This window comes from Mustela lutreola, chromosome 10, assembly GCF_030435805.1.
Source record: "Mustela lutreola isolate mMusLut2 chromosome 10, mMusLut2.pri, whole genome shotgun sequence".
NCBI lineage: Eukaryota > Metazoa > Chordata > Mammalia > Carnivora > Mustelidae > Mustela > Mustela lutreola.
In genome coordinates, this window is record NC_081299.1 from 19,153,333 (window position 1) to 19,289,953 (window position 136,621).

At 49.6% G+C, this 136,621-nt stretch overlaps 5 protein-coding genes across 30 annotated transcripts; 2 read left to right on the forward strand and 3 right to left on the reverse strand.

Annotated features, from left to right (window-relative positions):
* The first annotated feature begins 5,050 nt into the window (after positions 1-5,050).
* On the forward strand, positions 5,051-39,635 carry CEP85 (centrosomal protein 85). 5 transcript variants are annotated; one of them, XM_059135500.1, is made up of 16 exons: positions 5,051-5,185; positions 9,645-9,720; positions 13,013-13,165; positions 20,919-21,235; positions 21,491-21,613; positions 22,431-22,564; positions 22,995-23,112; positions 24,082-24,267; positions 27,848-28,000; positions 28,231-28,382; positions 29,480-29,594; positions 30,467-30,517; positions 33,210-33,317; positions 34,468-34,693; positions 35,200-38,308; positions 39,212-39,635. In XM_059135500.1, exons 2-15 carry the CDS (start codon positions 9,666-9,668, stop codon positions 35,358-35,360), a joined length of 2,052 nt encoding a protein of 683 aa, XP_058991483.1. In that variant the 5' UTR covers positions 5,051-5,185; positions 9,645-9,665; the 3' UTR covers positions 35,361-38,308; positions 39,212-39,635. The 5 variants fall into 5 exon arrangements, with proteins under 5 accessions (XP_058991483.1, XP_058991485.1, XP_058991481.1 ...); XM_059135502.1 differs by having other exon boundaries at positions 21,506-21,613; XM_059135498.1 differs by having other exon boundaries at positions 20,919-21,613.
* On the forward strand, positions 38,170-39,635 carry SH3BGRL3 (SH3 domain binding glutamate rich protein like 3). Its single transcript, XM_059135515.1, has 3 exons — positions 38,170-38,308; positions 38,923-39,090; positions 39,212-39,635. The coding sequence occupies exons 1-3, from the start codon at positions 38,261-38,263 to the stop codon at positions 39,275-39,277; spliced, it is 282 nt and encodes a 93-aa protein (XP_058991498.1). The 5' UTR covers positions 38,170-38,260; the 3' UTR covers positions 39,278-39,635.
* UBXN11 (UBX domain protein 11) lies at positions 39,306-61,574 on the reverse strand. Of its 12 annotated transcripts, none has more exons than XM_059135505.1 (15): positions 61,497-61,574; positions 57,708-57,813; positions 56,858-56,883; positions 56,132-56,230; positions 53,609-53,709; positions 53,064-53,160; positions 52,531-52,607; positions 50,185-50,311; positions 43,707-43,921; positions 43,335-43,412; positions 42,274-42,391; positions 42,040-42,182; positions 40,809-40,882; positions 40,620-40,734; positions 39,306-40,514 (listed from the first exon to the last, which is right to left on the reverse strand). In XM_059135505.1, the coding sequence occupies exons 2-15, from the start codon at positions 57,776-57,778 to the stop codon at positions 40,101-40,103; spliced, it is 1,755 nt and encodes a 584-aa protein (XP_058991488.1). In that variant the 5' UTR covers positions 57,779-57,813; positions 61,497-61,574; the 3' UTR covers positions 39,306-40,100. The 12 variants fall into 12 exon arrangements, 11 of the variants coding, with proteins under 11 accessions (XP_058991488.1, XP_058991491.1, XP_058991489.1 ...); XM_059135508.1 differs by having other exon boundaries at positions 53,064-53,118; positions 56,858-56,886; XM_059135506.1 differs by having other exon boundaries at positions 53,064-53,151; positions 56,858-56,886.
* A 15,015-nt stretch (positions 61,575-76,589) lies between these two features.
* Positions 76,590-103,425, reverse strand: CRYBG2 (crystallin beta-gamma domain containing 2). The gene is made up of 22 exons (XM_059137078.1): positions 103,194-103,425; positions 101,084-101,153; positions 98,861-99,552; positions 91,851-94,485; positions 91,355-91,402; positions 91,134-91,246; positions 90,841-90,970; positions 88,820-88,959; positions 87,904-88,030; positions 87,626-87,661; positions 87,165-87,301; positions 86,879-87,005; positions 86,447-86,586; positions 86,223-86,349; positions 85,973-86,005; positions 85,766-85,878; positions 81,506-81,635; positions 79,877-80,016; positions 79,393-79,516; positions 78,228-78,386; positions 76,887-77,046; positions 76,590-76,791 (listed from the first exon to the last, which is right to left on the reverse strand). The coding sequence occupies exons 1-22, from the start codon at positions 103,307-103,309 to the stop codon at positions 76,703-76,705; spliced, it is 5,586 nt and encodes a 1,861-aa protein (XP_058993061.1). The 5' UTR covers positions 103,310-103,425; the 3' UTR covers positions 76,590-76,702.
* A 1,106-nt stretch (positions 103,426-104,531) lies between these two features.
* Positions 104,532-114,319, reverse strand: ZNF683 (zinc finger protein 683). Of its 11 annotated transcripts, none has more exons than XM_059137090.1 (7): positions 114,271-114,319; positions 114,072-114,137; positions 111,101-111,221; positions 110,270-110,618; positions 107,956-108,635; positions 105,970-106,098; positions 104,532-104,925 (listed from the first exon to the last, which is right to left on the reverse strand). In XM_059137090.1, the coding sequence occupies exons 2-7, from the start codon at positions 114,095-114,097 to the stop codon at positions 104,710-104,712; spliced, it is 1,521 nt and encodes a 506-aa protein (XP_058993073.1). In that variant the 5' UTR covers positions 114,098-114,137; positions 114,271-114,319; the 3' UTR covers positions 104,532-104,709. The 11 variants fall into 11 exon arrangements, with proteins under 11 accessions (XP_058993073.1, XP_058993074.1, XP_058993078.1 ...); XM_059137091.1 differs by having other exon boundaries at positions 111,101-111,225; XM_059137095.1 differs by having other exon boundaries at positions 111,101-111,359; positions 113,979-114,137; positions 114,271-114,289.
* Positions 114,320-136,621: the final 22,302 nt, after the last annotated feature.

Below are 136,621 nucleotides of genomic sequence, written 5' to 3' on the forward strand. Positions count from 1 at the left end.
CAGCAGATGGTGCTTAGCAGGTTGGTGCATAGGGACTGGTGTGAAATTCTAGTAGGTGCACCAGGCCTTGGGGGTGCACACTGGGTTCTGGATGGTGCTGGTCTTGGATCCTGTCTCTGCTCAACTCTATGTGACTTGGGAGAAGTCAGTTACCCTCTCCAATTCTCAGCTTACTCAGCAGAATATGGCAGAGTTGTCATTGTGGGGTTGTTGGTGGTCACAGAGCTTTACACCTCATCAGAACCTAAGACTATCCAGAAATGACTTAGAGTAGGGGGTTAGGGCCAGGCAGGTAATAAGTGAGGGAGGCTGAGTGGGGTCCCCATTGAACTAGAGAGTGCATTTCATCCCTATACTCCATCTGCCTCACCCCCATTTTAAGGGAGGGACTGTCAGACAGTTGGGACAGTGGGACCCAGGAAAGCTTTGTTGAAAGAATGCTTGACTGGATGGCTAAATAATCCCCCAAAGTGGAATATTTAAGCCTAAAAAGTTTCCCAGGCTCCCAAAGCCACTGAACCCTATTTGTAATCATTTCTTTCTTTCCTGCAGGAGCCTAGATGACTGTCTTTCTTCTGCTAGGCTTGCTGCTGGAATAAAATCCTGTCCAGATATTTCCCCCAACTCTAGCGTTTGTCTTGTAGTTTCATTGTCTGAGCTAAGGGTGGGGTGGAGGAAGACTTAGGGAGAGGGAAGTAGTCTGTCCTTTTTTTAGGGAGTAGAGATGGAACCCCTGTGTTTCCCAACTACTGTCTGGTACTTCTACTATCTTGAGCTGAGCCTTGAGCAGTGCTTCCTCATCCCACCATCCCTTGCCAGCTCTGGAATTCTTCCAAAGGCAGGGCTGGGCTGCTCAATGTGGTAGAGGGCTAGGCAAAGAGAATGGCCAATAAACAGCAAGGAATTCTACTTTGACCTCCCTTTCTGTGTAATCTGACTATAGATCTTGTATATATGTGAAAAGTCACTTTCTTCTCTATGGCTTCTGGTTCCTCTATATGTGAAAGACTTTGACCAGATCATCTCTGTCTCAACGCAGGGACTGAATGACTGGTTCCAGGGAAGGTGTCTGGGCATTGGCCAATTGGTCCTGTCTCCTCTCTTCTGCAGAATGGGTGGAATGGACACTCAATTTCAGCATTAGGATTAAATGATTCCATATGATATATTATCGTGCATATTAATTACTTCCGACCTCATAATCCCCCTCTCCTTACGAGTAGAGGGGGATATAGGGAGCAGTGTTTGTGCTACTATCATTTATCCATTCAAAAATGGGCTGGAATCTACTATGTACCAGTTCCTGTGTTAAGCCCTGGGGATTAAACAGTACATAAGACATGCTCTTTGGACCTTACAGAAAGGACAGGTGAGTCCAGGAAGTAGGTGATATGGACCAGGAAATAGGATAGGCTTTGTAAGCTGTCAGAGGTGGATCTTTCACAAAATCACAAGAAGGCCTCTTTTTTGTTGTTTTGTTTTTGAAATACTACTTTTGATTGATATCTGTGATCATTTTGGAAATTAATTTCTTGGGAAAATATTTTGGTACAAACAATAAAAGCTAAACTTAACAGTCCTGATGTTTCATTTGCAAGAACCTTTCTTGTCATTTAATGCTTTCATAGCTCCTGAAAATAATTAAGTTGGATGATCAATACATTTTGTATTTTTAGGTACACCAAAATCACACATTCATTAAGTCAGCACGCAAGTAACTACATTTCATTGGGAATTCACATTCACTTTATGGGTCTGGAGTAGTTTATTTATTTATGAGTAGACTATTTAAATAGACCTGTTGGTGAGGGCATTAACCCATGCTCTTATTTAAAATATACCCTGGGGGCACCTGGGTGGCTCAGCTGGCTAAATGTCTGCTTTGGTTAAGCATCTGCCTTCAGCTCAGGTCATGATCTCAGGGTCCTGGGATCTGAGCCTTCTGTCAGGCTCCCTGCTCAGTGGGGAATCTGCTTCTGCCTCTGCCCCTCCAGCCCCCACCCCCGTACTCTCCCACTCTCTCAATTAAATAAACAAATCTTTAAAAATAAAAAATTAGGGCACCCAGGTGGCTCAGTGGGTTAAAGCCTCTGCCTTTGGCTCAGGTCATGATCCCAGGGTCCTGGGATGGAGTCCCGCATCGGGCTCTCTGTTCAGCAGGGAGCCTGCTTCTCCATCTCTCTCTGCCTGCCTCTCTGCCAACTTGTGATCTCTGGCTGTCAAATAAATAAAATCTTTAAAATATAAAAATTAAAATTAAAAATTAAATAAAATATATCCTGGAGGATAAAGGCAAAAAGATTATGACTATACTATACTAAATATCTCCAAAAGAAAATAGAATGAAACAAAATTAAGTAAACAAGGAAGCTATTGAACTTGAACTATACTTGGTTGAGCGCATGAAAGAAACCTCTGGGCTGTGTAACAATAGATGCTTATAAATTAAGCCACTGGACAACACTAATGCATGTGAAAAGTGGTAGCTCTAATGATATGATTATAACTAAAATGCAGTTGGTTTTCTCATGTTCTTTAATTAAGCTGAGGTGGCACATATCTGGCTAACCTTTTTCAGTCATGTCAGGTGATAGTTCCATTGACATCTTATTTTTTATTTTTTTCCATTGACATTTAAATTCTCAGCAAGTCTTTTTTTTTTAAGATTTATTTATTTTGGAGAGAGAGAGCATGCACGTGCGTGTGTGTGTGTGTGTGTATGTGCAAGCAAGCATGGAGGGGAGAAAAAGGGAGGATGTGAGAATCTCAAGCCCACTCCCTGCTGAGCTGTGGAGAGCAGTTTGGGGCTCAAGCCCACAGCCCTGAGGTCATGACCTGAGCTGAAATCAAGAGCCAGTCACTTAACTGACTGAGCCATGCAGGGACCCCTTTCAGCAAGTCTTTTTTTTTTTTTTTTTTTTTTTTTAAAGATTTTTTATTTATCAGAGAGAGAGAGGGAGAGAGAGTGAGCACAGGCAGACAGAATGGCAGGCAGAGGCAGAGGGAGAAGCAGGCTCCCTGCTGAGCAAGGAGGCCGATGTGGGACTCGATCCCAGGACGCTGGGATCATGACCTGAGCAGAAGGCAGCTGCTTAACCAACTGAGCCACCCAGGCGTCCCTCAGCAAGTCTTTTTAAAATAATAGAGTAACTGAAGATTTAAGACTACCTCTTATCTAAAAATTGATTGTGAATATTCTCTGAAATTAACACCAAATCGTGGTAAAAATATGAAGACTCAATCCCATTTGAAAATTAGTAGTATGATAATGGAGTTACTTTTAAAATACAGATATCTGGTTCAGTCTGTTGGGCATCTGCCTTTGGCTCAGGTCATGATCCCAGGGTCCTGGGATCCAGTTCTAAGTTGGGCTCCCTGCTCGATGGGGAGCCTGCTTCTCCTTCTGCCTGCTGCTCCCTCTGCTTGTGCGTGCTCACACACTCTCTATCAAATAAGTAAAATCTTTTTAAAGATTTAAAGATTTATTAAAAATAAATAAAAAGAAAAAGAAATAAAATACAGAGATCTGTATTTTTAATAAAAAGAAATAAAATACAGAGATCTGGGGCACCTGGTTGGTTCAGTTGGACCATGCAACTCTTGATCATGTTGTGAGTTCTTGGGTGTAGAGATTACTTAAAGATAAAATCTTTAAAAAAAATCCACTGGAGGGGCACCTGGGTGGCTCAGTGGGTTAAAGCCTCTGCTTTTGGCTCAGGTCATGATGATCCCAGATCAAACCTCTGCTCAGCAGGGAGCCTGCTTCTCTTTCGCTCTCTCTCTCTCTGTCTGCCTCTCTGCCTACTTGTGATCTCTGTCAAATAAAAAATAAATAAAATCTTTTTAAAAATCCATTGGAGTAAATTGTACAAATGCAGTATTTGCCATTTGTAAATTTAAATATTAGCACTACCACTATGTTTCCAATTAGGTTTGTCTTCCCTTCTCTGCATCAGCTCTTCAAATCCTACCCGTTCTTCTCAGACCTCTACAGGTCCCTGTTCCCTCCCTCGTCACAGATGTTTCTCACAAAAGAAACAGAAGCAATCAAGTAGATGTTTCCACCACCCATCAGTCTACTTCCTACCCACTAGTCCATAAATTTATTCATTTAGATACATATCCTTACCATTTATGTTTTTTAAAAAGCGTTTGGTCCTAATTTCAGAGAATACCCCCTAAATGCATCTATCACATCACACCCTGATTCATTACCCATTAAGCCTATTTTATGCCTTCTATATGCTTACCTTAAAATGTTATATGAAGCTGGGGGCGTGGTGGGGGAACGGAGCAGAATTTTGGAGCACATCCCCAGAGTCCTAATTCTGAAGTGAATTTCATCCGGTAATTAACTCTCTTTAAGTCTGGTTCTTCAAAGTTAAGAAATCACACAAGTTTTCCATGCCTCTTCCTCCCAAGTCAGGTTTCCAGAAGCCTGGAATTTATCACTATCCTTTGGCTGATGGCTTTATTCCTCTTTTTAACAATTCCCCAGTGTGCTTCTTAAGAATATATTAATGCAAATGAACTTAGTTCTTTTCCTGGGGGCCGAGGTTGGGTAGGGAGGCAAGATCGATCTGTTAGTTATCCTTCAACCTGAGTTCTGGTCACAGTCTGACCACTGACCACAGCCAAAGACAGTACTAACCCTGACAGGGCAGCGACTCGGCCACACACTAACTCGGGACCACTACCTGACTGACCCCCTGGTTCATTTCAGATGGGAGTACTGACAGGCCCTGGGGAATGGGAGAAGGGTGGGGCAGGTGTTTGGGGATGGGGCTCCCAAATGATTTTCCCTGGCCTCCAGCTCCTCCAACCGCCCAAGCCCAGCAAGCCACTCCAGACCCGAGAGACGAGGACTCTGCCCACAGGCGAGACCTGGCGAGAGGCTGAAGAAGAGGTTCGGAGGAGCGGAGGGGTCATGCGCAGAGAGATCCGGCCGCTCCTGGCGCGGAGCGCAGCGTGCGGGGGCGGGACACCGGCGCGGCCAGACTCCTGATTGGCCACAGGCGGGCAGAAAGGGGCGGGGTGGGGCGATGCGCGCTCTGAGGCGCGCGGCCTGGTGGGTGTGTAACGGCCGTTAGGCGAGCTGAGGAAGTGAACCGTCGCCCGCGGCCGACGTGGTGGCCGCATTCGGCGTCCCTGGGTAAGGGATTTCGCCGCCCGCTTTCGGCCCTATGTAAGTCCTGCTCCCCTCGGGAGCCCTTCTCGGGCTAGGACACCCCGCTCCACCTTGGGGAGCCCGGGAGGAGCCTCAGAGGAGCCCCAGACACTCATGACCTACCTTCGGGGGCCGTGGGAGAGCGAAGCGCATGCGCAGAGCTATTAAGTCGTCGCCTCTGGGTTTTTCACCCGCTGGGCTTCCTAAAATAATGCCCCGCACACGCCCCCTCGCGACTCGCTTGCCTCCCTGCCCTCTTCATGTGGCTTTCTCCAACGTTCACTCCCTAGCTGTTGCTTTACCTTTGTAAAGGGTAGGCCCTGTGCCAGTCGCCGGGGGAGGGGACGGCGGGTAGCGCGTTGCTTGCCTTTGCGGAGCGGACGGTCCCAGAGAAGAGTAGACGTGAAGCGGGTGACGACTTGGTTAGCGCTGCATGGTGTGGGCTGGAGAAGTACACAGCACTAGGCAGAAGGCGCCGGTGTAGTCCGAGAGGGCGGGGAGCCCTTCCTGAGGAAGGGAAGTTGGGGCTGGGGGTTACAGGATGAATGGGGACAGCTCTCGTGAAGGCGTTAGGCTGGAGTTTCCCAGCCCGCACTAGTAGTTGACAGTGTCAGGAGACATTTTCATTTGCATCAACTCAGGGATTGCTCCTGGTACTAGTGGATAGAAAGGGCTGCTGCGAAACATCCGACTTTGTGCAGCACAGCCCCCCCCCATCCCCCCCCCCCGGCCTCCAAGCAAAGATTTATCTGACCTAAAATGTCAAGAGCATCCAGATTGTCTAGACCACCCTGCTCTAGATGAGGCAAGGAGGAGCTGGTGCTTTGGACGGACCACAAGTTTAGTGGGTTACAGCGAATTTGTTCAATGAAGGGTATTCAGCACTCCCATCGCGCTAAAACAGGAAAATCAGAACCCCGTTTGCCTTTTACATCAGGGTATTTCCACCACATGGCACAGAGCCAGGCGAATAGTAGGCCCTCAGTAAATTTTGTTTGATGAATCGAATACTGTGTGCTAGGTACGGAAGGGTGGTGATACCAGGATGATTAAGATAACCGTGCCTCATTATTTGCCCCTAGGCCTTGTAGGTTTTATAATGGTCTGGTGGTGGTGTAGGTCTCAAGACTTTGTAAAGGCAACTTCTTGGGAAGAATTTGGCTTCTCTTTCTTTTGGTCTGGTTTAATGAATGATCAAGGTCATGAAAATACTGCCAGGGTGTGAGATTCCTTTTTTAAATTATTATTAAAGATTTTACTTATTTATTAGAGATCACAAGTAGGCAGAGAGGCAGTCAGAGAGAGAGGAGGAAGCAGGCTCCCCACTGAGCAGAGAGCCCAATGTAGGGCTCGATCCCAGGACCCTGAAACCATGACTTGAGCGGAAAGCAGAGGCTTTAACCCGCTGAGCCACCCAGGCACCCCAGTGGTGTGAGATTCTTAATGTGCTTTTGTCAGCTGCGTATCCCTTCATATCCTCTCCTGTCTTGATGTGGATTCTCAACAGCTGCACAAAGTGTGACATTCCACACTAACATAATTCTTCAAGGGGAGAAATACTTATAACAATCAAAACCTAATTCTTGGTAGGCAACTTGGGAAATAGAGCCGGGGTGATGACCAAGAGCAACATGAAGAAATTGTATTGTATGAGCTGTCCCTGCTTCTAACTACTTTGGGGCTTTCAGCTCTGGCTGTGTCTGAAGCAGAAACTCCCAACTTATGGTGCCTTCATAACTACCTTTATTTCTTTTTGTCACACAGAGAAAGAATGCAGACTAGAATCTCTATAGCATTAGAACACAGTCCTGGCTTTGAAGCCTCTTCCTAGCTATATGACCTTCCCCTCTCTCAACCTTCATTTTTTTTCATCCATAAAATAAGGGTAATAATAACTGCCTCATAGATTTGATGTGAGCATTAAGTATAAGACATTATACCTGTAATAGAGTGTTTAGCACAGTGCTTTGTAGGTAGTAAATATTCAGTACTTGTTAAATTTGTTGAATGAATACTTCAATAGTTTAAAGGGCTTTGAAGATAGAAACCATCAATGTGGGTGTTTTTTCTGTCTGCTTCATTCACTCCTACCTTTCTTGGCTGTGTAATCGGTTATTTTTGTTACTTCTTGTACATTCATTTCTCTCACTTTTATCTCAGGAAATCTTTATGTCCTTCAGGTGGTCCTAGTAACCATCAGTAGCTCATCTACTTCTGAACTTAGTAGGAAAAACTCAAGAATTACCTCTTCCAGGGGCACCTAGGTGGCTCAGTCGGTTAAGCATCCAACTCTTGGTCTTGGCTCAGGTCTTGATCTCAGGGTTGTGGGTTTGAACCCTATATTGGGCCCCATTCTGGGCTTGGAGTTCTACTTAAGAAAAAAGAGAATTATCTTTTCCATACAGTTTTACTCCTTGTGGGAGTCTTTTTTTCTTTTTTTTTTAAATTGAGGTAAAATTCATGTATAATAAAATTCAGTTTTATGTGCTGGGAGTCTTTTTTTCTTTCTTTTTTTTTTTTTAAAGATTTTATTTATTTATTTGACAGAGCGAGATCACAAGTAGGCAGAGAGGCAGACAGAGAGAGAGGAAGGGAAGCAGGCTCCCTGCTGAGCAGAGAGCCCGATGCAGGACTCAATCCCAGGACCCTGAGATAATTCATGTATAATAAAATTCAGTTTTATGTGCGTACAATTCAGTGGTTTTAGTACATTCACAAGGTTTTGCAGCCACCACCACTATCTAATCTCAGGAGATTTTGATCACCCTGGAAAGAAACACCATGTCCATTAGTAGTTGTTACCCATTCCCTGACCTCCCACCTCTTAGTACTTGGTAACCATTAATCTGCTGTGTATATGGATTTTCTAGTTCTGGACACTTCATATAAATGGAATTTACCTGTTTATCAGTTGATGCACATTTGAGTTTTTTCTGCTTCTTAGCTATTATAAGTAATGCTGCTGTGAATATTCATGTACAAAATTTTGTGTGAACATGTTTTTATTTATCTTGAACATATACTTAGGAATGGAATTTCTGAGTTACAGAGTAACTCTTTTTTTTTTTAAGATTTTATTTATTTATTTGACAGACGGAGATCACAAGTAGGCATAGAGGCAGGAAGGGAAGCAGGCTCCCCGCTGAGCAGAGACCCGGACACGGGGCTCAATCCCAGGACCCCAGGACCATGACCTGAGCTGAAGGCAGAGGCTTTAACCCACTGAGCCATCCACTTTCTTCATAAGTGAAGAAAAGGATTTTGATATTGACCATTTGATACCACTGCTAGGTAGATAATCTAATCCTTCTGTGTCACCATTAACATACTAAATGATAATAGCCATAAATTGAAACTTTTACTGAAGAGTCATTTCTTACCCACTATGTGAAGAACTGGGATGTCAGGGGATGGTACCATTTCTGTTTATAGATGCCTTGAATTAGTAAGGGTTTGTGTTGTTGTTACTAAGAGAAAACTATAGAGGTCAGTAAAGCACATTAGAGAAATAGTACCCATATAGCCTTTGTTTTCTCACCAAAGTTGAATTTCACTTCTAAGAATTGTGATCTACCAATTGAGTTTGTCCCAGACTCTTTAGGGACTCTTATAAGTTTCTAAATTCTTATCAGTTTTCAAATTTAAACTGTATCTTCCTAGGATGATCATATCTCACTTTTTTATTGATATAAACTGCCAAGTAATAATAATGAAAACATAATTAATCACTTACATGTGTCAGGCACTGTTGTGAGTTAATTTTAAATGAATTGGCATGAATTAGGTCCTGTCTTTATTCTAATTTTTATTTATTTTTATTGTTACTATTTTAAGTAGGCTCCACCCCGAGTATGGAGCCCAACTCAGGGCTTGAACTCACAGCCCTGACATCAAGACCTGAGCTGAGATTAAGAGTTGGACGTTTAGGGGCACCTGGGTGGCTCAGAGGGTTACGCCTTTGCCTTCAGCTCAGGTCATGGTCCCAGGGTCCTGGGATCAAGTCCCATATTGAATTGAGCCCCGTGTTGGGCTCCCTGCTCAGCAGGGAAGTCTGCTTCTCCTTCTTCCTCCATCCCTCCCCCGGCTCATGCTCTCTCTCTCCTCTCTCACATAAATAAATAAAATATTTTTTAAAAATATATATTTAGGGTGCGCCTGGGTGGCTCAGTGGGTTAAAGCCTCTGCCTTTGGCTCAGGTCATGGTCTCAGGGTCCTGGGATCGAGCCCCACGTGGGGCTCTTTCCTCGGCAGGGAGCCTGCTTCCTCCTTCTCTCTCTGCCTGCCTCTCTGCCTACTTGTGATCTCGGTCTGTCAAATAAATAAATAAAATCTTTAGAAAAAATATATGTATCTTTAGGAGTAAAATATGTGGAAGACGAATCCTGTGTGGGTTTGACAGTTTCAGTTGAATGGGAGCGAGTTACAAGGAGTTAAAAGATAATGGAGAGCTCTGAATGGTTATTCCTTCATTTTACAGTTGGCTCAAATAACGGTGTTGATGGCCATGCAGGAGAAATACCCAAGTGAGAGGATTTCTCATGCCACTTCACCAGGTGAGTAAGCAGAGTTTTCTGACTTTTGCTGTGTTTTTTCATAACAGAAATATCCTTTAAAGGAAATACATAGCAAACAAACATTCACTAAAATGCTGGTACTTGAAGAACAAAAATAATATGAGGCTATATTGAATAGAAAAACAGGCCTCTCCAAAAGAACAACTATTTATCTCTGGTCCTTCATGGCTTCCAAGAAGACCACATGATTGATGGGGAGGGGAGGACACATTAAGGAACAGAATGACTTTGGAACATAGTTCCATTTGAAATCAGAAAAACACAGCATAAATTACTGTGTTCTATGTTGTCTTTGTAGTCCTGTGGGTGGGTCAGTCATCTGCTAGCCCACAAAGATTGGAATTCTTCTTGGATGCCAACAGTCTCAGTTATGTTGTCACTAGAGACTCAGGAATTTATCTTTAGAATGGATTGACAAGATTTTGAAAGCTCAGTAGATATATTAAGTGGATATATTAAATATATATGTTAAATATACATAAATATGTAAATAAACACAGATGTGGTATATTTAAATAGAAAGTAGGATAGAAAAATAGCTTTTGGAATTCTGAGTTGTTTATGAAGAGAGGAGTACCTTTTTTCAACTAAGGATATATTTTATTTAACTTTAAAATCCTACAGTGCCTTACAGCATGTATTAGATGTTTGTTGTATTCTCCTGGGAGTGCTGCTTTCATAGATTAAGCATTTTGAAAAACATTTGTTGAATCAGTTCAAGATACCTTCAGCAAATATTTATTGAACGTCTGCTACATGCCATTCACTGTTTTAGGGCTGGATTGTATAATTTATAATGACAATTATGTTATAACACACAAATTTGGGGGATGTAGCAATTTCTAACAAAACTCACTGCTTTTCCGATGACTTTGTCTTTAGTAGTCTTTCATTTGATTAATAATAGTCTTAATATTTTGATTAAAAAGATGTTAGTGATAGGACATATGACATAACAAAAAAATTTCAGCTTTCAAACTTGAATTTTGAAATAAGCATAAGCCTCTGTACCTATACCAAAATACATTTTAAAAAGTTTTATTCATTTACGTGATCTCTAGGGCACCTGGGTGGCTCAGTCCGTTAAGCATCTGCCTTTGGCTTGAGTGGTGATCCTGGAGTTCTGGGATCAAGTCCTGCATTGGGCTCCTTGCTCAGCAGGGAGTCTGCTTCTTCCTCTACCCCTACCCCATGCTTATGATCTTTCTCTCAAATAAATAAATAAAATCTTTAAAAAAAAAAAAAAGTGATCTCTACACCCAGCATAGGGCTTGAACTCACAATCCCAAGATAAAGAGTTGGATGTTCTACCAACTTAGCCAGTCAGTTTACATTTACAAAAATGTAAAATAAATTTTTATTTTAGCAAATATCTCTTCAGAATTGATGTATGGAGTGAGCAAATAGAAAAGTGGTACTGGTAAAGAATGGAAGGTTAGTAGTGGTAACAAGAAGTAAGAGGCCAGAAAGATGGTAATAGAGGCCCTCAATCGATTTTCAGTATTTTAGAAGGCCTGGAAATTTGTCTACTACCTAGAAGTCAAATTTCTTTCCTTCTAGCTAGAATTATGCTTATATGTACAGATAGTAACACCAGCTAATGTTAGCTAATCAAATGCTCTGATCATTGGGTATGTCTTATGAAAGATTATTATAGATTACTGCATGAATATAGATTCTTTCACATCAGGCAGTCCACTGTGACCCCAAGAATAAGTCCTTGGGGAAAGTTAGAGTGCCTTCAGTAGAAGGCAGAGGGTAGCAAAAGTAGAAGAAAGTGAGTTAAAAAGATGGGAGAAGCACTATAATTGGAAGAAGAGAATAAGGTGATTTGTGTTCAAATATCATTTGCTTCCCCTAAATCAAAGAGTCTGTAGAACCTTGTTTTCTGATTTCAGCTAAAACTCTGATATTTTAAATGGATAAGTAGCCATCATTACGTTTTTGTCCATTTGTTTACATGGATCATCAGATACAGTTTAGAAAAATTATAGTTTTTTTTAAACAATAAATACTAGTAAATCAAGTGTTTATTGAATGTTTGCTACCTGTGGCCTTCAAGTAGCAACCTAATAAAGTTCAGTAAATCTCCTCAGTCTTGGGGCACCTGGGTGGCTCAGTTGGTTAAAGGATTACCTTCGGCTCAGGTCATGATCCCTGGGTCCTGGGATTGAGCTCCCTTGTGGGGAGCCTGCTTCTCCCTCCCATCTGCCTGCCACTCTGCCTACTTGTTCTCTCTCTCTGTCTCTCTGTTGAATAAATAAATAAAAGTCTTATTTTTTTTTAATAAATAAAAATCTTAAAAAAAAATGTCCTCAATCTAGTTTTGTCTTACCCACTTAGAAATTTTAGTGGTTTATTTGCATTGCACTCAAAATAGTGTTAAACTCTTCAGATTGACTTTTAAGGCTTAACCTTGATCTGGATTCACCCTGCTCACTAGGTATCCCAGTTTAGTCAAGCAGCGGTTTTCTTCTTTTTTCTTTCTCTCCTTCCTTCCTCTCTCTCTCTCTCTTCAATTTATTTATTTGAGAGAGAGCCCACATGTACACGAGTGGGGTAAAGGGCAGAGGGAGAGAAGCAAACTCCTTGCTGAACACAAAGTTCAGCATAGGGCTTGATCCCAGTACCCCTAGATCATGAATTGACTTAAAGTCAGACACTTAATCAGTTGAACCACCTTGGCACCCCCAAGCAATGGTTTTCAACAGAGACTGGACTGCCTGTTACCCTAAGGAGCATTTGGAAACATATGGTATATTTTCATGTTTCATAGTGATGGTAGAATAGGTTTAGGGCTGCTACTGGCATTTAATAGGGACCAAGGATGCTAAACCATCCTGACATGTATAGACTACACATTGAGGAATTGTCATGCCCAGTATGCCAGAAGCACCTACTGAGAAATCCTTTAATAGGAAAGAATGTGGATATTGTAATCAAAACAGCCTGGGTTCAAATCTTAGCTCTGTCTAAGATTTGGGGTGATGATTCTGTTCAGTAAGTAAGTAGATGAGATCATGTTGGTAAAGTGTTAGGACTTCTAGATTTCAAAAAATGGTAGCTACTGATAGATTCCTAGGTTCTTGATAAGTCTTTTTTCTGTCTGTGAACATTCTCACATCTCATGCTATTTCCATTCAAAATTAACTAATTTTGAGAAGCTGAAAAAGGCACAGGAGAGAGAATGATGCTGTTTTTTCATAGGTTTAAGTGCTTTATTTAAACAGTCTTGGTTCACACTAAAGATGGGAAATGCCGCTTGTTTCAGGTTCCGGTGTAATTCAAAAGGGTAGTTCCCTGGGAACTGAATGGCAGACCCCAGTTATCTCAGAGGCTTTTCGGAGTCGCTTCAGCCGCTGCTCAAGTGTAGCTGACAGTGGAGACACAGCCATTGGCACATCATGCTCAGACATTGCAGAGGGTAAGTTTGGATTACTGTTTTGATTACTAGTATGTGTTGTCCTTTTCAGATTGTGTTCCATGTATACTGTCAATTCCAGAATATTCATGACTTGGGCCCTTCAGCCAAGGAGTTTGCTTGATTTTTTTACTCTGTGTTTCTTACATTTGGCCCCTTTCTTTCAGTTTTTACTGTTTGTCCTGTTTTAATAACTTTTCATAGGTTTCTTGTCCTCAAGTCTTTTTCCCTCTACTGCCAGGTTAATCTTTCTAAAAGCCTGGTTTTATGGTTTCCCTTTCCTGTAAATCCTCGACTGCTTATGTTACTTGGAGGATAAAGTTCAGAGGCCTTAATTTTGTGATCTGGCTTTCCCACCCAATCAGACATATTTCTTACTGTTACAGAGTGTGGTGTTTTACTATGCAATGAAAACTTTTTTTGTTGTTTTTGTTTTGGATATCTGAGCTCTTTTCTTCTTTAATCCAGGCCCATTTTTGTTGTTTCCACCTCTTCTTGCTCTTCCCAGCTGTGCTGATCTTATTTTTCAAAATCTAGTGAAGTGTCTGACTAGACTTTTCCCATCCCTTCCACCCATTACATCTCCCTCTCTGCAATCTTTTTATTTTTATTTTTAATGTTTTAAAGATTTTATTTATTTATTTGAGAGAGAGAAAGAAAGAGAGCACGAGAGGGGGGTAGGTCAGAGGAAGAAGCAGACTCCCTGTGGAGCAGGGAGCCCTATGTGGGACTCAGTCCTGGGACTCCAGGATCAAGACCTGAGCCAAAGGCAGTTGCTTAACTAAGTGAGCCACCCAGGTGCCCTGCAATCTTTTTAAAAAAAATAAGATTTCATTTATTTTGAGAGGGAGGGTGGAGAGAGAGAGAGAACAAAGCACGGGGAGGGAGAAACAGACTCCCTGCTGAGCAGGAAGCCCTATGTGATGCCTGGGATCATGACCTGAGCTAAAGGCAGACAGACCCTCATTCCACTGAGCCACCCAGGCACCCCTCCCTCTCTGCCATCTTGTAATCTTCATTGTGTCTGTCATTTGAGGGGCACTTAAATTAAGTAATAACTGTCAGACAGTGTTTTACAAGAGTATTTCTTTTTTAAAAGATTTTATTTATTTAAGTAATCTCTATACCCAATATGGCTTTGAACTCACAAGCCAAGATGAAGAGCCCCATGCTGTACTGACTGAGCCAGCCAAGCATCACAAGTGTATTTTATTTTTTCATTTAGATAGTGAGTTCCTAGAGGGCAGAGGAACTGATGGTAATAATAACTATTTATTAAATACTTTTTGATGGATACTATACTAAATTTTTTCTACATTTTTTTCATTAACATCTTTGAGAATGCTATGAAATATTATTTCCATTTTACAGCTGAGAAACCTGAATTGCCTTTTTTTTTTCCTTTTTTTTAAGATTTTATTTATTTATTTATTTATTTGTCAGAGCGAGAGAGAAAGCACAAGCAGGCAGAGCGTCAGGCAGAGGCAGAGAGAGAGGCAGGCTCCCCACTGAGCAAGAAGGCTGATGCTGGACTCGATCCTAAGACCCCAGAACCACGACCCAAGCTGAAGGCAGTGGCCCAGCCAACTGAGCCACCGAGGCATCCCTGAATTTCTTTTTTTTTTTTTTCAAAGAGATATTTATTTGGGAGAGAAAGAAAAAGATCATAAGTGGGAGGAGGGGCTGAGGAAGAGAATCTTCAAGCAGACTCCCTGCTGAGTGCAGAGCCCTACACAGGGCTAGATCCCACAACCCTTGAGATCATGACCTGAGCCAAAACCAAGAGTTGGACGCTCAACCAACTGAGCCACCCAGGCACCTGGAGAAAGCTGAATTTCAAAGTGATTAGATTACTTGATTAAAGTTACAAAACTAGTCACTTTAGTACTTTATCAGATGTCACACCCACTATGATAGCTATAATCAAAAAGATAATAACAAGTTTTGGTGAGAATGTCAAGGAATTGGAACCTCTATACATTATTGGTGGGAGTGTAAAATGTTGAAGCTGCTTTGGAAAGCATTTTGGCAGATCTTCAAAAGGGTAAAACATGGAGTTACCCTATGACTCAACAGTTCTACTCCTACCTATATACCCAAGAGAAATGAAAGCATATATCCACACATAAACTTGTTACAGGAATATTCATAGCAGCATTATTCATAGTAGCCAAAAAATGGAAACAACCCAGATGTTTATCAGCTAGTGAATGGATGAGTCAGATGTAGTATATCCATATAATAGAATATTATTCCACAGTAAGAAATGAAGTACTAATACCTGTTACAAAATAGTTGAACTTTTAAAACATTTATGCCAAGTAAAGCCAGACACAAAAGGCCACATACTGTATGATTCCATTTATATGAAATGTCTAAAATAGGCAGGTCCAGAGAGACAGAAAATGAGTGGTTGTTCAAGGCTAGGGAAGTTAGGATAAATGGAATGTGACTGCTAAAGAGTAAGAGGTTTCTTTTTGTGATAATAAAATATTCTATAATTAATTATAGTGATGGTTACACAACAATGAATAATAAAAACCATTGACTTGTACACTTCAAGTGGGTGAATTGAATGTTATGTGAATTATATTTCAGTAAAGCTGTTTTTTAAAGAAAAGGATAAGGGCGCCTGGGTGGCTCAGTGGGTTAAAGCCTCTGCCTTCAGCTCAGGTCATGATCCCAGGGTCCTGGGATCAAGCCTTGCGTCGGGCTCTCTGCTCAGCGGGGAGCCTGCTCCCTCCTCTCTCTCTGCCTATTTGTGACCTCTGTCTGTCAAATAAATTAAAAAAAAAAAAGAAAAGGATAGAAATGTTTGAAAATAGAAATGGGTAAAAAAAAACAAACCAGTTATCTACTGTATTGACCCTTAGACACCTGGCATTTAATAGTTTGATAGCTGTGTGTATATGGCGTGGTGCTCATAAATGTTGAGTAGAACTGAATCATAGATGTTGTTGTAGACGGACTTTGAAAGTCATTTAATCCAGTTCCTTTTTGCTGGTGAGTAACAAAAATTCTCCAAGGGGTTAAGTAATTTGCCTAATGTCACACAACTAGTCAGATTCAGGTCTCCCAGCTGTAGTATTTTTTCTGTCACTTCTGTAATCAAGTGTTATTCTCAGTTTAGTTATTTGTTAAGGTTTTGTCTACATTGCAGTCATGGGACCTTTTTCATTTTGACTAAATAGTTCTTTTAAAAATCAAACAATGGTCTAGATTTCCCCCTATTGAATTTAGTGACTGTATTTAATTCAGTCACGTTGTTACACAGATTCTGTGCTTTTTATTCCTTTGAGGGGGGAAATATATTTCCTGTATAGTGTATTCTTTTTAAATTGTAGAACCCTTATGACTGGTATAAAATATAGTTCATTGTTGTATCTTCTTTTTTTCATCTTTAAAGTGAACAGGTTTGCTTTTGATTCTACCCTTCATTAAAATGTTTTACCTTGAGGGGCATCTGGGTGGCTCAGTTGTTAAGCGTCTGCCCTCAACTCAGGTCATGATCCCAGGGTACTTGGATCGAGCCCCGCATTGGGCTCCGGGCTCGGCAGGAAGCCTGCTTCTTCCTCTCCCACTCCCCCTGATTGTGTTCCCTCTCTGTGTTTTTCTCTCTCTCTCTGTCAAATAATAAATAAAATCTTTTTAAAAAAAAGTTTTACCTTGAAGAATTGTAAGGGATGGGGTAGGGGTGGATACTGACGACGTCAGAAGACTTTCAGCTTTTTGCTAAAGACTGCAGTAATTGGGCGCCTGGGTGGCTCAGTGGGTTAAGCCACTGCCTTCGGCTCAGGTCATGATCTCGGGGTCCTGAGATCGAGTCCCGCATCAGGCTCTCTGCTCAGCAGGGAGCCTGCCTCTCTCTCTCTCTCTCTCTCTCTCTGCCTGCCTCTCTGTCTACTTGTGATCTCTCTGTCAAATAAATAAATAAATAAATCTTAAAAAAAAAAAAAAAAAAAAGACTGCAGTAGTTAACTGGCTTAGTTCAGACTCCCTTACTTCATAAACCAGTAAGGGATATCGACAGAAGTGATCAAGATTTAGTAATAGCTAAATCTACCCCTCACTAAGAAAGCGTGGTTTTTAGAAAGAATTAGGGAGTGGGGCAGAAGGTATGGTTGAAGAGAGTAGAGATTTAGAAATATGAATATCCTTAAAGTGGCAAAACCCCAATATTCTGATAACTGTAGATTTCTTTAAAAATCACATATCCCATACACTAAATTTTGAGTCTTTGAAAGTTGTAGAAGGTAAGTGGCCCTTTTGAAAATGAGTTTTGTGGGACACCTGGGTGGCTCAGTCGGTTAAGCATCTGCCTTCAGCTTAGGTGATGATTCAGGGGTCCTGGGATTGAGTACCACATCAGGCTCCCTGCTCAGCTTCTTCTCTCTCTCCGTCTCTCCCCCTGCTTGGGCTTATTCTCTCCCTCTCTCTCAAATAAATAAATCTTTAAAGAAAAATGAGTTTTGCTGTTTTGCTTCAAAATGTTTCAAAATACAAACCAGACTTAAGGTGTAACTTGACATTTTATAGCAGTTTGTCAGAATTGCCAGTTTTCTGGGTCCCTGGGTGACTCATTCAGTTAAGTGGCTACCTTCAGCTCAGGTAATGATCCCAGAATCCTGGGGTCCCTGCTCAGCAGAGAGCCTGTTTCTCCCTCTCCCTCTGCCTGCTGCTCTGCTTACTTGTGCTCTCTCTCTGTCAAATAAATAAATAAATTCTTTAAAAAAAAAAAAAAGAATGCCAGTTTTCTTACTATAAATAAGCTTAATAGATAAGTGACATGCTGAAAAAGATTTTTTTTTTTTATCAGTGGATCAACCACACTTCTAGAAAGTTAGAAGTCCTGGGTCATTTGATACCTTTCCAGGCTTTGGTTTTGGCATTACTACTTTGGGGGTTATGGGCTCAAAACTGAATTTGGTGAGTCTTGAGAGTAGGTGGTGCTGTAGATGGAGAATGGAAGGAGGGGTTACAAAGTTCAGCACAATAGCAGTCCTTCATATGCTACAACTTCATGATCTTCTGTTCCATAATTATACTTTGAGAGCAGAGACCCTTGGTGAGAGTGAATATTATGGTGCCGTTACAGAGGGTTTCAAGTAGAGAGCTTGCTATTCTTGGAAGTTTTCATCACCACAGTCTACTTTAGCCTGTTGCCTATTCCTGTGTATAAGTTATGGGACATCAAAAACTGTGTCCTTAGCCTCTGAAATGTTCTTGGTCCTTAGAAGCAGACACATTTATCAGAAATTACTGTTGTTTTGTTTTAGTATGGCCTTTTATATATATCCCCAAGATCATCTAAGTATAGGAAATTAGATACTTTGCCTTATCCCATACATTATAAGGGATAATTTGGCATGTCCAAGGTTTTTGGTTTTTTGGGGGGTGATTGTTTCTGTGTTTGTTTGTTTGGTTTTTTTGTTTGTTTGTTTTTTAAATTTTTTATTTTTTATAAACATATATTTTTATCCCCAGGGGTACAGGTCTGTGAATTGCCAGGTCCACACACCCCACAGTACTCACCAAAGCACACCCCCCCAGTTTGTTTGTTTTTTAAAAGATTTTTTATTAGAGCATGTACATGGAAGGAAAAGGGAGAGAGAATCTGAAACAGACTCTGTGCTGAGCACAGAGCCTGTTGCAGGGTTTGATCCCTCAGCCATGAGATCATGACCTGAGCCAAAACCAAGAATTGGACACTTAACCAACTGAACCATCCAGGTGCTGCCTTTTTTTTGGTTGTTGTTAAGATTATATTTATTCACTTATTTTAGAGCGGCGGGGTCAGGGCGGGGGTGCGGGGCACTGAGGGAGAAGGAGAGATCTCAAGCAGATTCTGCTCTGAGTGTGGAGTTTGATGTGGGGCTCAGACCCTCAATCCTGACATCATGACCTCAGCCAAAATCAAGAGTTGACACTCAACCAGCTGAGCCAACCAGGTGTCCATGGTTTTAAAGAGCTACTTACAAACCCATATGAGAAGATGGTAGCTGATGGTAGTAATTCTGGAAAAGATTATAGTATCTGTCCTCATTAGCTGAGTGTGTTCTGTGTTGGTTGATGGAAAGAAAAAAAATGAATTAAATTGGTTGGCCACTCTTCATGGTAGATGTGCTTGGTTTGGAAAGAGTATTGGACATATTTGAAAAAGGAAGACAGGTGCCTGGGTGGCTCAGTCAGTTAAGCAGCTGCCTTCAGCTCAGGTCATGATCCCAGAGTCCTGGGATTGAGTCCCACACTGGGCTCCTTGATCAGCAGGGAGCCTGCTTCTCCCTCTCCCTCTGCCTGCCACTGTGCCTACTTGTGCTCACTCTCCCTGTCAAATAAATTAAAAGGAAAAAAGAAAAAGGAAGACATTTATATTCCTTGGCCCCTTACTCAGTTTACTCCCTGCTAAAGGTAATAGGTAGGGGTGCCTGGGTGGCTCAGTGGGTTAAGCCTCTGCATTTGGCTCAGGTCATGATCTCGGGGTCCTGGGATTGAGCCCTACATCGGGCTCTCTGCTCAGTGGGGAGCCTGCTTCCCACTCTCTCTCTCTACCTGCCTCTCTGCCTACTTATGATCTCTGTCAAATAAATAAATAAAATCTTTTAAAAAAAAAAAAAGGTAACAGGTATGTTTCCTGACATTACTGTCTTGTTTGTTTGCAGCCCACTGCCTTGACGCATTAATTCCGTGACCCTATAGTCTTTTTCAGAGTAGCACTTGAAAGTTGGAAATAATGTAGAAATGTGTACCTTTTGTAGCAGGTCTAATGAGAGAGTTGTCCTCCAAAACCAGGCAAGAGCTAAAGGAAGCAGAAATTGAGTATGAACGAAAAGTGAAAAGCCACAGTTGGATATAAACAAGGGGGAAGTGAAAGGCAAAATATAAAATAGAGGATTTCAGTGTGTACCCACTTGAGAGTGCTCCCTGTGCTAGAGTGAAACCTGAGAGTTACTAAGAATAACTTCACATATCCAGGCAGTCAGGTCTGGGGTGTGGGGGAGAGAATAGAATCCTGATTCAGATGCTGTACTCCCTGTCCTGGATACAGAGCAGCACTATCTATCCACTTTGCCTATTCTTCGGATAGATTCATTGCTTACCTTCACTGGGAAGCTTTTGGAGGCCACAGAGAATTCTGGCAGCCCTTGGAAAGAATATTTTTATTGGATTGGATTGTAGCTTGAGAGTTGCCCAGTTCCCAGAAGAATAGGACCTAATCCATTCCCGTTAAGTAAGTGGTTTTTTGGTTTTAAATTTGTTTCTCAGCTTTGTTTGTTGACTGGCAAGATTTTCTTCAAATAAAAAGGACAGTGTAAGTTAAAAATAAAGCTATTGTTGCCTTTTGTTGATTTACCTTGTGAATGACATTTGAGATCCTAGAATACATGTTAACTTCTCAGTTAGGCTGCCTTTCTGCCTGATACTTACGATGATCGTTATCTATTCTGCTTGGTCTCAGTCAGGAGAGAACATCTGGCATAGCAGCCAAACTCAAAAAATCCTGCTGCTGGGGTGCCTGGGTGGCTCAGTCGCTAAGCGGCTGCCTTCAGCTCAGGTCATGATCCCAGGGTCCTGGGATGAAGCCCCACGTCAGGCTCCCTGCTCAGCAGAGAGCCTTTTTCCTCTCCCTGTGCCTACCGCTCTGCCTACTTGTGCTCTCTGTCTCTCTGTCAAATAAGTAAGATCTTTTAAAAAGAGAGGGAGAGAAAGAAATCCTCCTGCTTCAGTTCTGACTTACAGAAGATTATTCTCTTTGCAGATTTTTGTAGCTCAAGTAGCAGCCCTTCTTTCCAGCCCATCAAAAGCCACATAACCATTCCAACAGCCCATGTGATACCTTCCACTTTGGGGACCTCTCCTGTCAAGCCAAATTCTATACCTGCTGGACTCTCTTCCTCCAAACTCCCTTTGTCAGGGCTGGCTGAAAGTGTGGGGATGACAAGAAATGGAGACCTTGGTGCAATGAAACGTTCTCCTGGCCTGTCTAGAGATTTCACTTATCTTTGTGGTGCTACTGCAGAAAATGGAATTGAGCAGTCCTGGTTTCCAACAGTGGGCCATGAAAGAGAAGAAGAGGTGAGGAAGTTTGATATTCCCAATATGGAGTCTACCCTAAATCAGTCAGCAATGATGGAGACACTTTATTCTGATCCCCACTACCAAGTCCACTTTCACAACCCAAGAGCTGACACGAACAAGGAGTTATACAAAGTGTTGCCTGAGACCAAGAAGGCACCGGGCAGTGGGGTGGTATGTGAGCGGAATGGACCTCACCCTAATAGCAGTGGAGTGCTCCCTTTGGGACTCCAACCTGCTCCTGGCTTCTCCAAGCCTCTACCCTCTCAGGTATGGCAGCCGAACCCTGACCCTTGGCACCCACGTGAGCGATCTTGTGAGCTCAGCACCTGTCGGCAGCAGCTGGAGATGATCCGTTTACAGATGGAACAAATGCAGGTAGAGACCCTTCTTTCGTTGGGTTTTGTGGGTTCTTTGCAGATCTTAGAACTATATAGGTTTAGTCCCATAAGTTTTGACTCTAAAGAAAACATTTGTAAGACAGACGGAAGATGTTTATAGATGGGAAATGAAGGCTTGTGAATGCCATTGAATATGTTGGTCATCTAATTAAACACCAGATGGGTCCTCCAGAGTAGAGAGTTACAACAAGACCCCAAAAGGTATGACATTAACCCTGACTGTGTACTTATGTATCAATAGGCTAGCTACTTTCACATATGGAATCTTAATTTAATCCTTGTAGCACTTTGATGAGGTAAATGTAGAAATTTACCAGGTTCTTAGAAAAAGTAATCTCTCCAGGGTCACAAAGCTGGTAAGTAGCAGAGCTAGGATTTAAAAACCATCTCTGAACCCGTGTTTCTTCCATTATACTAATTTTGTGTTAAAAAAAAAAAAAAAAAAGTGTTGTGCTGCTTAAGAGTGGGAAGGAAAAAGGCAAGACTTATTCTCCTTTCCTGGTTGGTGAGGACATCTTAGCTCCTACTTTGCCTCTCTTGCCAGATAATGAAAGATAAGTGACCTTTTCTTAGAAACTAGAGCCTTCGTGAGCAGGGAGTGTCCAATTGGCAGAAGTCTCCCTGGCAGGTTCTTTCCAGTCATGCATCAGAGCTAAAATTATTTCATGAACACTGGGCCACCTCAACTGAGCCAAAAGTGAGCCTTGACTAGAGACCCAGCTGGTTACTGCTCAGGTGCTTTCCAGGTGTCTGTGGGTCAAGATCAAGCCCCTCTGGGCCTCCTTGTCTTCCAGCTTCAGAATGGAGCCATCTGCCACCATCCTGCTGCTTTTGCTCCATCATTGCCCACATTAGAACCAGCGCAGTGGATCAGCATCTTAAACAGTAATGAACACCTTCTGAAAGAAAAGGAGCTCCTCATTGACAAGTAAGAGGTCAAGGGGTGCCCTAGTACCAGGCTCTGCTCTCCCAGCCCACACTGAGGGCACCTAATGAGGTCTCTCCAAGGGTAGCACATCCCTCTCTGTTTGGGTCTGTGCCTTCCTTCATGGTCAGGCTAGGTTGACAAGCAACCTAGTTCTGTATTTGAGTAATGGGATAGGCCAATTGTGTATGCTCTGGAGGGACTCTGGGAGTGCCCAAAGCAGGCAGCCAGTCCTTTGTAGCTGATCTTTCCTCATTTCCCCCAAGTCAGCTTTCTTATTTGCTCTTCCTCCTTCAGCAAGATAGTACTGTCCAGATGCAAGGCCTTTTTTGGTTTACATAGTATGAATTGTATCCCCTTAAGGAAAGTGGGGGCTCATGTTGCCAGTGGGTTAATGTCAGTACCCTGGACCTCATTCTACTGGCTTTTGTAGGCAGAGGAAACATATCTCTCAGCTGGAGCAGAAAGTACGAGAAAGTGAACTGCAAGTCCACAGTGCCCTTTTGGGCCGCCCTGCCCCCTTTGGGGATGTCTGCTTGCTGAGGCTGCAGGTAAGCATTGGCAGCCAGAATGGCATTCTGGTTGTCATAACTCAGTGTCTTCCCTTTGCTTGGTACTACTAGGTATCCAGGAGATAGAAAAGGGATCAAGTGATATAAGGTGCCCTTGCCCTTAAAAGGGTAGGCATCCTAATTATAAAACATCCCTCATTCTGCCTTTGTGGAGACAGAAAAGGCTCGAGGGTAGAATCAGGTATGCCTTGGTGTCAGGACATACTTGGGAAAAAAACGAAGGCAGAGCAAGGTACATAGTAAGCTTCTTGAACTGGGTGATGTTCTGATAAGTCTTAATCTACTAGCTGTAGCCAAATGGAGGGAGAGGCAGAGGTAATGGGATTTAGAGCCATTCTCATTTTTAATTTTTCCATGTCTAGGAGCAAGTAAAGGTAGCCATATTTTCATTGAGGGCAGTGGCTCCTAGAAAAGCTTGCTTTGCTTACTTCTTCTGCAATATGGGCTTTTGAGTGATGAGTATTAAACAGATTATAGTAGTGTCTTTGCCACGTAGTGGGCCTGTCAAGACAGTGTTCTATCTTATAGAATCAGAATGTTAGAGTGAGAAAGACCCTTATATAAAATCTGGCGCAGTCCTCTAATTTACTGGTGAAAAAATTGAGGCCCAAAAGTGAGAAAGAACTTTTTCCCAAGATCATATAGAGAATGAGTAGAGGAGAAAATGTGAGTGTGCTTCAGAATCACCTGGAGGGCCTGTTGAAACACAGATTGTTGAGCCCCATCCCCAGAGTTTCTGAGTCAGTGGGCTGGGAGTTGGGCTCTGGATTCTGACAAATCCCCAGGTGTTGTTGAAGATGTTAGTCCTAGGACTACACTGTGAGAAGCACTGCTTGAGGAAATTCTTAGAGAAAGATGATATTTGACCACAAAATAGATCGAGGATAAGTAAAGTACATGGGACTGTAAGGGTGAAGGAACTATTATGTATTGAGAATCTTTATGCAGGAATTGCAGCGAGAGAACACTTTCTTACGTGCACAATTTGCACAGAAGACAGAAGCCCTGAACAAAGAAAAGATCGAGCTTGAAAAGAAACTCTCTGCTTCAGAAGTTGAAATTCAGCTCATCAGAGAATCACTCAAAGTGGCGTTGCAGAAGCACTCAGAGGAAGGGAAGAAACAGGAAGAAAGGGTGAGCTAAGGAGTTGGTAGCTTTCTAATTCACAAAGGAGTTGGCAGTCAGCCTTCTCTTGCCAAATCCTAAGCTGTTTCTGGCCCCCCTCCTTGGAACTAGGAGGAACCAGTTGGGTGAGATCCTACATTAACTTTTCGTGCAGGACTGGTCTGTTAGAAATTGCACTCCTCCTTTTTGCTTTATCTCCACAAAACTGCCACAAAGTCCCTCACTGCCCCGGGTTGTGATGGGCCTCCAACTGACCTGGATAGAAAACCAGCCTGGGCAGTCATACCAGATGGTACTATTGTAAGATGTTTAAACATCTGTGGTAAATTTACATCATCCAGCCTGGTTTTCCCTTATTCTACCTAAAAAGTAGAAAAGAATTCCGTGTGTGCAGCCACTTTGGGAATTTTTAACATTTTTCCAAGGCTCTTAGAATCGCCTTAGGGTAAGATTGGTCATAAAAGGAGCTGATTTGCTTCTGTTTCATAGCTTGCTGTAATGCAGATGTCTTGGAGGGCCAGTTTGGTAATGTTTAGCTCTGGACCACGTGCATGAAAATCAACAGCAGTGCTGCTTAAACTCTAATGTGCTGAAGAATCACTGGGTTATCTTGTTTAAAATGCAGATCCAGAGGCACCTGGCTGCTCAGTTGGTGGAGCGTATGACTCTTGATCTCAGGGTTGTGAATTTGAGCCCCACATTGGGTGTAAAGATTGCTTTAAAATAACATCTTTTTTTCTTTTTTTCTTTTTTTTTTTTTTTTTAAGATTTTATTTATTTATTTATTTGAGAGGCAGAGATCACAAGTAAGTGGAGAGGCAGGCAGAGAGAGAGGAGGAAGCAGGCTCCCTGCTGAGCAGAGGGCCTGATGCGGGGGCTTGATCCCAGGACCCTGGGATCATGACCTGAGCCGAAGGCAGAGGCTTTAACCCACTGAGCCACCCAGGCACCCCTAACATCTTTTTTTCTTAAATAAAATAAAACACAGATCCACACTTAGTACTTCTAAGGTGGGGTGTGCCTGAGGTCCTGCATTTTTATCAAGCTCCCAGGTGTTGTTGGTGTCACTAGTATATCAAGGATTTAGAGGCTTGTTAAAAAAGAAACTTTTAGTCAAAATACATGTATCTAAGTTAAATAATCTAATACCAATATAATAAAACTTAGCTCTGTACCCAACCCCACTCCACAAAGATTTCCATCCTTAACTCTTTTTCTCCTGTCATAAACCTCTGTATTTCTGAGTATTATTCTTGAGGTTTTTGCTATTTTTGTTTCATGGGTGTAGTATCTTCTCTCTCTGATGACATTGATTATATCTTTTGGGATGTCTGCCTCTGCTTATAGTGTTGTTTCTTGTTTTTTTATTTTGTTTTGTTTTTAGAACGTGCTCTTTTGTTTTAGTATCTTTTGTATTAGAGGCTTGGTGATCCTTAAATGAATGGGCACTCATGTTTAAGAATGAAATATTTGAAAGCTGGATAGGAGCTCTGGGTTCATGGTAATTTCCTCCTGGACTGCATTGTAGGATAATCACATTTAGACTGCCTTCTCACTTGGGAACCAACAAATAATAGTATCTGAATGTCTTAAACAACTCTGTCCAGAAAAAAATAAATGTTCAGCCTCTTGCCTAGTTGGGAGGCCAAGGACAAGAATGCTTTTGGCCTTTAGGATCTCAATACTGAGAAGGAGATTAGGCTTAGAGTACCCCAGTTCTGTACATAGATTTTTACTTACACTTTAAACCCAGTGCTGCACTTTCTCTACTGTGACTGATATCCCTGTGTTTGGAATCTCCCTCATCTGATTTCTCCAGAGAATAAATCTCCACCAGTCTCCTTTTGGGAAAATCTATGGTAAAAATGGTATCCAGCTAAACTGTATGTAGATTTCCAGTGAGTGCCCTGTTTTCAGATCTATGGCTGATACCTGCCACAGACGTACCTGGTACTTCAAATACAGAGGTACTTGTGGGGTTTGAAGGGCACATTGTTTACCAAGTTGACTGTAACTCCCACTGCAGGTTATAACCCTTCTCTTAAGTAATTTATCTGCTGTCTTTGATTTTCTATAAACACATTGAAATCTCTCATACACTTGTGTCTCCTATTAACTTTTTAAAATTAGTATTTTATTTCCTTTTTAGAGATGTAAATCCATCCAGTGGGAGTAATCCACCACTTTTTTTAAAGATTTATTTGAACGACAGAGATCACAAGTAGGCCGAGAGGCAAGCAGAGAGCGGAGAGGGAAGCAGGCTCCCCGCCAAGCAGAGAGCCCAATGTGGGGCTTGATCCCAGGACCCTGAGATCATGACCCGAGCTGAAGGCAGAGGCTTAACCCACCAAGCCACCCAGGTGCCCAGTCCACCATTTTTTTTAATTTAACGATTTCCCCAACAGGAAACTGGATATTTATTCTCTGGAGAAATCAGAAGAGGGAGATTTCTCAAGGATATCAGCATTTTCAATAAGCTTCCCAGTTGAGTCTGAAGCATATTAAAATGTGGGAATCACTGGTTTAGAGCTCGAAAGGGTACAGGTTATACCTGGAGTAAAGCCTTTGGCTGATTTTCAGGTATCTACTCTTAGTACTTTCTTATCTTTGGATTAAATCAGGTCTTTGATTTCTTTTGATATCAGGAGATCTGCATTTTCTCTGCTTTCTCTTGCTTCCTTCAGCATCCTTTTTTCATAACCCAAAATAAAAAACATAATGCTGAAGAAAAATCTCCATTCAGCAAATCTGGAGACTTGTGCCCACTCTGTGCCAAGCATCGTGCTTGGCACATCATATTGGGGCTATGATAATGAGCAAAATAGACACAGTTCCTTCTTCTAGAAGTTTAGAGTCTCATTAACCCTTCCAGATGATTGCTTAATTTTTATATCGTGTGGTGTTTGGGGACACCAGGACAGACCAGACCACTATAAATAACAAAGACATTCCTGTTATTTGGGAAATTCTAAGAGTTTAGAAGTGTGGGCTGGAGAAGTACACAGCACTAGGCAGAAGACAACCGTGTAGTCCGAGAGGCAGGGAACCCTCCCTGAGGAAGGGAAGATCATAACCTGAGCTGAAACCAAGAGTTGGATGGTTAACCAGCTGTGCCACCCAGGCATCCCAGCAATTAAATATTTTTAAAGACATGTACATTGTTGTTTTAGATATAATGCTACCGCACACTTCATAGACTAGAGAATAGTGTAAACATAACTTTTACATGAACTGGGAAGCCAAAAAATTCATTTGACCTGCTTTATCGTGATGTTCACTTTGTCACAGTGGTCTGGAACCACACCTGCAGTGTCACCCAGGTATGCCTGTATATAGAAGTGCAACCAGTTTTTAAAAACTGCCCAAAGATCCCTCCTTTTCTGCCCTTGATTGGAAAGTTCAGGTGTGTTAACTCTGCAGTTAACTCTGCCCCAATCTTAAATGGTAAAATTTGATCACCTCCCTGCCTTCATTGTAGTAGAACATTTACAGTCCTAAGGGCAGAGACAGTGGTCACTTCAGAAAAAATGTGATGTTCAGAGTCCTAGAGGAGTCAGTAAAGACAGATTCTTGACACTTCTTTCCCTAGGTAAAGGGTCGTGATAAACATATCAATAATTTGAAAAAGAAATGTCAGAAGGAATCAGAACAGAACCGGGAGAAGCAGCAGCGTATTGAGACCTTGGAACGCTACCTGGCTGACCTGCCCACCCTGGAAGACCATCGGAAGCAGAGCCAGCAGGTAGCAGCAATATCTGGGCATATCTGGGGCAAGCAGGGAGTAGCCAAGCCGGGGCACGGTCTCAGCTTCTCCAGTACACAGTTAACACTGTGGTTTCCTGAAAGGAAAAACCCAAAGGAGTCATGTCCAGACTCACATGTGTCAAGTTAGCAACTCAACTGCAAAGTTTTTGGGATACCCAGACAGTCTTCCTTGGCTTGTTGATCTAAGCATGGAATCTTTTCTCTCAGCTTAAGGATTCTGAGTTGAAGAGTACAGAGCTGCAGGAGAGAGTGACCGAGCTGGAGAGTTTGCTGGAGGAGACCCAGGCAGCCTGCAGAGAGAAGGAGGTTCAACTGGAAAGCCTAAGACAGAAAGGAGCAGAATTCTCCACTAGACATAGGTAAATATGCCAGTGTGGCTGAGGAAAGGAGCAGAGCTAAGTTTATCCCACTCACTACCTGTGTGACTTTGGGCAAATCGCTTTACTTTTCTTTGGAATGTGAGTAATAGGAAAGCTGCTTATGGGTAAGGAATAGGTCTTTGGGATGGAGAGGGGAGGATGTAATGGTACAGTGGGGGCTTGTTACTATATCCTTTGGAAGGTCCAACCTAGTGCTCCGGCATAATACTGGGTAATAAGTTCTGAGTATGTATGTGTTGAATGAGGGGAACCACTTTATAAACTGGGAAATAAGCTATCCGTATATTTGCAAAGCAGATCCTGGTGTTAAGAACTGGGAAAGGAGGGGGTTATCTACATTTTGAAGGTTATAAGATAAAGGCTACCAGGAACATCTGTTTCTCTTCAGCCCTAGGGATTGTTCTTGATGGTCACAACAGGTTCTAAGAACAAAACAAGATGCCATAATGTACTCTCTCAGGGTGTCTTGAGAGCTTCTTACATATTGGTTGCCATTTCTGTAAATGTGATGGCTGTGTTTCAATAGCCTCTTGAACCAAATCCATTTTCTAATGGGGTGGATTGGATTTCTCATCCCATACTCTATCACAGTGGCCCTGTTTATCTCAGCAGATGAACCATGATGAAAGTGATTGTGGGGATCTGTTGGAGGAGACCATTGGTTGGAGTCAAAAGAGAGGTTGGGGTTAAAGTCGACTCTGCCCTAGACTTTGTGTGCCAAGAAAAAAGGTTATTTTTGGATTTTCCAAAATTTCTGCAGTATACATGTATGACTTTTATAATCTAAATACATGTGATGAATGTTTATTTTTAAATATCAAAACAAATATAAAAGAGCTTTGGGCACATAGAGAATTGGTAGCACATTAGATAGATGCTGGCCTCTAGGGAAGGGAACTAACGCATTAGGCAGCTTGTGTGTGACACACCCTATGTTATAACAGACCTAACATTATGCCCAGCTATAAGTTGGAAGCACCTAAGTGTCTTGCCCAAAATATACAGTAAATAATGGAATCCGGAGTCAAAACCACATCCGTCCAACTAAAATTCTTAAAGAGGTCACTGTTTTTCAGCCTGCAAGATAAGCAGAGTGTGGAGGAGGCCAGTGGAGAAGGTCCAGCCCAACAGGGAGAAGGTCCAAAGGTGGAAATGGAGTCCTGGCAGAAAGAATGTGATTCCCTTCGAAAGGTGATCGAGCATGTCCTGGGAGCAATAGAGGGCAGGCTGAGAGGAAAGAAAAGATTGTGTCCTGGGAAGGAACCATGAATTTCTGGCCCTGGGCCAGAGCTTTCCTCCCTTTTCTGAGAAGTCACCCCTGCATAATCTTTCATTTAGGGATTTATCCTTATAACAGAGTTAGGGGAGGATATGCTTCTGAACATCCAAACCAGATGCTCCAAAATGGTGCATTGAAGCTTGGTGCATTTCATTCATGTTTAGGCCCCATACAGACCTGTTTCATTGGGCAGAGTTCTAACCAGTGAGGTGGCCCTAATTCAGCAGAGAAGAAAGTCTCCAAACCTGTTGATGAGACTGATGTCAGGTTAGCAAAAAATAAGATCCAGAAATTGTTCAGAGAATACCTGAGGTCTCAGAGGACAGGAAACTGGGCCTGTTTAGGTTCTCTCCTTAGTCATTGTGACCAAAGCTATAAATAATAGCATCCATCACAGCCCTGGATAGGATAGATTTCATTAAACTGAATTTTTAGTCATGTCCTTTACTGAAGAACCAGAATATTCTCTGGTTATATATGGAATTCATTCCACTCATCAGGGTGGGATCCCCCTCCCCCGCAGTAGTGGTTATAGGTCCACACTACATTCCTGTTTAAAACTCTTTGTGAGTAGAACACAGAAATGTGAAGCTAGTTAGCTAGGACAGGGAGTCTGGATTATACTTCTGTAAGTAGAACTAAATTGTCTTCACCCTGGTTTCACTGTTGATTGCCTATAGCCAGTGGGCTACTAGCCAGACTACAGATCCTTGTGTAGCTTCTTGCAGTCCGACCTCACCATCAGCCCGTGCTTATAGCCTTCCTTGATAACTTTGCCTTTCAGATTGTGGAGAAGCAACAGCAGAAAATGGATCAGCTGCGTTTACAAGTACAGGTGAGCTGGTGTCCTTGTGATGTGGTACACAGGACTCTAGAATTTAGCCAACTCTTTATTCTGTGTCATACAATTTGCTCAGTGTTGGGAGTATAGCAAAAATGAGACCCGATCAATGCTTTTCACCTACAGTCATTGTTGGGAAGGGGTTTTAGCACAGTCTTGTGAGCTCAGTGTCATGTTACTTTGGGGGAACATGGAAGAGTCCATCAGAGCAGGGGAGGTTAAAGAAGGATTTCTGGAAATGACGAGCCTGGAAGGAGGAGGAAGAGTTAGCCAGGCAAAGAAGAAGAGCTGGATAGGTTGGTTTTGGAATTCCAGATAGAAGGAATAGTACTGATGGGAACATGGAGGCATGAAACAGAGTTTGCACACAGAGCGGCAAGCAGTTTGATATTGTCGAAGTAAGGTGGTATGAATAGCAACTGGGCTATGGGAGGGCTTCATTTTCCAACTAAGTTTGCTTTTATTCTTTTGATAGGTGATGGGAATCTACTATAAAGATGTATTTATTTATTTCAGAGATTTATTTACTTATTTATTTCATAAGCAAGAGGAGGGGCAAAGGGAGAGAGGGGGAGAGAATCTCAAGGAGACTTCCCACTAAATGTGGAGCCTGATGCAGGTCTCAGTCCCAGGATTCTGAGATCATGACTTAAGCTGAAATCAAGAGCCAGATGCTTAACTGACTGAGGCCACCCAGGCGCCCCATGGGAATCTAGTATAGAATTTAATTTGGATGTGATGTAATTAGGTTTGCAACTCAGGCTTGAGTGTGGAAAGAAGAGTGGCATTTGGAGAGGGACAGGGCTGGAAGCTGGAGGAATATTGCAAATCCTGGTGAGAGATGAAGGAACCTGGCACAAGGCAGCATAACGAGGAGATGCGAGGGAACAGATTTAAGTGAATTTTAGAAGGTAAAATTGAGAGGAATCAGTGATTGACAAGATATAGGGAGTTAAAGAATAAGGAAAAATTAAAGATGACTCTTGGTTTCTATTCTTGACCAGAGTATGTGTGTGTTGGGTAGGGGGGTGTTCTTAATTGGATTCTCTCAAGAAATCCTAGGTAAGTATAAATTAAAAAAATCTTAAAACAAAACAAAACAAAAACAAAAAAAAAGCAAGCAAAATATCCTAGGTAAAGCAGGTTCACTCAGTTTGTCTTTGGATTCCAAAAAAGGTTTTCACATCAAAACAACTGAAATACACTCACTCTGAGAACAGCTCAAAGCTGCAATTCTGCCTTTGCCATCATGTGGGTCAGGCTGTGTCTGTCTAGTTCCCCTATTTCAAGTCCTGTAAGGATAGTCAAGCCTAGTGAGTGTTTATACCCATATAAAATCCCAGATTCTTGGTAGAGTTTCTAATGGATCTCAGATACATTTCCTGGAACCCACAGGTTCCACAAAGGTTGAAAAAGCCCAACACTTAAGTGGTACATTTACCCATGGTGAAATTCCTCAGGCAAATTAGGGTTTATCAGGTGAATTTGCTGGAATTGGATAGATTCAAAATGGCTGCCTAGGGTATTTCATGGCGATGAGATGTTCTTTGGCAGTTACATTTTTTTATTAATACAAAATTGAAAATTCAGAAAACTTTTAAATACTTGATTCAAATAAGTTTCAAAATTGGGGGAGGGGATTGGAATGAATAGAATGAAAGGCAAAAAAATAGCAAACATAAATACCTCCCTCTCCCTGACCCTGAACATCCCTACACAAACACACTCTCTTCCTCCCTCCCTCCCTCCCAACTAGATTAGGTGCCTGTGGGAGCGCTCTCCTTCCCTTTATCTCTGTCAGAAGCATGTAGTATACAGTATTCTCAAGGGCTTTGGCTATGAGCTCCTCAAAGACAGGTATTGTTTGTATCCTCAGTGAGTGTCACAATAACTGCTCAGTAAATACTGAGCTGAACTGAATGGATATTTCCTGCCCTCAAGAAAGTTATGGGGACAGGGCGCCTGGGTGGCTCAGTAGGTTAAAGCCTCTGCCTTCTGCTCAGGTCATGATCCCAGGGTGCTGGGATCAAGCCCCGCATCGGGCTCTCTGCTCAGCGGGGAGCCTGCTTCCCTCCTCTCTCTCTCTGCCTACCTCTCTGCCTACTTGTGATCTCTCTGTCCAATAAATAAATAAAATCTTAAAAAAAAAAAAAGAAAGAAAGTTATGGGGGTGGGTTGGAATCACATGCACAGCCAGCGAATGTACAAAAGAACCATGACAGAGGTATGAGTAGCAGGGAGGAGGATCTGATTTGCAGATCTGGGCCTTGAAGATTTCCTGGGTGACAGGCAGGGAAGAGTAGCCTGCGCAAAGGGGAAGGAGAGTACACAACAGCATTGGAACTGGAGCCTTTGGGAATGAAGGCTTCCAGTCATTTGATGTGACTGGAGTGGAGGCTGTGGGGAAGGTAGAAAGAGATACGGCTAAAAAAGAAGGTTAAGGGCCAAACTGGCCTGGAATGCCTTGCTGAGAAGCAGGCCTCTAGTGAGTTCATGGTCAGCGACTACAGGAGGGTTTCAAAGGGAAGTAGCAAATCAGGGCCATTCTAAGGTCGTCTCCCAGCAGTGTGTGTGTGTGTATGTGTGTGTGTTTATGGTGGGGTGGGGCTTTACTGTGTAGTCCAGGCCAGAGGTGATACCGTCTGAACCAGATTTGCTGCTACTCCTGTGTAATCCTACCATTCAGACCCTAGAGCAAGAAGTGGCTCAGGAAGAAGGAACAAGCCAGGCCCTGAAAGAGGAGGCCCAGCGGAGGGAGACAGCTCTGCAGCAGCTACGCACAGCGGTGAAGGAGGTGAGCGGCATCAGCTTCGCTGCTGGGTACTGCCTCCACGATCCTGATTGCTCTGTGAACCAGCCCCCCATCCCTACTTTCACAAGAGCCCTCATGTCTGACAGTCCCTCCTGAGGTTTTTGGCAGAAGAATGGGAAGGGACATTGCACTATCCTTTATATTAAGGGAATATTAATAATAATATTAATATTAATCTCATCTTAGAATGGCCATAATTACCCAGGAATGCTTTTTGGATGTGAGAAGTCTGTCTCTCTCCCTTTGTCTTTCTGTAGCCCCAGGTTTGTGGGGTTGGCGGGGAAGGGTTCAAGAAGACTGAGAGCTTGGTGTCCTCATGGAATAAACAGAGCTGTCAGCAAGGGGTGACCAAGTTCACTGACCTACAAAGGAATCTCCCAGCTGGGATTGTCACATGGCCCAGTGAGGGTGAAGGGCTGGGACTGGAGAAGGAATTGTATTCAGTGTCTTTAAATCAGAATAGAGGTAGGGAGGGGAGAATGGCTCAAGGTGTTAAGGGAGAGGGAGGGAAGGAGACCTGGACATACATGAGTAGCTGGTCTTTATAGAGAAGCCTGACTCTACTGAGGTGAAGGTGTGAAAAGGCAGGCAGGACACTTCTAGCACTGTGTTCTCCAGCTTTCTGGTTTCTCCAACCCCCACCCAGTGGCTGGCTGCTAGCTGTATTGTTGTCTTTCTTGCCCCCTTTATTCCTCTCACACACTCTGATCAGGCTGGCCGGTGGCCACTTTTGTCAGGGTGGCAGGGAGAGATTGAAACCAGTGTCTCCTCAGATTTCACAGTTCACGTTAAGCCTTCTCTAATAGCCTGGTTAACAGAGTTGGCTGAGGGACTGGCTTCAGATAGAGTTCCGAGGGGCGGGAGTATCTTCTCTGGTTCCTGAACAGAAACCTGGAGGCTGGTGACTCAGAGTCTGCTGAGGAGTGGTTTCCTCTCCAGTGCTGGAACCCTACAGGCCCGACCTACCTGCGGGAGAATTTAGGCCCAATTTTGGGATTGGGGGAGTGCTAAGCCTGTTGGTAGGGGTTTAGGAGGGGGTATCACCTGTGACTCATACATAGCCACACACAGGTACAGATATTCTGCCCTGCCCTGGGCGTGGTTTAACATGTTTGCCCATCTATCTGCTCAGCTTTCAGTGCAGAACCAGGACCTGATTGAGAAGAATCTGACACTCCAGGAACACCTGCGCCAGGCCCAACCAGGGTCCCCGTCTTCACCAGACACAGCCCAGCTGGCATTTGAGCTGCACCACGAGTTGGCCAGTTGCCTTCAAGATCTGCAGGCTGTCTGTAGCATTGTGACCCAGAGGGCCCAGGGCCATGACCCCAATCTCTCCCTGCTCCTGGGCATTCACTGTGAGTCTTCAAGCTGGTCTGGGACGCAGGGAAGAGTGGCTTTCATTCTCTTGTCACCCCCCACCCAACTTTCCCATCAGTTATGGTAATGTGTGAACTAGGCTTTGTAGGCCTGGTCACTGCCCGCTGGGAGTTAACTAACGTGTTTAGCAGAATAGACAGTAAATGTTTTGGAAACAGATTGGATACCTGAATGCAGAACAAACAAAAAATGGCCCTGAGGCAGCAAGTTTTTAGCCCACTATTCCATTTGCTTTTGTAAAAGCATGCTGTGTCCTGGGATACCTGGGTAGCTCAGTGGATTAAGCATCCGACTCTTGATTTTGACTCAGGTCTTGATCTCATTCAGGGTCATGAGTTCAAGTCCAGCATGGAGCCTGCTTGAAACAATGTGCCATGTTCCCAGATCATGGGCCTCAGAGAACTACTTATCCTTACTGTCCCCTTCCATGAAAGCACCTCCTAACTGACTCACTAACATTCTCTTGAAATGCTCTCCTACTCAGCTGCACATCACCCGGGGACTCAGCTGGATTTGCAGAAGCCGGATGTGATCAAGAAGAAACTAGAAGAGGTTCAACAGCTGCGCCGTGATATCGAGGACTTAAGGACCACCATGTCAGACAGATATGCCCAGGATATGGGAGAAAACTGTGTTACACAGTGAAGAATGCTGGGGGTGGCACACGCTCTGTTCCCCCAGGGAAGATCTGGTCTGTTGAGCACCAGTCTGCCAGGTTCTGCCCTGACAATCTCTTGCCTCCTGTCTGCTGCTATTCCCAGAGAGAAGGGGTGGAGGGGGTTAAGAACCTGCGTCTGGGGCGGTGGGCTTATTAAGGAACGGTGTGAACGGTGCCTACCCTGCCCCACACTGGCTTTGCATTGTTGGATTGCATTTGTCCTGTCATTGGATTTACCCTTTGAGGGTGAGTTACTAATTAACTGCAGGTTACCTGATAAGTCCTCACAGACTGTTCCAGCCCCTGGCTGATGTCAAAGTTAAACAGGCTGCTCAATTCCCTTTTCCATCCTCTGGGATGGATCCGTATTCATTCCCACTCCATACCTTGGTCCCGCTGATGGCAGAGTTCAGTAAAAGGGCCTGGAAAGTCTAAGTACCAGTCATGATGGCCATGTGAGAATTCTCAGGCCAGTAGGCCAGCCTGCCTGGGATCTGAGCTGGCTTTCTTGGGTGTTCTTAGGCATGGTCCCACTGCTGCTTCCTCAGGGCTCTTGTTCTCACAGACACCTCAGGGTGATCTGTTTATTAGCAAAGTACCCACTAGAATTGGCCTAAGGATTCTATCCAGGTCTCCTCCATCTGTGCTGTCATGCCATTTTGTAGGATGCGCCACTCTCCAGCTGCCCTGTCCTTTGGGGGCCTGGCCATGTGGTTAGCATAGCTCCCTTCTCTTTTGTTCTCAGGCCAGTCAGGTAGCCCCCTTGCAAACTCTTCTTTATGGTTCTAGATTTGAGCAGGATTTTCCCCTAGAATACCACGGGGCAACTGTCAAAAGCTGCTTGCCTCCTCCTCCTCCTGGTGTCTAAGGGCTGGCGCCCAGCCCTGACTTGTGCCTCTCTTTTGTTTGTGGGCAGGGTCCTTTCCTTTTCTTGCTCTGCGGCTTCTTGAGAGTTCAGAGTACCCAGTATAGTTTGGCTCTAAGGTATAGCTTATTTGCTGGGTTTTGTTTGGGGCCTTTGGACCCTCTGCTTTCCGGTTTCTCTTGCCTCCTCATTTAGGGGGCATCTCTCAACACAATTGTTCATATCTGGTTGTTGGGCTGGCCCCAGACCTGCGCTAGATCTGGAGCCAGGCCAGCCAGGGCCTTGGAAGGGTGTGCAGGAGCAGAGCAATCCCAGAGCCAGCCACCAGGAGTTTGTTGGTAAGCCTTGAGCAGTTAGAGAAGCATCCTGAACCTCACTCTTGGGTCTGAATGAGACTCCTTAAGTGTTTTTACAGATCTGTGTCTTATTTATGGAGTGATGTATCCCTTCCATTCAGAACAGCCCCACCCAGCCGTCCTCCTCAGCCTCTGGGCTCCTTCCTGCCTCCTAAAAGCAGAGCTGCCTGGTTGGTCTCCACCCTGTTTTGGGAGCCCAGCCACCATGCTCACGGGTATTTTTCCTCAAAGTTTATAAGCAGTTATTTATATGAATCCTTGTTATGTCAACTCGTTTGTATTGCCTATTTTGATTACAAAATAAAATATTTAACAAACTCTTCAGTTTTCCATCACCATCACCACCATCCCTTACTCCACCCTTCATTTTGGCTTGTTGGGGCCAAGGGCTGGGTGTTCAGCCAAGTTCCCCAGATGGCAGCAAGGAGGAACCTTTGGCAGGTCTAGTCTCACGGCTGTTTCTACCACTTCCGCTCCTCTGTTCTCTGTGGGGACAAATAAGAGCTCTTCCCACACGACTTTCTATTGGGTGAAGTTGCCCGAGTCATTGAGCAAGTCTGTCATTGGAAAGAGTTTCCGTAATCATCTGAGAGGAAGTCAGCTGCCTCTAGGTTGCTGTGAGGTGGCGGCTTCTCTGGAGCCAGGCAGGGCACTGTTTGCTTTAGGGCGCTGGGGTTATCTTCCTGGGCTGCCATTCAAGCCCTGGACCTGGGGAGGACTTGTGAGGGGAATCCTGTCCCACCCCAGCCAGCCAGCCAAGCCTCCAGATTTGGACTGGTTGCTAGAGTCTGCTCTGTCTGAACCCCTTCCCATTTTTTCTGGGAGCAGGAGCAGCTTTAGAATGCCATCTGGAGTTGAGGTTGAGCTAGGGCCACCCTAAGATCATCTGTGGGTATTTCACGAGGGTGGGCCAGGCTCTCAGGAGTGCTGGCCAGCCTCTGCCTCCACCCTTTCTAGAGCTAGCAGCCTCTTACCTTGGCCTCCATCTGGTGCCTTGAGGGTGTGGCCCTGTCTCTGGCCACCACCCTTCCTTGTCTAAACCTGCCTGAGTAGAGAGGAACTTTGGGGGAAATTTCCTGGGGGGGAGGGGAGGTGCTGTCCCTGTTTTGGTGTGCCACGGGGTTACCCAGGTGTGAGTGTCACCCTGGGGACTGTGGGAGGGGGTTCCTTAGAGTGAGGTCCCCTAGCCAAGGCACTGTACGTTCCAAAACGGCCCAAGCCTTCAAAACTCTGAGCTGGGCTGCGCTACCGTGGCACCAAGGGGTGGATGGCTGGGTGCAGCTAGCTCGGGGGAGGCTGAGGAGGCGCCTTTGCACACCCTCACCCTCCCCTCCCTGGCCTTTCCGGCCACCCGGGCTACTCCCCAGCCTCACACTGAGCCCCAGATCTGGGGAAAGCCGTAGGGGGGGCCTCGCTGAGCCCTGGGGTCCTTGGCAAGCCCGGCCACTGAAGGGGGAGGGGAGGGGGACAGCGGCGCGCAGGGCGGGGTCGCGCAGGCTCCGCCCCGGCCGCACGCCTACCCGTGCCGCCCATTGGTCCCGAGAGCGGTGACTCGCGGGCTGAGCAGGAAGGAAACCGCTCCCGAGCGCCGCGGCGTCGTCTTTAGGCCGTGCAGCTCCCGCTACAGCCGTCCGTCCGCCTGTCGGCTTGCCCGTCCACCCGCAGCATGAGCGGCCTTCGCGTCTACAGCACGTCGGTCACCGGCTCCCGCGAAGTGAGTGCACGCCTGGGCCGCGCTGGCGGCCGGCGCAGTCTGGGCGCTACGGCCCGGCTCCCGAGACCCACCCCCAGGGCGGGGGCAGGACGGGGGTGGGGGGGTGACGAGGTGCGGGGCTCGGCCTCTGGGGTCCGGTCCCGAGGTGGGCTCCAGACTCGAACCCCTCTTTTGGGCATCCTGGAGCCTTAGCAGCCCCAGCGCGAGCTGCCCACGCCCATCCCGTTGCTCCCACACGCACTCCCTGCAACCCCACTACCACCCCATCACGTCCTGATGGTGCCCTTCGTCTCCTCCAATTTGTGCGTACCTGGGTGGGGGTGGCCCCTTACCAGCCTCCACCCAAGCGTGCCTTGCCTTCCCCTCGCTGAGCTCCTCTCCCCCCCCCCCCCCGAACTTTATCCCACTTTCCTTCTTCGGCTGACTCTCTTCCGCATGGTGGTCCCTCTTCTCCTGCACCACCGCAAGCCTGACTCATCGTCCTAACTCCCTAGTGGCCAGAACTCTGTGGAGGGGGACAAAAACTACTGGCCACAGCCGCTTTCTTTCTGCCCGGGGTTCCCTCGTCAGCCCTCCAGTCTGCTCACTAACCCCTGCCCGCCCTCTACCCCCAGATCAAGTCCCAGCAGAGCGAGGTGACCCGCATCCTGGATGGGAAGCGCATCCAGTACCAGCTAGTGGACATCTCCCAGGACAACGCCCTGCGGGATGAGATGCGAGCCCTGGCAGGCAACCCCAAGGCCACCCCACCCCAGATTGTCAACGGGGACCAGTACTGTGGGGTATGGGCCCTGGGGGCTGGGAGTGGGGAAGTGTAGGAGGACTTCTGAGTCAGAAGTCAGAGTCAGACCTGAGACAAAATGCCAGCACTCAGGTGACCGCCTCTCCCCTCCCCTCCCCTAGGACTATGAGCTCTTCGTGGAGGCTGTGGAACAAAACACACTGCAGGAGTTCCTGAAGCTGGCCTGAGCCCGCTGGACTCCCGTCACCACATGCCCCCCAGCCACCGCCCGGCCATGAAGGACCTTATGACCAACTCCCTGTTATCCTAAAACCTTCTGACCTTGGAATCTTTCCCCCCAACCCAAGCCCCTTCTCCTCCCCTCCCTGTTCAAAGGCAACATTCCTTACCCACTAGTTTCAGAAATTGTCTTAAGCAACAGCCCAAGTGCTGGCTGTCCTCAGCCAGGCCCTGAGGCTGCCACCCTGCCTGGCCCTAGCTGATGGGTGCCTTTGCTGGTTCCATTAGCCAGGGCTCTGCCAAAGGCCCCGCATTCCCTGTCCTGGGAGCACCCTAGAGACAATTAAATGTCCCATTCCACTGACAGCATGTCTGTTTGATATGACCTGGGCTCTTGCTCTGAACGAGGCTGGTAAACGGGACGGTGCTGAGCTCCTGAGGGCAGCTCACCTGAGTGGTCTCCCGTGTGGCACCCGTGTGTGTGATTGTGCATGTCTGTGGGTGTATGTCTGGCACATGCATACCCATGCAGACCTGTGTTTCTGGAACCAGTGTGGGTGGGTCACCTCCTGATTCACACGCAAGGGATGGTGTCCTGACACACCTGGCTTGGTGAGTGTGGCACATCTGTGTGCCAGCTGGTAATATGGCTGTGTCATGTGGCCGCTGACCAGGGCTCCAACAAACTGGCCCTGAGTGCATGTCTCATGGAAGTGGGTTCACCCAGTTTGGGGACAGTGCAGAGTGCAGAGGCTTTGTGCAGAGTGTTGAGGAAGTGTCCCCATCTGCGCACAGGGATCCGCCGCTGGCACACTTGCACAGGAGATTCTTCTAGCCTGCCGAGGCTGAGCTGGAGCCCGCCTTCCCTCCACTGGATCTGCTTAGCCCTTCTGGGAAGAAAGAGGAACCTAGAGGACAAAGACCCAGCAGCCAGGCCTGCCAGCTGGGGCTCATGTTACAGAGGGGGCGGGTCGGTACCGCCCCCCGCCCCAGCCTAGCTGGGCCCCCGGCCTTCCCTGGCGCCCAGCGGGTCTGCCTGGCCAAGAGAGCCTCATGGAGCAGCCTGTGTGGGAGCGGGCTCTTTATTTGGAGCTGGGGCCTGGAGCCGGCGGCGGGGCCCGGCTTGTGCGAAGCAGCAGTGCTGCGTTGGGCACCAGGCCCGCGGCCTGCAGTGTGACTGTGTTGTCGCTGTAGACCGTGGGTGGGAAGGTACTGATGATCTCGAAGCTGGTGGTGTCCACGGCCCTGGGGACAGGGCAGAATGGATCAGACTGAGTCCTGGGCTCAGAGACCCCTGTAGCTGCCAGCCCTGCCCCATACCCACCTGGCCTTTGCAAGCAGGGTGCGCACATCACCAACAGTGTCCTCGGGCCGCATCATCAGCAGGAAGGCCTTCTCACCGTTCTCAGACTTGATGCGCAGCATGGAGAGCAGAGGCGCTGGTGACTGGGGTGACTCCTGGTTCCTGTGGGCCTAAAGGCCATCAGTGCCCCCTGGTGGCCCAACCCCAAGTTCCTCACCTCCTCACTCTGCCCTCACCTCTCACGCTCAGCAGCCAAGGCTGGTGTCTCCACCACGATCTCCTGGACCTGGGCCGGCCATGGGCAGCAGTTCTGGAAGGCATCGATGAAAGGAGACAGAGTCCTGGGTCCTGCCAGAGACCGCTTTCCCCCCAACCCTTAGAGGGGACTTCTCCCTGGACAAGGGTAGATGAGACCAGTGAGCTAAAGGGGGAGGAAATGGAAGGAAAGCTTTGGGACGCAGCCCCATCATTCCCCTAAGAAGCCTTAAGGTCCCTCAGGCTAGTGGGGGAGACAGAACCCCACACGATGACTGGGCTGGAGGCCTAACCCAGCGTGGGTCAGGGAAGGCCTTCCCTTCACCCTAAGCCATGACTAAGGATGAGGAGGCCGCAGAAATGGAATGCAGGGAAAGAAGCCCTGGTCAGAGAAGCCTTCTCTGGGAGATGATATGTTTGAGAAAGTGTTAGCCGTTCACGTGGCTGAAGCTGAGAATCAGGTTGAGCTGGAAGAAAGAAAAGGTTAGACAGGGCAAGGGATGGTGGGCCTTGAGTGCCAGGATGAGAGCTTGGCCTTATCCAAGAACCACTGGAGGGTTTCAACAGGGAAAGCCCAGATCCAATTTATGTTCTCACACACACACAGACTGCTGGGGGAGGGCAGCAGGCAAGGCAGGAGTGGGGGTGACAGGTCAGCGAGAAGCTACCACAGGTGTCTGAGACAGCCATTCGGGGGCTAAGGCTAGGAAGGTGGGCAGAGGGAAAGGAGAGAAGAGATGGATTTGGGAGGTGTGCTAGAGACGGACAGATCAAACAGGACTTGGAGGAGGTAGAGTGGTAGGAAACTGAGGTTTGGTACCTTTCACAGGTGGAGATGCGGGAGGAGCAGCAGGACGGGGAGGGAGGAGGGAGGATGATGTATTCTAAGGACCGGGAAGGGGAATCCAGGACTGATTTGGATATTCCGGACTGGACGTCGAGGAGGTGGCCTAGTCCTTGGGCTCATGGCTGGCCTCGACTTTGGCTTTCTGCCTCATAGCCACAAGGCTGCCAGTCCAGCCCCTCTCTGGGTGCCAGCCCAGAGCCCTCCCCAGACTGTTTTCAGGAGACAGTGAAACTGCCCTGAGAGCCTCATCTCTCCGTCCAGGCCCTCCTCAGCAGCCCGTGAGCCCGAATCTCCAGACAAGCCTCTTCTCGGGCAGGTTGGTCCAGGGAGCCTAAGAAGGCTGGGGGAGCTAGGGCTGGCCTCACCTGCAGGGTGTCTCGGATGGGTCCCCGGATGTCAACCACTTCGCCTTGCCGGATCACAAACTTGGGGAGCCTGTTCAGAAACTTCTCAGGAGTCATCTTGGAGCCTGCAGGGAGTGCATTGGGAGCCTTGGCCTGGGGAGGGGCTGTGAGGAATGGATGATGGTGGAGGAGGCTACCCGGAGATCATCCCACACCGTGTCCCACCACCAGGCTCAGCCTCAAGTCCAAGCTAACCTGGGTGCTCCATCCTGTCCGGCAGCTTGTGAATCCTCTGACGGCCCACCACGCGGCCCTCACCTGGGAATGGGTCCAGCCCATTCTCTGGGTAGACCTGATTGCGCAGATCACTCACCTGGCAAGAAGGGTGGGCAGCGGTGGGCCTAGACCTTCAGCCCTGGGCTCCACCCTACTCTTGCCCAAACAGAGGCCTCCCCACACCAGCCCCCGCCACACCCTCCCCCCCAGGAATAGGCTCAAGGGACAGTCTGAAGCAATCCCCATTTTACAGATAAACTGGGGTCCCCAAGAGAGCAGAGAGCTGTAGTTCATGCTACTGTCCCCAACCTGGGCCCAGCTTCTGCAAGCACGCTAGCTCGAGCTGCATCCTCCCAGAGAGCCCCTCTTGGGAGCCAGCCAGGAAACAAGGCACCACAGTGTTAGGAGAGGGCAAAGCCCCGTCTTGGCATGGACTGCCTCAAACACCCCTGGTCATGACTCACGGTTTTCCAAGCCCAGGTGGTGGTGGCGCACACGCCCTCGCGTACCCTCACTGTGCAGTGACACACCACACCTCCCCTCCCCATGCTCCCACCACCACACCGCTTGGCTCACCCCCACCCACCCCTGCCAGCAGGGGGCTGGCACATGCCCTGTCCTTTAGTGCCAACGTTTGTCCCCCATAGCACTGCCTTCCACAACCAACAGATGGCTTCGGGAGCCTCCAGGGCGAGCCAGGCCACTTTTGCATAGAACCTCGGGAACCCAGGGCCGTCAAGGTATCTTGGATGCTGAGGAGGGGCAGTGGCCCTGCAAGGCTGAAGGCTGTGCCTCCAGGGTGCCAGCAGGGGGCACTGCCTGCTGCTTAGCCTCCAGCCTGCGCCCTCGCTGAGGGAGCAACTGAGACCCCTGCAGGCTCCCTACTCCCATCTCCGCCAGGCTGAGGCTCACCCTTCTCCCAGAGGTCATCAGACTAGGGCTCCCTGCGGGGAGGAGAGTGGCTTTCCACCTCAGACTAGGGGACGCCCCCACCCCCTCCAAACTCCTCACACAGGGTGGTGTGAGGAGCAGCCCATCACCTTAAAGGGAACCCCATTGGGGTACAGCCGCTGGAGCTCTGAAGGGAAGAAGCCATCCAGCAGGTCTCTGAGGCAGCGCTGCGGCAGGGATTGAAAGAGTGAGGCCCAGCTGGACCAGTGCTGTGCCCCCTGCTCTGCTTCCCCTCTGGACAGCCAGCCCTGGGCCCTGGATTTACCCAGTGGATCACACTCTAGATGTTCTCAGGGCTCCAGGACTTGGTGGGGGGGGGGGGGGCACAGTCTGCAAGTTGCACGTGGACTTGGGTACCTATGGAGGGTAGGTTGAGCTGCCCCCCCCATCTCCAGCTAATGGTCAGGGAAGGCAGGGCAAGGCCACCAGAGCGGCCTGTCTCCCCTCCCCACAACTCCTACCTGTGTGGAGGGGTCACGGAAGGGCCGGAAGGGCCCATCGAACATCATGAGGCCATTCCGATAGAGCTTCAGTGGGATGGGCTCAAGGACATGGAGCCGTGCTCCACCAGGCATTGGTGTCACCTGGGTGTCACCGTCTACCACCAGCTCACTGAGATCCTTCAGGCTGGCCAGCAGCCTGTCAAAGTCCACCTCGGGGGGCGCCAGTGAGTCCCCTGGCAAAGAGGATAAACAGTCATGAGCCCCTCTTTGGGCAGCTGCACGCTCCAGCAGCCCTGACTTCCATGGCCCCGGCTGGCTGAGCGGTGGCCTTGGCATCTCCGTCAGTGGCCATCTCGCCCGGGGGGAAGAGGGAGAGGAACAACTGCCCTGCAGAACAGCCATCTTTTGTTGATTCCTCACTTGTGCTAGGGGCTCCAGACCTCTCGTGCCCCTCTTGTCCTACAACCCCTATGCTGTAGGGGCTGTGATCGCCCCCATTCTTCACATGAGGAAACCACAGGTTAGAGAAGGCTAACAGCTGCTCTTAATGGAGCAGGGGTGGGATCTGATCCAGCTCCACACCTGTGTCAGCTCTGGGGATCCTCTGGGTTCAAATCCCAGCTCTTCAGCTTCTACCTATGTGACCTTGGTCAAGACATGAAAAGCTGTGCACCACAGCCTCCCCTCCTACGTGGATCCGGGAAGGTGACCGTGAGAGGGCCCGCTCAGAGCAGGCCCTCTGCCGTGGGGGTTATTGTTACCAATTCTTGCCTTGCGCCAACAGGCCTCAGGCCAACCTAGAGGCTATGACGCAAGAGTCATTTATCTCCATTTGACACATGAGGAAACAGGTCCACAGAGATGAAAAATGACTTGCCCCAGGTCACTTGGCAAATTAGAGGAGGGGCTGACTTTTCCCACCCATCCGCACCATCAGGAAGCGGGGGTTGGGGTAGGACGCATGGCTGTTGGGGGGTAGGGAGGCATGTTGGGACAACTGCTGGACAGAACACATATGTGGCAGACCTTGGCCTGTGCCACTATTTGTGGGCCACACACCCCTCTGAGAAGCTGACATTTGGGCCCCCTCTTCTGAAAAATGTGTTGCACACACAGGTGTGCCTAAGCTTCAGGGGGCAGTGGGGACAGCCACAACAGACACCAGAACAGAAAGGCTGGAGGGCAGGTGGGATGCTGGAAGGGGCCAGGCCGGGGCCTGTTGTGGGTCTTTGAAGGGATCTAGCTCCCAAGTCCGTCATCCCCTGGAGCGTAGCCCTACAAAATCTCCTGTTTTCACCAGGACAGCAAGGCCCCAATCCCTTTCCTCACAGCAACTGACAGGGGGGTCTGGAGCTATGGGGCGGGGCGAGGAAACATCAATGTGGGTGGCTTTGTTTCCTGTTGCCTTTGTGGCTGCTCAAAGCCCCAGCGGGACTCCGCCCTCCCCTACATCTGCCAGGTGGTACGGGCTGCACCTGCCTCCCACCTCATTCCAGGGTCCCCTGGACTTCCCGAGACGCCCAAGAAAAACTCAGAGAACACCCTGGGCATCCCCGGCATGAGTCAGAACAATAGCAAGGCACTTTTCTCTTTAACAACGAACTACATTCGGAACACACTGGTAAACCTAAAAATGGCATCAGAAAAGCTCATCTCCTTGAACCCTGCCTCTACCCCTATGTTCTTACAGACGGGAAAAGTGAAGCCTAGAAAGGTCAGAGGACTGGGCCCATGCAAACCACACCACGCTGACCAAGGACCACTCAGATACGCTGCCTCAGATCCACTCAGATCCAGCTGCATCCGGGAGCCAAGGCTTTTCCAGGGAGCTGAAGGACACAGGGTGATGGACAGGGAGGGGCCAGGTGGAGGCCCAGGGGAGGATGCCAAGAAGCAACTGGAGGGAAAAGTTTGCTCAGAAAGTCAGCCCTGGAGGCTCTCAGCCAGTGGGGCTAAGGCGTGGGGAAGTCACCGTGCGGTGGGCCGGGCGGGCGCCCGCGGCGGCAGCAGCCTGCAGGGAGTCCAGGGGCCTGGGATACAACTGCAGCTCCAGGCAAAACAGGCCTGAGAACAAGGCAGCAAGCCTGGCATTGGCACCAAAGAGCAGGGAGTGTGCCACAGAAGCCTGGCCCATTGCCAGGTCACATGGGGTAAGGCAGGTCAGAGGTCTGCTGAGGCATTTCCTCTCAGAGCTGCAGCTCTCCCGTCCATGGAATGGGAGAGAATAGGAACTTTTGTCCCATCCAGCAAGATCCAGCTGCGGGGGACTGACTGTAAGGATGACTCAGTGAGGGTTACTTCGTGCCGAGCACCTAGAGGCAGGTATTACCGCTCCTGTTTTAGAAATGAGGGGACAGGGCCTTGTAAGGTGACATGCTCCTGCTCAGGCAGCTTTCAGGGCCCAGGTGACCCTATGCCTCTATTCTCAGTGACCATGCAGGCTGCCTCTGGGACACTGCTCCCTGGGCTCCCTTTCTAAGGAGGGGTGTGGTGCAGGGAGAGATCATCTCTGAGCCTTCATCCAACTTTGAGCACCCGTAAGTTTATTAAACAGGGGAGTAGGAGGGGCGCCTGGATGGCTCAGTGGGTTAAAGCCTCTGCCTTCGGCTCAGGTCATGATCCCAGAGTCCTGGGATAGAGCCCCGCATCGGGCTCTCTGCTCGATGGGGAGCCTGCTTCCTCCCCTCTCTCTGCCTGCCTCTCTGCCTACTTGTGATCTCTCTCTGTCAAATAAATAAAATCTTTTTTTAAAAAAGTGGAGAGTTGGGGAGGCATGGAGATCAAGACCAAGTTCCTTGGCCTAAAGCCTGAGACCCCTGGGACCCAGGTTCCCCATCCTCCCCTCGGCCTGCTCCTCCATCACTCTCTGGAGCCGTCCTCCCAGGGCTACTGCTTCCAAGCTGTGTGATCCTAGACAAGTGGGTTGACCTCTCTGGGCCTGGGCCCCCTCTTCTTTGAAATGAAGACAGTTACAGTCTCTACTTCACAGGTGGCTGTGAGGCTCAGAGGAGGTGCCTGGCAGAAGGTGGCCTTTGTTGTCACTGACACCCTACCCTCTTGCTCCCCACCGGCTCAGGGAACCACCTCCTCTGAGAGGCTTTGTCAGGAGCCCCCGCCTCAGAGACTCAGCCTCCTGAGTTCCTGGAGCCCTCAGGCCCACTGGGGAGCACGACACGTATCCCAGGCCGTTGTCCTTTCCTGGTTGGTTGTCTTTCCAACCACAGCGGGCACTCCCTGAACACAGGCTACAGGATCGAGACCTGGGCCTGGCCCAGAGTGGGAGTTCAAGAAGCACATACTGGATCCATTCCTTCCTCCCTCGGTCCCGCCAATATGTCCAGACTGCCCAAGCCCTGCTGGGCCCTGAGAATCATGGCTGTGCCCACACCCACAGTCCTGCCCTCCTCACGCTCATACTTGAGTGAAGGAGACAGGGTGACCGCAATGACCATGCACGTGGTTAGTACCGCTGCAGAGGCCACGGAGCCCAGAGGAGGGCCAGCCCCGGCCGCACTCAGCAGGGGAGTGGTGGGGCTGCTCTGGGCTGGCTCCTCACACATCAGGCAGGGCCACCTGCTGCTGCAATACCACCACGGTGCCCTGGGGCCCTGGCATGCCTGTCCCCACCGCTTCACGCAAAGGCCGGGCAGGAACCAGACTGCTGTCTCCAGACCTCCGCAAGCCTGGCCCTGCTTGGGGGAGCTACATTCGCTCTGCTCTCAGCGGGGCTGGGGGAAAGAAATCAGGCCCTGAGAGTGTGGTCCCTGCCGGCTCACAGCCAATCCTCTGGCCTCCGCAGCTGAGCACCGTGCACCCCGTTCCCACTGTTCCCACTTTGCCCTGTGCAGCAGGTCGTGTGCCGGACCATGCAGGCCTGGGCACACAGGCCCAATGCCCTGGCCCCTGGGCCAGGCTCCATGCTGGGTTTTCTGCAGCCTGGCAGGGGCTAAGTAACCATGGCTCGGTCATTGTTCATCCACCATCAGTGGCCTGCAAGAACCACCACGTGCACAATGGCATTCAGTGCTCTCAGCGGCCCGGGCATTAACACACCCATCTCCTCATTTGAGCTCGGAGGGGGCAGGGATGAGGGGGAGGAGGAGCTTAGAGGGAACAAGGATGAGGGGGAGGAGCTTAAGGAACAGGAAAGGGGGAGCAAGGAGCTCAGAGGGGACAGGGATGGGGAAGGAGGAGCTCAGAGAGGACGGAGCTGAGTGAGAGTGAGGAGCTCTGAGGCGATGACAAGGGAAAGCAAGGAGCTCTCAGCCCTGAGGCTCAACACCTGGCAACGGGTTGCACCAGAGCAGGACCATCCCTTTCAAGTCCCCGCACACCCTGGAGGGCCTGGCATCCTAGTTAATGCTCAGTTCACGGGTAGAGAGGGCAGGGAGGGGTGAATGATCCAGCCAGAGGCCACATCCTTGCAAGGCTTCCCCTGGGCCGGGTCCCCTTTGTGGGACAGAGAACCCTTCTCCCCAGGGCAAGAGTCCTGGTTCTGGACCAGTTACCCCATCCAGATGCCCAGCCCACCTCCACGGACGCCTGGGGCCTACAGGGAGTGGTGGCCAACAGAAGGAGAGCCAGAGCAACGAGCCAGGGCATCAGGGCCACAGCAAGAGGCTGGCTTCATGCCCCTGAGGGCCCTTGGGGCAGCAGCAGCCTGGCACCTGGGGACAAAGCTGGGAGGGTGGGGGAGAAGCCAAGGAGGCGGGGGCGGGGGGTGCGGCACCAGGAGGAAAAGCTGCTGGAAATGAAGAGTGTTCATTTCATTCCAGAAGAGTGTTCATTGTTCAGCTGGCAGCAAAGCTAAGCTGAGGCCCCTCCATGCTGAAGAAGCAGAAAGCAAAGAGGAGGAGGGCACACAGTGGTTTTCACAAGTTGCTCTAGCTTTGAAGCACTGGGCGTAAACATACAACACAGCTTATTCTGGGCGTAAACATACAACACAGCAGAGCGGGGGCTGCCCTGTTCTAGGAGTCCACAGAGCCAGGTCCGGAAGCCAGCTATCTGGGCTGACCCCCAAAGGAGCCAGGAGGTCCCCCCCTGACCAGGAGGAAGGCTGCCCTCCAGCCGGCAGGGGCATGCGTGGGGTCCAGGGTGCCATGGTAGGTGATCCCTAGCGCTAGACCCCATGAATGTTCTTAGAGCATCTGGCAGTCGCCTTTCAGGACTTCCCTGCTTACCCGGGAAGGGGTGTCCCAGGGCCATCCCTGATTCTTTCTGTCCACTCCCTGATGCACAGTCTCCAAGACCATGGATTCCACTTCCTAAATCTGCCCTGCTCCTCATCACGGTGCCCGCCAGGATCACCCTGCCTCTGGACGGCCTCTCATCTCCTGCCTAGATGACTGGGACCACCTCCTAAACGGGCTCCGAGCCTTAAGTCTTGCTCTCTTGGCTCAACAGTCTCCAGACTTCTTAAGTGATTCCCGTCTATAAAATGGAACAACCCGTGGCTTGTGTCAAGGCTGTTGATGAAAATGCTTTGAAAGCTACAAATATTGTACAAGTGGGAAGTGATGTTTTTAGAAGAAGCAGTGGGGGAGTTGTGCCCTGAGATTTAGGGGGATCTGGCCAAAGCTCAGGCCTGAATGGGAGGCAGCACTCTCAGGTTTTGAAAGTTATGAAATCAAGATGGTGTTGTCACTTTCCAAACACTCCCCTCGGGAGCCATGCTCACCCACGCTCCCGGGAGGCTGCCACTGGCATGTCACCGTGGAAAACAAGCAAAGCCCCCCCTGTGGGGCTGATGACATGCAAGGTGAGTGCCAGATGCTCGGCATCGACCCCGTTGATCCTTTCAACTCCGCAGGGAAGAGCACACCCCCACTTACTGAGGGGGACCTGGAGGCTCAGAGAGCAGAAGTCACCCGCCCAAGTCCCACGTGGAGTGAGCAGTAGAATGGAGACGAGCACCCAGTTCTGACCAGCTCCAGAGCCTGGAGAAGTACCTCAGGGCAATCACCTCCATTCTTTGAAGAGAATGGACTTTCAGAAATGGCCAGATCTACAGCTCCACATTTGTGGAGTTCATTCCTCTAGATCAGGAATGGTCAAGTTTAGAAAAAAGAATGGAGGAGTCCCAGAGAAATAGGGCGAGTTCAATGGCTTGGCTACAGCGAGGCTGAAAAGGGAACGCAAAGAGGGGGTCAAGCCTGGCTCTGAGGGCAGCTTCCAAAGGAGAGGACTCGTTTTTTTAAAACTTTGGGATGGAAGAGATTTTGTAAACTATGGAGCCCAACACAAGTGAGGTTGTCTTATGTCTCGTATCTCTTGGGTCTCTCAGGCCTTTGAAAGATGAGCAAGCAGGGGGTCTGAGGCAAGACCAGAGGAAGAACATGGTGGCAGGTCTGGTGCTCAGTGATGGAGGCAGAGCCTGTCCTCCCTGCTCCTGGGTCAGTGTGCGAATGAGACTGCCTCTGGACAGCTGCTGGCCCAGAGTAGTGTTGGAGAACTCCTTTTGTAGGAGGGACTGGGGGCAGACCCCCTACTCTACCTGGTTTCCAGAACTTCTTGGCTGTCATCCAGTCCCTCTTGCCATCCTCTGAGTCTGCCTGGTTGTCTGAGCCCTCCTGGTCCGCAGACTCACCCACCCACTTCAGCCCGTAGTCACCGAGGAACCGCTGTATGGAGAGAAGGAACAGATTGGGGGGGGGGGGGGCGTGGTCAGCTCAACCCCCCAGGGAGCAGCCAGCAGCAGTCTGGTCCCCAGCCTCAGGCCTCAGCAACCAGCGCCCACTGGGCAGAAGGGATGGGCCCCTGGGGTCTTGGCTACTTCCTGGCTGGAACCTTGGGAAGCCATTTCACCTTCTAGAGCTGTAGGCTTCTCCCTCCCCTAGAAGCATGCGAGGAGGACTCAGTTAAGATCACTCACATAGAGTGCTTAAAGCACAGTGTCTGGTGCCAGGAACACCTCACTGAAGGTGGCCCCAATGGCAGTGGGGCACCCGGTGCATCTGGCCTGAGTGGAGGAAGGGCAGGGACATGGGCTTGTGCAGGACCCAGAGGACTTTGTGAGCCACATGCAGCTTCTCTAGGGCTAGGCCTCCCATCCCCCCAGCCACAGGAAAACTTCTGTCTTGTCTACACTTCCTGTCGTTGCTTCTTCGACTCCCTCTCTCTCCTGACCCCATTCTAGCCCCGTCTCACTACTGACTGGAACTGCTCAGGTGCAACCACCAACGGCCCAGCCCGCCCAGTGCCAAACCCAGCGGGTTTCTGTCGTCAGCCCCCCAACACGTCTCGTTCCTTCTCACTTGTGCCCAGCCCGCCGGCCACACTTCAGAGGTCTCACAGGCATTTCAATATGAACTCGTCCCCAACAGCCTTAACTCCGTTGTCCCCATCTCCTAAACCTCTGCCCCTCCAGATCTCCAGTCTCAGTCAATGGCACCCCTCCACCTGGGCCTCGGCCACGACCCGCAAGGCCTCTGAGCGCCACCAGTGACGCAGACTCGGATCCCTCCACTCTGCCCCAGCACCTCGCTCAAGCCCCGGCCATTCCCCACCCCGCACCCCCCGACGACTCCAACTGCTCTTCCACAGGCCTCCCCGTCCATGCCTCCGAAACCTTCCCGTGGCCTCCCATCCTGGAGGACAGAATCCAGCCCCGCATGACGGGTGGACAGGCTCCCCCGACGGTCCTTGCCGTCTCTCCTTCTCCCTCTTGCTCTCCACGGCCACAGGAGTCTGTGTGGCATCTCTTCGGCCTTGATCCTCATTCCCCGATCACCTCTTTATTCTCCAGATCTGCCTGATGCCACCCCGCAGAGCGGCCCAAACTCCAGCTCGCCCCTATCCTGTCACCCAGCTAAGTACAGAAATATTTGTGTACCCACGTCCTTGTTTATGTCTCTGTCCCCTGCCAGCCCCAGGGACAGGGACCACGTTTACATCCCGGCCCCTGGCCGGCTGCCTGGCACCCAGAGATGCTTTGTTTGAGTTAAATGAAGGAGGAGTCAATGTGTGAAGGCCACCAACGTGGGAGCCGCCAAGATACCTTCTGCCCTGAAGCTGTGGGCGTGGCCCTCACCCCCTGTGGCAGCAGCTCAGAGAAGCCCCCCCAGGCCCCCCAACCAGCACTCTCAGCAGAGAGTTCAGGCAGCCCCAGGGTATGGAATAGGCCCCGGGAGCCAAGGGCCCTCCCGCAGCTGTGGCCTGGTCGCTGATTCTGTGGTCTCAGTTAGGATGGGGCTTTGGAAGCCAGCTCTGTGAGAGGGAGAGATTTTGGGGGTGGGGGAGCGCCAGTCATCAGGGGCAGGGGGCACTGAGGAGGCATGTGTACCTAGTACCCTCCTTTGGGCCTATGGTCCCTACAGCTCAAGTCTGGCTTGTGAATAGATAAGTCAGTAGGGGCAACAGGTGGCAACAAAGGCAAGTGATGGCCATGACCCACCAGTAACCACACATGACCTGGCTGTGTAGCAGCGACCAGGAAGAAAACAGTCCTTGCCTTGGTGGGAGCTCACTGTCCCACAGGGGAGACTGAGGCCCCCTGGGAAGGGCCCCCACCCCTGATGTGAAACTGACGATGACTAACAAGACCCACCAGGGGAAGGTGGAAAAACACTCCTCAAGGAGAGGAAACAGCATGGACCAAGGTCCTGTGGTGGGAAGAGCTCAAGGTGTCCAGGGAACCAGAGGCAGGCCCGTGGCTGGAGCCGAGAGAGGCTCCCAGCGAGAACGAGGAGGTCAGGGGGCCCAGCGGGGTCAGGGCGCTAGATCCTCCCCGGCTCTTCAGACTCTGGGTTAGTCCTGAGGAGGGAACCATGGGGCGTGCAGGGGCTGGAGGACCCAGAGCCAGGTCCTGAGGGCCAGATAGCTCTGCCACTGCCTCTCTCACCTCCATCTCCTCAACCTGGCGCTGGAGCCGCAGGCATGTGGTCTCCAGGTCCTGCTGCTGCTGCGTCCTGACCTGGCCTGCAGGGAAAGATCAGCAGCAGGGAGGCTGCCGGACCACCTCTGGCCTTGCCTGTCGTTCTGCCCTCACTGTCCTTTGGAGTAGCTGCCCCTTGAGAACTCAAGGGGTCCCCTGAAAACTGCCTCTGGGCCTCTCCTCCGATCTTGAGAGGGGAGGCCCGGACTGACTCTCAGGAGACCCCCCACCCAACCTCAGCTCCCTGAGGCTCCCGAGGGGGCTGTGTTCCTCCACACTTTCGATGGCGTGCCCAGTGCTCGGGGCTGGGCTACAGCTGCACTCTGGGGACTCAGTCCCACAGAGGACATCATTGTCCTGGTGTATCATAACCACTGTCTGGGCTCAGCTGTCCAGGACCCATGAGGGCTTGATGCTCATGGAGCCCTGCTGCCCAGCAGCCACCAGCCCAGGGGAGGTGTCCCGGGAGGGCTGAGCAGCCGACCAAGAGAGCCTCTTACCCTGGTGCTCCTGGAGGTTCTGCACCATTTCCTCCAGGGCTCGTATCTTCCGATCCTGCAGCAGCAAGACAAGGAGGGACAGGCAGACCTGGGGGTTCTCAGAGCGCAAGGGAGCCCCTTCTAGATGGGAAGACCCAGACTTCTTGCCTCTGTAGAACACTGGGGAGTTTAAAGACCCTGTCCCTGCCCCCCTTTGGCACAGCCACTGCTCCTACCCCTCAGATACCCTTGTGGTTCCACTGTGGTGAGGAGAGGCAGGGAGCACCTCCAAGTGCCCCACAGCCAGCAGCCACTGCTACCACCTTGTCCAAGGCTACCGGCCTCACTCAGCTGTAGAGAAGACCCTTAGCCTCTCTGCTCAAGTCACAGGGACCCAGATCAGCCCCAGGCCATACCTGGGGCTTGAACTGGGAGGTTCATTGGGAGAGACGGTTCTAGAACCCATCCGCCCTGGCCTACTATGGTAGTAAACTCACTGACCTCCCCAGCCTGGGCCCTTCTACCGTTCAGACCAGACCCTGGCCCTGTCCCTACTGGGGTCCCACCTTGGACAGCAGCTCATCAGTCTGAGACCTCACTTGCCGCTCCAGATCCCGCATCTTCTTGGTCAAGGTGGCCACCAGCTCCGAGTCACGGAACACGGGGACTGCCAAACAGACAAAGTCCTGGAGCCCAGGCCTAGAGAGGAGGCTGAAGTATGGGGGTCCAGTGGAGGGCGATAGGAATTCCCAGAAGCAGAAAGAACAGTAGTAATAGAAGCTGTCACTTAGATATTAGAGATTGTCCAAAATACTTTGCCTGTATCAGCTCATGCTGTCCCCACAGTGTGCCTCAGTTTATAGGAACGCAGCAGATAGGGGAACGAGTCAGCACAGAGGACAAGCAAGCACCAAGATCTGTGTGTGAGCTCTTCGAGGGACATATGGCCCGGACTTCTCAGAGTCAGTTTCATTTTAATCTTAAAAAGGCAAGGACAAGGAAGGGTGCATGGGTGGCTCGGTTGTTAAGCGTCTGCCTTCGGCTCAGGTCATGGTCCCAGCATCCTGGGATCAAGCCCCATATCGGACTTCCTGCTCAGCAGGGAGCCTGCTTCTCCCTCTCTGGCTCCCCCATGGTTGTATTCCCTCTTTCACTGTGTCTCTCTGTCATAAATAAATAAAATCTTAAAAAAAAATAAAAATAAAAAGGCAAGGACACTGTTCTACAGAGGTATAACAATCAAACGCAATGCCCGACCCAGATTAGAACCTAGCTCAGGAAAAACAATAGCCAGGAGCTAATTTTGGAATATAGGAAATCTGAGTGCAGAAGAGGGGCTGGAGGGCGTCTCCGAGTCATCCACATTCTCGGGGGCTGTCCCTGTCCTGTGGGCATGGGTTCCCTTATTCGGAAGAGATACTCACTGAAGCATTTAGAGGTGAAATGTCATGATATCTGAAATTGACTTCTAAATGGTTCATCAAAAAAATACATTTACATTCATACATATGTGTATATGGACAGAGAAAAAGCAAATTAGTGGCAAGATGTCACTCACTATTGCATCTAGCTGGCAGACATACAGGTGTTCACTATACTATTATTTTAATTTCTGTATAGGCTAGACATTCTCCAAAATAAAGTCTAGGAAAAGAAACTAAGGAAGACCCAGAGGGGAGGAATGGGCCCTCTCCTTCCCTGGCCCGCTGCCCTATGCGTGAACCAGGAACTGCTTGTGTCGCCACACAGCCATGTGGGCAGACAGGCCAAAGATGGCTCAGTGGAAAGACAGAGAAACCTGAACTTCTTTTTCAGATTTTATTTATTTATTTGAGAGAGTGAGAGAGAGAGAGTGAGCACGAGCCAGGGGAAAGGGTAGTGGGAGAGGGACAAGCAGACTCCCCACTGAGCCCGACTCAGGGCTCCATCCCAGGACCCTGAGATCATGACCTGAACTGAAAACACACGTTTAACCAACGGAGCCCCCCAGGCACCCCAAAACTTGGCCTTTCAATGATGTCTTTGAGGGGATGGATTAACAACCCTGGAGTTGCCTCCTGGATGTCGTGCTACTCGGGACAGTAAGTCCTCCTCAATGTCCGTGCTAGCTGAGTAAGGGATTTCTCTGCCTTGCAGTCAAAGCCCTATAACGGCTCTACGGACCTCCGAACCCCATCCATGCCTACAGCGCGGATGAGCTCACTGAGGCAGCAGGGGGAGAGAGAGAGAGAGATGGAGAGAACCCAGGGGAGAAGCATCCCCACTGAAAAGCTAGGAGGAAAAGAAAAAGCTAGCAAAGAGAGGGAAGAGCCTGGGAGGCAGGAAGAAACCCGATTGAGTGGCGTCATGGTGGCGAAGAGCCCAGAGCGATGTGAGAAGGAGGGAACGGTGACCCTTGTGGAATGCTGCTGTGCAGAGAAGTGAGACAGGGCAGGCGAGTCCTTGTTTGTGACCTCGGTGGGGACAGACACTGGCTGAGAGTAGGGTGAGGAGCAGATGCCAGGGGGAGAGGCAAAGAGCACATGGAACAGCTCCTTAAGGGGAGGAGCTGGGTACTGGGGTTGCTAACAAGTGTGTCCCCAGCCGGGCTGCAGGAGAGCCAGACTTTGTGCCTGTATGGTTGTGGGGCCAGGCTCTTCTGGCTTCCTTTTACAGCCTCAATTCCCTGTTCTATCCCATGGCGGGGTTCAGAGGAGGAGTGTCTCCCCACTCATAGACAAGGAAATGGGAGGCACAGAGATAGAACATTGCTTACCCAAGGTGTTACAGCTGGTGGAAACTTCTAGTCTTGTCCCCACTTCCTCTGGGCTTGCAGCCGACTCTGATGACTCTGCCCAGGTTTCCCCTGTGCCCGGGCCCATTCCACCCTCCACCGGGAAGCTGCCCAGTGGGCCCCTCTGGGCACCTCTGAGATTGGTGTCACCATGGTCCTTTGGGGACAGCGCAGGCCAGGTGAGGAGCGCTGTCTGCGGACCAGGGGCTCACCCACAGCAGGCAAGAGTAGGTCCATGCCTCTCTGGGCCTCACCCCCTCCCTGAGACCCTCTCCTGCTGCTGGGGACCAGACCCGTTGTAGGCCTCTGTTCTTACCTTGTCTGCTCACAGGCGCACCAATGCCGCCATAGCAGGAAGGGACAGCGATCTTTTCTTCTGGGCCAAGTCCATTATTCAGCACGTCTGCCTCGTCTTCTGCAGACAGGCATGCCCAGGTCACTGCTCTGGGGCTGAGGCCCAGAGAACACTGGGGCCCCGGGCTCTGGCCCAGATGAAGCAGCCTGTACTCTGTACCCCCAAGTATACACGAATAGAACACGTGGGATGTCAGGGAGTAAGGATCCAATCAGAGCAGACTTTCTTGCAATTCTCCCAGCCTGGCTCCCAGGAGGACCTGAGTAGCCGATGCCAGCCAGGGGTGGCAGCAAGAATGGGCTTGGGATGCAAAGGTCTGAGCCTGCGGTTGGCGGGGCAGCCAAGGGAGGATGGGGCTTCTGCAGGGGAAAGGCAGGATGGGCTGGAGGAGGCTGTCAGGGGAAGGACTGCTGGGGTCTGACCCCCATGGCTTCTTGGCACCCACTGGCCAACCCCACAGTGAGTGGAGGGCTTCCCATGTTAGCAGTGACATCTCTGCTAAGGGTGTGGGGCCTCTGAATCAGAGAGCTGCTGTGGGTCCTGTCCTCAGGAGGGCGTGAGGGCCCTGTGGGTGGGCCAGCTGTTCTGACAGTGGCCGCCATCTTGCCCCTTCTCTCCATCTACACGACCCCAGGGACACCCAAGAGGTGTGAGGAGAGGGGACATGAGGGCAGAGCCCACACTTACCATCTCCATAGATTTTTATCCCTCGCCTGCTGGAAACCCGGGCAGGAAAGAGAAGGAAGACAGACAAGTTAGGACCCTCTGGAATGTCATCAGGGGAGCGGCTCCAGCCCTAGGGGCCCAGCCAAGCCTAAACGAGATGGAGGCTGGGACTCTGCCTCCCGAGGCAATCTCCTCCCCAGATCCCATCCTTGACCCTGGGGCAAACCAAGGGACAGGCTTCGAGGTGTCCCCTTGTCCCAGTGGGGAAGGGCAGGGAAGGGCTGAACGGGGCGGTGGGGGGGGGGGGGGGGCAGGGGGTTTGGATGGAAGACACAAGCACTCCCAAGCCCAACAGCCCAGCCCCAGCTCTGCAGTGAAATGGCTGTGGGACCCCAGGCCTGTCGCTCAGCTTCCCTAGATCTCCCTGGCCTTCAAATGACTCAAAGTGGTGTTCAGAAGAGCAAGGAGAGGGGTATAAAATGCTTCAAAAGGATAAAAGCGGGAGGCAGATGTAAAGGATTCCCCTTACCAAGGGCTCAGCACAGGGCCGGGCCAGAGAAGCTGCCCATCGGTTTTGATAAACCGACCCCAGAACTCTGTGTACCTGGGGGCCACGCCGCTCCCCCCCAGCCCACACCCTGGCAGAGGGCCCAGGCAGCGTCTGCTCCGACGAGCTATGGAGCCTCTCTGAGGAAGTGGTACAAAGAAAGATCCAGTGGTCAGGGAAGGTTATGTAACTCCTGGTTTTTGCCCTAAGACACTAGGAGCCATCCTCCTAGTCCACAGGGGCCAAAAGGCAGAGACACCAACACAAAGATCCCCCCACCGCACCCCCCAACCCCCTCCCCCTCGCCCCAGGCAGGTTCCTTACGCTGGATTCACAGGCTCTGACTGCAGGGGCACTCTTCGGGTCTTGCCAAGGGAGGCCAAAGGTGAGCCCATAGTTCTACTTCGAGACGCTAGCTGTCAGGAACTCCCTGAAAAGAAAGAAGAAAGTCAGTCCTTGGGGAATGAGGGGGCCCAGGGCTTCGGGACCAGGGAAACTTCCTCTTCCATGGTTTCTTTTCCCAGGAAGAAGCACTGTCCAGGGAGCAGCGCCCCTCACTTCTTCCCACCACCCCTGCAGAGGTTTCTGGAAGCAGCTTGGTCTCAGGATCCTTGTGCTTGATCTTGGCCTGAGCCTCTGGATATCCTGTTCTCTGTTCTGACCCTGGAGGCCCCTGGCCTGGTTGGGAAAGGGTGATGGGAGTTGGGGGGTCCAGGTCCAGAGATGGGCCAGGAGCCTGGGATTTTCCCCCACTTGTGTCCTGGCTCCATCCTTCAAGGACCTGGTTGACACAAAGCTCAAGTCCTAGGATCATGCACTGCATTTGATAGAGAATTAAATAAATAAATAAATAATAAAATAAAAAAATAAAAATATTTAAAATTAAAAATAAATAAATAAAATCTTAAAAAAATTTTTAATGTGGCTGTTGTGGCTTTTGTTACTATACACTGAGGACACTTACACATGTCTGTCCCCCTCCTTCTCTCTTCTTCTGTTAAGATGAATGCACGTCAGGGATGGAATTAAAGGCCACTACTCTATTCAGTGAATTGAATATATTATGTGGCTAATATTTAGAAATCCTAGAACCAAAGGGGCCCATCAGGGCCTGAATCAAGTCTTTTTAGGACAAATCCAAGACAGCTGCCCTTTGAAAATGTGTGGCATGGCCTCCCCCCTGCCCCGAAGCTGCCCAGCAAAGGGAGCTGTGCCACTGGGAGGCAGCTACTCTGTCTTCACTGGAGTTTGGGACTCCTGCCCCAGACCTGGCCTTTCCTCACTCCCACCATCGGCCTTCCCAGTCTGTTCCTGGCCTGCCCCAGTCCCTGCCTTCTTGTCCAGGCATCCTTTTGTTTTGTGTGGCCAAGTGTGACAGCCCTTCCTGGTTCCCTGCACAGGTTTCCAGCTAGAGGGATCTTCAGAAACATAAAACTAATACGTCACCTCCTTTTTTTTTTTTTTTTCAATATGTCACCGCCTTGCTGAAAGCTCCCAGTGGCTCCTTCTTGCCCAGAGAAAAGAAATTCAAAAGAAGAAATTCAAAATTAACAGAGATGATCTGGTCCCTGCCTGCATCTCCTGACCTCACTCCCCCTCACTCCTACACTTGAACCTGCCCGACCTCAAATGCTCCCCTGGCCCAGAACTCCTTCCTAGAATGGAGTCCCCACTCCGACCTGCCCCCTTCCTTCGGTTGAGCTAACTCCTCTTTTTTTTCTTTGTTTTTGTCTGTCCTTTAGTCATATGTTAAGTTTTTACTTTTAAATTACTATAGATTCACAGGAAATTAGGAAAATAGTATGGAGGGGATCTGTGTGCCCTTCACCCAGATAGTCCCAACAGTTACACTACATGTCTGTATCCTTTTATGGACATTCCAGGTAACCGCCACTATAGTCAAGATAAAGAACTACTCCATCGGGGCGCCTGGGTGGCTCAGTGGGTTAAAGCCTTTGCCTTCGGCTCAGGTCATGATCCCAGGGTCCTGGGATCGAGCCCCACATTGGGCTCTCTGCTCAGCACGGAGTTTGTTCCCCTGGCTCTCTCTCTGCCTACTTGTGATCTCTGTCTGTCAAATAAATAAATAAAATCTTAAATAAATAAATAAATAATTTAAGAAAAGAACTACTTCATCACCACAGAGATTCCCTCACCCCAAGGATCTCCCTCATACCAGCCCCTTCCGGTCACACCCATACCATCTTCAAACCTGGCAACCACTACTGTTTTCTTACTTCAGGAATGTTACATTAATGGAAACATACGGTATTTACCTTTAAATAAAAAACAGCTTTATTGAGATCTAATTCACATACTTAACCCTTTTAAAAGAGTACAGTTCAGTGGTTTTTGGTATATTCACAGAGTTGTGAAACAATCACCACAGTCAATCTTTAGAACATTCCATCATGCTAACAGGTGATGTTCCTCTCCCAGGTAGCACTGTTCTACATGAGTTTCCTCTGGCCCCAATTACCCCTCCCTTCTCCAAATTCTTATCACCATAACAGCCCCTCAAAAGAAACTAGTTAAAAAAAAGACAGAAGTGAACAAGTGTTGGTGAGGAGATGGGGAGATTGGAATCTTAGCTGGAGCAGAAAATGGCGTGGCAGCTGTGGAAAACCGTCTGGCGATTCCTCAGAAGGTTACTTTATGGCTCAGCAGTTCTGCTCCTGGGGATCTACACAGGATGAAAACTTATATCCACACAAAAACTCACCTACATGTTCACGGCAGCATTATTCATAATGTGCAAAAATGGAAACAACTCTAATGTCCACCAGCCAAGGGACACATAACTCTGGTATGTTCTTACAATGGAGTATTAGAAAGCAATAAAAAGAAATGGAAGCCAGGTCACCACGTGAATGGACCCTGAAAACATTATGCTAAGGGAAAGTCACAAAACACCACATATTGTTATGAACCCATTGATATAAAATGTCCAGAATAGACAAATCTAGAGACATAAAATAGATTGGTAATTGCCTAGGGCTGGAGGCCATTCGAGGGTATATGGTGTAGTTGATAAAGGGTATAGAATTTCTTGTTAGACAGATGAAAATATCTAAATTGATTGTGGTGGTGGTTGCCCAAGTCTCATGAATATCCGAAAAACGGTTGAAGTTTATATTTCAAAGGGTGAAGTATATATTATGGGAATTATTATCTCAACAAAGCTCAGAAAAAAAGGGACCCAGTCCCCAAACCAAACTCAACATCTTCCTTCAAAATAAGCTCCTCCCACTTCCCCCTTCTTAATGCGACCCCATCATCCAAGCACAAAGTTGTCCTCTCTTTCCTCTTCTCTTAATCCCATCCATCGCCAGACTTTGCAGGTTAAACTCTGCAACGTCTCTCACACAGCTCCTTCTTTCCATGCCCACTTTGGTCATCCTCGTGGGGCTCTCAGGGACCTTCCTTGGGGCTGTCACGATAGCCGGCAAGTGACTTCATGCTTCCTGTCTCGCTTCAGACCAGCACACTGTCTCCAGATTAATTTTCCCATGGATTATAAGACACCCCTGACTTCTGGGGCTGGGTCTCCTCCTTCCTGAGACCCGGGGCAGAGGTGGGCCTGAGGATAGAGCCACGTCTACTCCCCTCACATGGGGGCTTCCAGGGACTGACTGTTGACTTCCCCCTCAAGCTGGAGACGCCTACAGGTTGGACTGTGTCCCCTTCAGGCTGGGGCTTTGAGAGGAAAGCTGTGTCTCATGCCCCTACATCTTTAAGACCCAAGTCAGGGCGGTGCTTGACTGATTATATCCTCCAGCAGACCTATGCGGTCTATTTGCACAGTTCACCCCAGGCCCAGTGCTTTCTCGCGCGGACAAGGCCTGGCAGGCTGCACGCCTTCAAGCCCTCCATCTCCAGCTGGAAGCGCTCACGACGCGACTTCAGTCACGACCTAACCCCTCCCCGGGAGCTGCGTCGCCTCCTCCCGCCTCCTCCGGTAGCCACGTAGGCGGGGACCTGAAGCCGCTCTCATGACGCGGAAGCCTGCTGGGCCACCCAACCGCTGGACTCGCGGGTCCTCGGGCTCTCGGGGCGAGGGCCCCAGCCTGCGTAGGGGACTCCGGGGCCGCAAAACTTTGAACCGGGACTCACCGCGTAGTGCCACGGAGCCGTCCCACGGCGCCGCCATCTTGTTGTCACGCGGTTTCCCAGGCGACCAGAACCCGTGCGCTTCTCATTGGCTAATTCGGCGGATGGGGGCGTGCCACCTCCTGTGCTCGAATTCTATTGGCCCACGAGTCTAAACTCTTCGCGGGATACCTCAAATCCCAGAATCCACCACCGTGTACGCCCTCGGTGTCTGGAGAAGTGGAGGGTTCAATTATACCTCCCACTCCCCAACCTCGAAAAAGGAGAGAAGCTGGGGTTAGATTCCCGAAGCCTCTGAATCCTGAATGGGTAATCCGACAGAGCAGCCGTCTTTGCTAAATTTATTTGGGGGAAGATTAGCCCTCTGAGTCTCTTGTTTCTGCATCCGATCAGTGCAGTACATCGCGGGGCTTTTTTGAACATGAATTGAAATTATGCCAAGTACTTAATAAATGTTTCCTAAATCCGAATTTCTCTGCTCACTTCGTGACCAGGGATGCTCAAATCCTAGTTCCTTCGTGTTTAAGTTCAGGTGAGACTCCCTTTGCCTTTGGATAAGACATTGACTTTGGGTGAGATATTTACCCTCCCCAGCCTCATCTAAAAAAGTAAAATGTTAGAAGAACTAGAGGCAGTTTAATTAAGAGCATGGACTTTGGCCTCAGGAATCCTGGCGCCTGACTTGTGTGTCCTTGAGCAAGTTTTTCGTTTCTTCATCTGTAAAATGGGGATAATACCCACCCCACAGGGTTGTCTTGAGGATTAAATGAAATAATTATTCACAGTAACAATCACAACACCCATACAGAGTAAGTTTTCAAAAACATTTCCTGCTTTTAACTATCTTTATCATCATCTCTCAACCTTTCAGCGGTGATGGTCTAAAAATCAATGACTTCTACTGGCAGGCACCCACTTCCTTAGGCCTGGGCTCAACCACCAAAACCCTTGCATATCACAGACTGCACTTTGTAATATTTTCCATTTGACTTTCTGGTCTGCCGCATGCAGGGGAGGGCCAGCTCCTTGAGGCATTCCTTACGAACCAATTGGAGGCTGAAGGGAGCTACGAATTAATGAGTGCCTTCCAAGTGTTGGATGCCAACATTATGAGGTTTGCAGATGAGAAAACAAGCTCAGAGAAGTGAAGGTATTTGCTGGGGACCATGCAGGTAATCAGTAAAAGTGGTTTCAAATCCAGAACTGTCTGCCTCCAGAATCTGTGCTCTTTCTAGAAGCTCCCACTTTGGTGAAACGGGCAGACAAAGATAGGCTGAGGGGCAGGTGGTACAGGCCCACAGCCAAGGGAAGGGTTCCTGTGGAAAGTGACTGGAAGTGGGAGGTGGAAGAGCCCTCTTGCCACTGAGCTTCTCCCAGAAATTTCTCTGAGGCTTGAAGTATGTGTGTTGAGAAACCATTAGGTTATGCTGGGCCAAGTGTTTTGGGGGGCTTGGAGCTCTGATCAGCAAATTTATAGTGTCACCTTGCTTATGTTTGTTCTGCTCTTGAAGGTAAGCAAGGACCAACAGAATAGGAGGTGGGGCTAGGGGGGCATTGGTCAGGCCTCATAAGCCCTGCTGTGGTGTGCCTGCTGTCTCCCATCTCAGTGAGACTGGGGAGCATGGATTGTCATTTATCTGGGCATCAGGATTTGCCACATTCCTCCTTCCTACCCAGGACCTGAAGCACAGCCTAAGATCCTGGCGCTCAGTAAGCACCTAGTTCATGTCTAGGTCTAGTTCATGGCTAGAGAGAGGTGAGAGCCCTTGACCCTGGTAAGCCAGTTTATTAGTCTTTTTTAAAAACATTTGTTGGGAAAAGTCAGAGGCTTATTATAAAACAAGTATACATTTTCACATAGAAATTTGGAAAAGAATTATAGCCATCATTTATTGAGGATATATTATAGGCCAGCATAACTTATCAAGTCTATGAAGCTGGGATCTGTCACTTGTAACTTGTTCCAGCTCAAGCTACTTCACTGAGCCTCAGTTTCCCTTCTAATAGAACCCACCTCATAGGATTTTTTTTTTTAAGATTTTATTTACTTGAGAGAGAGTGACAGAACATGAGTGGAGGGGTGGGGAGGGACAGAGGGTGAGGGACAAGCAGGTTCCCTTTTAAGGGGGGAGCCCAATGCAGGACCCCATCCCAGGACCCCAGGATCATGACCTGAGCCAAAGGCAGGCGCTTAACCGACTGAGCCACCCAGGCACCCCTTACCTCATAGGATTATTGTGCAAATTAAATCTCATAACACTGTCACATTATTGATTTTAAAAATGTGTTTTCCAGAAAAAAAAGTTATGAAAACAAAATCAGAGTCTAAGCTCACCGAATAGTTATTTTTCTTAGATTTCACTATCCCTCATTTTAGATAGTTCTGGAAATCTTTGCAAGGGCTCTAAGCTCACATGAGACTTGGGTGTTAGGAGGACATTGGAGGCCAACTCTGTCTAGTTTCCAAGGATTCCCTCTGGACTTCTGGGGTGGGGGCCACTCAGCCTCTTCATTCCATCCCAGGGAGGGTGTTCGCTGTTTGACAACAGTGGACAGACCCTGGACCAGGAGGAGGGAAGTCCTGAACAAGTCTCTCTCTGGGCTTGTTTTCCCACCTGTGAGATGAGGAAGTAGACCCCCGACATAGCATTAGATGATTCTGGAAATCTCTATTCTTGGGAATGGACAGAGTCCTCTGCTTTAGGTCATTTCCTTGAAGATCTTTATCAATTATGACCCCTTTGGGGTTAAAAAGCTTATTGGTTCCAAGCAGCCGAGGAGGGAAAGGTAAATAATAGAGGAGAGAGAAGCCTTCAAAGTCCATACATTCCTTTCAAAATAAAACCCTGGCCATCTCTCCCACCTTCCCTTCTTCCCACCCACAACCAGGCCATTTTATACGTCTTTCATGCCCTACCATCTCTAGTTTAACTGACATTTAAGACCTTCTAATTATGAGTTCTGCCCTCCATCCTTCTCAGTATTCCAGAAACTATCACGCTTTCTCCTATGTTTAGGCCTCTCCTTCCAGTGAGAACATCTACCTTTGCCTTTTTCCCCTGGGAAAACCCCTCTTAATCCTTCAAGGACTAGCTCAAGTGCTCCTTCCTCCATGGATACGCTCACTCCTCCCAAGCAGAATCACACTCTGCATTCTAACTGTCCTGCTGCCGATATAGCATTTCTTATTCAGTCTTGTGATTATTACAGTATGTGTCTCCCTCTTAGACTACAAACTCAGGTGAAGAGACCCTCACTCATTCATCTTGCCTGATACTCAGTAGGAATCAATAAATTGCCTGAAATGGATGGATGGGCAGATGGAGGAAGATTTACCTTAGAGTGCTCTGTGGTACTATGGGATCACATCCTTCTCTTAGTGGGGATGTAAGATGCAGGGTGGACCATATTGTAATATGTGTTGCAGTCCCCTTCCCCTCCCTCCCAGGGCTTGAACCCCAGTGACAGATAGTTGAGGGCTCATCCCAGTTCTCTCCTGAACCAACAGCACCCCCTGCCCAGGGGCCTCAAGACTCCTGCCCTCTCCCTCCCTACTTCCTGGCTTTCTCTCACCAGTCTTCACTCTCAGTTCTTTTCTCTCTCTCTCTTTCTTTTTATCCAGAGATGGAGCCCCCTAAGTGCCCACTCGGTTTTTCTAAAGCTTGCAACAGGAGGCTTAAAACCAAAGAAGGGAAGCGAAGGGGGTTTCTTTTACTACCTGGCATGCAAATGAGGCAAAAAGAGACCATGGAAGGGTGAGTGGGTGAGACTAGAGCTGGGCTTCAGAGACAACCACTGTGTCCTCTAAGAGGGAGAGGGGCAGGGAATCAGTGACTACGAGGGCAGCCCCCGAGGTTACATACATGACTGTGGCTTCAGACAGACCTGTATTCAAGTTCAAATGAGGCTGACTCCACCATTTACTACCTTGAACAGGTCACTGAATATCTAAGCCTCAGTTTCTTCATCAGGAAAATGGGGATAATTGGAAAACCTATTGCAGAGCCCCACTGAGAGAATAAAGTATATAAATGTATGTATATATTTATATGTATAAAGGTATAAAGAATGTATAAAGAATAGAAAGAATGTATAAATATATAAAGAACAGAGCACCATCAAAGCAGCTTTGTGATTTTCTCATCCTCCACCCCTTGCTGGGACTTGAGGACCATCCCCACTCCAAATCTCTTCCGCTACAGTTTAGTCACCTGCTTGCCCTCCCCTAGCCCTCCTCCCATCCATCCTAGATTGATAGTCTGAAAATTAATGAAGGGAAACCTCATTAAGTGTGTTCAGGAGGCCAGAAGGGGGAGCTCTCACGCCATTCCATTCAAGGCCAATTACAGGAAGACCTGTCAATAACAGACCCCAAGAGAAGAACTGTGGACAGAAAGAATCATCAGTTACAGGCCCAAACATGAAGAGATGTACATTGCATCTCCTACAAGAAATCAAGTACCCCTGCAACTCAGCCAATGAAAAACTGTCATCACCTTGAACTCGTGCTTTTCTTCATTGGACTTTTCCAAACTACTCCTCCCAACTTTCTCCTTCTTCTCCATAAAATAATGTTTCTCTCCTTTGTTGGACTAACCTATGGTATTTGCTGTAGTTTGTTTGTCCTAAAGTGTAATTCTCTACTTATGCCCAAATAAACCCATTTTTGCTGGTAAAATAACTGACAGTTTTATTTTCAAGGTTAACATCCTCTGGTGTCAGAAGTGGGATCCAGAGACGACTCTTACTGAGTCTTTCTGCTGGACTTCGAACTCCATTCTCATTGTGTTCTGTGCTCTCCAGGTTTTATTCAGGATCTGTTTCAAGGATTTGTCCTTTCTGAGAGTACTTGGCTTTTGGTTTGACTTCTTTGGGGAACCAGGCTATTCCTATTCAAACTATGCTATTTAGGACTTTATCCCCCCACCCCCCTAGAAAAGCCTGTAAGAAATGGGATCCCAGGAATCAAAATGCTTTGACAGTGCATCCCCCTTTCCGGCACCCCAGCTGGTTTTATTTTTTAAAATTTCAGTCCCTTTTCATATGCATATCTAACTAAATCACGTAACCAAAAGTAATTTAAAACACAAATGCTCATTATGGGGAACTTTCAATCACCCCAAACTTACTTTTTTCAAAACTGAATTGAACAACCATGGCTTAAAAATTGTCAAAATGACATGGGATGCTGCATGGCTTAAAAATTGTCAAAATGACATGGGATGCTGCTTCTGATGTCTTAAAGCTTCCAAATGTTATCAGGAATCTAAAATTGCCTCTCTGAAAAATACACTTTCTGGACTGAGGCAAACAAACAACTAAAAATAAAAGGACTTATGAGGCCTCTCTTTTCCCTCCCCCATTTCCTTTGTTTCCAAACATACAGTCCCTTTAAAATTAAGTCTTCTGAGGATTCAAATAACCCCCAGATGTCTTCTGTTCCCTGGAGGAAGGCCAAATTGTGAGCCATAAAGAATTTTTTATGAAATTGACTGAGGATCCTCATGGGTTTGCTGAAGAATTAATAGCTATTCAAACTTACCAGCCTGGTTTCTCAGATTTGTATCAGTTAGTTTGTTGCTGAGGACCAAGCTAACCCTTGGCTAAAACTAGCCTGATGGGCACATCATAAACAGGATTTAAAAAACAAGCCCCTGGATGCCTGGGTGGCTCAGTGGGTTAAGCCGCTGCCTTCGGCTCAGGTCATGATCTCAGGGTCCTGGGATCGAGTCTCGCATCGGGCTCTCTGCTCAGCAGGGAGTCTGCTTCCTCCTCTCTCTCTCTCTGCCTGCCTCTCTGCCTACTTGTGATCTCTCTCTGTCAAATAAATAAATAAAATCTTTAAAAAAAAATAAAAAATAAAACACAAGCCCCTAACTTACAGCAAGCACACGTGCTGAAAACCTCCACTGAGCAATTGCAATAGCTTTCCCTCAGTCTGTTAATTGGAGCAGAATTCAGGCTTGCACACAAAAATCTGATGAACCTGTCCATGACCGTTATAATCAACTTCACATTGTTTTCAAAGAAAACTATGGTCTTCCTTTAGATGTTGGATCCTCTTGGGGAGAGTTTATTCATGGGCTGAGGCAAGATCTTTCTCTTTCAGTTAAAAGGACCAGGATGGAACAGGAAACTATGTCCACCCCAGACTTCGTTAATTTGGCAAACCAGGTCGCTGGCACCCTAGATGAGGCACCTAAAAGAAAGACTGCTAAAATTAATTTTCAACGCTGGCAAATCAAGGTCCCTAAACAAAACAAAAACATCCTAGTTTCTTCTGTTATGGCAAAGGGCCAGGACACTGGACAAAACATAGTTATAAAGTGCTCCAGGCATCTTTAGCCCCCTAGGCAGCCTTTCCAGTGTCCTCCCAATTCCCAGGGTTGGGGCTCTGAGGAACTACAGAGGCTCTTCCCAGCCCTTCCTCTATATCAGCTCAGAGAAACCACTCTCCAGAATGAGAGGGAATCTCTGTCCTTACAGATACCAGCCCTACACTACCAGTGCTCAGCCCCACGGCAATAAAACAGCACCTGCCTTGGAGTGCTGAATCAGTTTGCTCACCTGGGCAGCACATACACTAAAACTGGAATGATAGAGAGATTGGAAAGGCCCCTGCTCAAGGAGAAATAAACAGCTCACATGGAAGGATCTCTAATAAATCACAACAGGTTCCATCTCTGTTCCTTTTCTCTTTCATTTAGGCTCTTTGAGATACACACACATTTTTCTCTGAAGTTCTTCTGTCCCTATTGATTCATTAGGCCAAGATTTCTATTTTTTTAAATATTTTATTTATTTGAGAGAGAAGGGCCACAAGTTGGGGGGAGAAGCAGAGGGAGAGGAACAAGCAGATTCATGTTGCCCAACATGGGCCTTGATCCTACAACCCTAAGCCTAAGCCGAAATCAAGAATCAGACACTCAACCAACTGAACCACGCAGGTGCCCTATCAGGCCAAGATTTCTTTAGAGAAGTATCAGGCCAGGATTTCCTTCTCCCAAAAGGGGGAAATAATTCTAGAATTTGAGAGTAGCCATCAAAATAGCCAAGCAAGTGAATTAAGTGACCATTTGACTTTTTAAATTTGCTCTATTTCTAATGACACTATGGCTGAATCCGGGGACATGGATCATTAGTCCCTATTAGATCTGGTACCACCCTTCTTATGGGCAAAATCTTCAACTGATATTGGCAGATTCCATAGGGCCTACCTCCCCTGTCCCACCTGTCTGAAATAAAAATCCAGGGAAATCAGTTGGCACTGCTTCCAGACACTTTAAATGGCCTAATGGACCTTTTGAGTTTTGACAAATAGACTTCATACAGCTTGCCCCATATCTTCAGCATAAATACGTTTTAGTCATGGTTTGTGTGTTTTCTCACTGAATTGAAGTCTTCCTTTATAGACAGTCCATTGCCTCTTCTATGGCTAAAATCCTGTTAGAAAAGATTATCCCTGCCAGGGGAACCCCTCTTGAACATCACAGTGATTGGGGAACCCATTTTACTGGACAGGTGCTTTGACAAGTCTGCTGTGTGGTCAGTTTTGCAATACTTTCATTGTGCATGCCATCCTCAATCCTCAGGGCTAGCTGAACATGGCACTTTTTTTTTTTTTTAAGATTTTATTTATTTGACAGAGAGAGACACAGCGAGAGAAGGAACACAAGCAAGGGGAGTGTGAAAGGGAGAAGCAGGCCCCCTGCCAAGCAGGAGCCTGATGTGGGGCTCAATACCAGGACCCCTGGACCATGACCCGAGCCGAAGGCAGGCACTGAAGGACTGAGCCACCCAGGTGCCCCATTAATGTGGCACTATTAAAACTCAATTAGCAAATTTGTAGAAATGCTCCAAATACCTTAGCCTGATGTATTGCTACTGTTCCTTCTAAATCTCAGATCCACCTTCTTGAGAACCTGTAGACTCTCACCCTTTGAGATAGTCACAGTAGGTCCAATGCTCTTGGCCCCTGCCTCCTTTGACCCACAATTAATAAAAGATGTACTTCAATATGGTAAAGGTGCAATTGCTTCCATGAAAAATAACCATGCTGGGTGGTACTGGCACAAAAACAGACACAGATCAGTGGAACAGAATAGAGAACCCAGAAATGGACCCTCAACTCTATGGTCAACTAATCTATGACAAAGCAGGGAAGAATGTCCAATGGAAAAAAGTCTCCTCAACAAACTGTGTTGGGAAAATCAGACTGCCACAGGCAGAAGAATGAAACTGGCCTTTTCTTATACCATATACAAAAACAAATTCAAAATGGATAAAAGACCTAAATGTGAGACAGGAATCCTTCAAAATCCTAGAGGACAACACAAGCAGCAACCTCTTTGACCTCAGTCACAGCAACTTCTTGCTTGACACGTCTCCAAAGGCAAGGAAAACAAAAGCAAAAATTAACTATTGGGACTTCAAGATAAAAAGCTTCTGAACAGCAAGGAAAACAGTTGACAAAACCAAAAGACAACCAACAGAATGGGAGAAAATATTTGCAAATGTCTTATCAAATGAAGGGTTAGTATCCAAAATCTATAAAGAACTTATCAAACTCAATACTTCAAAAAAAAAAAAAAAAACCCCAGTCAAGAAATGAGCAGAAGACATGAACAGACATTTCTCCAAAGAAAACATACAAATGGCCAACAGACACATGAAAAAATGCTCAACATCACTCGGCATCAGAGAAAAACAAATCAAAACCACAATGAGATACCACCTCACAACAGTCAAAATGGCTAAAACCAACAAGTCAGGAAATGACAGATGTTGGTGAGGATGCAGAGAAGGGGGAACCCTCCTACACTGTTGGTAGGAATGCAAGCTGGTGCAGCCACTCTGGAAAACAGTATGGAGGTTCCTCAAAAAGTCGAAAATAGAGCTACCCTATGACCCAGGAATTGTATGACTGGGTATTTACCCAATAGATAAAAATAGTGATCCAAAGGGACACTTGCACCCCAAAGTTCATAGCAATAATGTTCACAACAACTAAACTAAGGAAAGCCCAGATGGCCATCAACAAAACGAATGGATAAAGAAGGTGTGATATATACATGCAGTGGAATATTACTCTGCTATCAAAAAATGAAATCTTACCATTTGCAACAATGTGGATAGAACTAGAAGGCATTATGCTAAGTGAAATAAGTCGATCAGGGAAAGCCAATTATCATACAATTTCACTCATATGTGGAATTTAAGAAACAAAACAGAGGATCATACGGGAAGGGAGGGAAAAATAAAATAAGACAAAATCCGAGAGGGAGACAAACCATAAAAGACTCTTATAGGAAACAAACTGAGGGTTGCTGGAGTGGGGGCTTGGAGGATAGGGTAACTTGGTGAAGGACATTAGGAGAGCTTGAAATGTAATGAGTGCTTGGTGTTATATGCAACTGATAAATCACTGAACTCTACCTCTGAAACTAATAATATACTATATGTTAATTAATTGAATATAAATTAAATTTTCATTAAATTTTTAAAATAACCATGGTGGGGTGCCTGGGTGGCTCAGTCAGTATCCAACTCTTGATTTTGGTTCAGTTCATGATCTCAGGGTTGTGAGACTGAGCCCCACTGGGCCTGCTTAAGATTCCCTCTGTCCATCCCCCCATCTTCTCTAAATAAACAAACAAATAAATAAACAAATAACCATGCATTGGTAGAGCAATCTTTTCATCTTGCACTCTTGGGAGATTAAGATCTTAAACACCACTCCTTGCAACCTGAAGATTTTGTCCACTAGAAATGAGACCTCTAGAAAGACTTTTCAACCTTGCCAGAAAGGCCCCTCTCAGGGGTCACTAGCCAAATTCCTGGGCCTAGAATCTTGGATTCACATGACACCACCTGGTGACCTGAAAATCAAGATTTCCCAGAATCAGAGAAGAGCACATCCAACAGACAACGTTCCCAAGAAGTCCACACCAGGCCTGTTAGAAGGTTCAGGATTCACCGAAGTCTCTCTTTTTCATGTGGACTACTAACTTACTAACTAGTAGTCTGAATTCTTATTCAGACTCTTCAGAATACTCTGAATTCTTTTTCACATTCACATTTTCTGAATTTACAGGTTTACTGACATTTCATGTCAAAGAATTCTTTTAAGAATACCATTGTTAACGGGTGCCTGGGTGGCTCAGTGGGTTAAGCCTCTGCTTTCAGCTCAGGTCATGATCTCAGGGTCCTGGGATCCAGCCCCATGCTTCCCCCTTTCTCTCTGCCTGCCTCTCTGCCTACTTGTGATCTCTGTCTGTCAAATAAATAAATAAAATTTTTTTAAAATAAAAATTTTTTTTAAAACCTGTGTTTTTTATTTATTTATTTATTTATTTATTTATTTATTTATTTTAATAAACATATAACGTATTTTTATCCCCAGGGGTACAGTCTGTGAAAAAAAAAATACCTGTTTTAAAACATACTTGAAGTTTTGCTATTTTGCAAAAACTTCCCCAAAGACTTGCTTCCATGGTCATACCTGCACTGTATCTTCACCAATGTCTTCAGTGAATTCTTTCAAAGAACGCTTGCAGTATTTTCACCGCTGAGTTAAACAGGCACGTCCAGAAGGCATAGGTCACTGGGGGTTTGCCTCCACTGGGAGAACTTTTCTCCCATATGCTGGCATAAGTTCCAGTATTTTCAGTTGGCTGCTTTCAGAGCCTGGTTTTGGAGCCACAAACTGTATCTTTGGAATCGTCATATTACTTTTGATTCTGTACTTGTTGCCTGTCAGACCTTTCTAAAACGATGTGCCCAACAAGGAGATGGTCTCTGATACTACGATCCTGATTAAGGGAACTGTAAGCGGGAAGTGCCTGAGAGTTCTGCTTCCCCTCCTTCTTCCTCAAATGGGAATTTCCTATCGGCACAATTACCGATTTGGGAAATAACACTCAGGGAAGGCCCCTCCTGGCACCGTGGGACAAAAGGCCACTGAATTAGGAAAACCGGACTATTGATAAGGGATAGTTTTGGAGAAAAATCTGGATGAAAAGGAGGAAATGTGCAAAGAAAAGGAAACCTCACGAAAATGGAGGGAGAGGCCACCAGGAGGAGCTCTCAGGCCATGTCGCTCAACCTCAATTACAAAAAGATTTGTCGGTTACAGACCCCGACAGGAAAAGCCGTTCATTACAAACTCCTGCAAGTAGCAGACCACCCCACCAGCGCAGCCAATGAGAAATCATCACCACCTGGACTTGCCTCCTTCTCTCCGTTAAACTTCTGGTCAAAACAATTCCTCCCAACTTCCTCCTCCAGAATTCTCCATTAAATGAGGTTTCTCTCCTTTGTTGGGCTAGCCTCTGGGTTTTAGGGTACCTTGCTGGTCCGGAATTGCAAGTCTCTGCTATTCCCAAATAAACCTGTTTTCACTGATCGAATAACGGTTTCATTTTTAAAGTCTACAAACAACCCATCTGCTATTTTTGTATTTGAATCACAAAATTCTAGGCCTTAAAATAATCATCCATTCCAGTCTTCTCACTGGAAAGGTGAAACATGAGACCTGGAGGGAATGGGCTCACCCAGAAGTTAGGTCTCCGGATCCCCTTTGATTTCACAACTATTAACGCTAAGTTTTCATGGTCCCCAAATGTTTGTTCTGAACCTGTGAACCCAGCTAGATCCTTACCTTGAAACCTAAGCCTATCTCAGCCTTCTTTTCAGCTCCTGTCCCCTGCTCCAATCTTCCTAATTTTATTACCTTCAGTCCTCTGACAGCTCTTGTGTTAAAGATTCAAAGAGGCCAGTTGCTAGCCCAGGTCTCCGGGTTGAGAGGTGGTTATTTCCCTGAGTGTTATTTCCCACTCTGGACTCCAAGCCCAGGGCCCTGTTTGCTGTCCCACAGATGCTCCCTTGGTTTGCCTACCTCCCATCGTGACACGTGCCTCAGTCCCTATCTAGAACCTACCATCTACAGAGGGCCTTAGAACCTAGGGCCTGTTGTCCTCAATCATGAGGCCTGTAGAAAGGTAGAAGCACCCCACCCCACAGCCTGGGCCCTCCTTCTTCCTGCTTCTACCCCGCCTCCTCTGCCTCCTGGTTCAAAAGTAGACAAGCCAAGAGGCCTGCAGACAAGCCTGAGCTCATCTCTAAAAGACTGCTGCCAAGACAGCCACAAGATTCTCCAAAGATGAAGGGCTTCTTCTTCCTCCTACTTACCATCAGTATCCTGGTTATGATTCAGGTAAGAACAGCCCCTTGGAGCCCCCTGACACCACCACCCACGACTCCCCAGACCTGCCTGGCAGGAGAGGGAGGAAATGCAGGCTCCTGGGCACTCAGCCTCCTTCCAGGGGGAACACAAGGTCCAGCAGGTAAATCAAGGACTCAGGGGCCCTGGTCCCAGCCTTCCGGCCCTTTTGGCTAGGACAGACTACTTGGGGGGGTATTGACGGGGTGCCGGGCACAGCGAGGCACACAGTGGGCTGACATGGAATAGGAAAGACGAGGCTTGGGGAGACAGCTGGGAGTGAGGATGGCACTGACCCCTGGGGAAGCGGGGGAAGTAGCCCTGTTGGGAAGGGGCCAGGATAGGTTCAAGTGGAGCCAGAGCTGGTCCTGGATATCGGGGACACCCCAGGGAGAAAAGCCTGTGTGTCTGGGAATGTAAAGAAGACAGAAATCTCCCACTCCAGAAACAGCTGGATTCTCAAAGTCAACTGCTGTTTCAGGAGGCAGCCCTGGCAACATCCCATGTGCCCTCATGGCGCTAGTCCACATAGGAGACTAGAGGCATCAAGTTCTAGATCAAGAACAGCTCGATCAAGCATCAAGAACAGCCTGATCACCATCAAAAACAGCTTCATCTCCATCAGGGGCAACTTTACTTGTAGCCTCATCAAGCATTGAGAACAGTTTGCTCACCATCTGGCAATTTCCTCAGGCAAGAGGTCACACGCTCCCCACCTCCTCGCCTGCCCACACTTTGCCGGTGTCTTCTCCCCAGCCCTGTCCCACACGACCTCAAGACTGTGATGGGCTCATTCAGGAAACGAGGAAGCAGGCTCAGAGAGGCTAAGCCCCCTAGCCCAGTTAGTCAGGTCAAGGGCTGAAACCACGGGTTTCCTGTCTCCTACGTGCTGGAGGAGCTGGTGGCTTGGCGGAGGTGAAAGGAAGGTTCCGTGGGAAGCAGAAGAGGGACCACTTTTGAAACTGCCTGTTGTCAAGGCAGGAAGGTCCTGTCCCCATAGGACCTTGTGGCAGAAGTTGTGGTCATGGGGGACAGAGAACGGAGATCTGTCATATCAGAGTAGGGGAACTAGGTCTCTACATAACGTGAGCTTCAAAAGCCCCTGAGCTTGCCCTCACTTCTCTTGCAGATACAAACTCATGTCCTGGGAAGCAATACAACCAGTATGACCACCAGGAAACCCAAGAGTGCGACCCCAGCACTCAGCAGCCTGGGTGGTGGCGGTGTCCTTCTCTTCCTGGCCAACACCTTCATCCAGCTCTTCTATCTCAGCTGAGGTGACATGCCTCAGCCCTAGCCCCAGGCCCCCTGAGACAGCGGCCACCATCACTAGCAAGAGAAGCTCCCCCCGCCACCATCGCCACCACGTCCCCGGGAGGGGTTGATGCCAGAGATGACCAGGCTGTAGGAACTGAGAGGCAGTGCCTTGGAGGCAGTGACCCTCACAGGGAGGTACTCATACATAGGGGCAAGCGCCACCCAGCTGGGGGTCAATAAAGATGTCCTATATTTGGCCTAGGGTCTTGTGTGTGGTCACTGGACATCGCTGGGCTCCGAGAGCCTGGCTTGCAGCAGCACCAAGGATCTGCCCTCGCCCCGTCAGCAGGAGCGATGGCACTGGAGAGCTCCTACCCTGGTGTTCCAGCTCCCAAATTCCAGGGCGGAGGCCTCTCCCCTCAGGCTCACCTGGCAGGGACATGGCTCCGAATCTGCCACCCTTTTTAGTTGCATCTGCTTCCCCCATCTCTGGGTGTTTGGGAATGACGGTCCCAGAGGATCACTCCCATCCTGCCCCTGGCCATCCCAAGCGGCAGAGGCTCAGAGAGTCCCCTACCCTAATCCCTGGGTGGGTTCAGAACGCCAGATTCAGAGAAGCACCCGCCTGCAGCCTCTCTTGGGGTCTCAGCCCCCAGCCTCGCCCCTTGGGAGACAGCCCTCCTGTCCTCACTGGACACTGGACATTGGACACTCGTCCACCAGGGGTGCTGAGAAGGATGAAGAGAAGGCCGTCCACTGATTCCCCACCGAACCCAGGCTGGGAAGGCAGGAAGGACACACAGCTGCTCTAACCACTTCTATGCTCCTGGATCTGCAGTGCTGGTCCTGGGAGCTGCGAGGAGGGAAGGGAGCCCCAGAGAAGCCCCAAGGGCCTTGACCTTCTCTGTCTCTTCCTAAAGGACCTTGGCCAAGGGGCTGAGAAGTGCCTGCTAGATTGGGGGATGGAGGGAGCTGCTCCTCTTCGATGTCCTGCCTTCTCTAGGCTGGGTTAAGAACCCAGACCCCTTGTCCTGGCTTCTTCAACTGAGAGGCCAGAAAAAGTGTGGGCCTTGAGACTGGAGTTGGGGGAAATTAAGAGGAACGCTGGTAGGCAAGGTCCCTGGGGGTGGGTCTCCCATTCAGCTCTCCTGCCTGATCCGCTGCGACCCCATCACACCAAGCTTCCAAGTTTTCATGTCTTGACTTACCTGCATCCCAGAACACTCTTCCTCTGCCACCCCCTAACCTAGCTGTTCCCTGCCCTTCCTCCACATCCCAGCCGATTATCCCTTCTTCCCAGCACCCTGCCCTGTGCTCTTAAATGGTTCCCGTCCCTCCCCTGTGTACCCCTCTATTTCCCTTCTTATCCTGTTGCTGAGTGTATCACCCTCCCTGTTGCAACCCTCCAGCAGCCTGTGAGATCTCTGAGGTCAGGTAAACACTCTCACAGTTCGTCTGGGCCCAGGGCCCCCTCTGGTGGCCGAGGGAGGCCTTACACCTGAGCCATGGAACCAGGGCTGGGAGGAAAGAAGTAGGGCACACACGTGGGAAAGGAGGCAGGTGAACAAATCCTCACCCCAGCCCCAAATATCAAGGTGCACAAAGATGAAGATACCTGGGAGCATATTAGAAAACAGCTTATGTTACAACAACAACAACAACAACAACAACAAAATCTACAAAAAATATTTCATCCCATGGAAAGCCTCCAGGGCTGGGGAACGGGAGGCGGTCAGAGCACATGGACGGTCCAGATCTGGGACGCCCGGTCCTCGGCCAGCTCCCACAGCACCGCGTGGTCCCGGTCGTAGCCCCGGCCACCTGGCAGAAGGAGGGAGATATGGGGAGATGCTTCTTTTGACCCCAGTGGCCACAGCTCCCCTCAGGTGCCTTCTCCCACATACCGGCCCCCTTACCCTTCACATCTAGGATCCGCCCTTCAAACATCTGGCTGCAGATGTGGCCCGATTCGCTGATGCTCCACGTCTGGCGGGGGAGGCGGCTCTCAGCCCACAGCACCGCCTTGGAGCCCGTGCTGGGAGGCCCGATCACCTGCAGGCTCATGGTTGGGGCCACCTGAGGCCCCAGGAGGTCATCAGTGACTCCGCCAAACCCCATACCCTTAGCACACACTCGGCTTTGAATCCTGGCTCTCACGGACTGTGACCCTGGGTCAATCTCTTAATCCTTCTGAGCACTGGGTTCCCTGGGGATGGGAATCTCTGCACGCTGGCTGCTGCAAGCCTTCAATGTGAAAAACCGTGAAAGGTCTGGAAAAATGGCTCCTCCAGGAAGCCTCTCATGACTGACTCCCAAAGCATAAGACTTGGCATAAGACAAGCTTTCACCTACTATTGTCTGTGTGACTTTCGGCCTGTTACTTAACTTCTCTGTGCTCTAGTTTCCTCATCTATAAAATAGAGAGTATGGCAAGACCTGCCTCATTGTGCCCTCTGAGGATCGTACAAGGCATTCATGTGAAGGGCTTACCACAGCACCTGCCACAGGTTCTCTCTTGTTTCAAATAAAAGGTGCAACTCCTTCAGTGGCCTACAAAGACCCAGAGCCCTATAACCTTGCTACTTCCCTCCCTAGCCCTCCCATGATGTGAGCTGGCTGGTCCTGTTGCAAGGCGGGTTCCCACCTCAGGGCCTTGCTGCTGCTGTTTCCTTTGCCAGGAGAGCGCTTCCTGCGGACACCGACATGGCAGCCTCCCTCACATGCTGCCTTCTTAGAAAGGCCCTCTCTTGTCAGAGCTACAGCCACTTCCCAGCCCCCTTTCATTTCTTTTTCCCCTAGTGCACCTCTTGCCCCCCAACGTATGGAGATGTTTTACTCATTTAAATGGTTTCGGTCTCTCCCCACTACGATGTCAGTTCTGGAAGGCAGGAGTCATTTCTATTCCGGGCCCCTAGCTCATAGTAGGTGCTCAGGAAATGTTTGCGGAGTGAATCTATCTTTATTAATAGGATCCAAGTTCTGTCCCAGGATATCAGAGCTGGGAGTTCCCTCCCTTAGAAGTGTCTGGTTCTACACTCTTGTTTTGCAGATGGGGAATGGAGGCTCAGAGAAGAGCCCAAATGGCCCAGGGGAGCAGAGCCTGCTGTCTCCCCCTCCCCAGGGTCCTGGCAGGTGTGTGTGTCTCTCTCTGTCTTTCTGGCCTGATGGCAGGTCCCCACCGGCTGGGACTTCCCCACACAAGGAGCCTTCGAGGGCCTGGGGCTCTAGGGTCCCCTTCCCAGCCCCTCAGCTGGTACCTGGTTCTTCAGTAGCCCATCCTCGTAGTACCAGACGCAGCTGCCTCCCGCTTGAGGCTCGGAGACCACCACACGGCCCGCCTTCATGTCTTCTACGTGGTCTGGCACTGCCAGGAATCCCCTCAGGGCAGCATTCCAGAGGTGAAAATAAACCCGGCGCTGGGGGGGGGGGGGGTGCAGAGAAGCTGAGAGTGAGAGGCGCCCCCCCAGCAGGGCTGCTCCCAGCTGGGGCCCTGACACCCTCAGCTGGGGAGCCGCAAGGATCCCCAGCCCTCTAGTCCCTCCTCCCTGCCAGAACCCCTCCTTCTAAGCCCCTTCTTCTCTCACACATGGGTATCAGAGGGGCAGCCGAGGTGCACACCCGTGACCACAGACACCTGCGGCCACGTGCTCGGGGACATGTTGGCAGAGACGCCCCAGGTCCCCGTGGTTGGGCAGAGGTTTGCAGCAGCCACAAACACACGGACACACACAGCCATGCACACACAGCCCACCACCCCCCAGCCGACTCCACACCCCATGTTTGCTAACAGGACAGACGCAGGTAGGCACATGGACATGCACACACACACTGGGCTGAAGAGCCATGGTGGGGCGGACACCTGGTTGTCACACATCAGACCAGGCTCTGCCACAGATCAGCGAGGGGTCCTGAATTGTGGCGACGGCACTAACAGAAGAACCGTACCTAACGGGTGCTGAATGCTTACCCACACGAGTACCCTTCTAAGGGCTTTGCAAACATTATTTATTTTCAGTCCTCAAGACAACTCCATCACATGTGTTATCCCCATTTTATTTCTTTCCTAAGATTTTCTGTTTGTTTGTAAGCAATCTCTGCACCTGAGATTTTTAGTCCTAAGTGGATAAACGTACTGCTAAAAATTTAACGGTAATGCATTTATTATAATGCCAATGAAAGAAAAATCCTACACACACACACATCACACCCATGATTTTATGGGTATCACTCCTTAGAAGGAGGATAAAGGGAAAACAAAAAGTGAGTCAGTTTAGAAAAAAATACTGAGTAGATAATGTTTGAAGAGGCACAACGATGTGGCAAAATTGTGACAGAAGTACCCCAGTGCTGAGTTTGGGCAACATGGGAAGGGCATGGCGCGACAGAGCGGCACGGGCACGTGTGAGCCGACGTGCTACTGACCTGCCTGATGGGGTAGAGGGAGCCCACCCTCTGCGTCCCGCTGTACGTCAGCCAGTTGGTGATCTCGCAGCTGCCCACCAACCACTGGCGGCCCCGGAAGTCACTGTGCTCACACAGCACCCAGCTGGGCCCCACAGGTGCCGGAGATGCAGAGAGGAAGACAGACAGACAGACAGACAGAGGAGGAGGCACAGATGTCAGAACATTCTCCACCTCCTTTCCTCTCACACTGAGACTTCTCTGCCTGGTATTAGGGTCCCAAGTGTGGGGAGGGGGTGCCGGGAAGTAGATTTGGGGTTTGCAGGACAAAGGAGGGTCCTAGAGGATCCAGGCTGGGGGTCCAAGGCCCTCCTCTCACTACCCCACTCCCTCCCTCCTGGCTGTGGGGTGGGGAGTGGAAGGGAAGAGGGAGGGACAAGAGGCCAGGAACCCAGCCCTCACTCCCCGGCAGCCCCCACCCTTGAGCCCCCCTCAACACACTCACATGCCCCCGCTGATCCGCACGGACAGCACGTGGTTGTTGAAGCCCTCGGCTTGCAGGCTGCGCACCTCCCTGTCCAGCTCAATCTCCTTCCCCTCGAAGCACTCCAGTCCATACAGGAAAATGGAGGGCTCTGAAAAGTGCTGGGGCCGGGGGGTGGGGGCATGGAGAAGGGCTGAGGCCGAGAGAGCCCCGGCCCCTGCCTTGGCCCCCAATTCCAGATACTCCAATTCCCAGATCCGCATTTCAGGCCCTCTTCCCTCCTGAGCTCCGCCCCACAGGGCCCTGGACTCCGGGACACTGGCGGCAGGGTGTCCCGCAGACTCTCAGATGCAGCAGGTGCCAGACTGGAACCCCACCGCCCCCTCAAATCTCATCCCAGTGCCAGTGAATGCCACTTCTAAGGACAGTGATGACAGTAGTAATTACAGCAATTCTCACGTGTTTAGGGCTTAACCACTGGCTGGATTCTGCACTATGTGCTTTCCCTGATTTCTTTACAACTTTTCGACATTTCTCTAAGGTAGGTGCTAATATTATCATCTCTGCTTAACAGAAGGGAAACTGAGCGGGGTGCCTGGGTGGCTCAGTGGGTTAAAGCCTCTGCTTCAGCTCAGGTCATGATCCCAGGGTCCTGGGACCTGGGCCTGTTTCCCTTCCTCTCTCTCTGTCTGCCTCTCTGCCTACTTGTGATCTCTGTCTGTCAAATAAATAAATAATTAAAAAAAAAAAAAAAAGAAGAAGGGAAACTGAGTTCGGAGAAGATTAAACCCCTTGCTCAAGTCCCTAGAGCTGGGCTTCAGAACCACATCTGTCTGCCTTCAGAACCCGATGTATATTTGCGGAGCTTGGACTCAGCCGCTGGGCTGCCTCTGGGAGAACTCGGCTCTGCCTGTTACCACCTTTGTGGCCTGGAGCAAGTCGCATGACCTCCCTTGCCTCAGATGCACATCTGGAGAAGGGAGATAATGGCAGTAACAAACCTCACGGGGTTAAATGCCTTAATGCCGGGGAAGCCTGTTAAATGCTGCATGGAGCCAGTCTGTGCTCCGCGGTCAGCTTCCGCGGTGCTGGCACGGCCAGCCCACCCTATCCTCCAGACTCCGGTTCCTTACTGTGGATGGGCCACATCCCTCCACCTCCTCCCTGGTCCAGGACATCATCATTTGTTCCTGCCTACGGGAGCAGCAGCCCTGCTGCCTCGTCCCCACCCACCCACCCTCCCCACACAGCAGAGCCGGCTCTCCGTAGGCCTCCCTGCACAGAACCCCCAGTCTGCGCTCCAGGCCCTGCCCCCAGCCCACCCGAGTGCTGCTCCCTCCTGTCCCCACACCACCTCTAGATCTGGACACACCACTCTGCAATCTTCTTTATGTCAGTATGGCTGTGGGTTCCAGGAAGGCAGGGTTGGGTCTGATTCATTTCAGCGTCCCCAGGACCTGTCACGGTGGGCCCTCCATAAATCTCTAGTGAGGGAAACTACCTTTGAAGCCAGAGGCTCAGGGGAACCTGGGCAGTTCTGACGAAGACTGGCTCCAAGCTCTGGCAACCTCACCCACAGTGAGAAGAGACTTGGCACCCAGCAGCCCCCGCTGCCTCAGGGGCTGCCTGGACCCAGACAAGGTGACTCACCAGGGGTACCTTCTGGAGAGAGCCCAGGACCGTGGAGGCTAGGCAGCCCATGGCCGTGAGAGTAGGGAACTCGCCCTCGGAGAGAATGTGCTGGTCACCCTCGAAGTTCTTCTCATCAAACAGGATCCAGCTGGGGAAGGGGAAGAACGGGGGGATGTGAGTAGGTATCTGAGCTTGGCCCATCCTGTACTTGGCCTGCCAGACCCTCTGATATGCAGCAGAGTAGAGGCAGACTTGATTGTGACCCCCACGCCCCCAAGCCCATGAGAGGCCAAGGGTGTTCAGGCCCTGCAGCAAGAGACTGAAGTCAAGACTTCAGAAATAATGGAGCACCTGGGTGGCTCAGGGGGTTAAACCCTTGCCTTCGGCTCAGGTCATGATCTCAGTGTCCTGGGATCTAGCCCCGCATCAGGCTCTCTGCTCAGAGGGGAGGCTGCTTCTCCCTTTCTCTCTGCCTGCTGCTCTGCCTACTAGTGATCTCTGTCTGTCAAATAAATAAATAAATAATCTTAAAAAAAAAACACAAAAAGACTTCAGAAATGATTGCATAAAATCGCACGGCCTCTAGGGAGGAAAATCAGGCAACACGAAGCAAAGCTCTATGTACAGTCACTCAGCAATCCCATTTCTTGCAATCTTGAAACCTTTAAAAACCTGAGATGGCACCTGCACAAAATTCTTTGTGCAGCGCTGTTGGCCGTGGCCGTGGGGAGGCAGCCCACAGGCCCATCAAGAGGGGACAGTCAGTTAAACTAAGAATATAGATCAGCAGCTTTCTCTACCCACAGGTCCTGTCCCCATGCCTTAATAAACTGCTATTCTGCACCCCGAAAAAGCCCATCAAAAAATAAAACAAAACAAAAGCCCGCTAAGAATGTAGAGTATAATAACAGAGCAGTGAAAAGGAATGAGGACGAGCTCTTAAAGGGATATAAAGAGATCTCCACACTGTTAAGGGAAAACAAACAAGGGCAGAACAGTGTCTGTAGCATGCTTCCCTTTTGAAAAACTGTGATAGAACCCGCATAGCATAAAATTCGTTCTTTCAAGTGTACGATTCCGTGGTCTCTAGTATATTCGCCAGGTTGGAGTATACATCTTTTTGTGTAAGAAAATAGGGGGAGGGGCACCTGGGTGGCTCAGTGGGTTGAGCCTCTGCCTTCGGCTCAGGTCATGGTCTCAGGGTCCTGGGATCAAGCCCCGAGTCGGGCTCTCCGCTCAGTGGGGAGCCTGCTTCCCCCTCTCCCTCTGTCTGCCTCTCTGCCTACTTGTGATCTCTCTCTGTCAAATAAATAAATAAAATCTTTAAAAAAAAAAAAAAAAAAAAAAGGAAAGGAAGACACAGGAGCACTTTCTCCACCACATGGGAACATAGGAACAAATCAGCTCTTTGCTAGCTAGGAAGTGAGCCCTCCCCAAAGAGCTGAGAATGGGCCTGCACCTTGACCTCCCACTTCCCCGTCTCTAGAACTGTGAGAAAATAAATTCTCATTATTTAAGTCTTCCAGAATATGATATTTTGTTGTAGCAGCCCAAGCTAAGACAGGGACACTGTAATTTTTTATTTAATTAAAAAAAATAGGTAAAAATGTAAAGTATTCCAAAAATTTAAATAAATTAAATTAAGGAACCTGAGTGTATACCAGTATGGTTGGTGGCATAACCACACACACGAGAAGTATTATTTGAAATGTCTTAACAACGATATTTTGAAGTGGGATGTTGGTGAATGTCCTGAGGACAAAAAGAACCACAGAGAAACCTCAAACAGCATTCAATGCTTTTCACAGTTAGTAGTAATATTCGTATTATTGGGTTCCATATAAATACCACTGGAATTGGAATCCCTTGGTAGATAACTGATTTCAAGTTTAAGGCAGAAATGTACAAAATTATCCTGGAGCATCTTATTGTACCAGAAAAACAAGGAAGTTATAAAAAAAACTGCTGGAGTCATATCAAAAGCAGACAATTTGAAGGGGCTCCCAACTGCCAAAGACAGAATGATTAGGGCACACAAGAGAATTAGTTACTCCAGTGGATGGAGGCATTTCAATTACATATAAATCCATGAGTTCATAACAATACTTTAAAAAAAATATTTCCCTAGTCAGCTCTGGAGGTTGCTAGGGCACCAATCCAGAAATTATTCTGAAAATTGGTCAAGAGAAATTGATCCTTGGCAAAGGATCAAACTGCCTTTTTTGTATAAACTATTTTGGGTAAACAAATAGTTGAAAGGGGAATGCTCTTTATAGATGTATTCCAGCTAACACATGTAGAAGGAATACCAAAAATCTTAAAATCATCATTTTGTGACCTCTAAAGAAACAGTGAGTCTAGGCAATTATCATTAGTGGATAATAAAACCACTACATGAGAGAGAAATGGCAAATCTTATTTTTTTTACATGGCAAATCTTACAATGTAGAGATATTTTTTTAAGATTTTATTTTTTTTTAAAGATTTTATTTATTTATTTGACAGAGAGAGAGAGAGAGATCACAAGTAGGCAGAGAGGCAGGCAGAGAGAAAAGGGAAAGCAGGCTTCCCGCTGAGACCAAAACCTGAGCTGAAGGCAGAGGCTTAACCCACTGAGCCACCTAGGTACCCGCAATGTAGAGATCTTATTATCATTAAAAGTGGGACAACCAGGCATGTGCCTGACATAATGCAGTAAGTACAAGGTACCACCTATACAGTCTTCTTGTCAACGGAACAAAACACCCTTACCCTCATCAAGCGTCCAGGCCTACCAGTTTATAGGAAATACGGGACACAAAGGGGAAAAAGGCACCAGAAGGAAGCAATAAGCCAAATTCAGAAGAAGGGAAACTTACAGGGCAAATTATTGGTTTTCTTATCTTTTCTTTCTTTCCTTTTTTTTTTTTTTTTTTTTTTTTAAGAGAAGAAGAGAGAGAATCTCAAGTAGGCTCCATCCCCAGCATGGAACCAGATACTGGGCTTGTGGGGCTCTCTCTCTCACCACCCTGAGATCATGACGTGAGCCAAAACCAAGAGTCTGTGGCTTAACCAACCGAGTCACCCAGGCACCCCCTATTGGTTTCTTTAAACAAATAAATGGTATAAAACAAAAAGAAAGGAGAGAACCACTATAAATTAAAGATCAAATTGACCAAAAGCAGTGTGTGGACCTTGTTTGGATCCTGAGAAAAACAAACCCATTTCACAAAGGCATTTTTTTAAAGACAGTGGGAGAAATCTGAACATGGACTGGACATTAGGTAATATTAACAAACTACTGTTAATTTTATTAGATGTGATAATAAATTGTAGCTGTGTGGGTTGGGGAGGGTCCTTTTTTTTAAGAAAAGATTTTATTTATTTATTTATTTTTTACATAGATCACAAGTAGGCAGGGGGGTGGGGGGCCTGATGTGGGGCTCGATCCCAGGACCCTGGGATCATGACCTGAGCTGAAGACAGAGGCTTTAACCCTCTGAGCCACCCAGGTGTCCCAAGAAAGGTCCTTTTTTTTTTTTTTTTTTTAAGATTTTATTTATTTATTTATTTATTTGACAGATCAGAAGTAGGCAGAGAGGCAGGCAGAGAGAGAGAGTGGGGGAAGCAGGCTCCCTGCTGAGCAGAGAGCCTGATGTGGGTCTTGATCCCAGGACCCTGGGATCATGACCCAAGCTGAAGGCAGAGGCTTTAACCCACTGAGCCACCCAGGCGTCCCGGGAAGGTCCTTTCTTTTTAGAGATATATATTTAAGTATTTGCTTGTGCAATTTTATGTTGGGTCAGGGGATTTTAAAATGTTCCACTAAAAAAAAAAAAAAAAAAGGCAGAGAGATAGATGAAACAAGATTGGGGTTCTTTATGCTATACTATCTACAAGTTTTATGTTTTCCATTAAAACTTTATTTTGCTTTGGGGCGCCTGGATGGCTCAGTGGGTTAAGCCTCTGCCTTTGGCTCAGGTCATAATCTCAGGGTCCTGGGATTGAGCCCCGCATCAGGCTCTCCGCTCAGCGGGTCAGCAGGGAGCCTGCTTCCCCCTCTCTCTGGTGACTCTCTCTCTCTCTCTGTCAAATAAATAAACAAAATCTTAAAAAAAAAAAAAAAAAAAACACCAAAACTTTATTTTGCTTTAAGATTGAATGATTCGGGACAGAATAGCTAATCTCGAGGAGGAAAAATCATTTCACAGAAAGACCCTCCTACAGCCTGGATTTCCAAGCTGAGTTAAGTGCTCTGGGCAAGTGGGCCCCACTTCTACCCTCTCCCCATGTCCTCACCTGCCCCCGTGGACTCGGCAGGACTGGGCCTGGAAGGAGGCGGGCAGGGAGGCCTGGTCATCCTCGAAGGAGATGTGGTCGCCCAAGAAGTCGGGGCCGGAGAAAAGCTGAATCTGCAGGCAGAGACACGAAGAGAGGAGAATGGAGGGCAATGCAGTGGGACAGAGAGAATGGGAAGAGGAGACATGGCCCCCACCAGCTCCTTACCTTTGAGACAAAGTGCAGATTGTGCTCGCCGACCTAAAGGAGGGCCCAAAGTTTCGAGACTTAGGGAGGGTACCAGCCTCTAGCCTCAGTTTCCCGACCCTTTTCACAGCTCTCGGGTAGCTCCCCGGTTCCAGAGGCCCCGCCCCGCGCTCCAAGCCCACCCCTTCCAGCCCCGCCCCCCATCAGTGGGCTCCTCCCCAAGACCCAAGTCCCCGCCCCCAGGGCCCCGCCCGGCGCGGCTGGCTCGCACCTGCAGGACCGGCTGCAGCGAGGCGAGGGCGCTGTTGCCGGTGCCCCAGTCGTCGCAGTTGCGGTACACGCCCTTCTCCAGCACGTACTGCTCCCCGGAGAAGCCCACCTTCTCATAGGCCACCCACCTGCAGGGAGGGCGGGGCGCGGGTCAGCGGGGCGGGATCGGCTCCTCCGCGGGACCCGATCCTGGCCCGCAGCGCTCCCGGAGCCCGGGTCACTCACACGCCGCTGAGCACGTGGATGGCCTGCGTATGGGGGCCGTGTCGCGCCAGCTCCACGTCCGGCAATGCCTCTCTCACTTCCACTCCATGCCCCTCGAAGTCCATGGCCTCAAACAGCACCACGGCCGGGTCCCCAAAGTCCTGGGCCCCAGGGATAGTCAGATCTCTCCTGCCCACCCACGGAAACCCCCGGGAGTGCCCAGACCTCGGGGACGCAGCCCACCAGGGGATTTTGGAGTGAGGCGATCAGTATGGCTTGGGAAAAAAACAGCAGAAAGGCAAGAGGCTAGACCTCAGGGAACACTTCCAGGCGCTCTGGAGAACTGGGAAAGATGGCACAAACTCTTCCTTCAACAGACTGTACTGGGGGCAAGGGTGGGGGGCATCTGGCTGTGGCCACAGGCAGAGAGATGGCCCAATTGTTCTTGCTTACCGTCCGGATGACCCGCAGGGAGGTCAGCGCCTCGTCATAGCCTCCCCAGTGTGACCAATCAGCATATTCCCCCTCCTCCAGCAGGTACTGGTGGCCCCGGAAGCCTGCCTTCTGGTAGCCCACCCAGCTGGGGGAAGGCGGAAGGACAAACAGACTTGGTCATGGAAGGCCCATGGCTGTGTAAGACAGCTGCCCCCCTCCCCTATGCAGCCGGGGCCATTCCCCAGCCCCCACTGTAGAGGCCAGAGGGGAGGATGAAGTAGGAGGAAAGGTTCTGAGTCCTCACCAGCCCCCAAGAACCCGCAGGGACCCCACAGAGGCCAGGTGGGGGCTCTGGCTGTCCTCTGGCTGCTGAAGGTTGTAGATGTCTCTGCTCACTTCCCAGCTCTGGCCCTGAAAGCCTGTGGCTTCGTAAACCACAACCTGGGGAAAAGCGGGTGGTGTGAGGGCGCTGGGGAGCCAGCCAGCCAGGGAGGCCCTGCCTTAGTTAGCCCAGAGCTAAGTCCTCCCACTCTCACTGAGCTCCATTCTCTTAGGTAACTCCTGTTTCTTTTCTCTGACCTCTGACTTGCTTCTTACATCAAAAGCCAGTTTCCAGCGAGCCCGTAAGATTCCACCTTCCCAAACCCAGCTTCCGTTCCCCTGCACTCTCCTCCCCTGTCTTCCGGTCCAGGCTGTGTTAGCCACCCGCAAATCCCACACACCCCACCCAAAGGCCCTCTTCGACCCTGCAGCCCAGACTCTTACCTTGGGCTCCCCTGGCTTCTCCACATTTGGGCAGCCCTGCAGAGGAGACAGAGCTTAGACATCAAACCAGAGGTAGAGGAAGAAGAGGGAGGACGGGTAACCCAGGATTTACTTGGTCCTGAGATCCCTAAGAATGGCCAACCCCCTGTCTTCCCTCTGTCCCAGCTGTTGGGCTAATTCCCCCTCTCCTCAATCCCATTCTTAGCAGGAGACCCCCAGGCCCTGCCTCTTCCCCACAACCTGCAGGGCAAGGTAACTTGTGACCACTTGCTCCTTACCAGTCTCATGGGCTTCAAGGAGCCCACCGTAGGGTCCAAGGCACCCCAGGCCTCTGAGGTGAGGTACTCTCCAGGCTCCAGGATGCAGGGAGTGTCTTCAAAGTAGGGCTTGGGGTAGAACAGCCACCTGGGGGGAGAGGAAGAGAGACAGCTGTACCCCAGAGACCCAGGGACACAGATTGGTGATGGGGGAAAGGTTGAGAGGGGGGAAGAAGCCCCCATCAAGACGATGCGGAAGGATAATTCAGTCCTCCATAATCTCTTGCAGTAGCCACTCCATCTGCCCCCTTCCTCTGGCCTGGTGCTAATTTCACACAGCTGGAGAGTTCTTTCCAGCACACATACCTGCTTAGGGACCCCCAGTAGTTCCCTATTAGCCCCACAATATAGTCCAGCTGCACAGAGGCCCTTTGCTATGTCTCCCTTCCTGACTTCTCACATCTCCTCACCTTCTGCTTTCTTGGGCCAGACTGAACTTTCGAGGCTTAGTTCTCTCGCCTCTGGGCCTTTGCAGGTGCTATTCCTTCTGCTAGATATACTCTTCCCCACACAATTAACAAATATTTAGGGGAATCTACCCCATGCCAGCCCCTGCTTCAGGCATCAGGGAGACAGTGGTGAACAAAACAAGGGCAATCCCTCCTGCCCTGCTCTCCTTATGCTAAGATTCTCCTGTGGCCCACTCATCCCAGCTGAGATGTCTCTTCCTCCAGGAAGGCTTCTCTGACTTCAGACTGGTTTGGTGCTTTTCTGTGCTCCCCCATCCCAGAATTCTGATCACCACCGCCTTCTTACTTGCCTGTCCCCTCCAGTAAAGTACTGCCCGAGGGAAGGAGTGTGTCCTATCAGCTCTGTGTCCACAGCACGCTGCACAATGAATGTTAAAGGAAGGGATTCCAGAATTGCCCAGACTCACAGTCCTGCAGAGACAGTGGCGGATGCCACCTGCAGGGGCCTGTCCAGGCCCTGGGAGTCCTCCAAGGCATCCATTAGCTTCACTTGCTCCCCCTGGAGGCCCTCCTCAGAGTACAAGATGATCTCTGGGGTAACGTAGTCCTGCAAGACAGAGGTGGAAAAGGGTATGTAAATAGCCCCCCTCAGAGACGACCCCCCCACCCCGCCCCTAACAGCTTTCCCCAAGCCTGTCCAGCCAGGGTCCCAGGGCGCTTCTGGGAGACCTCCGTGGCCATCTCCACAGAAGCCAGGAGAGTGACTGGGGTGTTCTCTGCAAGGTTGGCCAGACAAGCCTGAGACCAAAGCCCTCTCTTTGGCACTGAACCTTTGGTACCTGTGACCAAAGTTCCCAGTGGGAGCCTGCCAAGTGCCATGCCATTCACCTTGCTTCTGGGTAGCCTGAAAATCCAACCCAGAGAGAAGGGGAATGGACAGCTGTCACCTGAGGTCTAACTTCAGCTCTTCCTTTGTAAACCATTCCTGCTCTAGTCCACACTGGCTTCTACCTGCATCTCATCCCAGGCAGCAGCGGATGCTCTCTGCATTCTGGGTGTTTCTTTCCCGCTAAGACCATTTCATTCCCTTGCTCCTTCAGCAAACGCTTATGAAGCATCTGCTGAGGGCAAGGCACCATGGAAAGGGCATGTCCTACTCCATCTCAGCCGGCCCTCCCAGCGGGCACTCTTACTTCACTCACAGGCTAGGAAAGTGAGGATCCGTGCAGTTGGGCGGCCTGCCTGCGGGCACCCAGCCCGGACGTAGCAGAGCACAGAACAGACCTATGGAGTGTGTGTTCAATGTTGCAACCAACCCCTCCCACGTGCCTGGCACACACGAGGAGCCCAGTCCACGCTGAATGAATGAAATGAAACCAGGTCCGCCCGACTTCAAAGCTCTCGTTTTTTTCTCTTCTACCTCATTACCTCCTACATGAAGATGCGTTTATTGTGAGAAGCTCACAATAAATCGTCCACAAACATTTGTGTGTTTCTGGAGAGGCTTTCAAAACCATCTCCTCCTTTGCATAGCTGGGCCACTGCCCTGGTTAAGACTCGTCCGCTCTCGCCCTCTTACTGGGAGGATTGCAACAGCTCTGTCTTGGAGGTGCTCACGCTTTAATTTAAAAAAAAGTGTGATAGGCCCTGCTTTTAGGGTTGGGCTTTCTCTTCTGTGTCTCCCTACTGGCCAAGACAGTTTTGTCAAGCTTAATTTCGGTAGTCTGTACATCTGTGTTACAAAAATTATTTTGTTTTTTCCCCCACTTTACAGATATGGAACTATAATATTGACTGGGCCTGTTCAAACCATGCATTTCTCCCTCCAAATTCAGAGGTGCCCCTCACCTGGAAATCACAGCCCTGCCTGGTCTTCCTGAGTCCCAGATTTCTCCTCCCCACAGCCAGAGGGATGTTTATGAATCCCTAATCTGATTATATGGCTTTCCTGCCTCAGGTCCCACCCTCATACCCTAGCTTGACCATGAGTCTGACAGGGCAGAGAGCAGGTCTCCCCCGCCCACCCGCTGCCTGGCATGGTGCCTGGTACACAGCAGACATTAACCAGCATCTGTGAGCAAATGAACAAACATCCGTGGCACCCTGGATCTGACCTTGGGCCTGAGATCCCAAGCCCAGGGCAGGGGGGCTGGCTCCTGCAGTCACTCCCAACATTTCTGTTGCTCTCACGAGACCCTTCAAGCCAGCTCCAATTTCCCCAGGCTGCTTTCCCAAGCTGGGACTTGGCCTCTGTCTGCCTCCTGCCTCCCCAAGGCAGGTCAAGCACCCCAGAACTCCTTTCTTCCCCAGGTGGAGCTCTGAGATCAGGACTCTACAGGCGAGTCCATAGTGAGCTCCCTTCAGGCTCCTCAACCATGTGAGCTCTCCTGGCTCTTCCAACTCCAGGCACCTGAGGCTGTCCCCATCCTCAAGGGCTGGGGCCTGGGGAAGACGGGGCAGCATCTGGTGTCCACTCCCAGCCACTCACCCGGACAACTCGCCTCAGGGAACCGATGCCTTGAGTACTCCACACAGACTCTGGAGCTCCTAAATCCACCATTCCTTCAGCCACGACCAGCTTCTGGCCCTGGAACTCGGGCTCTTCGTAGAGCACCCAGCTGTGGGCACAGAGACCCAGGGTCACCGGCAGGGAGAGGGTGTAGCCACAAAGCAGAGTGGCTGAAGGGGTTTCAGCCAGGTTGGCCTAGGCACATCTCACCACCCTGGCATCCCCCAGGTCCACAAGCAGCCCCCTGCCTCGTCCTGGCAGTCCGCACTCACCAGCCTCGAACTACCCTTACGGAGGCCACGTGGGCCCATCCGGAAGTGTCGGCGATGTCTTCCCACACCTCCCTGCGGCTGCCTTGGCAGCCAGGCTCTGAGAAGAGGATCATCTAGAGAGGACACAGAGGGAATCCTCAGGCCCCATCCCCAGATCCTGGCCCCCTGCTGCCCGCCACAGCCTTCCCCCCACCCACCCCCACATGGCGTTCCCCCCTTACCTTTCCAGGTCTGATGTTCAACTTGCCCTGGGTCTTTAATGCTGGGCTCTGGCATGGAGGGAGGTGATAAAAAGTCTTATGGTGTGGCCTCCTTACTGCCTCCCCATAATCTGTCATTTCAAGGATCCCACATGTTCCCTACTGGCCTCCACTCCACTGGCCCACAGAGGATGTCACCAACCTCCAGGGGGCTCATCACCCCATCCCAGGGGTGTGGGTGCCTATCACTCCTTTCCCCCAGCTTCCAAGAGATCAGAGCCACCAAGCCCTTTGAGCTCCACAGTGCAAGCCTTCCGCTGTGTGAATAGGGAAACTGAGGCCCAGAAGGATGTCGCTTGTATAAGATCACACTAAACCAGACATCAGACTCAAGGCTCTGGCTTCTCGAGACTCTCTTCCTAGTGTTCCGGTCCTGATACCATTCAAACCCTGCCCCAGGTGAGTCCAGCTGTCCCCCCCCGCCCCCACCACCTTGCTCATCCAAGGCCTCACTCACCCAACCCTCCGGAGGCCAGGCACAAGCAGGCTTCTCCAACGGTGACCTTTCGCTGCAGAGCAGGGGCAGCTGTCCTGGCACTTTCCTGAGTCCCGGCGTCCCGTGGGGCGGCAGGGCAGATAGTTTTGTACCCAGTGGTTCTGAGGCGGGGCCCTCCTGGGGGGCAGCCACCAGCCCACCGAAGAGAAGGCTGCCTCCGAGACGGGAAGTGGGCCTGCTCCCTGCTGGCCAGTCTGGCCCCAGCGCTGAGGGGACACCCTTGGCATCTGCCACATGTTTCTTCATCATCTCCAGAGGAGAACGAGAGACCTGGGGGGGCCTCACAGGGCGAGAGTCCCAGGAGGGCCTGGGCCCAGCTTTCTCCTGCCTGCGCTGGAGCTTCTCATCGTCGCTCAGGTAGGGATTCTCTGGTTCTTCCTCCTCCTCTTCCTCCTCTTCCTCCTCCTCCTCTTTCCCTTCTAGTGTGGGTGCCTCCTGGAGGCTGGGTCCCAGCACCCATGGTCCAGGCTGGTCCTCCTCGATGGCGGGCAGCGTAGCGTACATGGCCAGGTAGGAGGAGCGGGGGGCTCGTGGCAGCCGATGAGTGCGGAGGATCTCAGGGGGCTCCATGCTCCGCAGCGTATCCAGGAAAATCTCTAGGTCGGCAGCCAGGGCCACCTCCTCCAGGGATGTCTCTGGGACCATCTCGCCCTCAGTAGAGTCAGGGACAAGCCGGGACTCCGGGCTGGCCTCTGCTACCATCAGCACCAGGGCAGGAGGGGCTTCGGTGCTGGGGGACACCTCGCCCCCTGAGGAGGGGGCAGGGAGAACAACAGCATCCGGGATAATCCCCTTCTGGGTGGAAAATGGGGTAGCAGAAGCACTGGGATCCTGGACAACCTCTTTCTGGGTGGGAGATGAGGTGGGACTCACCTCGGAGCCCTCAACAACCTCATCCTTTTGGGGGGATGGGAAAGAGGAAGCAGTCAGGCCTCGAACAGCCTCGCCCTTGCTGAGAGAAGAAGCAAGACTGTCTTTAGTACCGTGGACAACCTCTTTTTGGGTGCGAGGGCTGCCTTCTGGGGCTTGGACAACCTGGGCGGGCTTGGGGGGTGAGGCAGCAGGAACACCAGGACCCTGTACAACCTCTTTCTGGGCGAGGGATGGGTCGGCATGGACCCCAAGGCCCTGCGCTACCTCTTCCTGGGTAAGGGAGAAGTTAGGGACATTTTTAGAGTCTTCAACAAACTTATTCGGTGGGGAGGAGGGAGCAGAAAGCCCTCCTGAGCTGGGGACAGCCCTCCTTCTTGTAGAGGATGGAGCAAGAGGCTGTCCAGGGACTGTAACAGCCACCTCGCTCTTCACCTTGGGCAGGATGGGGACAGCAGAGGGATCCGTGAGCCCTTCCCTTTTCACAGAGTGTAGTGCCTGGGGTCCCCTGGACTTGACAGTGAGCTGGGTCCTGGGGTGAGTGGGCACCACAGGCTGCTCCGAGGGGCAGACTGGGTCCAGGGAGGGGGTAGGGGTCTGGCGTCTAGGAGAGGAAGGTGACAGTGCCTGGCCCTGGGAAATCTGGAGAGGGGGCTGGGGGAGCCTGGAGGCTCCCTGATTCCTTGGGACCTCATGGGCTCTGGCATCAGGGGCTCTGCTCTGGTCTTGGTCTGGGCGAGCTGCAGGGACATCCTGGTTCCAAGGTGGGTGGACATCCTCTGGGATGCCCACAGGGACCAGAGCAGCTTTGTCCTTTGGCTCTGCTGTCCCTGTCCCAGGCAGCTGCCCTAAGCCTGCGCCCCCTGCACTGCCCAGACCCGGACTCCTTGGCACAACAGCCGTGGGCCTGGGAAGCCGGCTGGCGGCGGGGCTACGCTCAGCAGGCACAAGGCTACTTAGCAGCTCCCGGGCTTGGCTGAGGCTGGGTGAGCCCTCGGCCTCGGGACTCACCACCACTGCCCGCACGGTACGAACAACTTTGCGGCCCCTCGGCGGGGCCTCGCCCGACAGCACCGGCCCCACGGTCACAGAGCTGTTCACCTGTCGCTCCGTGTGCCCTCCCACCACCACGGTGGTCTGCACGGTGCGTGTCACCCGACGCTCTTCGAGGCTCCGGGGGCTCCCACTGATGAGACTTACACCTGGGTGGGGGCTTGGTTCACGGGGCCCAGGCAGGGGCACCAAAATCTCATTCCTGGCCATGGCTCCCAGGTGTGGTGGCTCAGTCCTGGGCTCGGGGGGGCTGCCATCACCCTGGTCTATAGCCTCCTTCAGCCTTCCCACTCGCCTTTTCTCCTTGGGGAGTAGTGTGTACTTCTTGGAAAAGATGGGCCCGTGGCTCTGACAGCTCTTGGAGCCGGCCCCATCCCGGGGTCCCTGGTAATTTATAGTCGTTTCTTCCCGTGTCACAAAGCCATTGACTTCCTCTCGACAGTGGCTGTGCTCAAACACCTCCTCCCGGGGGGCTTCTGTCTGCGCCCCCGACACCAGGGACACCTTATGAAAACGGTGTCTCATTTCTTCGTGGGCAGGGGGCGGCCGCCGCCATGTCAGCGTGGTGCTTACCACGGGAGTCTCAGCCTGAGCCAGGGGCCCACCTGCCTCCTCCATGTTGGGCCCCGGCGACCTGTCTTGAGGTGTCCTTGGCTCACTGTGCTCCAGCTCCCTGCAGATGGTGCCGGGAAGAAGAGAGACAGGGTCAGGGGGTGATGAGGGTGGCTCTCGGCAGTGCAGAGTAACGACCCCTGCCAAGCTCAGGCTTGGTCACCCCAGGCAACCCATTGGACTTTTTGGACCTTTGTTTCTTCATCTGTAAAATGGGCGTGATACTCCCAGCTTTCCCACCATCTCCCCACTTTCAGATGATCCCCAATGCCAGGGTCCTTCAAGGGGTGAAGCTGAGGCCTGAGCCTGGAAGGAGAGAGAAGGGAGAGAGCAAAAAAGCATATGGGTGGGGTTGTGACTCTACCCAAGGAGCCCTGGATCTAGCCCTCCGGAAACCAAAAACTAGAAAACCAGGCAACTGTTCTGACCCTGTTCCTGGCCATGATAAAGGAAGGAAAGGAAAGATGGGCTACGGCCTCTGGCAAAGCTAAGTTTCCCCTGACCCTGTCATTTACTAACTGGATGACCTTGGGCCACAGCCACTTCTCCCCTTCAAGCTTCATGGGCTAGGCACCTTGCTAACTGCTTAATAGTCATTGTCCTTCTGAATCTTTAAAAGAATCCCATGCGTTTGATACCTCAAAGAATCAATTATAAACAAACATTCCCATTTTGCAGATGAGGACAAAGAAGGCTCAGAGAGGTTAAGAAACTTACCCAGAATCACACAGTGGCAGAGGCAAGACTTGAACCCAACCCTAAGCACTTGACCACCATACTAAACTCCCTAATATAAGTATCTGGTGAACCAAGCTCTGTGGTTTAGAGATTTACTTTTAAGGGGGGTCACAGTAGTCCTGGAGGGATCACCCAGCCCCCACTCCCACTTCCAGGCTGTGCTGACCAGGACAATCCTATTCTCAGATCCCAAGGACCCAAGAGGCAGCCCCCAGGCCATTTTAAGGGAAGCTAAGACCAGAAATGCACCCCTACCCCCAACTTCCCTCCCCCATCTCTATCTTCTTCTCGCCTGAGAAGCCAGTGGAACCCAGAACTTTGATCCTGCTCTGTGGCCCTAGCAATGACTCAGGTTTTATGAGGAACAGAGATGAAAGGGGCTGAGGCCCAGGGAAGCCTGACTTGACTCCAGGAACCTTGGGAGCTATGATAGGGTCTGAGTGGCATATTGGGGAAGGGAGGGAACTGACATGAATCCCAGACCTTTCCCCAGACCAGAATTCCTGAGAGCAGGGCACAGCCAGACACCTGAGACCCTAGATCAGGGCCCTTTGCCTGAGGCCACGACCCTCTCCCATCCTCACTAAGGAGCCCCTTTTCTTCCAACAGAACCATGGCCTTCTTGTTGGGATTCCCATTGAGCCCCCCACTGAGTTTCCTCTTTACTTCTGCAATAATAACTAGGATTTCCCTGAGATTCCCTGCCCCTGAGGCTATTAAGTAGCCGAGCCTGGGTTCTAAGTCACTGATTGATTGATTGACTCATTCATTCATTCATTCATTCAGGGCTAATTGTGTTAGGTGATGTGCTGGGCCCTGGTTTGGTTCACCCAAAGGCAGTGTTCTAGGAGTCTGCGGTCCAAAGAACCGGATGTAAAAACAAGAACCCATCGATTTTGGCAAAGCAACAAGAGAACAGCTTCAAAGGAAGCCATTGGTCATCAGATCAGATACTGTAAATGACCTCCCAGCAATCAAAATTCCACGCCTTTCTCAAGCCAGCCCAGCCCCTGAACAACAGCCGGGACAGTCACTCATTCCATAAACATGTGGTCATTGGCTTCTGCTTGCACACTTCTGGGGATACAGAAGTCACCATCTGACAGCATCTGTCCTATCCCTGGACAGTCATGACTGCTAGAGTGTTCTTCTAACTGTGCTGGAATCTACCTGCCCATAGCTGCCCCCTTTCATCCTTGCTCTGAAGACACAACACACTCCCATGGCCCAGGATGCCTCCGAGGCTAGCAGAAGTCTTCAGCCCCAGAGCCCTCTCTTCTTCAGGGCCCCAGACCAGAAATGGATCTGTTGGCAGGCTGACTGTGACCTCCAAACAAGGTGTGTGGGGCCGGGAAAGGGAGAGGCTGAGGAGGGGGCGGGGGGAGTGTGGGAAAGAGCCTGGTCTAACCGAACAAGTCCTGGGTTCTCCCCGCTTACCTGTGAGTCACCCCCAAACTAGGCCAAACCAGTCCACAGGCCCACAAACGCATGCTGCGTCACACAGACACATACTGACACCCAGACAGACACCAGCACAGACCCACCGGGTCCCACGGGCACAAAAACAGACCTACACACTTACACAGACAGACACGGTCAGACACACAGCGTTACACACACTCAGAGACACAGTGGACACACGCATCAGACACACACACACACACACACACACACAGAAACACACAGACACAGTGACATGTGCCCATGTTCACAATACACACGGTCAACTCACAGCCCTCCTCCCTGCTCGGGAAATCTGCCTACACTCAACACAGCCACCCATGAATGCATATATGTCTTACACAGCCCCGCATGCCGCCCCGACTGTGTCCCACCTCCCTGCCCCTACCCCAACATCTGCCAGTCCTGACCCAGGGAATGCTTCCCCCAGAAAGGGGTCACAGAGGTCTGGTATCCCCAGAGGTCGGCTTCCTGCTTCTCTAGCCTCCAACCAGAGTCTGTCATTAGCTACCTGGTCCCAAAATAGCCAGGGAGTGGCAGGGAGAGCCCTAGTCCCCTCAGCTAAACCTGCTGCTTCTTCCTTCTCCTCTCTAAGGCTTGCCTCCTCCGCGTACCTTCCCTCTCTCCCAAGTCCTTCTCTCCCAGCTGCGGTGCCTGAGCTGGGCCACCCAGGGTCCCACCTCTCCCCCTCCCTTACCACAGGACGAGTTACCCTGACTCCTGCTCAGGGGCCTGGGCGCTTCTGAAGCTGCCAAACCCACTTCCATGGGGTCACTGAAAACCCTGTACAGCAACCAGTCAACCCTGCATGGACGGCATAAGGCCAGCAAGTCCTCTGGGAGAGGCAGGTGGAAGCAGTGGTTAAAGCACAGGCACCCAGGTTCAAGTTCCGACCCCTTCACTTTCTACTTGACTTTGGGCAAGTGATGTGATTTCCCTGAGCCTTAGTTTCCCTATTGCGGTGAAGGCAGTCAAAAAGATTAGTCCCGCTTCATGGGGCTTTCTGAGGATTTAAAAGAATTATGCTTACGGGGCATCTAGGTGGTATAGTCGGTTAAGTGTCTGACTCTTGGTTTTGACTCAGGTCATGATCTCAGGGTCATGGGCTCAAGCTCTGTGCCCAGTAGGAAGTCTGCTTGAGAGTCTCTCTCTCTTTCACCCTCTCCCCCTCCCTCCTATGCTAGAATGCTCTCTCTCTCTCTTTCTCTAAGATAAATAAATCTTTTAAAACAGTAAAATTTTAAAAATAAGAATTAAGCTTAGAAAACAAGCTATGGGGCATCTGGGTGGCTTGGTCAATTCAGTGTCTGCCTTTGGCTCATATCGTGATCCTGGGGTCCTGGGATCAAGTCCTGTATTGCATGGGGGTGGGGGGTGGTCCCTAGTCAGCAGGGAGCCTGCTTCTCCTTCTCCCTCTGCTTGCCACTCCCCCTGCTTGTGCCCATCTCTCTCTCTGCCAAATAAATAAATTTAAAAAAAAAAAAGCCATAAATAACAGCCACCACCATCATCATTAGGAACTTTTCAGAGCCCTATTTGAGCCCCAGTGCCCCTTCCTGGTGACCCTCGAGACATCACCCCTCCTCAGTGAGTTTCAGGGGACCCATCCTTCCCCCTTTGGGCCTATGAGGCAGATCCAGGGGAGTCATTTTAATGCAAATAAACACCAAGGATTGGGAACCTTGTGCCTGTTCCTGAGGTCGCCACCCCAGAGCCAGGTGGGGTCATTATCGCTGCGACTGCCGCATTAATGATAAGCATTCCTGCTATTTGGGTGGCCCAGATCCCTGGAGTTCAAAGCACGTCCTGTGACCACCTCCTCCTCCCTCACCTCCAGCTACCAAATCTACTCAACAACTCAAGGCCCAGAGAGGTTAAACTGCTGGTCCCAGGACACCCAGCACTTTGGCTGGGCAACTATTCCTAGACTGAGTCTGTGGTGGGGTATCACTGAGGAGAAGGTCACTCTCCCCAACCCCTCCATGACAAGCTCTGCCTCTCCTCGGGCAGACAGGGAAGAGCAGCAACAGTTCCCCCAAGGTGGCCTGTGGGTGAGGGGAGGGAGAGGAGGGAGAGCTGAGTGGGCAGAAGATGGCCGAGTTAGCTCGTGCCTGGGGAGCCAAATGAATGGGCCTTGGTTTGGAAAAGCCCAGACACCAGGCAGAGACCCAAAAGTGGGCAGCCAGGCCAGTTTCCCCTCCCGTCATCGCCCCATGTGGGGCCTGATGTCTACTCACCGTCCGTGTGGGGAGCCGGGCGTCCAGCGGGCCTGGTGCTCCTGCTGCTGGGCTGTGACCTCCTGATGCGGTGGGGCTCTCAGCCGGGGCTCCTGGGGCTGGTCTGTCAGGCACCCCGTGATGGGGCGGGGCCCCTGGGGAGGCTCCTGCCAGCCCCTGGATTCCTCAGGGCCGCAGGGGTGGAGAGCTGGTTGGGCAGGTTTAGGCTCTCCACCCTCCTCCCCAGGTGCCCGCCTGTGGCCCTGGAGGGTGATAGCGATGTGGTAGCGGGTCCTCCTGGCAGAGGGACACTTGTGTAGGGTCTGGGCTGGATCGGGCAGGACTGGCCCCGGTGTGACAGGCTCGCCCTTTGCCCCCTCTCCTGTGGGGAAGGGTGCTGGGCGGGGCAGCAGGTTTCCCAGGTTGCCGGGTGGCTCAGGCCTCACAGGAACCCCTGGGGTAGGGTACGGAGGTTGCAGACAAGTGCAGCTTGGGGTCCCTTGCTCCACACATCCAGGAGCTAGTGCCGGGCATGAGGGGCTCTCCAGTCCCACAGAGGCGTAGTTGGCCAGGTCAGAGGCACTGCCCACGGCTGGCCTCTGCAGGCGCCCCAGGGGTTGATGGGGCTCCCCTGAGCTGTGTCGTCTCCTCCAAAGCCAGGAACCACGGCTCCCTGTCCGAAGGTCCCATTCTGAGCAGCTGTGGGATTGGGCCTAGGGAAAGCAGAGGCAGGCGACTGGTGACAGCACTTCTCCTTACCCTCCCAGCGCCCCTCAACATGCTGGACGGTCCTCCTCGGCACGAGAACTGGACAAAAGGGCAGAGCTCTGGGAAGCCGCTCAGTATTTCACTCACGCCCTCCCATTCTGCCTATGAGGGAAGTGAGGCCCCGAGAGGACACTGACTTGACCAAAGTCACTCAGTGACAGCCCTACTCTCAGGCCAACTGCCACCTTCCCAAGCATCCACAGGCCTCTGGCCCTTTAGCAGCAGCTTCTTTGGGGATCAGAGGCTGCGTGCATGTGCACGATATGAGTGTCTAGAGCCTCTGCCCCCTCCAAGCTTTCAGAGAGCTTTTAGATGCCTCCCCTATCCCTGGGACCCTCACAGCCTGAGATTGCAAAGCACATCCGGGAGGAGGCACCTGAGCATAGAGATGTACCTGGGCCATAAGGGAGTCGGGGAAGAGGGTTCCCCCGAAAGTGAGTAACTTCCATCTACTATCTTCCCTTGGGGCCCAGCCTGGCCGTGGGAGGGAGGGGAGAGGGCCAGCGATCCCCGGCCCATATGGACGCTGCTCCCCAAACCACGAATTCTCAGGAGCAGGCTTGTGTACTTGGCAACAGAGGAGCCAAGTCTGGGACCAAAAGTCCTCTCTGCATGGGCCCTTGATCCCAAATACCTCAATTTACTCATTTGAGAAATAGGTACAGCCTCTTGCTCCCCAGGGGCTAAATACCTCAAGAGACAGGAGGGCACCGTGACTTAATGTGGGGGCCTGGAGCCAGGCAATCCAGGCTCAAATCACAGATCAGCTACTTCCTAGCCACAATCTCAGTGTCCCTGTGTGTAAAATGGGTATGATAATAACAGTACCTGCTTCCTGGGAGTGCTGTGAAGACTGAATGAGATAAGCCATGCAGAGTAACCAGCACCTAATGAGTACTCAATTAAATGTGAGTGATTACGAATGGTATTCTAGACCACAGACACACGGCTGCTGAGCCACCTCGAGGAGGCCTTCTGCTCCTCCAAAGAGAGGGCACCCTGTCACTGCTCGAGCCATGCCTCAGGTCCACTGAAGACGGGGAACTGTGCCCAGAAGGTTAAACCACCAGCCCAGCTTTGCCCCTGGGGTTGCAAGTCAGGAATTGGGGAAAAGAGGCCAGAGAGGAGACAAGGGAGTGTAGAAAGGGGGCTCCTGGGTACAGGTACTGGCCCTCCAGGCTTCCCAAAGGGCCTGAGCATTAGGAAGCTCAGGCTTCCAGAACATCTAGACCCTTGCTGGATGTTCTACATCTATGACTTTCTTTCTCACAACTCTGAGCAGCATTATTGTCCCCATTTTGCAGATAGAGAAACTGATGTGGGGAGTGATCTGCGCAGGGTCACACAGTGAATCAGTGGCAGAGGATTAGAGAACTCCAGGTGCCTGACTTGTAAGTCAGGGTTCTCAGGGCCAGCCCGGCCCCTCCCAGAGCTTCTGACCCCACTCCTTTCCCACCTCTTGGGATTCTCTCTTACCTTAAGGCTGACATTGCTGGTGCTGCCCAGGTCCTGGGCCAGGTCAGGGCAGCTCCGGCCACCCCAGGACCTAGAAAGGAAGCACAGGAAAGGGAGTGAAGTAGCCTTCCCCCCTCCCACGCTCAGACTGGACCCTGGGGCCCTCCCCAGGGCGCATAGGCAGGCTGAGCTTCTGAAACCTTAGGAGTGGGGCAAGGTCTACACAGCAGCCTCCCCTCTGCTCCCTCCCCCAGCTGTCTACTCCCCAAATGAGAGGACAGACAGATGAGTTTGGGACAAGAGTGGGGACTAGGTCTACAGTAGAATCAGAATATAGAAAAAGGATAGCGTCTCATAGTTCAAAAGCTTGCCATGCACTGAGGCCCTCTGGGGGCCAGGCTAAGCCTTAGATATGGTGCTTACGTGATCTCCTTTGAGCCTCAAAATAATCCTAGAAGGTGGATATTATGCCCCTATTTTTCAGATGAGGAAACTGAGGCCCAGAAAGATGAAGTGACTCACACAGCTGGTGAGCCTTGGAGTTAGGACACTAGGACCATCCCATTCCAAAGGCTGGTTGGACATCATGGCACTAATGGGGGCAAGATGGGGAAGTGCCTTGACCGTCTCCCCCGTGCACCCCGCCTCCAATCCCGGGCAATCAGCAGGGATCAGAGAGTCCTGTTCCTTAGTGCTGAAGTCCCACTCCCACATCTGGTGAGAACCGCGTCCAAAGGCACACGCACGGGCTGTATCATCAGGCTGGCCCCTGAGCATGCGCAGTCTCTCCCCTGTCCTCCCAACCCCTGACTCACCAGCAGGCCAACACTGCCTCCTCTCGAGTGTGGAAAGGGAGGGGCCATGCCACCTGGGCCCTATAGGGCAGGTTCTTGCCAGACCAGGTAATGGGAGAGGGCGTGTCTCCCTGCTGGGGTGGGCAGGGCAGTGATAGGGTGTGGGTACCCCCTGGGGCACCCAGGCTTCCAGGCTTTCCAGGGTGGCTAGGCCCTCCCCTCCCCCTTTCTCTTTGGGGTGAGAGAACAGCACAAACCCCTCCTCTCCCTCTGCGCCTGGTGCTCAGGTACCCCACCCCTCCCACAGCTGCTAAAGACAGCCGTGTCAAGATAAGATCAGAACAAATTGCCTGGTAACTACCTAGAGACACAACACCCCAGTGCCTGCGAGCACATTCCATGCGAGCACATTCCATGCTCTTTTCCGATACGGGCCCTCTGAGCCACTGGGGTCCTCTTCACTCTCCCCCTCCCGGCCATTCAGCTTTGCCACGCAGAGCCTTTTTCCTTCCACTCCGACGGTGGCTACCAGCAAATGGGCTCAGAGAGAGGAAGCAGTATGTTCAAGGGGACCAGGCCAGCGGCAGCTGGGGTTAGGACGGAGCTCTGCCTAGCCCCCCACCACCGGCTTGCAGTCCGGGAATCTCTCCGGGCAACAGAGCAGCCCAGTGCTTCAGGATATGGGCCCTGGAGTCAGACTGCTTAAGCTCATAACCTAGCCCCACCTCCTCCCAGCTGTGTGACTGCGCAGGTGACTTCACCTCTCTGAACCTCCATTTCCACATCTGAATCACACGAACTACACTTGCCTCATAGCGCTGCTGTGAGGATTTAAATGAGATAACCTACGTCAGGCAAGAAGCAAGTGGCAAATAAAGATTTATTGTTACTACAGTCTGGGGCGACAGGGGAAATCGTGCCATCTGAGGGCAAACGTAGCGCGGTCTGCGACACCTCAGGGGCCTGTCACGCTCATGACAAAGGGAATGAAGACGAGAGGGAAGCTGGCCTAGGATGTGACAAAGTCCACAGCGGCGGGGGGGGGGGGGGGCTACGTTTGCCTTTAAACTGTCTCCGGAGAAGAAGTCATCCCCCCTCCCGCCGCCTGACTTCAGGAATTGCAAAAGTTGTTTTAAAGTTTCAAAAGAGCGCAGGTTGTATCTAAAAACCATATTCACAGTCATATATCCAATATCGTAGTACACTGTCACGTATATTTTTATGCTCTCAGACACTCGTACACGCTTATTTGAACACTCACTACCCTCTAACACACACATACGCACACACCCCTAGAGCCCAGGGGTGCCCCTGCAGACCTCCTCCATCCCCCTCACCTATCCCGGGCTCTGGCCTCCTCCCGGGTCCGCTTCCCCCGGCGCTCCCTCCGCAGCCCTAGCCTGGCCAAGCCGCGGGCCAAAAGCGCCCCCAGCCCCGCGTCCAGCTCGGCCATGGCAAGGGCAAGGCCCCGGGCTCCCTGGCACTACAGCTCTCCGGGGCCACGGGGGCCACCCGGATCCGCTCCTCTCCGCTCCTCCGCAGAGAAACGCCTTCTCCGGCCCGCCCCCTTGAACAAACAGGGGCCCCGCCCGCAGTCTGTTCGGGCGGGGGACTGACCCCGAGGCGGTCCTTGCCCCAGGACACGGGGTGCGTTCTGCAGGGGTCGCACCGCCTGAGTCCCACTTCTCCCCGCTCTTGCCGTGCTCTCCGCATGGACGGCGCTACTTCTTTAGGCCTCGGAAGGCTCCAGGGGCACCGCGTGCCGGCAGCCCCCACGGTGGCCTTGCACAAGGTGGGCGGGAAGGAGGAACCTCGGGCCAGCGAGGCGGCGCTGAACCAGGGGTCTCTGTCCCCCGAGGAGGAGGGGCTAGAACGCAGGGGCGGGGTCAAGACCAGAGGGGGCATGGTCTTGTCGAGTGGGTGGGGCCTTGTCCTAGTGGTTGGCCTATGGCACAGGGCCAAAGGGGTGACGGGGTGGGCTTTACACCGTGATCTCAATTACTGGGCGGAGGAGGCCGAAGCCGAGCCTGCTGTTGCCTGGACGCCGTGGGCTCCTGAACATTATCGCGCGCTCACCTGGAGGGCGTGAGACTGAGCGTGAAGGTCGCTCAGTCCCCTGCAGGGAAGCTCCTCTCATACCCACGAGGGCGCGAACGGAGCCCCTTGCTGGAACGGTTATGAATGGACGCTGACCTCCTTGTGTTCCTGCCCCGCCACCCCCATGGTGATTGGGGGCTTAGATCCTGGCATGTACAGAGGGTGAAGCACACCCCACTGGACCATGGCAGGGAGTACCAGCGAAGCAGGCACACTGGCTTCCTAGGAACTGAGAGGAAAGTGGTGGGAAGCAGCAGACGTACATCTGGGCAGGTGCTGGAACCCTTGTTCAGGAAAGAGAGCAATGTGCCCAGTGTTTGGCAGCACAGTCTGTACCATGCTGAGTCCCAAAAGGCTGGACCACCCGCTGGCAAGCTGAGATGGGAGGGCCAGGACCAGGTCAGGGAGCAGGACCCAAATTCAGCCGGATGTGGATGGCTGCCAGAGCCCCTACCCCATAAGCGGGCATCACAGGCTCTCTCTGGTTGCATTCTGTGACCTGCTTCCAGGTGAGGTGTGGAATCTGACAGATACACAGTGGCTTCCCCCTCCGCAAATGAAGTCCCAGAGGCCTCAACTTGTCACAAAGAAAATCTTTTAATTGTTCTGCTCCTGCCCCCTCCCCAGGGCAGTCCTGGCACCAGGGCTCAAACTGGCTGCCTGCACTTTCCCCCAGATGCCAAGGACCGCTTTGACCTTTTCCAGATCCCAGCCCATCTGCTTCTCTGATGGCAGCGCCACGAGATCTAGGGCTTCCTAGTGCCATCGGGCAAGGCAGGCAAGAGACGCCAGGGACAGGTGGGCGTGAGCTAGGCGGGGAGGCTGTGGCATGTGCAGGCGGTGGTGCAGCTTCAGGTGAACGTGCTGGGTGAAGCGCCGGGGACAGACACTGCACCGGAAGGGCCGGGCCCCAGAGTGCAGGCGCAGGTGGGTCTTGAGGTTGCTAGAGTTGCTGAAGCGTTTGTGGCACATCTGCCAAGAATGGGCACAGGTGTCAGCTCTGCCCATGTGGCTGGCTCCAGATCTCTGCTCCCACTCCCTACCTTGGACACCCCTCCCCACACCACCACCACCACCACCTCCCTGTGCCTGCCCAGACCCATGATTTCTCCTGGGACGCACAGTGTCTGGCACATTGGAGCCAGGCAGACCTGGGTTAGTATCATGATTCTTACTCCCTGTGTGACCTCGCATAGGTGACATCTCCTGTCTGAGCCTTGTTCTCCTTATTGGTAACTACTAATTTGTGACTATTAATACCTAACCTCATAGGTATGATGGACCAAATGAGATCATCACACAGGACCCTTAAGCATGGGCCTACAGCCTTCGTGAGCGTCATTAACATTTACTGGGAGCTGCCACATGCCAGGAATTGGTCTCACAGAGTCTTCCCGGGGACCCTGGAGAAGCATGACTGAGTCCTTGTGTAACTCCTCTAATACAGTGAGAAAGCAGCAGCTCAGAGGAGGAGAGCCACTAGCCAAAGGTCACACAACCTGGAGGGAGAGCTGGGATCTGTACCCAAGTAGCCCAGACTTAGAACTACGATGCTTCTTTCATGCCTGGGGAAAGAATTTCTGCTGTTCTGACCTCCCAAGGGATGTATCAGGACTCAGAGGGAGCAGGAGCTAACACCCAGCTGCTGTTATCGCTAGTGTTTGTATACTTCGCAAGCACCAGGCCTTCTCCTTCTTCAGCAACCCTGGGAAGTAGGTTACCGGTATCCACTCCCTGGGACCTCCCAGCTTTATTATTCTCCTCCCTTAGACGCACATCTCTAGTCCTCGCTCCAGGCCTAGGGAGGGACCTCCAGGTTCACTTTCTGGCCCTTCCAGGCTAACAAGGGTCATTGTCACTTCCCTCCACCTCCCTCACTGCCTCCACCCTTGCCTCCAGTCCTGTCTCCACTTGCTCAGGAGCCCTGGGGAGAGCAGGCTACAGGGCCACCCGTCCGAGAGCCTGGAACTACTCACCAGCCTGCAGGAGTACAGGGAGGGGGAAGGAGGGTCTCACCAGGCATTCATGGGGCCGCTCCCCCGTATGCACCAAGTGGTGCTTCTGCAGGTGGGCCAGCTGGGTGAAGCTCTTCTGGCACAGGCCACATTGGAAAGGGCGCTCCCCACTGTGCACACGCAGATGGACCTGAGCCAGGTGTGGGAGAAAGGCTGCCAACTGCCCAGAAGCCTCCAGCAGGTCCTGTCTAAATCTCTCCCCACATCCCCACAGGACCCCTATTTGGCATCAAGTTTTCTGAGTGCCCTTGCTACCCTATCACTGCCTTCATGGCCTCTCTTCCATTTTTTCAGGATGCTCTTACTCTTTCTGGTGCCCTGTGGACTGGGAGGGGACAGTGATCAGAAGGCTAGGTGAGGGATAGCCCATGTAGATCTTTCCCGAGCAGTGCTGCTCTAAGTGTGGTCCACAGGGGCGCCTGGGTGGCTCAGTCAGTTAAACAACCAACTCTTGGCTTCAGCTCAGGTAGTGGTCTCAAGGTTAAGCCCTTCATTGGACTCCATGCTTAGTGCAGAGAGCCTGGACTCTCTCTCTCACCCTTCCCCCTGCTCTCCCTCACTCTCTCAGAAATATTTTTAAAGATTTTATTTACTCATTTGACAGATCACAAGTAGGCAGAGAGGCAGGCGGAGAAAGAGGAAGGGAAGCAGGCTCCCTGCTGACCCGAGCGCCCTATGTGGGGCTCAATCCCAGGACCCTGAGATCATGACCTGAGCTGAAGGCAGAGGCTTTAAGCCACTGAGCCACCCAGGCACCCCTCAAATAATCTTTTAAAAAACATTTATTTAGGGGCACCTGGGTGACTCAGTCATTGAACATCTGCCTTCAGCTTAGGTCGTGATCCCAGGGTCCTGGGATCGAGCTTCATATCGGGCTCCCTGCTCAGTGGGGTGTCTGCTTCTCCCTCTCCCACTCCCCCTGCTTGTGTTCCCTTTCTCACTGTTGTCTCTGTCAAATAAATAAAATCTTTTAAATTAATTAATTAATTAAAAACATGTATTTATTTTTTTGAGCACGAGCAGAGGGAAGAAGCAGAGGGAGATGGAGAAGCAGACTCCCCGCTGAGCAGGGAACCCCACCCCCCAAGCTGGGTTTGATCCCAGACCCCAGGACCATGACCTGAGCCCAAGGCAGATGCTTAACCAACTGAGCTACCCAGGTGCCTCCTAATGCAAATAATCGTAGGGAAAAAAGTGTGATCCACAGACCAGCAGCATCAGCATCACCTGGGAGTGTGTGGAAAATGCACATTCTCAGGCCTTGCCCCAGACCAGTTGAATCCAAAATCTCTAGGGCTGGGACCTAGGAATCTGCATGTTTCCTAGCTCTCCAGGTTTGAATCTCATTAAAGCTTAAGAACTTACACCCTGGAGGACCGCAAAGGGCCGTTCTTCAACTTCAGTGTGACCAGCACATGCAAAGAGCCCTGACACACAGACAAGGGCCCTGTTGCCCCTGCCCCGGGCGATGTGGATGACAATGCCCACAGTGACACGCTGCTTTGTAGGGTGCAAAAGGCTGGTTGTCAGGTCATCAGGTCCATGCTCTAGACTCACTAAAATCTATCCACTCCCCCACTGGACCTTCAAACAAATAAGCAGGAGGAGGCTTAACAGGAGATCCAAAAAGGTAGTTGTTCAGGAAAGAGGTTTGCAGTAGACCTTGAGAGGCTAATATCAAGGCCTAACCTCACCCTGAAGTCCAAGTGACCTCAGACAAACCTTTCCTTCACTTTTCCCCTTTTTTGACTGAAATGAGATGTGCTCAAAGATAGTGTCTTAGGGTGGAGAGGACATTCGTGGCCATCTTGTTGTGCATCCCCTTTCTGCAAACATGACAGTGAGGGACCCAGTGAACCATTCCAGCTCACAGCCTAGGGGCTGCCCAGAAGTTGCTCCAGCTTTCAGGTCCTTGATTCTGGAATCAGGATAGGAGGGGGCCATGGAAAGATGCTGAGGGGAGCAACAGAGCCCAGGAGGTGGATACCTTGAGGTTGGAGAGCTGCCCGAAGTTCTTGCTGCACACGTTGCACTCGTACAGGATTTTGCCATTCTCTTTCTTCAGTGGGTAAGGCAGAGCTGTGGTGCCTGGCCGGGAGCCTGTGGGTGCCCGCCTTGCTGGTGCCGCCCTGCCCACGAGCTTTGGCCCAGGGGAGAGAGTCCTGGCAGTTCCAGGACCTCGATCCCAGGCCGGGGAAGGTTGGCTTTGGCCAGAGGCTTGTGAGGCCCCTGGGTAAGGATACAGGGTCTCCCTCTGGGCAGTGGGGTGCCCAGCCTCATTGGCACTCATCGGCAAGCTGGTGGCATAGGAGGGGTCTGGGGGCAGCATGAAGAGGGGGGGACATTGGACAGAAGGTGGGGCCCCATAGGTGAACAGGTGAGGTGGAGGCAGAAGTGGATACCCAGGATAGAAGGGGTAGAGGCAGAATGGGAGTTCTTCGGAGATGGGAGTAGGCAGTGGGCAGGAGCAAATGGCCAAGGGCCTGGGGCTCTTCCTGTTCTGCCAGGGGACTGGGGAAGAGCCGCTGTAAGGCGAGAGGGATGGGCAGAGGGCCCCCTCGCCAGCTCTTTCCTGCTGGCCTCCCCTCTTGTCCCTGCTCGCAGGGTACTTGGCTGTGAGTTTCTCATCATCAGTGGAGCCGGCCTGCAGCCCTGGTGGCTGGTGCTCTGAGCAGGAAAAGAAAGACGGTTAAGGCCCAGCAGCCTGATGGAAAGTTCTGCTCCGTATCTATCCGGCCCCCTAGCTAGCTGGGGGTGGGGGAGCTCTCTGGCCTGCCAGCCTGCTGGAGGACTCGGACAGAAGTTCCCCTTCTCGGAGCCTCCCTGGTCTGCACTTGCCGACAAAAGCTAGTGTTTATGCAGCGCTCAAGCGTTTTAGGGAGAGAAAATGATTTGAGAAGCTTATTAGACATCCAGGTGGAAAAGTCAAGTAGGCAGTTGGATGAATCGGTTTGGAGTTTGGTTGGTTCGTTGGCTGGTTTAGAGTTGAAAAGAGAGGTCCAAGCTGAAGACATACGTCTGGGGCCCTGCCTGATGAGACCACCAAAGGGTCAGCTAGATCTGCTGTGTCCAAAATGGGTAGTCGCTTGACACATGTGACCCCATTTCAATTAATTAAAATAAGTACAACCAAAAACTCAGCTCCTGGCTCATATTAGCCACATTTATGCCAATTTTTTTTTTAAAGATTTTTTATTTATTTATTTGACAGAGAGAGATCACAAGTAGGCAGAGAGGCAGGCAGAGAGAGAGGGGGAAGCAGGCTCCCTGCTGAGCAGAGAGCCCGATGCGGGACTCGATCCCAGGACCCTGAGATCATGACCTGAGCCGAAGGCAGCGGCTTAACCCACTGAGCCACCCAGGCGCCCTCATATTAGCCACATTTAAAAGGCTCGGGAGGTATGGTAGCAAAGAGCACAAGAAGAGACGAGTGTCCCTGATTGCAGGAAGTTCTATCAGACCGTGCTACTCTCCAGGAAGTGGACAAGACAGGAGAGGAGGGAAAGAAGGGGAGAGAGGAGACCAGAGCAGGGGAGGGGAGGGAAGAAGGCTCTGGGCTGAGTTCCGGAGCATGGCGTTATTGAGGAGGTTAAGTAGAGAGGAGCTAGCAAGGGCGACGGAGATGCAACAGCCAGGGAGAAGGGAGATAATAAGCGAGGAGGGACCTCAAATGAAATACTAAAAAGAAAAAAAATGCCACAAAGTAGACTGTCTGCTTGGGTCCTCGTTTATTCACTCAGCCAACCTCGCTGAACTCTTGTGCTCGGTGCTGGGGAAATGCGGGACGTGGCCGCATGGTTCCCACGTGGCCTCCCGAGTTCACAAGTGTGCAATGAAAAGGTGCATTACAGTGCAACAAATCTAGAACAGCTCCTGCACTCCCGCAAGAAGCAACTGGCCTCAGTGATGTGGCCAAAGTCACAGAGCCAGAAGGGGCAGAACCAGGACTCCACCTCCGCTCGCTGGCTCCCAATCCGCGCTCCTGTCCTATAATAAGGACCCTTCTCGCTCACACATTCTAGGCCAACAAAGCATCACCGTCAATGCCTGGGACTTTGGCTACATGTACTCCAGATTTCCCTGCCTGAGAAAGCCCCTGTCCACCGCCTGTGGCTCAGGTGTCACCCTGAAACCACCCCCCACCAAGGCTAGGACTCCAGGCCAAAATGTGGAAGTAAAGCGCGCCTGAGGCTCTGTCCTCATTGGGGACACTGGGTCCCCTCCCTTTCCTGTCCTGGAACCTAGGAGTCCTCCCCCGCCTCCCACCTCCAGCCAGGTGCGGCCCTCTGCCCTGGGCTTACTTGTACTCAAGACATCACTTCTGAGACTCTGCAGAGCTGTGCTCAGTGGTGTCAGCTCCAGGGTCCACAGGTACAGGTACAGGCCCTGGGGGGCTGGTGCCGGTGGCAAGGGGTGCAACCAGCTGGCCCAGGATGAGCCACGGGAGTCCACTGTGTCAGAGAGTGGCCTGCAAGCTGAGAAGACCTGGAGAGCAGGAGGCAAGGGGCTTCGGGGTGTGGGGCTGGGGTACCTGTGTCCCCGGAGCGGTTCCAGCTCTAGTTTGATGTCCAAAAGGAGAAGAAAAGCTAAGAGCTGCCCTCCACCACGTCTGTCACTCAAATGGCTTCCCCAACCTTCAACTGAAAATTTCTTTCCTCAGGGACTTTCATGCCCATGCCAGGATTGCCCTCCCCTCCCCTCCCCTCTAGAACCTCTCACTAGCCATGTGCTCTCTCCCACCCTCCCTTCCTGACCACCCTGGCCCCACTGGGTCTCAGACCATCAACTCTGCTTTGAACGGAGCCAAGATGAACTTGGAGAAAATTATCATCAAAGACTGAAAGCCCCCAAGGTGGCCCTGTGCTAAGGCCCAGACCACATGCTAAGCCAAGCATCCCACAGGCCCCATCCCTTCTGACACCCCACAGGAGGAGTCCAGCCCCTGGGGCCTGGGAGAGGACCTCTGGCACCTCAAGGGCCCTTTGCCACAATGTGCTGGGTGGGGTGGGGATGCCCAGGACCAGGGAACAATGGGAATCTGGTTCCTTCAGATTTTTCCCCACTTCATCCTGACATCCTCTCCCTTCCATAATCAGGCTGACCTCAAAGAGGGGGCTGGGATCCCTCCTTACCTGGTCACTTTGGCAGAGCCGGAAGTCCAGGCTGGAGGACAGGGAGCCCCCCGTCTGCCCTAGAGGCTGAGCCTTCTGGCAGCAGTGCAAGTCTGGAGCAGATTCCCCCTTCATGCCCTCACTACCTGGGAAGACAGGTCAGTCCCAGTGAGCAGGAAAAGACCTTCAAAGAGGAGCCTGGCTTCTAGAGCTGACCCTTCCACCAAGCCATCATGTGACTTGAGCCAGTTGCTGCCCCTCCTGGCCTCTGCTTCCCTGTCTGCAAAACACAAGGGGTGGACAGGTTGTGAGGGCTTGTGCTGGCACGTAGAGGCCAGTGACAGCTCTCTTGGTAGGTGCTGGAAGGGGACTGAAAGGAGACACTCAGAGGTGAGGAGCAGAGCAGGCCTTATCCCCATCCCTAGGGAAGAGGAGGCTAGAGAGGAAGGTCCTCATGGAGGCTACTTCTAAACGAACTCAGAGACCTGAAGGAACATTCCAGATTTTCTGGAGAATACCAGGAATTGAGAAGCCACTCCCTGCCATGCTGGGAAAGGCTTCTGCCTCCTGCTAACCACAGCCTCCCCGCCAGTGGGTGCCCCTGCACCCTTGATCATCTACACGACTTTTCTGGGCAGCTGAGGGACCCTTAGGGCCCTGCCACCCAGACTGCCCAGGCTCAGGTCCCTCAGCAGGAAGCATCCGAGGGAGTAGGCCAAGGACCTTCTGGGTCCCCTGACTGGCCTGACAGGATGATGCGCCGATTCCTCTGCTGCCGACTCAGCCAGCGGCCCCCTTCTCCACCTTCTCGCACTGCAGGCCACACAGCACAGGGACCACCTCAGCTCAGCAAGTGATCCCAGGTTCCTTCCCATTCTCAGGAGTCGCACCTCTCTTCTCCAGCGCACCCGGGACCCTAGCACATAGCCTCGGGTCTCTCAGCCTTCCAAAACCCAGACTCCTTTTTCTCTTCCCGGACTCCTCCCAGCCCTGCCCAGCAGAGGCTTGTCACCTGCCTGCACGAGGCTCGTCACCTAGTTCTGCACAGGTTCCCTCTGCGGGATGCAAGGAAGTGGGCAGGCGGGCAGCCGCCGCGGCTGGGGCCCAAGGGAGTATGAGAGATGACAGGAAGGTGTTACACTTGAAGTCGCCACAAATAGGAAGAAGGGGGTAGGCGGGCAGGCCGGGGAGGGGGGGCCCTGCAGGACCTGGTAAGAGGGAACCACCCACCAGCCCTGGCCTACCTGTGGCAACTCCACAGGACAAGGTGCTGATTTTGGACCACCTGAGCTGGGGCTACTGGAAGGTCAGCGTGGGGGGTTGGGAGTTAGGGGCATTGCTATGTCTGGTTCTTAGAGAACCCATGTGACTGAGTCCAAGAGGGACAGAGCAGGGCTGAAAGGCTGGAGCTGGGGTCCCTCTATAGGTGGGGGCCCAGCCGAGATAGAGGCAGGTAGTGGTGATGATGGCAAAGACAGTGATGGTGAGGCAGGGACAGGAATGGGCACAGACACAGATAGAGCATGTAACCCAGAAGGACATGGGGTAGAGAGTAGGAATCTGGTGCCACAGAGCAGGAACCCACGAGGCAGCAGATACATCTTCCTCTTTCTTGTCCCAACTCTGGTCTGCCTATCCCAAGAGCCTTTCTCTAATCCAGATACAGCACTGAGGTCCCAACAGGGACAAGAGGTAATTCAAGGACATTGCAAAATGCTTGTAGGGCATGACAAGATAGCGAAAGGGAAGCTCCATTAACCAGGAAGTAGCTTTTTAGGCCAAGCAAGTTCATTATTTCTGTGAACGAGAAAAGGTGCATCATTTCTAGAGACTCAAATTCTGCCCAGTGGGTGTGTCTGTGTCACACAATGTCTGGCATTGTGTGACACACAGCCCCAACCAGTCATCAGACTCCACCCAGCCATTCCATCTAGGTGGCCTGAAGCACATGGGGACATCTTGGACTGTCTGCCATAGGCCAGGGCATGTTATCGGTGTTTCCCTGCCCGCCCAGCCCCTGGCTGCTGACCACCTCCACTGTGGCCTCCATCACTTCCTATCATAATTATCTTCCCACATAACTGACTCCTGCATGTCTGGGAGTGTCTCAAGGACAGGGACCACTGTCTATGCATTTTTGTTTCTTGTGCAGACATCTGTTGGGTTTTTTGTATGCCCAGCTTGGGGAGCTTTTCCCTGACATGAGTCTGAGGGGAGGCAGAAGGCGACTCCCACTATAAAAGCCAAAATAAGAAATAAAAATCTTTTAAAAAAGTAAAAGCCACAGTGGCCACACACTTAATTCCGACCTCTCACTCCCAGCACATGATACAGACACATGACATGGACTGGGCTGATTGGATGCCCCTGTCCAGATGGGATCAGAAGTCAGTGGCCCTGAAGTGACAGCTTCGTGGAGAGTCCACTCTGCACATGATGCCACATGGGCTTCTGGGGCGGCGGCGGAGAGAAAGGGGTTCAGAGAAGGTGGCAGAATCTTCTCGAGGCTGATTCTGAGGTGTGTGGTCCTGGGACTCCCAGCCTCCCCTGACCCAGCCTGTTCTTCAAGCCTGCCTCTGCAGCCTTTCCAGATATTGTGAGTTTCCCCCAACAACTTTTAAATGAATTGCTTTTCCTAAATCCTCCCAAAAGGGTTTCTATAGCTTAAACTGAGAATCCTGCATAATATATGCACAGAAGATGAAGCCACAGGTTTCAGTCTGGAAGAGTCGAGGATCAGTCAGTGGTGACTTAGCTGTACAGACAGCTTCCTGCCTTTCCCCGATCAGCAGGAGGAGCTCCTCCTGCAGCACCCCCTGAAGTCTTGATCCACCCAAACTCCATGCACCAAAAGCCAGGGCCTTCCCAGCCTCCAAGGCCACAGGCCTGCCTCCCTTACCTCTTTGCTGGAATCACAGGGGAGCACCCACAGAAGCCCTCAGCCCCATCTCCCGAGGAGGAGTCACACACACGATTGGCTCCCATCTTCCACCTGCCAACTCCATCTCCTGCTGGCATCACACTCTGCTCCCAACTCTCAAAAAAGTCTGGATAACCTCTTGATTAGAAACAAAAAGGGAATCGACCTTGGAGATTTCTGGATCTCCAACCCCTGAAAGGCCTGACTAGGATGTCCTGGGAGGTGGGCTGAGGACACCGTCCCTCAAGTTCCCACCCCAAACAGCCTCTACCTGTCAACCCCTTCTTTGCCCCCATCTCTTGGGACCTGCTAGGTCTTCTGTCCTGTCAGCCTCTGGGTCCACTATGATGTCATTAGCCAAACTGTGATGTCACCATGTCTGACATCCCTGGGGCGGGTGACACAGGCAGGGGACCACAGCCACTTAGCCAGGGAACCTGCACAGATGCCTGGACTCGGGTTGAGCCAAGTCCTCAGGGAGCAGAGGGAATTGGCAAGTGCTTGTGGAGAGGAAATAGCATTCGTGTCCTTCTGAGGTCAGCGGGAGACACCAGAGAGGACTCCGACAAGAGCTGGAAGGCTGGACAGGGGTCATCAGGCTCCCAGCTCATACACACTTACTTTTTCCTTTTTGTGAATGACAAAATAAAACATACTGAGGGTAAACATTTCAAACAGCAGAAAATAAAAAGACAAAAATGGAAGCTCCTCTCCTTTGCAATATCCCCATAGCCAGTGTGAATTTTTTGGTGTTTATCCTTCTAGACATTTATGTATGAACTTACAAACAAGTAAATGAACTTATTTTATTTTATTTTTATACAACATGGATCACACCATACATACACTGTTGTGCGGCTCTCTCTATCCAACTGTCTGTCGTGGCCATCATTTCATGCAGAGCATACACTACTGCTGGGGTGCCTGGGGGGCTCCGTGGGTTAAAGCCTCTGCCTTTGGTTCAGGTCATGATCCCAGGGTCCTGGGATCGAGCCCCGCATCGGGCTCTCTGCCCAGTGGGGAGCCTGATTCCTCCTCTCTCTCTCTGCCTGCCTCTCTGCCTACTTGTGATCTCTGTCTGTCAAATAAATAAATAAAATCTTTAAAAAAAAAAAAAAAAAAAAAAGAACATACACCACTGCCTTCTTTTTCCTGACAATATAGTGTTCCTCTGAAGGGATGGACAAACTATGTGGCATTCCTGTATTGTGGACTCCCAGTTTTATCCTGTTCCATGCAAGACTGGAAAAGACCTTCTTATGGAAGTAATACATGGAGTGATGCAGAATATTAGCTTTGCTGGAGTTAATTCCAGCTCTGTGACCTTATGGCAAGTCACTTAACCCCTCTGTGCCTCTTTCTTCATCTGTCAAATGAGGATAATAATAGTATTTGCTTCACAGCGTTCTTTTGAGAAATCCTCAAGTTAATTCATGTAAAGCTCTTAGAATAGTGCCTGGCCCAAAGAAAGCACTTGACAAATGTGGATTAATGTTAGTATTGTACATTAATCTTTGCCTAGTTAGGCAAGTATCTGCAAGTCAGCTTCCTAATAGTGTTAAAGTGACAAATGTTCCTGACTCACTTTGGAAGACCAGAATTTGAGCGTCAAACCTGGAAAGATTAACTACATTCCATTTTATTCTGTAGCCCCTAGTTGGAGACCACTGTACTCACCCAATGCTGTTCTACCCCTCCATGCCACTCTGCACACCATAGTAATTATAGCTTTTGGCATTTGGGTGCTCACCATGTGCCAGGAACACTGCCAAGCATTTTGACATGTTTTGCTTAACTCAATCAGCACAAGGACCCTCCAGATGAATGCTTTTATTCCCGGTTTACAGGCAAGAAAACTGAAACTCAGAGAAAGAACGTGACTGACTCAAGATCACATGCCCCAAGTTGGGACTGCCATGTCCCAGAGAGGAAGGAGATTTCAAGGAAGAATTGCTAGGGGGACACCTTGAGGATGTACAAAGAGCCACCAGTGTGGTACAATAGAGTCTGTATTCTTTTCACGACTATGAGAACTATGTCTCAGGCCTTGGACAAGTCGCTGGGATTATCACCCATGGAAATATGACCTAATCCCTGGAAATTCACAGCTCAGTTATCAGAAGGCTTGTTGAATGTTGCTGAAATAGAAAGTGGGATGCAATTCTCAGGATTTATTATTAGTAGAATAGGCACACTCTACTCTGGGCTTCGAGTTGTCTCATGCATTAAGAGGGAGAAACAATGGAACCACAAGCAAATGCCCTACTTCCTCTTTGAAAACCTCAAAAGCTTCTCCAATCCACAACGATGGCCATGGCCAACCTTGAGGCCAGCCAACTGAGCTCCTTGCTGGCTCAGTGCATGGGTCCTGAAGCTTTGTTTTTCATGGATACTTTTGAAGGACACCAGCTAAGGAATCTAGGTCCCCTCTGAGACTGTCATTGGTTCAGAGGGTTAAGCAGCTGTGTGGGTGACTCTGGACAGGGTTAAGGGTGGTGAGCTCCATGCTCTGACCTCACCCTGCTCTGTGGTTGACACCTCCTACCCCCACCGACACCCACTTATCTCATCTCCCTGGACAGTCTGTCAAATGCAATGAGTTCGTTTTGGCTTCACACCCTTGGGTGGGGAGATCCTGAGATAGGGTGCACCAGCTTTCACATCTGCAGAAGGGCCTCAAGACTCTTGTATCTTCCCCTGCACCCACCTGTGACCTTCTAGGTGGGTGCAGGGGAAGGTATAAGAAATTAAGAGATGTCTTCAAACAACATGTGCATTCATTCCACCCATCCTCTCATCTCAACCATTCCAAGAGGATCAGAGGCAAAAAAAAAGTCACGTGCACTGGATTCAAACCCAGTAGGACTGATATACTCTTAAGCACTATGCAATGCTACCTATCGTGCACATGGATGTCCTTTGCACCCTTGTAGGAAATGGAACAACTGAAGTCCACCTATCCACTATTAGAAGAATGTTACATATAATGTGTATCCATGCAACAAAATACTGTGCAGCCAGGAAAAGCCAAGGGGTACATTTACTGAGTGACTCCCACATGCTAAACCGCTTGACAATCATCTCATTTAATCTTCTGCAAAATCTTCAAGGTTGAAAAAAAAATCTTCTAGGGCGCCTGGGTGGCTCAGTGGGTTAAAGCCTCTGCCTTCAGCTCAGTTCATGATCCCAGGGTCCTGGGATCGAGCCCCCCAATCGGGCTCTCTGCTCAGCAGGGCACCTGCTTCCTCCTCTTTCTCTCTGCCTGCCTCTCTGCCTACTTGTTATCTCTTTCCTCTCTCTGTTAAATAAATAAAATCTTAAAAAAAAAAATTCTCATCATCCACACCCTGCTGGCTCAGTCAATAGAGCATGTGACTCTTGATCTTAAGGTCATAAGTTCAAGCCCCACACTGGGTGTGGAGCTTACTAAAAATAATAATAATAATAATAGAACTCCTCATCTTGATCAAAACCCCCAAGGCATTCAACGGTATTAATACCACTAGATTTGGTCATTCTTAACACATCAAAGAAAACCAAAAAGGTCAACACAAGGTGGCTGACAAAATCATCCTTTTTTCTGCCCAGGATGGGCAGATTCTAGAAGAATTTGTTCCCTGGGGGTTATGGCAATGCCAGACTCTGCCCTCGACCAGAAGAAGCTAAAGCCCATTGCCCTGAGCAGTGTCAGGAACTGAGAAGATATACATATTCCCAATGGGTTTGGGCCCGTTCTTCACAGACTCTTTTCCCGTAGAGCACTCATAAAGTAAGAATATATTAGAACCCTACCAAAAGGTCATGACCTCCAGATTAAAAGAGACATCCCACGGTCTCACAAAACAGGTGTCACAAATTAACTGCTGTTCAGAAATGATAAAAAATGGAGGCACCTGTGTGGCTCAGTGGGTTAAGCGGCTGCCCTTGGCTCAGGTCATGATCCCAGAGTCCTGGATGGAGCCCTGAGGAGGGCTCACCTGCTCAGCGGGTCGTCTGCTTCTGCTTCTGCTTCTGCCTCTCCTTCTGCCCCTTCCCTGTGCTTGTGCTTTCTCTCTCTAACATAAATAAATAAAACCCTTTTTGAAAAAATGATAAAACTGTATCCCTATTTTGAATAGGCAGTAAGCATTGAGTACTACAATCACTGAAACGATAAGACTAGTTGTAAGACACAGTAAATTGATCAAATATCTTAAATGCAAGTCAGCATGTGATTGGGGAATGCAGTAAGAGAAAAGAGAAGAGGGCGCCTGAGTGGCTCAGTGGGTTAAGCCACTGCCTTCGGCTCAGGTCATGATCCCAGGGTTCTGGGATCGAGTCCGCATCGGGCTCCCTGCTGAGGGCAGAGAGCCTGTTTCCTCCTCTGTCTCTGCCTGCCTCTCTGCCTACTTGTGATCTGTCTCTGTCAAATAAATAAATAAATTATTTTAAAAAAAAAAAAAAGAGAGAGAAAAGGGAAGAAATACTTGTTGAAATGAAACAGTGCATTTCTGCACTGGGGAATAGTTCATGAAACTTGTAGGAATTCTTGATGCGTTAGTGATATGTTAGTTCAGGCTTTTCTGGAAGTAAATGTCAAGAGGGGATTAGATGTGGGATAGGTTTATTGGGAAAAAGACTTGTTGGGGAAAATGGGTAAAGAGCTGGAGGAAGCTGAGAGCTGTCAGAAGATGGCGCCCGTGAGACCCGGATGGAGGACAGAGGAAGGGAGGGAGGAAGGTTTGGCAGAAAAAGTCTTAGACTATGGTGCGATTCTAAGAAAGTTTCGGCAGAGTCAAGCGGATGTCCACAATCCAAAGTTGCCCATCAGAGGACCTTCTCATCTCCCAAGTCCGCGGCTTCCAGTTCTTGCCGGCTCAGTCACTGCCTGGGGGCAAGTCCTTGGAAGCGTGGACTTGGAGAGAGTGTGGCAAGGGATTTCTGCCATTACAGCTGGGGCATGCACGACCATTTATTAAAGGCAAGGATTATGTCACCGCAAGACCAATCACGGAAATGTGTTTCGTTTATATTATGGACATATTTTTCCGATAAATTTTAAAAGGGAAAAAGTATCACTAGCCTTTATTGTGTTTTAGAATACTACATGAAGTCTCAAAAAACGTTTTGGAAAATTCTGAATTCCATGGACTCCTAACCGAGGATCATTGGGATTGTGAAAGGGAGATACAGGACAGCGTGGGAAATCTGGGGGCTAGCCTAATTCTGTCACTGACTTGCTCTGGGAGCTTCTTCAAGTCATTTCTTTAGTTTCCATACCTTAAAATGGGTGCAAAGAAGAGAGGCTCATGCCTGTCTCTGGGGATCTGCTGTTCAGCGTCCCTTAGAGACAGACTCCTGGGCAGAGAACTCTATGACCCTGTGACTACTTTTGTAGCATCAGAGCGTGCTGGTCTTACTCTCCCACCTTGTGCCCACTAGGACATGCCAAGCCGAGACCTAGCTCCCTCCCCCCTCCCCCTGTGGCCTTCCTGAGCAAAATGACTCAGCTTCTGCACTTGTGGTCCCCGCTGTGGGTGCTGGAAGATCTAGTAGAGGCTTTGGAAGGGGGCTGTGGTAGACAGGCGGAAGGTGTCACCTTCCAAAACAACCCCTGGCCACTTTGAAGCCGACTCAGCACCACCCCGTTTCCAGGAAACCCCCAGAAGCTAAGAGAAGGAGGCTGTTTTTAAGAAATGTTGTCTGGTGCAAGATTGTAAGGCCTCCTGGACAGATAGGGGACAAGACAAGAGTCTGAAGGTCCAATCAGATTTGGAGAGGGGCTCAGGAAGCAGAATGAGGAGGAGGGGACAAGGTTAGTGGTGACAAGATCGGGGTGTGAGATCCCCAAGAGTGGGGTCTGTGTCTCCCCCATCCGACCAGGAGTTCTTAGACTGTCATGTCCTGGCCTTCAGGATGAAGAGGTCCCCCAGGGTTGGGCTCTGTGTCATGCATTAAATCTGAGGTTTAATACGGGGTCTCCAAAATGCAGCCTTGCCGACATATTTCCCCAACACTAGTGCAAAGCTTTTTTCCATCTCCCAGAAGTCTGCCTCTCTCAGAGCCCTCCACCCTGTCCTCTGCTACGGGTCCAGCTCTGACACACCGCTTCCAGTTCTGGAAGTTCTGCCGGCTCATTGCTACCGGCAGCCTCCCCGGGAACTGCACCAGCCATCTTCCTGCCTTCTTCCTAGCACACTCAGGCTGAAAGGAGCAGAGGACTCGAGGCAACCAGCGCACTCCTGACCATCAGCTCTAACTCCAGGCATGAACAAACAGTCCATAAAGTAGACCGTGCCAACACCGAAGTAGCCATCCTTGCCTGTAGGCTGGCTGAGCACCAGGCACGATGCTAACACTCTACACCTGTCATCTCAGCTCATCCCTTCAAGCTCCTTGTGCACACCGGCCCTGGCTAGGTGCTGGAGACACTATAGTCAAGAGCAGATTATGATCCTTACCCTCTAGGAGTTGACAACCTCGCAACAACTCTGGGGGCTTGGCATTATTCCTCCTGTTTCATATGACCTAGGCTCCTAAAGCCAGTAAGCAAACTTTAAACTCAGCTTTTTTCTGGGATGGCTGGGTGGCTCAGTCGGTTAAGCGTCAGCCTTCAGCTCCAGTTGTGATCCCAGGGTCCTGCGATGGAGTCCTGTATAGGGTTCCCTGCTCAGTGGGAATCTCCTTGCTCAGCAGGGAGTCTGCTTCTCTCTCTGCCTGCTGCTCCCCCTGCTTGTGCTCTCTCTCTTTCTGACAAATAAATAACTAAAATCTTTAAAAAAAGAAAATTCAGCCCTTTTCTTTTTTTATTTTAAGATTTTTTATTTATTTGACAGAGAGAGAGAAATCACAAGTAGGCAGAGAGACAGGCAGAGAGAGGGGAGGAAGCAGGCTCCCTGCGGACCCTGGGATCGTGACCTGAGCCAAAGGCAGAGGCTTTAGCCCACTGAGCCACCCAGGCGCCCCAATTCAGCCCTTTTCTAAGGCCAAAGGCTTTTTAAGAAATTTGAGATGTTGAGTCCTATAAACTTAATGTCCTAAATGAGTAGGAACACAGCTCCTGCCAATCACTTTCAGTTTATTAAACACTTGCCTCCTTGAAGAGATAGCTGATCTCAGCACTGGGCTGGGAAAGTGTACGTAAGCCTGGAAAGGCTTGAAGGGCCAAAAAGCAAGGAAGTGCTCCAAGAAAGATGGGGACCCTGGACCCAGGCACCAGTTCCTACTGGCCCAACTGACAATTTAAGCATCAAAATAAATGATAAAAATAGATTACAGGGGGCACCTGGGTGGCTCAGTGGGTTAAGCTGCTGCCTTCGGCTCAGGTCATGATCTCAGGATCCTGGGATCGAGTCCCGCATCGGGCTCTCTGCTCAGCAGGGAGCCTGCTTCCTCCTCTCTCTCTCTCTGCCTACTTGTGATCTCTCTCTGTCAAATAAATAAATAAAATCTTTAAAAAAAAAAAAATAGATTACAGGCTATTGAAAAATGGAATCCCTGAGTCCATTCTGATACAAATAAGTGAATAACAAAGGGAGAAGGCAAATCTCTCCTAGTAAATATGGATATAATGCAATTAGGAGATCACCATTTGGGGGCACCTGGGTGGCTCAGTCCTTGAGCCTCTGCCTTCGGCTCAAGTCATAATCCCGGGGTCCTGGGATTGAGCCCCCACATCAGGTTCCCTGCTCGATGGGAAGCCTGCTTTCCCTCTCCCACTCCCTCTGCTTGTATTCCCTCTCTCTGTCAAATAAATAAATAAAATCTTTTAAAAAAAAGAAAGAAAGAAAATCACCATTTGGCATCCATCACAAAAAAACAAACAAACAAAAGAAAAGGAAACAAAACAAAACAAAATTCAGCATCCAACTGATGCTGAAACTACTGGGTAAAAGTTTATTTTTAAACTTTATATAATAAAAATAAATAAATAAATATAAATAAACCTAAAGTTTATTTTTAAACGAGATATTTATGTCATCTTGGCAATATGTCCCTACACAATTATTAGAGGGAAAAAATAGGCATTTTACAGTAGAGAAATCTGACACCTCAACCAAACAATTCAAATTCAACATGTAATTGTTGAAATAAATCACATTTTCTTCCTGATGCGATGTACTGCGAGAGGGGTATCTTTTCTGTGATATGCCTGCCAAATGGCAAAATTTGAATCAAATCATGAGGGGATATCAGACAAACCCAAACTGAAGGGTAGTTATTCAGCAAAATAACTGGCTTATTATTTTTTTAAAGAATTTTATTTATTTATTTGACAGACAGAGATCACAAGTGGGCAGAGAGGCAGGGAAGCAGGCTCCCTGCTGAGAGAGCCCAGTGTGGGGCTTGATCCCAGTACCCTGAGATCATGACCCCAGCCGAAGGCAGAGGCTTAACCCACTGAGCCACCCAGGCGCCCTCTGGCTTATAATTATTTTTTTTTTAAGATTTTATTTATTTATATGACAGACAGAAATCACAAGTAGGCAGAGAAGCAGGCAGAGAGAGAGGAAGGAAGCAGGCTCCCCGATGAGCAGAGAGCCGGATGTGGGGCTTGATCCCAGGACCCTGGGATCATGACCTGAGCTGAAGGCAGAGGCTTTAACCCACTGAGCCACCCAGGTGCCCTCTGGCTTATAATTTTTTGAAGTCTCAGGTCGTGAGGGACTCCTGATGAGTCGGTGGAGCATAGGACTCTTGATCTCTCAGGCTCAGTGAATTCGATCCCCACACGGGGTGGAAAATAAACCTTAAAATGCCAGGTCATGAGAAACCAAAAAAATACGAAGAATTATTCCAGATTAAAGGGATAGAGGTCTGAGAATTTAATGGAAATTAAATTCTGGATTGTTTCTAGACAAGAAACGGCATTGTTAGAAATAGTAGGAAACATTGGTAGGAATCTTGGTAGGAAAATTGAAAAAAAACTCGAGTAAGGTCTGCAGATTGCATGATAGCATGTTGACTTTGATAATTGTATTATGATTATCTTTGTGAATGTCCCTGCATTTTTAGGAAAAGCACTCTGAAGTATTTAGGGACAATGGGCATGAGGTCAGCAATTTACTCTGAAATAGTTAAGTGTAGAGGATGTGGGAGAGGAGAGGAAATATCAAATGAGGTAGATTTTTATTTATTTATTTTTATTTTAAAAACGATTTTATTTATTTATTTGACAGCGAGAAAGGGAGCATAAGCAGGGGGAGTGGGAGAGGGAGAGGCAGGCTCCCTGTCAGGCTCAATCCCAGGACCCCAGGATCATGACCCAAATCAAAGGCAGACACCTAATGACTGAGCCACTCAGGCACACCAAGGTAGATTTTTAATATTTGGAGAATCTGAGTAAAGGGGAGACAGGACTTCTTTTATTCTTCTTGCGGATTTTCTATAAATCTGGAATGCTCTCAGAATAAAAAGTTGAAACATTTGACCCTCAATTATCTCATTGGCTCTTCAGGTAGAAGTTGAAAAAGAAGGTCTTACCACATCCTTATTTTACAAATGTGGGTCCAAGGGTTTAGAGAAATGAGGGTACTTCTGTAGGCTGTTAAGTTAGTGGTGGATTCGAACCCAGATCTCCAAGCTTCAGGCCCAAGGCTCTTCCATGTGGATCTGAAGGATCAGTATCCCCCAGTGCTGGGGCTGCACTCCTCGCTCAGAGCCTAAGAAATCATATCATTCAAACCATTCTCACCTCCCCTCCCCCCATCTCAAAATATCTACAGGACTCCAGTGAGTAAGACTCAGCCCCCTTTGTCTGCAGCACAACCTGGAAATAGATCTGTCTGAGACGCCTCTGACTCAGGACTAGCACACACCTGTAAAGCGGACGTCAAAGCCAACAAAAGCCTCTTTGAGCTGCTGGATGGGTCAACAGGATGAGGGAAGGAACTAATGAGAGGATGGATAGCAGCACTCCCACAGTCTCTCATTTCAGCCTAAAGACCTTGGAGTGTACGAGAGGGCTCCTCTTCTGGGGACCAGCTCAGGAGGGGCTGGCGATGGGGCAATTCAGCACTGTGTACCCCTCCACGTGCTTCTCCCTGGGAACTAAAGGGCTGCTCTATTCCCTTGGCATTTTCATTACCCATGAGCCATCCACCCAGGGAGTGTAGACCACAGGGGTAGGAGAGACTGAGCAAAGGGAGAGGAAGGGTTCAGGGGCTAGTTAAGATGGGAGAGCCAGAAGACGGGGCTCTGGAGTCCTATTGGGGCAGATCCAGGTCTACTGGGCTGGGAGCTTTTACAGTTTAGGAGGTCCTCTTAAACAAAGGAAAACAAGATGCCCCTAGTGAATATTTATTTAGAATGAGAAAAAAAAAGTCATGATAAGGGACACCTGGGTGGCTCAGTTGGTTGGGCATCTGTTTTTGGCTCCGGTCATGATCCCAGTGTTCTGGGATCAAGTCCTGCATCAGGCTCCTTGCTCAGCAGGAAGTCTGCTTCTCCCTCTGCCTGCTCTGCCTATTCTGCCTGCAGCTCTCCATGCTTTTGCTCTCTCTCTCTGACAAATAAATAAATAAAATCTTTAAAAAATTTAAAAAAACAAGAAGTCATGATAAATCGCATCTTTTAAAATCTGAAAAGTACCACAAATGCCACAAAATATTTGTACTTTTTAACTGCCTGGCATACTTCTATACTAATTTTTAACAGAGTAGCTGATGGTATGTCACATTTCAAATTCCCAGCTGTGATTAAAATATCTCATTTGTGTACTTTATTTATTTTTAAAGATTTTTAATTAGTTAGTTGAGAGAGAGAGAGAAAGAGAGCAGGAGTAGGCAGACCAGCAAGCAGAGGGAGACAGAAAAGCAGGCTCCCTGCCAAGCAGAGAGTCTGCCATGGGCAGGACCACGACCCTCACTGAAGGCAGATGCTCAACTGACTGAGCCACCCAGGTGCCACTCATTTGTGCACATGTTATAAAAATACATGAGCATGTGATGTGGCTTCCCCAAAGCTGTGGGAGGGGCCCCGAGCTTCAATTTACTTCTAGATCTACTAAATCTACTAAAACTAAATCTGCTTCTTTTCTGCCCCTTCTAGACAAAAAGTTTTGAGCTTAGGAAGGGGATGAACAGAAATTCTCTCTTCCAACTTGGTTACTCTAGAAAGGCCCTAGAGACCTGCTGGTTCTCCCTCCTCCCTTTCTCAAAAAAAAAAAAAAAAAAAAAAAAAGCAATTATCAAGAAAATTGAGCCTTGGAAAGCTGAGGGCTCCAGCTGTGTGTGTTCCACAATACAAAGGGTTAAACCTCTGACCAAAGCTGAATGCAGCCACCATGCTGGCCTCTTTCCTTCCCTCTGAAGGGGTCCTGATCTTTCCTGCCTCAGGGTCTTTGCACATTGTTCTCTCTGCCTGAAACGCACCCCCTACACACTCCATCTAACCCTCTTTTCCACATTGTCACCTGGTCAAGATTTAGGCATTTGTTAAGTCTCAGTTTAACCAACTGAGCCACCCAGGCGTCCCTGTTAAGTCTCAGTTTAAAAGTCAGTGTCGCAGGAAAGCTTTCCTGATCTTTCCCTTAAATTAAATCACTATAATTATTTATTCACTGTAACTCTATTCTGCTAGCACCACAAAGTCTGGGATCTTGTTTGTCTGTCTGTCTGTACGTGCTTGCATTTTTGCCATCTAGTGGCACAGCGTCTGGTGTACAGTGCCTGGTACATGGTGGGGGCTTAGTATTTTTGAATGAATGAATGAACAAAGGAGCTTGGTTCTGGAGGGTGAATAGAGGGGAAATGTTAATGCAGAGCGCCCCCTGCTGGACACAAGCGTAGCGGGGACCCAGGACTCCTTTGGGGAAGAATGAGGGTGGTAAATTTCTCGTCAGAGGAGTAGTCCTGGGGATTCTAACCTCATTTATGACTCCCGCTGGTTTATGCCTTCTAACTTCTATGAGTTCCACCTCAACTCTGCTCCCAACCTCCAGGGAATAGTCCGAGCCCTACACCCATCCTCCCCACAATGGGAACCACCTCACCCTTCTCCCGTTCCATAGTGCCGATCTCTGATCCTCCCCACAATTAATATCCTCCCCCCCCCCCCGACCTTTAGTTTTGAATAAGAATAGTCCCAGATTTCTCCATCGATCCTCTTTTCTCCTCCTCCTTAATCAATCAATCAGGAGTGATTGGCTGGGGCATTAGGGTGGATGTGGGGAAGGAATGGTGGTCAGGGATCATGGAAAGTTGGGGGGGATGGGGCTGGGGTGGGTGAGTGTGTTTCTGAAACATGATCCTGTTAGTGTTAGGGCCAGAAGAGTGAATATGCTCTTGGGGAGAGGTGGAGGAGGAGAAGATACCTGAGATATTTAACCAATGATGGTTGAGGGATTCCTGTCTGCTGCCTTCACTGAAAAAGAGTAAAACATCTCCAGATTATACAGCAGTCTGTGTGTGGTGGAGGAGTCATGGGAGATTAGGCTAAGAGAAATACAGGGTATCAGCGAGAAAGGCATGGGGCTCAGTAAACAGGATGGAGGCTTGAAGAGAGGTTGGAGGTTCAGTGCTGAGAATATGGGGGATGGGACAGAGAGGGCAGGAGTTAATCTCAGGGCAAGGGTAGTGGTCAAGAAGAGATAGAAGTCACTCCGCTGGTGGGGAGAAGCAACCATACCTATGTCTCTCCATAATGGTTCCCATTCTTGGCCCCTCCCCCAGCAGTGCCCCAAGTGGGGCTGGGGCAAGAGTGACAGTTACTTAATGACCCTGAGTCCTGCTCGCTCTTCTGAGCAGCCTCTGGTCACTGGAGGGCTAAAGGGGGTTGAAGCCAAAGTCCCAGGTTATTGATCTCTGGCCCCAAAGGTCAGCATCAGGGGCAGAGGGAGTGGTGTTGCCACAGTGGGGGCCTCGAGGGACCCCACAGCGTGGGGCTGTGCTGCACAGCCTGGTTTTATGTCTGCATCCTTGGCTCCCCACTTCTCCCCACAACACATATGTGTCCCCTCCATCCTGTCTTGCCTGAAACTTCTGCCTGTGAGATGTCTCAGAAAAAACTCTTGGTATCTGGACTTTTGAACAACTAAAGAGCATAAAAGCAGGGGCTCTGGGGCGCCTGGGTGGCTCAGTGAGTTAAGCCGCTGCCTTCGGCTCAGGTCATGATCTCAGGGTCCTGGGATCGAGTCCCACATCGGGCTCTCTGCTCAGCAGGGGGCCTGCTTCCTCCCCTCTCTCTGCCTGCCTCTCTGCCTGCTTGTCATCTCTCTCTGTCAAATAAATAAATAAATAAATAAATCTTTTTTTTTTTTTTAAAGATTTTATTTATTTATTTGTCATAGAGAGAGAAGCGAGAGAAAGCACAGGCAGACAGAGTGGCAGGCAGAGGCAGAGGGAGAAGCAGGCTCCCCACCAAGCAAGGAGCCCGATGTGGGACTCGATCCCAGGACGCTGGGATCATGACCTGAGCCGAAGGCAGCCGCCTAACCAACTGAGCCACCCAGGCGTCCCTAAATAAAAAATCTTTAAAAAAAAAAAAAAAAAAAAAAAAGCAGGGGCTCTGATGGAATTATTTGCAAGTACCCCACCCCCAAGACAAAGCCCTAGGAGTCCATGAACTCATTGGTGAGTTCTGGAAAAGTTGTTCTGGCGATCAGGAAGGACCACTGCAATTTGCTGTGTGGCCTTGGGCAAGTCTCTTAACGGTTATGTTTTGTTTTGTTTTGTTTTGTTTATTTCTTTCCTTTTTTTAAAAAGTATTTTATTTATTTGTTTGACAGAGATCACAAGTAGGCAGAGAAGCAGGCAGAGAGAGGGAGAAGCAGGCTCCCTGCTGAGCAAAGAGCCCTATACAGGGCTTGATCCCAGGACCCTGAGATCATGACCCGAGCTGAAGGCAGAAGCTTAACCCTCTGAGCCACCCAGGCACCCCTAATGGTTTTCTTATATATGAAATAAAGAGGTTGAATCAGATGGGCGCTAACATTTCTTCCAGATAAACAGTCTAAGATTCTAAGGAATTAAGTGGGGACAGGGGCTGACAGTGGGAGTTAAGAGTAAGAATTAGGTTAGGTTCAAAAGATGGCAAAAAAAATTCTGGACTTAGAAATAAAACCTGGATTCTACTCTTGGCCATTATTAGCCATAGAATCCTGAGCAAGCCATTCATTATTCATTTAATAAATATTTAGTAAACAATTACTCTTTTCCAAGCTTTTTTTTTTTTTTTTTAAGATTTTATTTATTTATTTATTTGCCAGAGAGTGCAAACGCACAAGCAGGGGAAACAGCAGGCAGAGGGAGGGAGAAGCAAGCTCCCTCTGAGCCACCCAGGGGTCTCTCTTTTCCAGGCTTTGTGCTATATTCTGGGCACACAATGAACAAGACAGACATAGTCCCTGACTTCATGGTGTTATATTATGGTAGTCAATGGGAAAGAAAGACAAATAGCCAAATATAACAAAGTGGGGAAAATACTCTGTTGCAGAAGTATAGGGAACTGGGGCACCTGGGTGGTTCAGTCGGTTAAGTGCCTGCCTTTGGCTCAGGTCATGATCCCACAGTCTTGGGACTGAGTGCCATATAGTCCTCGGGCTCTCTGCTTGGAAGAGGGCACCTGCTTCTCCCTCTCCCTCTGCCTGCTGTTCCCCCTGCTTGTGTTCTCTCTGTCAAATAAATAAATAAAAGAAGTACAGGTTACTATAAGAACAAGTGAGAGGGGTGGTAGATTAGCGAGTGGGTAGAGGCAAAGAGATCCCTGAACAAAGTAATATCTATATTGGAGCCTAAAGAATGACTAAGTAAAGGAAAAGTGAAGCAAGGGAAATGGTGCTTTGAGCAGAGGGTAAGCACGTAAAAACACTAGGAAGAAAGGGAGAACAAGGGTATGGAGGCCCCCGAAGTCTCCCTGATGGGAGTCAGGAGTGAAAGTTTGGAAGTAAGTCTGGTATTTTGGGGTAGAGACCTGCGTCATCTGCAAAACTTGAGATAACCACACACCCATCCTTCCTCCCTCCTTGTGCAGCAGCCCTGTTTTCCAGCGTCTGGTGAGACAGTGCATGCGAAAACACTTTGTGGTGGCAAAAGCATTGTACAGAGTAATGCCCAGACAATGGAAAGAGGCTGAGGATCAAGCTGGGTAAATCTGGCTTCAGGCTAGCTTCCAGAGGAACAGTGGGGAAATCAACCAAAATTAAGGCATTGAGCCCCTAACAAATTTGCCCAAGGTCACACAACTGGGGAAGGGCAGTACTGGGGTTTGAACAGAAAACTTGGTCCTAGAGTCTTTGCAGAAGAGGGAGGGGACTTGTTCTAAAGACAATTTGGTTAAAGGCTATACAGATCAGCTTCAATTCAATGGAAGAAAGAACTTTCTAACAATCCAAACTATAAGGGGATGGGCAAGGTTTCCAGAAGCTGTAAACTCCCAGTTGCTGGAGGCTTGCAATCTGAGTGTAGAAAATGGCTAGTGTCGAGGTGTCAAATTCAGGGTCTGGGAGAGCATTGGCCATTCTGCAAGGTCCAATTTGGCCTGAGAATCTTGGAGTCAAGGATCCTGGGTCTCCATTCTCTTCGCTCTATACTCTCTCCTTTAACTGGACAACAGTGGGGGCATCTCTTCTCAGAACCTCAAGGGGCTGCTTGCATTCAGAAGAGGCCAGACAGGGGAAAAAGACAGGTTGGGTTTTTTTGTTTGTTTGTTTTTTGTTTTGTTTTGTTTTTAAGATTTTATTTTTAAGTAATCTCTACTTCCAGCATGGGGCTTGAACTCACAACCCTGAGATCAAGAGTTGCAGGCTCTACCAACTGAGCCAGCCAGGTGCCTGAGAAAGCACAGCTTCTATGCATCTGTCCTTCTGTCATTTTTCCATCACCATGGCCAAATCACAAGTGCCCAGTGGTAAGGAGAGGAAAGGGCCAGTCCCTGTCATCTGGAAGCCTTGATTTTGGAGTGTCTTATAGGCAGTGAGGTGCAGACTCAGATGTCTTCACTGGGATGCAGTATAACCTAGTAATTAGAAGCAAAGATTGTGGCATTAGGTAGACCCAGTTGGGTCACTTACTGTCAGAGATATCCCAAATAAATTGTTTAATTTTTGAATCTCTGTTTCCTCATCTTGAAAATGGAGACAATAATTCCCACATCATGAGGTTGGAGGATTATATGAGCTAATGTATGTTTTGACAGAAGGGTGTCTAGCACATGGTAAACATTTTAGCTCTTATTTTTTCTTGTTACTTGCTGGGAGAATTTGCGGAAATGTTTCAAATAGTCTGAGTTCCAATCTTCTCTTCTGTGAAATGGTGAGATAACACCTCTCTCACAGGGTGGTTGGAGGGGGCCATGCCCAGCACTTAGCAGAAACTAACAAAGGTTATTTTCCTCCTTACTCCAAAGGAGGGGAGTCAATGACGCTTTGCTATCTTTTGCCTATTCTCACTCTCCAATTATCACAAATGCAAGAAGAGATCTTAGAGACCATATGTCTGCTCTTCCTATTTGATATATGAGGGAACTAAGGCCCAGAGAGTTCCTCAAGATCACTTGGTGATAGAATTAGTGATAGAGCTAAGACTAGAACCCGGAACATCCTTACTGTACCTTTCTGTCTCTCTTACGGACAAATGTTGAATGAATGTGTCATTGAAGGGTGAATGAAAGAAGGACATGTCTCTCTGTATGTCTTCACAGGAACACAGAGGACTTGCCAATGTGGGAACCAAACTTTGCGATGGTTGCTCAAAAAAGCTGTTCACTTTCAATCGTCCTGGCTTTCATTTCTGCGTGCCTTTCCTCTGGAATGCTCTGCCTTCCTTGGGTTTCAAAGTCCTGTACAAGGTCTAGTGCAATGACACCTTTCCTGTGAAGACTTCCATAGCATATTCTATGAGTTAGCTTTCACTGTTTCCACAGTGTGTCATGCATGCTTCTGTTATATGTCCCAGCCACAATCTGATGGGACATAAGTCTTTTATAGATATAGATATAGTTTTTTTTCCCCACTAAACAGACAGGGAAACCAAATTTCAGAAATGAATCCTGAATTTGACCCCTGACCCAGCCATTCCCTGATTGAAAAGGTGATACTGGGAATCCTGGGTTCCTAGTTCTTGTTATTTTATTTTTTTTTAAGATTTTATTTATTTATTTGACAGAGAGAGATCAAAGTAGTCAGAGAGGCAGGCAGAGAAGGAGGGGGAAGCAGGCTCCCTGGCAAGCAGAGAGCCCCATGCAGGGCTCGATCCCAGGACCCTGGGATCATGACCCAAGCTGGGCAGAGGCTTTAACCCACTGAGCCAACCAGGTGCCCCTATTTTATTTTTTTAAAAGATTTTATTTATTATATGACAGACAGAGATCACAAGTAGGCAGAGAGGCAGGCAGAGAGAAAGGAAGGGAAGCATGCTCCCCACCAAGCAGAGAGTCCAGAGAGCCCAACACGCGGCTCCATCCCAGGACCTTGAGATAATGACCTGAGTGGAAGGCAGAGGCTTTAACCCACTCAGCCACCCAGGCACCCTCTAGTTCTTGTTATTAACCAGCAATGGGACCTTGAACAAGTCACTTAGATTTTAGGTCTTTTTTTCACATTGACAAAATGGGTGGGAGGAAGATAAAGTCTGAAGATACTAATTTTTAAGCCTCTCTTAATGTAAATTACTGAATCTGAACATGGATTCCAGAGTCAACCTATCTACCAGGGTTTGAATTCTGAGTCTGTCACTTACTCCATGAGTGTCACCAGTTACTTTAACACTTCTGTGCTCAGCTTCATCTTTAAATGTGAACAATAGGGGTGCCTGGGTGGCTCAGTGGGTTAAAGCCTCTGCCTTCGGCTCAGGTCATGATCCCAGGGTCTTGGGATTGAGCCCCATGTCGGGCTCTCTGCTCCGCAGGGAACCTGCTTCCTCCTCTCTCTCTCTCTCTGCCTGCCTCTCTGCCTACTTGTGATTTCTCTCTCTCTGCCAAATAAATAAAATCTTTAAAAAAAAAAATGTGAACAATAACCATATCTATCTTCTGACTTTGGTGAGAAGGTTAAATAAGATAATTTATGTAAACCACTCACCAATTGTCCGGCACATGGTGAACGTTCAAAATTAGCATTAACTATTATAATTTTTATTCCACTGATAACTGGATTCACAACCTCAGAATCTAGAAAAGTCATTATCAAATTCAATGTCCTCAAAGCAAGCCAAGTATCTTTCTCATTTTGCTAGGGGTTAGCATAGCAGAGAGGCAAAGGTATGGCTTTGTTAACATCAAAAATGTAAAGGTAGCGCACCTGGGTGGCTCAGTGGGTTAAGTCTCTGCCTTGATCTCAAGGTCCTGAAATTGAGCCCTGCACTGGGCTCTCTGCTCCACAGGGAGCCTGCGTCCACCTCCTCTCTCTGCCGGACTCACTGCCTACTTGTGATCTCTGTCTGTCAAATAAATAAATAAAATCTTAAAAAAAAAAAAAAAAAAAGAGGGGTGCCTGGGTGGCTCAGTGGGTTAAAACCGCCTCTGCCTTTGGCTCAGGTCATGATCCTGGGATCCTAGGATGGAGCCCCACATCAGGCTCTCTGCTTGTTCAGCAGGGATCCTGCTTCCCCCTCTCTCTCTGCTTGCTCTCTGCCTACTTGTGTTCTCTGTCTGTCAAATAAATAAATGAAATCTTTAAAAATATATTTTAAAAAAAGACAAGGGTAAAAAAACAAAAAAACAACACACTTAGACTTGCAAGGTCCAGAAAATTTCTCTCCCATGGACCCTTTCATAGGCAGTTACTTGAGAATGTGTTCCTTAAGTGTGACCAAGAAAGAGATTGACATGGGTCCAACAATCAGTGGCTCTAACCACTGTGATGAAGGTGAGAGAGTGACAATCTGTCCGGAGAAGCATGCCCAGAGAACAACCAGGAAGGAAGGCCTCAAGAGAGAGGCTCTGGGAAAAATGAGGGCTAAGTGGAAAAGATAATGTGATGGATTCCTTGAAAATAATTGAGGATATTTTAGTAACAACTATTGCAGGAAAGAAAGAAAGGTGGTTAGAGAGCCTAGGAAAAATAAAATGTGGTAAAGAAAAGAAACGTTTTCCTACTTAGTATACAACTTAGTAATATGCTGAACATTTCCATCCATAATCATAACAATATAAACATTGGATATCAGTTTGGTTGAAAGTTGTGATTTAGGGGTGCCTGGGTGGTTCTGTGGGTTAAGTATCTGCTTTCAGTTCAGGTCATGATCTCAGGGTCCTGGGATCGAGCCCCACATTGGGCTCTCTGCTCGGTAGGGAGCCTGCTTCCTCCTCTCTGCCTGCCTCTCTGCCTACTTGTGATCTCTCTCCCTCTCTCTGTCAAATAAATAAATAAAATCTTTAAGAAAAGAGAAAGTAGTGATTTAACTGTACTAGGAAGAAGGGAAAGGGGAGGCAAGTCTTATAAGAGAGGTAAATCCTCATCTACTATAATAAGAAATCCATAATATCTAAAATTGATAAATCAAGGAATAGAAGGGCAGGCATATTACTTAGAGATATGGAAATATCCTCCAGAAAAAAAAAGACTCAAAGAGTGGTTGCTTTATGGGAGCAGAAGGGGTAGGGTAGTCTGGGGATTATTATTTTTCATAATAATTCTTTCAATACTAATTGATTTTTTTAAAACACGTGCATTATTTTAACTGTTTTTTAAAAAACGTGGACTATTGGAGTGAGATAGATTTGGGGTGCACCCTTTATGATTTGTGAGTCAAGGCAAATCACCTAACTCCACTCACGAAGTCTCAGTTTCCTCTCCAGGGAAATGGGGGCTCAGATTAGGATGGTTGAGGACAGAAAGAGACAATACACGCAAAGCACTTAGTGCACGCCTGGCATATATATAATCAGCTCTCAATAAACAGTACCTACAGAGTCAGGAAAGGGTAGGTTAAAGGCCGAGGCTGAAGTAGTATTAGGAAATGACAGCATTTGGTTAGATACCTTGCCTCCTACCTCCATGATACATGAGCACATACAAACGGATACCAGGTGAATGACAGTTGTATGAGTTGTGACCCATGGGCCAGTCTAGAGTCACAGTGAAGATCACTGAAAGTTTTGATCAGTAGCCATGGAGTAAATTATGGTTGGCCATGGCAAGTTCCATGCAACAGGATATCTGGTAAGTTACAGTCACTGCACAGGGAGCTAAAGCAGGCTCATCATTTCCTCCTCTTGCTTGTACCTTGTGGGGGATGTGTCAGAAGGAAAAGATTTAGAGGCTGTCAGGGTGAGGGTCAGAGGTCAGCTGGGGTCAGGAAGTCTATTTCACTGAGGTCACTCTCGTGTCCTTTCAATGTAATGAAGCCATTATTGGTGAAAGCAAGTGCCTGGCGTCCTGCTCTGTGAAGCAAGGCCCGCATGGGGAGCAGGACTGAAAGAAGGAAGGGGACTCCCTTGGCTCATCCTCCTTCTGCCAATTCAACAGGCGTAGGAGGTGAGAGGTACACAATCCCACTTGATGTAGGAAGCCCTAGTCCCTAGAGTGGGAAGAAGATGACAGCATGGGTGAAAACAGATTGCTTCTCTCTGTAAATAGGAATGGGGTCTCTCTCTCAATCTCTCTGTCCCCGTCTCTCTCTCTCTCTCTCTCTCTCTCTCTCTCACACACACACACACACACACACACACCATGCAAATAACACTTTAGAAGGTCAGAACTGGAAGAACCATTTGTCTAACAACTAATCCACTCCTTCATTTTACCCTTAAAGGGTAAAACGAGGGTGCCTTTCTTGAGGTAACAGAGCAAATTAACAAGTTTGAACTCTATATACTATACATTTTACTGAATTGTTTCTTTATTGTCTGTCCCTCTCCTCTAGAATGTAAGCTCAATGAGGGTAGGAATTTCATCTGCTTTACTCACTGTCATATCAGCACTTTAAACAGTGCCACCATGGGGCGCCTGAGTGGCTCAGTGGGTTAAAGCCACCTCTGCCTTTGGTCAGGTCATGATACCAAGATCCTAGGATGGAGCCTCACATCAGGCTCTCTGCTCGCTCAGCAGGGATCCTGCTTCCCCCTCTCTCTCTGCCTGCTCTCTGCCTACTTGTGATCTCTGTCTGTCAAATAAATAAATAAAATCTTTATAAATAAATAAATAAATAAATAAATAAATATAAACAGTGCCACCTGACAAATAATAGATGCTCAATAAATATTTGTTAGGTGGTTGAGTAGATGAATGGGAACACTGCACACATCATATTCCCTTTCTGATGAGTCATACTAAAGGCTTTGAAAAGTCCTGCATAGGAAATCTAGTTAACATACCATCTTCCAAATATTTCATTACGGAAACTTTAAAAAAAATAGTAGGATGTATTAATCTTCCCATGGAACTAGTTTCCTGATGGACACATTGAGGGAAATGCTTTTCTCAAATGCACACATGTTAGCAGATGGTCAGGGTTTTAACTCCAAACCACCACCCTGGACCTTACCACAGAGTTCTCAGAACACTTCAGAAATGGGGGTTGGATGTAGATGACTGCCCAAAAAAGACCTGCTTTGGCTCTGGCCAGCTCTTTGATTTACAAAGCCAAGGACTTTGGGGGGTGTTGATAAATAAAAATGACAGAGGAGCTGTGGCTCAGGGAAAAGGAATCACAATTGGGTCATATTTATTAATCATTTTGAATATGTAGTCTTGCTCCACAGACTTTTTCTTATACATATCTTGTTCCTTATTGATAAAATGGGGACAGCACCAGTCACACCTTGCTAGGACTATGGAAAGAATATGAGCTTTGGAGTCAAACATGTGAGTTTAAATTTGCTTCTGCCATATTAGCTGAACTACATTAGGCAGGTTATATTGATTCATTGAGTTTCAGTTTCCTCTCCTACAAAGTGAGAATATTAATACCTATTACTCAGAGTTATTGACAGGCTTCAATGAGATAAGAAACATGCGCTTCTTCTTCTTTTTTTAAATTTTTTTTTGGTTTTTAATTTTTTAATTTTAATTCCATTTAGTTAGCATACAATGTTATGTGAGTCTCAGATGTGCAATATGGTGAAAAAATGTGCCTGTATTTTTAAAAAGATTTTATTTATTTATTTATTTATTTATTTGACAGAGAGAGAGAGAGAGATCACAAGTAAGCAGAAAGGCAGGCAGAGAGAGGGGGAAGCAGGCTCCCCACTGAGCAGAGAGCCCAATGTGGGGCTCAGTCCCAGGACTCTGAGATCATGACCTGAGCCGAAGGCAGAAGCTTTAACCCACTTAGCCACACAGGCGCCCCTGTGCCTGTATTTATTTTTTAGATATTTTATTTATTTATCTGACACAGAGAGAGAGATCACAGGTAGGCAGAGAGGCAGGCAGAGATGGAGGGGGAAGCAGGCCCCCCCGCTGAGCAGAGAGCCCAATATGGGGTTCGATCCAGGACCCCGAGATCATAACCTGAGCCAAAAGCAGAGGCTTTAACCCACTGAGCTACCCAGGGATCCCTCCCTTTATTCTTGATAAATAATAGTTGTTATTACTGCCTGTCAGAATATAAGCTCCACAAAGGCAGCATTTTTGTTCCTATTGTTTATTAATGTATTCCCAACACTTAGAACAATGCCTGCCTCATGGGAGTGCTCAATAAATATTTTTTAAATGTTGAGTGAGTTATTACTCAGACTTCTTCCAGCGCTTCCTTTTATGAAGATAT

Coding starts and splice junctions, on each gene's coding strand:
- CEP85 (XM_059135498.1), top strand. CDS start 9,666: ATGGCCATGCAGGAGAAATACCCAAGTGAGAGGATTTCTCATGCCACT. Junction 13,166..20,918: donor ATGCTCAGACATTGCAGAGG/GTAAGTTTGGAT, acceptor TTCTCTTTGCAG/ATTTTTGTAGCTCAAGTAGC. Junction 30,518..33,209: donor AGCTGCGTTTACAAGTACAG/GTGAGCTGGTGT, acceptor CCTACCATTCAG/ACCCTAGAGCAAGAAGTGGC.
- SH3BGRL3 (XM_059135515.1), top strand. CDS start 38,261: ATGAGCGGCCTTCGCGTCTACAGCACGTCGGTCACCGGCTCCCGCGAA. Junction 38,309..38,922: donor CGGTCACCGGCTCCCGCGAA/GTGAGTGCACGC, acceptor CTCTACCCCCAG/ATCAAGTCCCAGCAGAGCGA. Junction 39,091..39,211: donor ACGGGGACCAGTACTGTGGG/GTATGGGCCCTG, acceptor CCCCTCCCCTAG/GACTATGAGCTCTTCGTGGA.
- UBXN11 (XM_059135504.1), bottom strand. CDS start 57,778: ATGGGCTCACCTTTGGCCTCCCTTGGCAAGACCCGAAGAGTGCCCCTG. Junction 40,883..42,039: donor CCATCCGAGACACCCTGCAG/GTGAGGCCAGCC, acceptor GATGCCTTCCAG/AACTGCTGCCCATGGCCGGC. Junction 40,735..40,808: donor TTGGCTGCTGAGCGTGAGAG/GTGAGGGCAGAG, acceptor TTAGGCCCACAG/GAACCAGGAGTCACCCCAGT.
- CRYBG2 (XM_059137078.1), bottom strand. CDS start 103,309: ATGGCCGAGCTGGACGCGGGGCTGGGGGCGCTTTTGGCCCGCGGCTTG. Junction 91,247..91,354: donor TGAACATCAGACCTGGAAAG/GTAAGGGGGGAA, acceptor TGTCCTCTCTAG/ATGATCCTCTTCTCAGAGCC. Junction 86,006..86,222: donor CGCTGCAGCCGGTCCTGCAG/GTGCGAGCCAGC, acceptor GCCCTCCTTTAG/GTCGGCGAGCACAATCTGCA.
- ZNF683 (XM_059137089.1), bottom strand. CDS start 111,954: ATGGGAAGGAACCTGGGATCACTTGCTGAGCTGAGGTGGTCCCTGTGC. Junction 110,619..111,100: donor GGCTCTGCCAAAGTGACCAG/GTAAGGAGGGAT, acceptor CCCTGAGGAAAG/AAATTTTCAGTTGAAGGTTG. Junction 108,636..110,269: donor AAGTGATGTCTTGAGTACAA/GTAAGCCCAGGG, acceptor TTTCCTGCTCAG/AGCACCAGCCACCAGGGCTG.